Source organism: Scyliorhinus torazame, chromosome X, assembly GCF_047496885.1.
Source record: "Scyliorhinus torazame isolate Kashiwa2021f chromosome X, sScyTor2.1, whole genome shotgun sequence".
Taxonomy (NCBI): Eukaryota; Metazoa; Chordata; class Chondrichthyes; order Carcharhiniformes; family Scyliorhinidae; genus Scyliorhinus; species Scyliorhinus torazame.
The window spans coordinates 20,372,459-20,514,221 of NC_092738.1; positions in this window are offsets into that span (position 1 = coordinate 20,372,459).

Sequence of the window (141,763 nt, forward strand, 5' to 3'; positions counted from 1 at the left end):
CTGCTTTTTGGGCATAACGTGACCAATAGGTCCCGCCCTGTGTGTGGCATTTTCCAGTGCTGCCAACATACGTCTGAGGCAGTCCTGGGGTAGTGCACAGCATGTTACAAAGCTGTGTTTGGCACAGCGCCAGGGACCCGGGTTCAATTCCAACCTCGGGTGACTGTGTGCAGTTTGCACGTTCTCCCCTGTCTGCGTGGGTTTCCTCCGGGTGCTCCGGTTTCCTCCCACAGTCCAGAGATCTGCAGTTTAGGTGGATTGGCCACGATAAATTGCCCTTAGTGTTCAAAGATGTGCAGGTTAGGTGGATTGGATATGCTAAAATTTCCCCTACGCGGGGTTATGGGGATAGAGTGGGGGAGTGGGCCTAGGTAGGACGCTCTTTCAAAGGATCGGTGCAGACTTGATGGGCTGAATGGTCTCCTTCTGCACTGTAGGGATTCTATGAACTCTGGCATCCCCACTCCTGTCTGGGACCTCTCTCTGTTTTTGCGTGTGATCTTTCCCTGCCTAAAGACAGATGGAGACACTGTGAACAGGAGGACTGCCAAAGCAGATGATAAGCATGCCTGCCCTTTATGTGTGCTGAGTGGGCCTATGTGAGGGCCGAAGGTGCGAGTTGTGAGGGATGTGAAAGTGTGTGTGAGAGAATCAGTGGTAATGTCCCTTCTGCTGGTGGAGTGGGAGAGCCCAGTGGACTGTAACCCTGTGGGTGCCTGATGGGCTGGTGGGAGCTGAGAGAGAGAGGAGAAGGTTGACTTACCCTGATGGAGTGTATGAGATCAGGCATCCTCTTCCAGCACTGGGAGAGCGGCCCTTTTCTGGAGAGTGCAGGGGCTAACCGCACTAGCGGCCTCCTCCCAAGCCTTGGTGGTGTGGTTGGTGGACCTCATACTCCCAGCACAGGGGTAAAGGACCCCCCTCGGGCATCGATTGCCTGGAGGAGTGTTGTCAGGGCCTTGTCGCTGAATTTGGGCGTTCAGCGCAGTGTCTTTTCTCACGGCCGCCATCACTCGCCATGACAAGTTCTGGGCCGGAATTTGCCGCTTGTTGCGTTTCACTTTCCCCACCAGATGTCCATCCATCCCGGCCTGTGGGGTGTCCCAGCGCCGTTGGGTGGTTTCAATGGGAAATCCCATTGATCAGCGGCGGGAAGTTAGAATCCTGCCGCCAGTGAATGGTGTGCCACCGAGAGACACGCGGCTGGGGGTCTGGAGAACCCTGCCCCTAGCTCCAGAGAGTGACCATGTGTTCGGGTGAAGTAACGACCATGCCACCACGAGATAATGACATGCCGCTCTTTCATGCACACATAATGAGCTGAAAAGTGGACGACCTAGCGCGCAAACCCGCCAGGCTGGCCGCCCCGACTGATGCCAACATTCCCACCTGCCACACCGCTTTAATTTAATAATCTTTATTAGTGTCACAAGTCGGCTTATATTAACACTGCAATGAAGTTACTGTGAAAATCCCCTCGTCGCCACATTCCGGCGCCTGTTCGGGTCACAGAGGGAGAATTCAGAATGTCCAATTCACCTAACAAGCACGTCTTTCGGGACTTGTGGGAGGAAACCGGAGCACCCGGAGGAAACCCACGCCGACACGGGGAGAACGTGCAGACTCCGTACAGACAGTGACCCAAGCCGGGAATCGAACCTGGGACCGTAGCGCTGTGAGGCCACAGTGCTAACCATGGTGCCACCGTGATGCCTTAGCCTCCAGAGCGGATCATTCTGTCCTATCTTTTTTTTAAAGAAATGGGAAAATCACTCATTTTAAGCAGCTTTCTTGACTGACGTGGAGCCAACAATGCCTTCCAATCTGCAAACTTCCCTCAGCAATTAAAACTGACCTTGGGTCGTGTTTTACTTCCAGTAGCTAGGCCGTGTGGCTTTAAATGTGGGCAGCACGGTAGCATAGTGGTTAGCACAGTTGCTTCACAGCTCCAGGGTCCCAGGTTCGATTCCCGGCTGGGTCACTGTCTGTGCGGAGTCTGCACATCCTCCCCGTGTGTGCGTGGGTTTCCTCCGGGTGCTCCGGTTTCCTCCCACAGTCCAAAGATGTGCAGGTTAGGTGGATTGGTCGTGATAAATTGCCCCTTAGTGTCTGAAAAATGTGAAGTGTGGGTTACGGGGATAGGGTAGATACATGGGCTTCAGTAGGGTGCTCTTTGTAAGGGCCGGTGCAGACTCGATGGGCCGAATGGCCTCCTTCTGCACTGTAAATTCTATGAAATGGACAGGCCAGCTGAGTTTGCTGACACTGTTAATGGATCATGAGCGATGCCAGTCATGATTCTAAAGGTTGTGAACTGTTTAATTAGAAGTTCATTGTTTATTGCTGCATTAGTAACTGCGATTCAGGAACAGTGCAGCAATATAGTGCTTCATCTTTTTGAAGAGATGTGTGTGACCACTTTACTGAATCACAGTCGCCCAGATTTAACTGTGGCTCAGAGAGAGCCCCCTCACCTCTGAGTCACAAGGTCATGCCAGAGACCCGAGCACAAACTCCAGGCTGACACTCCAGAGCAGAGGAGGTGCTGCACTGTTGGAGGTGCCATCTTGTCATCAAAGTCCTGCCTGCCCCCTCAGGTGGGTGTAAATGATCCCATGGCACTATGTTGAACAACAGCAGGAGATTTTTATGTCCTCGGCCATTAATAGAATGATCTAACTCAGTGTTTTGCAAACTTTCTTTCCCGGGACCCACTTTTTTCAACAGGCTAACCTTCAGGACCCACGCCAAATTTGCTATCCCAGTCTCTCCTGAGTCAAGGCGGTGTCTGAGACACCGAGGGCTGAATTCTCCGCCGTCAGGATTCTCCATTTGTGTCGGCAGCCCGGGGTTTCCTGATGGCGTGTTTTCTTGCCCCAGGCAAGTGAGGGAAAGTAAAACATCGATGGGTGGCGCAGTGGTTAGCACTGCTGCCTCACAGCGCCAGAGGCCCAGGTTCAATTCTGGCCTTGGGTGTCTGTGTGGAGTTTGCACGTTCTCCCCCCCCCCCCCCCCCCCCTCCCGTGTCTACGTGGGTTTCCTCTGATTTCCTCCCACAGCCCAAAGATGTACATGATAGGCGACTTGGCCATGCTAAACTGCCCCTTAGTGTCCAAGGCTGTGTAGGTTAGGTGGGGTTACGGAGAAAGGGTGGGGGAGTGGGCCTGGGTAGGCTGTTCTTTCGGAGGGTCGGTGCAGACTCAATGGGCTGAATGGCTTACTTCTGCACTGTAGGAATTCTGTGACTTCCTGATGAAAACTAATGAGCTGTTTTCCGATTCTTAATCACTACCCAGTAGCTCCTGATGCGTTGAATTTATGTCAACATTGAGTGAGGACAGGCGGCACGGCGGCGCAGTGGTTAGCACTGCTGCCTCACGGCGCTGAGGACCCGGGTTTGATCCCGGCCCCAGGTCACTGTCCGTGTGGAGTTTGAAAATTCTCCCCATGTCTGCGTGGGTCTCACCCCCACAACCCAAAGATGTGCAGGGTGGGTGGATTGGCCACGCTAAATTGCCCAGGCTAAATTGGCCCTTAATTGGAAAAAACATTGAGTGAGGACAGGATCAGTCATGGCTGTGATGTCCTCCCATCTATCAAAGTTCACTGTGCAGGCTCACACATGAAGGATACTTACTCATGAGAAACTGGAGAGCTGCCAACAAGACCAGCAGCGCGGGTTCAATTCCCGTACCAGCCTCCCCGAACAGGCGCCGGAATGTGGCGACTAGGGGCTTTTCACAGTAACTTCATTGAAGCCTACTTGTGACAATAAGCAATTATTACTATTATTCCTCCTTCTACCATCACCTCCTGCTGCTGTAGGCCCCGTGACACAGAGTTGACACCCATGAGGGCTGTTAGCCAGTAGCATTCTGCCAAGCCAGATAGGTTTGATCCCCACTGTTGCACCATTTGCTTTTAGTTGCTCCAACCTGCTTCTAATTGGAAGGCAATTCATGAGAGATCAGACTTGGTCTTATTCACACATACATCAGCAGGTCCCACCTGGTCCTATGGACCATGGATTCGCTATCTGGAGGAGGGATTTGTAGGCTAGGCGACATGTTCAGTGGTGATTCCTTGTCATCTTTTGAGCAGCAATGTCAATAATCTGATATCCTGAGACACTCCTTGTTCAAATTTCTGCAACTTAAGACAAAAAATGATCATGCCCCAATGGAGTTCCTAACTTGCATACTCCGTTCTAAATCGGATGCATTCCGATTTATAGGTTCCGTAATGTCTGACTTGCTCTGACAAGCTTTTCCATAAGTTATGCAGCACCATTAGAAACTATCACAGGGAGGGCAGCACGGTGGTGCAATTGGTTAGCACTGCTGCCTCACGATGCCGAGGTCCCAGGTTCGATCCCGGCCCCAGGTCACCGTCCATGTGGAGTTTGTACATTCTCCCCGTGTCTGCGTGGGTGTCACCCCCATAACCCAAGATGTGCCAGATAGCTGAATTGGCCACGCTAAATTGCCTCTTAATTGGAAAAAGAAAGGAATGACTCTAAATACATAAAAGAAAAAAATAAACTAATGCAGGGAGCTAAATGCAACAAAATGAGAAACCTTCTTCCAAACGTAAGACATCCAGCTTTTGAAAAGACAAATTTAATTTCAGCTCCGACCTTTCTCTTTTACAGGGTCAGGTGAGGACAAAACTCTCTACTAGGCCATTGTCATCACTTAGAATCCCTACAGTGCAGAAGGAGGCCATTCGGTCCATCAAGCCTGCACCGACCCTTCGAAAGACCACCCTACCCAGGCCCAATCACCCACCCTATTCCTGCAACCCCACCCTCAGGGGCAATTTATCCGGGCCAATCCGCCTAACCTGCACATCTTTGGACTGCGGGAGGAAACCGGAGCACCCGGAGGAAACCCACGCAGACACGGGGAGAACATGCAATCTCCGCACAGACAGTGACCCAAGCCGGGAATCGAACCCGGCTCCCTGGCGCTGTGAGGCGGCAGTGCCAACCACTGTGCCACCGTGTCACCCCTAACTTTCTTCACAAGAAGGCTGATGTTGGCTAGCCCTGCAGCCTCCCACGATGCTACTTTCTTGCCAGCCCACTTTGAACCGTACCTCTGACACCGCAATCCTTGCAGTATCACTGTAGCTGCCTTGGAATTTCAAAATGCTTAGCTCTCTGTGCTACCTAGTCTTGCTAGAGACCAAATTTCTTGTTTCTAACAACCATCTTCGATCTTCTATTGTTGTATTGCAGTCACGGTTTTAGATTATTTGATCAATAAACAATTAAGCCTGTCTAGATCTCAATTTATGTTATTAAAGTTTAAAAATGGCATCATTCCTTCTCCAATAATCTTATTCTTCGGATGCCTTTATTACATTTAGCTGAGCAGGCCTCATGAGCTTTACAAAGCACAGCAACGAGGGGGAAGGGAGGGCACCAGGAAGGCTGATTTATCTCTTACTGACGGAGCTGTTGATTTTTAAAAGGTGGAGTGGGCAGGCAGAGAGCAAGGCAGGCCTGAAACAGGTGGTGTATATCAGCGGGTTTGGGGAAATGGAGGCCGGGTACGGCCTAACTTAGGATCTTAACAGCCCCGCATAAACTGTGCGTGAGAGGAGAAGATTGCAAGCAGGAGGCCATAAAAAGATCGGTCCCGGCAGTGAGGTAAGTGGATAGATACACTCAGGGGGGATCTCTCTTCATGGACTTTAACAGCAGATCATGGCTTAGTGTTTTGGTAGACTGTTCGCATCGTGGAACAACAACATAGCAGTTTGGCTAACATAGTCCAATCTGCCGCTTGAACCAAATCATTCACATACAGCATCATTATAGGGAACGACGCCATTCAGCCCATCAGGTGTATGCTGACCCACAGAATCATCGAATCTCTACAATTCAGAAGGAGGTGATTCAGCCCACCAAGTCTGCGTCGCAGTCTTGCGCAGGGTACCCTACCGAGGCCCACGCCGCAACCCTATTCTCATAACCCAGTAACCCCATCTAACCCTTTGGACACTAAGAAGCAATTGAGCGTGGTCAGTCCACCTAACCTGTACATCTTTGAGCGTTCCGGTTTCCTCCCACAAGTCCTGAAAGACGTGCTTGTCAGGTGAATTGGACATCCTGAATTCTCCCTCTGTGTACCCGAACAGGCGCCGGAGTGTGGCGACGAGGGGATTTTCCATGCGACTAGGGTAGCATGGTAGCACAGTGGTTAGCACTGTTGCTTTACAGCGCCAGGGTCCCAGGTCCGATTCCCGCTTTGGGTCACTGTCTGTGCGGAGTCTGCACGTTCTCCCCGTGTCTGCGTGGGTTTCCTCCGGGTGCTCCGGTTTCCGCCCACAAGTCCCGAAATACGTACTATTAGGTGAACTGGACATTCTGAATTTTCCCTCAGTGTACCCGAACAGGCGCCGGAATGTGGCGACTAGGGGCTTTTCACAGTAACCTCATTGCAGTGTTAATGTAAGCCTACTTGTGACACTAATAAAGATTATTATCATTGTTCACAGTGACTTCATTGCAGTGTTAATGTAAGCCTACTTGTGATACTAATAAAGATTCTTTTTATCTTTGGACTGTGGGAGGAAACCGGAGCACCCGGAGGAAACCCACGCTGACACGGGGAGAACGTGCAGACTCCGCACAGACAGTGACCCAAGCCGGGAATCGAACCTGGGACCCTGGTGCTGTGAAGCAACAGTGCCAACCACTGTGCTACCGTGCCACCCTCTATGAAAGAAATCTCAAAATACCCCTTCTCCCCTGCTCCTGCCTTGACCCTGCAAGGTTTTCCTTTTCAAGTGTATCCCCAATTCTGCTTTGAGTTAACACTTACCATACACAACAGTAGGAACATGTAAAGTTTACCAGTATTGCAAGCGGACATTTTTTGGTTCTGGTGGGGGAGGCTTCCTGTCAGTTTAGAAAACACATAGATAATAATGACGTGCCTCTGTATTTTGTCCATTTGACTGTAAAAGGTTCTGAAAATAGTGAATGAGGTCAAAGCATTGTATTAAAGAAAAAATAAATTGCTCGCTTCCTGCAGACCTGAAGTATTGTCAACCTGAATCTTGCGTTGAAGAAAGAATTTGGAATTTGCTGCCAAAAGGAATTAGCAGAGATTGAGTTGGCTTTGTCGCACAAAAGCGCAGTGCACATTACGACAGCACTTAAGTAATAGCCTTGAAATAACACTTCAGGCTCGATTTTAAATTTGTGTCCGGGATTGGTGGGGGAATCGGCAAGGGGAGGGTGTGAGGGTGCCGCAAAAATGCCAATGCCAAGATCCGGGGCCTGATGCACTAAGCGTCAAGTACCACAAAGACATGTGAGACTTTAACTAAGGCTTTAATACACTACATAGGAAGCTTACCCGACACAGACGACCCCAGACAAAATGGGTCAGGTCTCAGAAGTTGGGTCTTATACTTAACTCCCGGGGGAGTGGCTAAGGCGGAGCTCTCCGTGGCCAGGTCAGGTTACATAACCGAACCTCTACAGAGCTACAGTATAATACACAGTACCATACACAGGATTACAGGGCCACGTTACACACAACTATTATATAACTATGTACAATGCTAGGGAAGTACAGTGGTGTATCACCACAGGGCCTCAATTCCATATTGAAGATTTGATGATCATCTAAACCTGCCTGCCAGGGTGGCAAGCGGGTGTGGAAATTCAAATGGCAGGTGACCAAGGTGTTTCCTGTTTATAAAGTGAGAGGGAAACCTGAGGCAAAGGAGGCCAAACGTTTTCTTGCAATGGCTGGAGAGGTGCTTCTCTTGTCCACACACAGAAATTATTGTCATTCATTATTTTCCTGACCTTTCTGGGCCTGATCCCACCTCAGCAGAAAGCAGAGATGCCGTTGGAGCCTGACCTGCACATTTAAAGAGGACCCCATGGGCTAGGAGTTGATATCCCTGCCTGTCTGCAGTTGGTCAAATCATGGCGGCAACGGTCTGGGTGAGCCCCTGCCCCATTTTAATTCCACCTTGGTTTTCGCCAGGCAGTTAAAATTGAGGCCTTTAGTGTCCAAGTGCTTGGCCTTCTGTTAATAATTCTCTACTTCTATTGTCAGTGCCCACTTGAAATAGATGGGTCCATCTGTTAAAAGTGGACAGATTTGTATGTTAATGCCATAGTTTGATTTCACAGCAAAAGCAAATTAGGCACAATTAAGGTGCTTGAATTTCAAGTGCACCATCTGATTTAGAGAGATTTGCAAAAAAAAAACTCGAGCACCTCCTTTCTCCCCTATTTAAATCCAACCCAGCTTCACCTGCTCTGCCAAGGCTACTAAATTCAGTACGCCTCCTGGACAAAGGAGCAGGGCTGTGTGCAGGATCACTGGGGTGAAGGGGATCAAAAGATATGGGGGCAAGGCAGGATTAGGCTATTGAGTTGGATGATTAGCCATGATCATAATGAAGGCAGAGCAGGCTCGAAGGGCCGAATAGTCTCCTTCTGCTCCTATTTTCTATGTTTGAGTATAAGTCTGAAGTTAACTTCTTAAGTTGCAAATTATTTGATTTGATTAGATTGGATTTGATTTATTGTCATGTGTACCGAGGTACAGTGAAAAGTATTATTCTGCGAGCAGTTCAGGCAGATCATTCCATACATGAAAAAACATAGGACATACATAAATACACAATGTAAATGCATGGACATCGTGTGAAGCACACGGAGTGTAGTACTACTCAGTAGAGAAGATGTGTGGAGAGATCAGTTCAGTCCATAAGAGGGTCATTTAGGAGTCTGGAAACAGCGGGGAAGAAGCTGTTTTTGAGTCTGTTAGTTCCTGTTCTCAGACTTCTGTATCTCCTGCCCGATGGAAGAGGTTGGAAGAGTGAGTAAGCCGGGTGGGAGGGATCTTTGATTATGCTGCCCGCTTTCCCCAGGCAGCGGGAGGTGTAGATGGAGTCAATGGATGGGAGGCAGGTTCGTGTGATGGACTGGGCGGTGTTCACAACTCTCTGAAGTTTCTTGCGGTCCTGGGCCGAGCAGTTGCCATACCAGGCTGTGATGCAGCCCGATAGGATGCTTTCTATGGTGCATCTGTAAACATTAGCTTAGAAATATTTGTCCTGGTTAATTTCTCCCCCTCAGCTGGTGCCTAATTCCTGACAGTCACCATCAGCTGGATGCAATCAATCACTCAAAGAACAAAGAACAAAGAACAAAGAAAAGTACAGCACAGGAACAGGCCCTTCGGCCCTCCAAGCCTGCACCGACCATGCTGCCCGTCTAAACTAAAATCTTCTACACTTCCGGGGTCCGTATCCCTCTATTCCCATCCTATTCATGTATTTGTCAAGATGCCCCTTAAATGTCACTATCGTCCCTGCTTCCACCACCTCCTCCGGTAGCGAGTTCCAGGCACCCACTACCCTCTGTGTAAATAACTTGCCTCATACATCTACTCTAAACCTTGCCCCTCACACCTTAAACCTAATAATTGACCCCTCTACCCTGGGGAAAAGCCTCTGACTATCCACTCTGTCTATACCCCTCATAATTTTGTCGACCTCTATCAGGCCGCCCCTCAACCTCCGTCGAAATGTTACAGATGGAGGAGGGGGAGAAACCCCAGTTGTGGCCTGTTTTAACTCGAATAATGAACCATGCCAAGTAGCAAAAATGATAGGTTAACAGGATTTGGCCACTGTTAAATTTGAACCTTGCGACTTGACAAAGATCTGCACCAATGTCCAAACGCCTCATAACAAGAGACTGCTTCGAACTGAAAGCTTGTCAACTCGAGTAGGTGTTGATAACAGATCAATATTAACTTGAGACACAGATAATGAGATTGGGTGTCAAACTGAGATTGTGCGTTAACAAGCCTGAGGGTTCATCCGCCGGTGTTAAAGCAGGGACCCTGATCACAAGGGCAGGTTCTATTACAACCTGCAGGTGCCTGTTCACAACCTCTCCCCATGAACAAACTGATTTTAACAGCCTGAGCTGGATTTAAACCAACATCCTTTTTGATGACAAGCCAAGGATAGAGGTGAAAGCAAGTTCCTGAAGTGCTCAGGAAATATATGCCTGGATCAGACTTAGATCATCAGATAAGATCAGGAATTCAGTTAATAACAGTCAAGTGCCTCGAAATTCAGTCCAGTTTTTCTTAGGTTAAAAAAAAATGAAGTTAGTCACCTTGAATTTTCACCAACTTTAAGCGATGATACATTTTCACACTATTTTAATGGAGATGACAAACAAGGTGAGCAGCCTCGAATAAAGCTCGATAACGAGAACAGGGATGATTAAATATGTTGATTGTTATCATGGGGAGATTGGTGTCTGAACAAGAACATAGAACATAGAAAATACAGCACAGAACAGGCCCTTCGGCCCACGATGTTGCGCCGAACCTTTGTCCTAGATTAATCATAGATTATCATAGAATTTACAGTGCAGAAGGAGGCCATTCGGCCCTTTGAGTCTGCACCGTCTCTTGGAAAGAGCATCCTACCCAAGGGCAACACCTCCACCCAACACTAAGGGCAATTTTGGACACTAAGGGCAATTTATCATGGCCAATCCACCTAACCGACACATCTTTGGACTGTGGGAGGCAGATTTATACCCGAGAACATCCTGTGCGCGTTGGAGCATGCTGGGAATGTGATAGTCCATCAATGGTCAAGCCAAGCATCCAACTTGACATTGCATGTGGAAGGCTGGATCTCATTGGCAGGTCAAGTTGCGTCAATACCGTGATATAGTTTAATATCGTGTGAAGCCCATGTGAAAATGAAAGAGAACTCACCTTTGGACAGTCTCAAAGTTTATTGCTATTTTCCGGAGGATAAAATTATTTATTGCAATTACCCCAAAAAAATGTGAGATGGAGGTTGAACAGCATTTAGCCAACGCACTATTGTCCAGGAACTGGTCGGAATGGGAGAGCTCCATAGCAACACAGCACACGACAATCAGAGTCACTGGGAAAAGCTTCTTCGAGAAGCCTCCATCAGGAACAAAGTTCATTCCAGCAAGCACAGCATAATGGCAGGCACATGAGAGCGGAATGATCCGTCTCCTATGTAGAGCTGGACGCCAATCGTTACAAGAAGGAGGGAGTGAGCCCAGTGTAGGTACATGCATGGGTCAGCAGCAGGCCGGGGTAGTTTTCAGAAGCCAAAAGGGCTTTCGTGTTCCTCCAGGCCCCATTTAGACAGAAAGGGAGAATGATTTTGAGCCTTCCAGTTGTTCCTCAAAATTGCGAGTTTCATATTAAAAGCAGCTTTAATCCCACCTGAAATGGGATTCCTATCAAGAGTGGCTGAATTGAATAACACAGATGTACTTAAGGGGAGGGAAGAGGGTAGAAGACAGATTTCCATTCAGATGATCCTCTGCTGCTTCCCACTGTTGGGATTATCTCTCTGCATCCATCACCAATCTCCCGCTTTTATTGCTGGGATCACTATAGTTCTGATTCTCCGTTCCTGAGGCTGAGTGCCAGCGGCAACAGAGGATCCGTGGTGTTTCACCGTGGGGAAAGTCGGCACGGAACCCTCACCGATTCCGGTACCGGTGAGGGGCTAACACCGGCGCCGCGTGAAACGCCCGTGGAACGCGCGGAAAACGGTCGGAGAATCAGCGGGTCCCGGGCCGCACACGCACATGTCTGACAAGCTGCAGCCGCGCACACACGCACGGAAAAAATTGCGCCATCCATGTTGGACTGTGTACCTGTCCACTCACACCCCACAGCCCACCTCCTGGCCACCCCCCACCACTCTCCCCAGCCCTAGCAGAAGCCCCCCGGCCAGCGGCACAGATCTCGGCCAAGTGTGGCACCGCTGGAAACTGTCCTCCGCCAGCATGCCGGGTTCCCGACCGCTGGGATCACACGTGGCCCGCGCCATCGGGAACCCGGCCCATCGGGTGGGCCCGATAATTATGTGCAGATGGGGTTGCGACGGTGCCCAGCGTACATCCCGATGACGCCAATTTGGAGAAGGCGGAGCATTTCAAACCGGCGTCAAACGAGCACCTGCCCCGATTTTGCCGTCGGGAGCCATGCTCTGCCCGATTGCTGTTCTCGATTTCAGCGTTAGGCTACGGAGAATCCCGCCCGAGGTTTTTGGGTTGGCCATAGGACTGTGATTTTCATTTGAAAAGCGGCATCCCACCTGAAATGGGGGCTGATTTCAGCAGTGGCTGTAAGACATTTACTTCCCAGTCGCTGCCATCTTAGGTGATACGTGGGGGGGGTATCGCCTGCCAGCTTCCAGGAGGACGCCATTTTGAATATGGAAGCCGGGGTCCTATTGAGGTACCAGTTGCATCCGTGGAGCCAGAAACATTCACGACCTTCAGGTGGAAGAGGATGGGAGGGAGGGAAAGAGAAAGACAGGGTAACAGCAAAAGGCTGAGGGTGTCACTCCAGAGTGATGCAATTCCTCACCCTTCAGTTAACACTCAAGTTGCATTGCAGTATAATCTTCAACAGCTCGCTTGTCTTTCTTATGTAGAGGACTGAAACCTTGCAGAGAATTTTGATTAAATTGTTCATTAAAGAAGCTCTGAGCACCTTCCATCAACTGAGTTGGGGAGAGGGGGGGTGCAGGAGGGTGTGTGTGGGGGGGGGGGGTGCATTGGGCTGAACAGCCTGAGGTGTGCAGAGTTCTAAATGAATAATATAATCGCACAAAAAAGTGATGTTCTTTAAGATGAATTCTATTGATTTCATGTTGTACTGCATATGCTGCAGATTAGTGTGTTTTCTTACAAGCAATACAGTTCTCAAAGCGATCAATAAAAATCAGATAATCTTCAATCTACGGAGGAGAGGGGATTTCTCCATAACTCACCGTCGAAAATAAACCAATATCGCCTCAGGCCCTGCCCAATTAATTCAATATCGCGCAAAAATTTACCTCACAAAGCCAATATCTCATCCTGTCCTACGTTGTCACCACCATTGAGGTGATTGGTTTTAGTTTTCGAAGAAAAATAAACAGAAACAAACTCCAGGCAGAGCAATAAGAAACCTGCAGCCCGGTGTGAAGGAAAAAAGAATTGGACGAACTGGCTTCGATTTTGGGATGTCAGCAAAATCCTCGCTGTGTTCCTCTGTAGAGAGGAGAAATCTCACCCTTTTACTGAGGAAACCTTGGAGAACATGTTTCAGTAGGTAGGAGCTGAGGAGGATGGCCCTTTTTGAAGTAGGCAAGTGCGCACCATCCAAAGCAGAGGTCAAAGTTGTTTGGATGGAGGTAACTGAGGGATTTTAAGAACATAAGAACATAAGAACTAGGAGCAGGAGTAGGCCATCTGGCCCCTCGAGCCTGCTCCACCATTTAATGAGATCATGGCTGATCTTTGTGGACTCAGCTCCACTCTCCGGCCCGTACACCATATCCCCGAATCCCTTTATTCTTTAGAAAGGTATCTATCTTTTTCTTAAAAACGTTTAAAGAAGGAGCCTCAACTGCTTCACTGGGCAAGGAATTCCAGAGATTTACAACTCTCTGGGTGAAGAAGTTCCTCCTACACTTCATCCTAAATCTACTTTCCCTTATTTTGAGGCTATGCCCCCTAGTTCTGCTTTCCCCAACCAGTGTCCAGGATCATGTAGAAAAATGACTGAATTGGTAGCAAAGAGTTGTCAGGACCAATCAAACTGTAGCCCAGCCCAAGTTAATGAACGCACAACAGCTCCGGTCGAACACAAAGAGAAAATATATAAACCATGCTCTTCGAATGCTGAACGGTACATGAATCTGATTCACTTGTTGTCAAATCCTATCCTTTAAGAAGGTGCAGGAGTGGCTGAACTGACACGAATCTCATACTTTCGAAACGGTTAGGGTGAAGAAGCCTCTAGTCATTCGAGGTTAATCTGAGCAGTTAGCTGTTTTCCATAAGTTAACAGAATTTAAATCCTTTTAGAGGCTTGGATCCTTTCCAGAAATGAATGAGATTGGCCAGTTATTGATTCTGTTCAGAAGGACAAATGCAATTAAAGATTACAGAAGTTATTTATTATTGGTGTATTTGGTGCTCTTGGGCATAAATATGAAAATGAATGTGGATGACAATGAAGAAGCAAAACACCTTTCATACATCACCTAGCTGGGGGTGGCAGGACAGACCGGGTTTTTTTTTACAACATTTCCTACAGTTCTCAATATCTTATTTTCCCACAACACTATATTGAGCTCTGAGCCAAGCTTGCATTATGAGGACAGGCAGAAACCCAGGTCAAGGATTCGGTTTTGACAAGTAAAGTGAATCTTTGACTTTGCCTGATTGGCACCTTTAAGTAGTTATAATAAGTTGATCTTTCTGCGATCTCTTTTGTCAATGTCTCAATGTTTATGTGGACAAGACAAAAAGGTGCAAAGTGTTTGAAGCCTCTGTTATTGATACCTGAATGGTCGGTCTGATTGACACTTTTATAAAGATGTAGGGACAGCAGTTTTTTTTTTAAGAACATTTTTGAATGGGGGTTTTCTGTTCTCTCAGGTGTTCCACACTTGCCGTTGTTATTACATATGTCCCATTGGTTATGTACAAAGTGCATACTGGGTGAATGGGCATGGTAGGGGCATGGGCTGACATTGATTTGGCATGGACGCTATGAGGAGCCATGGGGAGTGGCTGGGAAGGGGGGGATCACATGGGCAAGACCTTTGAACTTACCTTCCAAAAGGGTTCCCGAATCCAGATTCTGGTGCCCCTTCGGGGTCGTGAACCACGAGTCATGGAGAAGCTGGGCCAAATTCCCAAAATTCTGGGAGATGCCTACCCTTGCAATGGAGCCAACCAGATCAACAGTGCAGGGTGCGGGCCTGCTCCCGACACTCCTGTTGGGAACTCCGGAATCATGTCCTGCCGGCCATTTGGAAATGGCTCTGGGGATGTCCCAATTTGGCAAAAAGCCGGCCAGATATTAATGAACTGCCAATTCAGACAGGTTGCTGAACAATAAGTTTCAGCTAAAGTCAGTGAAAGTTCTCACCGATGGAAGGCGAGTTTCCAAAAAGGAAGGTAGAACATATCAATGTGAATTATATAAATATTCATGTCCAAGCCTTTCATATCTGCTGAGGTTCACTGCAGCTGAAGTCATTTATTCACTTTATCATCAGACGCCAGCAAAAGGAGATAACAGCAAAACAGTTAAGCTCAATCTATCTGAAATTGACCTCTGCGACTATTCATGCCAGACCTGTGATGTTTCTTTCTGCGTGGCTGCTTCGTGTTTATTATTTCATTCTCGATCTAAGTGTAAATCCCATCATTCGTTAATTGATTATCAGATGGATCATGGGGGCGGAACGCACACAGCCTCGGTACGTTGAATGCTGAAAGAATTTCCCAACACATTATTTGTACAGGTCCGCAATAACAGACCTGGGTCTGAACAGGCCTTCCAACTTCCCCTTTCCTCAATCCCTAAAATGTGGCTTAATGGTGAGACTGAGATGGGGAAATTGGCCTCTTGTATGCCATCTGTAAAGTTTAAATCCATGTTTCCACTGTCTTAAGTTGTTGATGTTGGCCAATCTTGTCCTGACAGAGCATTTGTTTGCCAATTGATGGATAACAACAGCCTACAGACGATGCCTGACTGGAAAATTTAAACAGAACAAATGAGGGAATAAGAAACTTAAACACAAATCCGACTAACGTGTCTACGTTTTATGGATGTGGCTGCAGGGTTTAAGACAATAACAAGCTAATTACGAGGCAGAAAGGCCATCACAGCTCTTATCATAGAATTTACAGTGCAGAAGGAGGCCATTCAGCCCATCGAGTCTGCACCGGCTCTTGAAAAGAGCACCCTACCCAAGCCCAAACCTCCACCCTACCCCCGTAACCCAGTAACCCCACCCAACACTAAGGGCAATTTTGGACACTAAGGGCAATTTAGCATGGCCAATCCACCTAACCTGCACATCTTTGGACTGTGGGAGGAAACCGGAGCACCCGGAGGAAACCCATGCACACACGGGGAGGACGTGCAGACTCCGCACAGACAGTGACCCAAGCCGGAATCGAACCTGGGACCCTGGAGCTGTGAAGCAACCGTGCTAACCACAATGCTACCGTGCTATCCAGTCACCTACCCCCATCCTGGTACAATAATGGTGCTGCTGGCTCATCATGGCAATTAATCTCCATCAATCATTCGATGGCAAACTCAGTTATGCCACTGGAAAAACCCAAATGGTGAAGCTTTGGGACCCATAGATCCCAAATCACATGGTTGAAATGAGCTGGAGGACAAAGTCTTGACAGAAAGGCGGTGGGGGGGGGGGAGACAGGACAGAGGCAAGGGAAGGGGCTGGAGGGCAAAGGCCTGGGTAGGGGAGCGGTAAAACAGGACTGAGGCAAGGGAGGGCAAGGTCTGACTTTTGGGGGGGGGGGGGGGGGCGGCAATACTGCGGAAGGGTGCACTCAGACGCATGATTGGTTGGGGGAGATGATGGGATCATCCTCGTGCCTTCATCATCAAATGCAGGCAGGAGGAAAGGCAGAGAAGAGTGTGACGTCAGCGCCAGGCTTCACAAAGGGAGGTGCATCACCCTGATGAGCAAGGGGCAGCAGGACGCCCTCCAGACAAAGAGGGAGCTCATAGATCCGTTAAGTGTTGGCGCCTTGCAAGGTGTACAGAAGACACATGTTATTCCTCCACGTGAGCAGAAATCAGTGTCATCAACGCCTCCGCATGTCCAGGGATCTGATGGGTCACATCTGCCACGTTCTCCAGGATTTGACGCTGCAGGGACTGGGGGGGACTTTCATTATCAGTTGCTCTCAAGGCCATCACAGCTCTTAACGTCAAAGCAAGTGGCTCCTTCCAGGGCTCCACTGGGGACCTCTACTGCATCTCTCAAGCTTCCACTCACAAGCTCATACAGGAGGTTGCAGACGGTCTCTTTGTCAAGATCCACCTGGCTAGAGATCAAGGTAACCAGACAGCTTGAACACTGGGATTCGCTGCAGTTTCAGGATTTCCACAGGTGCAGGATGCCATCGACTGCACTCACGCAAGAGCCAATGCAATGTGTTAACAGGAAAGCCCTCCATTCACAGAATGTACAGCTTGTCTGTGACCACCAGAAACATATCTTGCAGGGATGCACAAGATTCCCAGGATGCCACTCCAAGATCTTGAGCAAATGGTAGATGCCTGACACCTTCGAGGGCCCGCATCACATCCAGAATTGACTCCTCGGTGACAAAGTTGGCCCTGGGGTGTCTAGTTGCTGGCCCTCATCCCTATGTGTGCCCAATAGGCCCAGGCTGACTCCTTGAAATGAATGGGTAGCTGGAGTGAGATCGAGCTGCCCTTTCCCCCTCTCACATTACCCACTGTTGGATGCCACCGATGCCCTTAGCAATGGAGTACACCTCCTGCAGCAACACAGGCCCTATGTCCTGGACCAAGGACGCCATGGCGGCTGCCAGTTTGCCAGTATCCCTTCCATTCCTATCTTAATGATTTTTCTGCCCTGGGCCTGGTTTTGGGGTTTAGTTGCGTTACGGTATGTATGTAACTCCCCATAGATCTGGGTTTTTTGTGGATCTTCTTTTGTTTTTGTAAAGGTGGGTATAACTCATCCGTTCCTAGTTCCTACAGAGGTGCAGGTGGGTCTGGTATCTGGAACAATGCTGTGATGGGTTGTCGGTGCCATTGGCACTGCTGGAGTTGAGGAGGACGCACGTTGGTGCGTGCCCACTCATGGCGCGGAAATTTATCCTGATTTCCCGTGACGATTGCGTATTTTTGCAGCGTGGGATGGTGCGCACCATATTGCCATGTTGTCATGATTCTATCCCGTTTCACCCTCGGTCTCTGGTAGGGCAATTTGGGCATCCCGTTCTGTCTAATGATGGTATGAAGCGGGCTGTGATGTTGTTCTCCTGTGCCATGCTGGGCTCATATAGATTAAGCTGTTTCTGGCTTTTCTCTCCGCGCTGATGCCAATGTATTCTTTTGTAACTTTGCTGAGTTTTTTTGGGACCTCTCCCTCCTCCTGTGGGAGAATTTGCGCGAATGTGATCAGGACGCATTCCAAGGATGATGTGGGTTGTGTGAATGCTGAGTGCAGCAGTGCGCGAAATACGTCCGGGAGCTGTGCAGGGTGCGAGCCCAGATGGCGATGTCAAGGTGTGTGTGTGAGAGAGTGAGTGCTGATGTCACTTGAGCTGGCAGTGTGTGAGGATCCCTGTGGAGACTCATCCTATCAATGTCTGATGGGCTGCTGAAAGTATGAGTTGAGGTTGATGAGATGGCTGATTTTCCCTGATGGATCGGGTGAGACCATTCATCCTCTTCCTGCACTGGATGGTTGGTTTCTTCTAAGCTGAGTTTTTTTTAAAATATGTGTTTATTAAGAATTTTTCAACAATATTTTCCATCATACAAACCCCCCCCCCGTAACAAAGAAAAGAAAGAAAGCTCACGTGGCAAGACATGAACATGGCAAGTCAATAAAATACAGAACTTTGTACATTGGATTCTTCCCGTACATGTCAGTCTCCGGATCATTCATGTGTTTTCTTGCTCCAATGCCCCCCAGAGAAGCCCCCCTTCCCCCTCCCTCCCCCCCCCACCCCCGAACGATGCCCCCCCCCTCCCCCCCACCCCCCCTGGGTTGCTGCTGCTGCTGTCTGACCTTCATCTAACGCTCCGCGAGATGGTCTAGGAACGGTTGCCACCGCCTGTAGAACCCCTGCGCAGACCCTCTCAAGGCAAACTTAATCCTCTCCAACTTTATGAACCCAGCCATATCATTTATCCAGGCCTCCACGCTGGGGGGCTTCGCCTCCTTCCACATTAACAAGATCCTTCGCCGGGCTACTAGGGATGCAAAGGCCAGAATTCCGGCCTCTTTCGCCTCCTGCACTCCCGGCTCGTCCACTACTCCAAATAGTGCTAGCCCCCAGCTTGGCTTGACCCGGACTTTCACCACCCTAGATACTGTTCCCGCAACTCCCCTCCAGAACCCCTCCAGTGCCGGGCATGACCAAAACATATGGACATGGTTCGCCGGACTTCCTGAGCACCTCCCGCATCTGTCCTCCACCCCAAAGAACCTACTCAGCCTCGCCCCCGTCAAGTGCGCTCTGTGGACCACCTTAAATTGTACCAGGCTGAGCCTGGCACACGAGGAAGGGGAATTAGGGCATCAGCCCATAGCCCCTCCTCAATCTCCTCCCCCAACTCCTCTTCCCATTTACCCTTCAGCTCCTCTACCAAAGCCTCCCCCTCTTCTTTCATCTCCTGGTATATCGCCGACACCTTGCCCTCTCCGACCCATACGCCCAAAATCACCCTATCTTGAATCCCCTGTGCCGGGAGTAGCGGAAATTCCCTCACCTGCCACCTCACGAACGCCTTCCTTGCATGTACCTGAAAGCGTTTCCCGGGGGTAACCCAAACTTCTCCTCCAGCGCCCCTAAGCTCGCAAGCGTCCCGTCAATGAACAGGTCCCCCATTCTTCTAATCCCTGCCCGATGCCAGCTCTGAAACCCCCCGTCCATCCTTCCTGGGACAAACCGATGGTTGTCTCTGATCGGGGACCACACCGAGGCTCCCATCGCTCCCCTGTGCCGTCTCCACTGCCCCCAGATCTTTAGCGTTGCCGCCACCACCGGGCTCGTGGTGTACCTTGTCGGCGAGAGCGGCAGCAGTGCCGTCACCAGCGCCCTCAGGCTCGTTCCTTTGCAGGACGTCATCTCCAACCTCTTCCACGCCGCCCCCTCTCCCTCCATCACCCACTTACGGATCATTGCCACGTTGGCTGCCCAACAGTAACCACCCAAATTCGGCAACGCCAACCCTCCTCTATCTCTGCTACGCTCCAGGAACCCCCTCCTTACCTGCGGGGCCTTGCTCGCCCACACAAATCCCATAATGCTCCTGCTTACCCTCTTAAAGAAGGCCTTAGTAATCACAATTGGGAGGCATTGGAATACAAAAAGAAACCTCGGGAGGACCACTATTTTAACCGACTGTACCCTACCCGCCAGCGAGAGTGGCAGCATGTCCCACCTTTTAAAATCCTCTTCCATCTGTTCCACCAGCCGCGTCAAATTCAGTTTGTGCAGTGCCCCCCAGCTCCTAGCTACCTGAATGCCCAAGTATCGAAAGCCCCTTTCCACCCTCCTCAGCGGTAGGTCGTCTATCCCTCTTCCCTGGTCCCCGGATGGATCACAAAGAGCTCGCTCTTTCCCACATTGAGCTTATAGCCCGAAAAGTCTCCAAACTCCCTTAGGATCTGCATTACCTCAACCATCCCCTCCACTGGATCCGCCACGTACAGCAACAGGTCGTCTGCGTACAGCGACACTCGCTGTTCCTCTCCACCTCGACCCACCCCCTTCCATTTCCCCGACTCCCTTAACGCCATGGCGAAAGGTTCAATTGCTAATGCAAACAGCAGAGGGGACAGGGGGCACCCCTGCCTCGTCCCTCGATACAGCCGGAAATACTCCGACCTCCGCCGGTTCGTGACCACACTCGCCACCGGGGCTTTATACAGGAGCTTAACCCAACTAATAAACCCTCCCCCGAACCCAAACCTCCTCAACACTTCCCTGAGATACTCCCACTCTACCCGATCAAAGGCTTTTTCCGCGTCCATGGCTGTCACTATCTCCGCCTCTCCCTCCACCGATGGCATCATTATCACATTTAGGAGCCTTCGCACAGTAGTATTTAGCTGCCTACCCTTTACGAATCCCGTCTGGTCCTCGTGAAACACCCCCGGGACACAGTCCTCAATCCTCGTGGCCAACAATTTTGCCAGCAACTTAGCATCTACGTTAAGGAGCGAGATTGGTCGATACGACCCACATTGCAGTGGGTCCTTATCCCGCTTCAAGATCAAAGAGATCGTCGCCTCCGACATTGTCGGGGGCAGGGTCCCCCTCTCCCTTGCTTCATTGAAGGTCCTTACCAGCAACGGGGCTAACAGGTCTACATACTTCCTATAAAACTCCACCGGGAACCCATCCGGCCCCGGGGCCTTCCCTGCCTGCATGCTCCCCAGTCCTTTAACCAGCTCCTCCACCCCAGTTGACGCCCCAAACCAGCCACCTCCTGCTCCTCCACCCTTGGGAACCTCAATTGGTCCAGGAATCGCCGCATCCCCTCTTTTCCCCCTGGGGGCTGGGACCTATACAGCTCCTCGTAAAAGGCCTTAAAAGCCTCATTCACTTTCCCTGCACGCCGCACCGTAGTTCCCCTGCCATCTTTGACTCCACCTATTTCCCTCGCTGCCATCCTCTTACGGAGCTGGTGTGCCAGCATCCGGCTCACCAACTCCCCATATTCATACATCGCCCCCTGTGCCTTCCTCCACTGTGCCTCTACCTTCCTTGTGGTCAACAGGTCGAACTCCGTCTGGAGACTTCGTCTCTCCCAGAGTAGTCCCTCATCAGGAGCCTCTGCATAGCTCCTGTCTACCCTTAAAATCTCCCCCACTAACCTCTCCCTTTCCCTGCCCTCTCTCTTCACCCTATGAGCCCTGATGGAGATTAACTCTCCCCTGACCACCGCCTTCAGCGCCTCCCATACTACTCCCACCTGCACCTCCCCATTGTCGTTGGCCTCCAGGTACCTTTCGATGCACCCCCGCACCCTCCCACACACTTCCTCGTCTGCCAGCAGTCCCACATCCAACCTCCACAACGGGCGTTGGTCCCTCTCCTCCCCCAGCTCCAGCTCCACCCAGTGCGGGGCATGGTCTGAAATGGCTCTGGCCGAATACTCCGTTCCCTCCACTTTCGGGATCAGTGCCCTGCCCAGAACAAAAAAATCTATCCGGGAGTAGGCTTTATGTACGTGGGAGAAAAAAGAAAATTCTCTGGCCAAAGGCCTGGCAAATCTCCACGGATCTACATCCCCCATCTGGTCCATAAACCCCCTAAGCACCTTGGCCGCAGCCGGCCTCTTCCCCATCCTAGATCTGGAGCGATCTAGTGCTGGGTCCAGCACCGTGTTAAAATCCCCACCCATTATCAAGCTCCCTACCTCCCGGTCTGGAATACGCCCCAACATCCATTCCATGAATCCAGCATCGTCCCAGTTTGGGGCACATACATTCACCAGTACCACCTCCGTCCCCTGCAACCTACCACTCACCATCACGTATCGGCCTCCCTTGTCCGCTACTATGTTCTTGGCCTCAAACGACACCCGCTTCCCCACCAGTATTGCCACCCCTCTATTCTTCGCATCCAGCCCTGAATGGAACACCTGTCCTACCCATCCCTTCCTGAACCTGACCTGATCTGCCACCTGATCAGATGTGTCTCCTGAAGCATGACCACGTCTGCCTTCAGTCCCTTTAGGTGCGCGAACACTCGGGCCCTCTTAATCGGCCCATTTAGGCCTCTCACATTCCACGTGATCAGCCGGATTGGGGGTTTACCCACCTCCACCACCCCCCCCCCGCCCCGCCCCGCCGACTAGCCATCTCCTATCTTAGGCCAGTCCCGTGCTCGCGCCTCCCACACCCTCCAGTCCCCCAGGCGGGGAACCCCCGTCCCGACCACCTCGTCCATTTTCAGTTCCCCCTCGGACAGTGAAGCAGCAACCCTAAAATCCCCCCCTCCACCGCCCCCCCCTCCCCGCACCCGCTAGATTCACATCTATCTCATTTGCTCCCCCCATATTACTTCCGTGTGTCAGCTGATTTCTGCTGACCCCGGCTTCCCCCGCCTTCCCGTTGATCTCCCCCGTGTGGGAGTCTCTCCTCCTCCTTACCTTCCTCCGTGCCTCCCCCCTTTTTTGCGCGGGAAAAAGCCCGCGCTCTCCTGAACCAGCCCCGCCCCCTGTGGCGCAGCTCCTGTTGCGGCCGTTATCCCAGTTCCCTCAGTCTCACCTCCCTCCAGCACCGACGCCCACATTCCCCATCATCATCGTCTCGTCTACAGAAAAGAAAAAAGGAATTTTAGGAATTTTAACCAGAACTCTACCTACATCCCCACCCATCATCCCACCCATGAAGTATTCTTTACCCCTATTTACAACCCCATATACAACCAACATCTCCCCCCACACCCACATCCCCTCAGTTCGAGTCCAGTTTTTCCGTCCGAATAAAGGTCCAAGCCTCTTCTGGCGTTTCAAAATCATGGTGTCGGTCCTGATAAGTGACCCACAGTCGCGCAGGCTGCAGCATGCCGAACCTGACTCTTTTTCTATGCAGCACCGCCTTGGCCCGGTTGAAGCCAGCTCTCCTCCTTGCCACCTCCGCGCTCCAATCCTGGTAAACTCGGATCACCACGTTCTCCCAGCTACTGCTCCGCACCTTCTTGGTCCATCTCAGCACACTTTCTTTAGCGCGAAACGATGGAACCTTGCCACTATCGCCCTTGGCGACTCATCAGCCTTGGGTCTCCTCGCCAGGACCCGGTGAGCCCCTTCCAGCTCCAGGGGGGTCGGAGAAGCCTCCGCTCCCATCAGCAAATGGAGCATCGTGCTCACATACGCCCCGGCATCAGCTCCCTCCACTCCTTCAGGAAGACCCAGAATCCGGAGGTTCTTCCACCTCGACCTGTTCTCCAGGACCTCGATTCTCTCGGCCCACCTCCTGTGCACCGCCTCGTGCGCCTCCATTTTTACCGCCAGGCCCAGGATCTCGTCCTCGTTATCATTCATTTTATCTTTCACCTCGCGAAGCACCACCGCCTGGGTCTTCTGGGTCTCCTTCAGCCCCTCGATCGGCAACAGCATTGGCACCAGCACCTCCTTTTTAAGCTCCTCCACACAGCGCTTAAGGAACTCCTGCTGGTCCGGCCCCCATGCTGCTCAATCTCCGCCCTCCGCCATCTTGCTTTTTCCCCCTCGTTTTTGCCGCTGCTCCAGAGCCTCTTTTCTCGCCGCTCCACCGCTGATCTCGGCCATATACCGTAAGGGGGGACCTTACTGCACCTTCCCACACGGGATCAAATCAAAAAAGTTCCGTTGGGGCTCCTCTGGAGAGCCCGAAGGTTTGTTGTCGCGGGAGCTGCCGAAACGTGCGGCTTAGCTCCGCATCGCCGCAACCGGAAGGCTCTTCTAAGCTGAGTTGGCCCTCACTGCAGTGGCCACCTCCTCCCAAGCCGCAGCTGAGGTTTTTGGACCTCCTCCTGCCACCACGAGAATAGGCCACTTACTGGCAACCCCCGACTGCGCCAGGAAGGAGACCCAGCAACGTGTTGTCAACCTGCAGTCTTCTTCCCTTTGGGGGCCATTTCGCTGTTGCAGGAGTCCTGGGCTGCAGACATTGAAAAGGCCATGCGCGGGTGCAGTTTAAATACGGCGGCCACTGTGATGATCCGCTCAAGTCACGATGGGACGGGCAAATCACAGTCCACCCGCCCATGATAGACATGTTTCCTGTTGGTGCATATGTAATGAGGCAAGAAGTGTACAATCGCGCACGAGAACCCAACATTGTGGCCATCAGGAAAAACACTACCCCCCCACTACACAGCTCCGGGGTCCCATGTTCGATTCTGGCTTGGGTCACTGCCTGTGCGGAGTCTGCACGTTCTCTCCGTGTCTGCGTGGGTTTCCTCCGGGTGCTCCGGTTTCCTCCCACAGTCCAAAGATGTGCAGGTTAGGTGGATTGGCCGCGCTAAATTGCCCTTAGTGTCCAAAAAAGGTCAGGTGGGGTTAAGGGGACAGGTTGGAAGTGTGGGCTTAAATGGGGTGCTCTTTCCAAGAGCTGGTGCAGACTCAACGGGCCAAATGGCCTCCTTCTGCACTGTAAATTCTATGTGAATCTGTTCCATTGGATGACCACTAACTCACGAAAATACGCGGTGTATTAGTTTTGAATTCTTACCCCTTCAAGCAGATGCCATATCATAGAATTGACGGTGCAGAAGGAGGCCATTCGGCCCATCGAGTCTGCACCGGCTCTTGGAAAGAGCACCCTACCCAAGGGCACCTCCACCCTATCCCCATAACCCAGTAACCCCACCCAACACTAAGGGCAATTTTGGACACTAAGGGCAATTTATCATGCCCAATCCACCTAACCTGCACATCTTTGGACTGTGGGAGGAAACCGGAGCACCCGGAGGAAACCCACGCACACACGGGGAGGATGTGCAGACTCTGCACAGACAGTGACCCAAGCCGGAATCGAACCTGGGACCCTGGCGCTGTGACGTAACGTATATTCTGTGGTTCTACTGTTCTAGACAAGGTGAAACATTTCATGGTCCACATTCTCGTGTCCCTTCAGGAATTGTTAAAAAAACAGCAATCGAATCACCTCTTAACCCGCTCTTCCCCAGTGAGAACATTCCCAATTTATATAATTGCACCTCATAAACCAATCTCTTCTTCCTCTCAATCATTCCGGTGCTTTATTCTGCAATACCCTTCCTGCACTGTGGCGACCAGAAGTGTACATCGCATTCTAAGTACCGATGATTTATTAAGAAGCAATATTACCTCACTATTTTAGCTCAACATTGACCTTTGAAGACATCCCAATATCTGACTTGCTTTACTCACTGTCACAAGCAAAGGCCACAGACTATAGCTGAGGGACCTCAGTTGAAAAGCATCTTGCATGACAGTTTACCAAGACGATTAGAGTATGTCAAGTACAATTGAAGATCTACGGCAATTATATCGCAGACATTTCTTTCTTTATTGTTTGCTAAGTTTTATTTTCTTCACGTCACACTTACGTCACATACCCAGATCTGTGGCAAGCTTGCTCTGTAAGCAGCTGTATGAAGCAGATCAGGGTTCATCTTGATCCCCAATCTTGGTCACTTTTCGGGAATTGTTTGACCTCGATGTGGTAAACCACTGTGTTCTGATATTAGAGGTTGTACGGTAGAACCTGCACTACAGGTTCACCTGTGGCCCCTGCATGCTAGCTCCGCCCAGGAGGCGGGTTATAAATATGCGTGGCCTCCAGCTCGTAGCCATTTCGCCAGCTGCTGTGGGAGGCCACACATCTGATACTAATAAAGCCTCAGTTTGGATTCAACTTCATCTCCAGCCAAATTGATCGTGCCTCAATTTATTAGTATCAGATTCAGAAGATGGACCTCCGGATTAAACCAGATCGCCTGCAGCTGGATCCACACGCAAGCGACGCCAGAAAGGACTTCCAGCACTGGCGAGCTTGTTTTGAAGCGTATATCAACGTGGCACCGACCCCTGTTCCAGAGGCTCAGAAGATCCAGATATTGTACTCCAGACTCAGCTCCAAAGTCTTCCCGCTGATCCAGGATGCCCCCAATTACGCTGATGCCATGGCTCGACTCAAAGAAAATTATGAACAGAAGACGAACGCGCTCTTCGCCAGACACGCGCTCGCAACTCGTACTCAACTACCTGGTGAGTCAATCGAGGACTTCTGGAGGGCCCTGATCCCAGTAGTTCGTGACTGTGACTGCCAGGACGTTACAGCTAAGGAGCACTCAGATCTCCTTATGCGGGACGCTTTTGTGACTGGGATTGGGTCTGATATTATCAGGCAGCGGCTCCTAGAAGGGGCCACGCGCGACCTCGCAGAGACTAAAACACTAGCGCTCTCCATGACGGTCGCCCTGCGCAATGTCCAGTCCTACGCCCCCAACCGCGTGGCCCACTCCTCCTATGCTTCATGGGCCCCACAAGCAGCCGCCCCAGCGGGGGCGCAACCCACCCAATACGCCTGCGCTACGTGCCAGCCGGCGATCCCCGGGGGGGCCCCGATGCTACTTTTGCAGCCAGTAAAAACACCCCCGCCAACGCTGCCCGGCCCGCGCTGCCCTTTGTAAGGCCTGCGGGAAGAAGGGCCACTTCGCTGCGGTGTGCCAGGCCCGCTCAGCGGCCGTGGTCACCCCCACCCCCCCCACCCCCCCCACCCCCCCGGGCCACGGACAATGGGCGCTGCCATCCTCCTCTCTTCCCCAGGCCATGTGCGGCCAATGGGCACCGCCAACTTCTCCTCCGCACAACACGTGCGTTTCATGGGCGCCGCCATCTTGCTCCACCCCCGCAATGTGCGTTCCATGGGCGCCGCCATTTTCTAATCCCCAGGATCTCCGGGCGCCGCCATCTTGTCCACCCTGCAGCACATGGACACCAACGGCGTTTCAGGACCGCAACTCAACGGCCGCCTCACTACCCGACGATCAACCACGGCTTGCATCCATGGCAATCGACCAGTCCAGACCACACACTCTGACCAACGCATCCACCAGCGTGAAAGTCAACGACCATGTGACCTCCTGCCTACTGGACTCCGGGAGCACCGAGAGTTTTGTACACCCAAATACGGTAAGGCGCTGCTCCCTTAAGGTACACCCTACCAATCAAAGTATCTCCCTGGCCTCCGGATCCCATCGCGTAGCGATCCTGGGGTACTGCACGGTCACGCTCACAGTCCAAGGCGTAGAGTTCCACGGCTTTCGCCTCTACGTCCTCCCTAACCTCTGCGCTGCACTTATCCTCGGCCTGGACTTTCAGCGCAACCTCCAGAGCCTGACCCTTAAATTCGGCGGACCCTTACTACCCCTCACTGTGTGCGGCCTCGCGACCCTAAAGGTCGATCCTCCTTCCCTCTTTGCCATTCTAACTCCAGATTGCAAACCCGTCGCCACCAGGAGCAGACGGTACAGCACCCAGGATAAGGCCACCGTCATTAAAGCCCTTAATTCTATCTTCACTCTGTTCGGCTTCCCCGCCGACATCCACAGTGACAGGATGAGCTATGTCAGTTCCTGCTCAGCAGGGGTATCGCCTCCAGCAGAACGACGAGCTACAACCCCCGGGGAAACGGACAGGTAGAAAGGGAGAATGGGACGGTATGGAGGGCCGTCCAGCTGGCCCTACAGTCCAGAAATCTCCCGGCCTCCCGCTGGCAAGAAGTCCTCCCTGATGCACTACATTCCATTCGCTCATTACTCTGCACTGCCACTAACAGTACACTGCATGAACGTCTTTTTGCCTTCCCCAGGAAGTCTACATCTGGGGTATTGCTCCCAACTTGGCTCACAGCTCCGGGAACCGTGCTTCTCCGTAAACATATGCGACTCCACAAGGCGGATCCGTTGGTGAGAAGGGTGCACCTGCTCCACGCAAACCCACAGTACGCCTACGTGATGTTCCCCGACGGCTGCCAGGATACCATCTCCCTCAGGGACCTGGCACCAGCAGGTTTCACCCCCACACCACCCCGTCGCCCCTGGCGCCACCCTCCCCTCCCCCGCCCTCATCGCCCCCCCCAGGACCGTCCGTCCTCCCCCTGCCCACCCCTGTTGATGAAGAGGATTTTGGCATGCTCCCAGAGTCAACTTCGACCACGACAGCACCAACATCGCCAGCTCCACTTCGTCGATCCCAGAGGACGATCAAGGCTCCGGACCGGCTGAACCTCTGACCGGCCCACCGGATGACCAGAGACTTTTGTTTTTCACAGTTCTGTAAATATTAAAGATTGCGAATTGGATATAGTTATCCACCACCCCTGCTGGACTCAATTTTAACAGGGGGTGAATGTGGTAAACCACTGTGTTCTGATATTAGAGGTTGTATGGTAGAACCTGCACTACAGGTTCACCTGTGGCCCCTGCATGCTAGCTCCGCCCAGGAGGCAGGTTATAAATATGCGTGGCCTCCAGCTCGCAGCCATTTCGCCAGCTGCTGTGGGAGGCCACACATCTGATACTAATAAAGCCTCAGTTTGGATTCAACTTTGTCTCCAGTCAAATTGATCGTGCCTCACTCGACAAGGTGCGTTTGCAGAATGGCACAGCTGAGAGGCTCAAAGTAGTCACGCCTCTTGTCTCCTGCAAATGTCACATCACCTAATCTCTGCCACCTGATTTTCTTCTTCCAGCCTTCATTATCATGGTCACAGTTCACCAAATTAATTAAAAGGCCACTCAGGTAAAGACAGTTAATGTGATTAAGAAGCAGACCGGGTTTTCTGCGCAACACACTGAGATAAATGGTATGGCTCTTTTTCTGTCATCATTCCACCAAAGAGGAGCCCCCTTAGTAATGGAGAGGGATAGGTACGTGCAACAGGGCAAGGTTTACAATTGGGGGAAGGGTAAATACGATGTTGTCAGACAAGAATTGAAGTGCATAAGTTGGGAACATAGGCTGTCAGGGAAGGACACAAGTGAAATGTGGAACTTGTTCAAGGAACAGGTGCTACGTGTCCTTGATATGTATGTCCCTGTCAGGCAGGGAAGAGATGGTCGAGTGAGGGAACCATGGTTGACAAGAGAGGTTGAATGTCTTGTTAAGAGAAAAAAGGTGACTTATGTAAGGCTGAAGAAACAAGGTTCAGACAGGGCATTGGAGGGATACAAGATAGCCAGGAGGGAACTGAAGAAAGGGATTAGGAGAGCTAAGAGAGGGCATGAACAATCTTTGGCGGGTAGGATCAAGGAAAACCCCAAGGCCTTTTACACATATGTGAGAAATATGAGAATGACTAGAGCGAGGGTAGGTCCGATCAAGGATAGTAGCGGGAGATTGTGTATTGAGTCTGAAGAGGTAGGAGAGGTCTTGAATGAGTACTTTTCTTCTGTATTTAAAAATGAGAGGGGCGATATTGTTGGAGAGGACAGTGTGAAACAGATTGGTAAGCTCGAGGAAATACTTGTTAGGAAGGAAGATGTGTTGGGCATTTTGAAAAACTTGAGGATAGACAAGTCCCCCGGGCCTGACGGGATATATCCAAGGATTCTATGGGAAGCAAGAGATGAAATTGCAGAGCCGTTGGCAATGATCTTTTCGTCCTCACTGTCAACAGGGGTGGTACCAGGGGATTGGAGAGTGGCGAATGTCGTGCCCCTGTTCAAAAAAGGGACTAGGGATAACCCTGGGAATTACAGGCCAGTTAGTCTTACTTCGGTGGTAGGCAAAGTAATGGAAAGGGTACTGAAGGATAGGATTTCTGAGCATCTGGAAAGACACTGCTTGATTCGGGATAGTCAGCACGGATTTGTGAGGGGTAGGTCTTGCCTTACAAATCTTATTGAATTCTTTGAGGAGGTGACCAAGCATGTGGATGAAGGTAAAGCAGTGGATGTAGTGTACATGGATTTTAGTAAGGCATTTGATAAAGTTCCCCATGGTAGGCTTCTGCACAAAGTAAGGAGGCATGGGATAGTGGGAAATTTGGCCAGTTGGATAACGAACTGGCTAACCGACAGAAGTCAGAGAGTGGTGGTGGATGGCAAATATTCAGCCTGGATCCCCGTTACCAGTGGTGTACCGCAGGGATCAGTTCTGGGTCCTCTGCTGTTTGTGATTTTCATTAATGACTTGGATGAGGGAGTTGAAGGGTGGGTCAGTAAATTTGCAGACAATACGAAGATTGGTGGAGTTGTGGATAGTAAGGAGGGCTGTTGTCGGCTGCAAAGAGACATAGATAGGATGCAGAGCTGGGCTGAGAAGTGGCAGATGGAGTTTAACCCTGAAAAGTGTGAGGTTGTCCATTTTGGAAGGACAAATATGAATGCGGAATACAGGGTTAACGGTAGAGTTCTTGGCATTGTGGAGGAGCAGAGAGACCTTGGGGTCTATGTTCATACATCTTTGAAAGTTGCCACTCAAGTGGATAGAGCTGTGAAGAAGGCCTATGGTGTGCTCGCGTTCATTAACAGAGGGATTGAATTTAAGAGCCGTGAGGTGATGATGCAGCTGTACAAAACTTTGGTAAGGCCACATTTGGAGTACTGTGTACAGTTCTGGTCGCCTCATTTTAGGAAGGATGTGGAAGCTCTGGAAAAGGTGCAAAGAAGATTTACCAGGATGTTGCCTGGAATGGAGAGTAGGTCTTACGAGGAAAGGTTGAGGGTGCTAGGCCTTTTCTCATTAGAGCGGAGAAGGATGAGGGGCGACTTGATAGAGGTTTATAAGATGATCAGGGGAATAGATAGAGTAGACAGTCAGAGACTTTTTCCCCAGGTGGAACACACCATTACAAGGGGACATAAATTTAAGGTGAAAGGTGGAAGATATAGGAGGGATATCAGAGGTAGGTTCTTTACCCAGAGAGTAGTGGGGGCATGGAATGCACTGCCTGTGGAAGTAGTTGAGTCGGAAACATTAGGGACCTTCAAGCAGCTGTTGGATAGGTACATGGATTACGGGAAAATGATATAGTGTAGATTTATTTGTTCTTAAGGGCAGCACGGTAGCATTGTGGATAGCACAATTGCTTCACAGATCCATGGTCCCAGGTTCGATTCCGGCTTGGGTCATTGTCTGTGCGGAGTCTGCACGTCCTCCCCGTGTCTGCGTGGGTTTCCTCCGGGTGCTCCGGTTTCCTCCCACAGTCCAAAGATGTGCGGGTTAGGTGAATTGGCCAATGATAAATTGCCCTTAATGTCCAAATTGCCCTTGGTGTTGGGTGGAGGTGTTGAGTTTGGGTAGGGTGCTCTTTCTAAGAGCCGGTGCAGACTCAAAGGGCCAAATGGCCTCCTTCTGCACTGTAAATTCAATGATAATCTATGATTAATCTAGGACAAAGGTTCGGCACAACATCGTGGGCCGAAGGGCCTGTTCTGTGCTGTATTTTCTATGTTCTATGTTCTATGTTCTATGTTCAAATAGCAAAACAAAACAAAAAATAATGCATCTTACCCTGAACAATTGTACAATGCAAAATTCCTCCATGGAGACAAGAGCTTACATAAAAAGGTCAACTGACAAAGCTTCCACTTTTCTCGTCAGACATGGCCTTTTAGTAACATTTGGAGTTGCACTTTTGTTCCTCCAACATAATATAATCCGTCATTTCAGTTTTCGCGAGAGAGCATTAACCCTTTGCACTCTTCAGAAACAAAAGGAAGACCTTCCCTAATGAGAGAGGGGCAAGAGAGTCTGTTAAAAAGAAAGCCAGATTGGAAGTGAGTTGAAATGTACTGAGTCAAGTTTAGATAGGCAATTCTGAAGTGGGGTTCCATTGATGGCTTGGTGGGTCCCATCATGTGGTTTAATACTAAGTTATGGGGAGTAGAAGGTCCTGGTTTGGTATGGCAACAGTTGGAGCACCGCCTCTGGAGCCCCTGCATGGAAGTGAGGGAACAGCCAAGGTTCATGCTCCTGGTTGCTATTCCTGCTGGATTGTGCATTTGGACTGCTTTAATCTCCTCCCTCGCTCCATCCTTGAATCAAATACCTTGCCAACACTCACTGCTTGGTATCTGATGGACCTTTGTGTCTATTCAGAACCCTGGATATGCGTTATCCCTTCTTAGTTCCCAAATAACAGAGATTCCAGACAGCACTTTTTGGCAAAGTTATTTGAAACATTATTTGTCAGCTTTTTAGTGTCTACTGGTCAACTCAATTTCAGTACAAAATTTTAGAAAGTCCCAACTAGCCCTGCAGCAAGCTAGTCAGCTCGATTGTCTTTAGCAAATACAGTAGTTGAATTCAAAATACAATTATATTTCTTGGTAATTTCTTCAAATCAAGATGCACATACAAAAACGACAGTGATTTAAAACAAAAGAAAATGGCGATTTTGCAAAGCAAGCAGAATACGTCTCAGAAAATAGGTTAGCGATTCTGGAATGAATTTTCTCATCCCGACAACTGATCTTTTAAGGAGATTACTATCTTACAGTTTTGCCCTCTTTACAGCTGTGATTGGCTTTAACGAATTTATAATTCACTCAATTCGACCAAACTGCCTGTCCGTCAATTTAAGAGATAAATGATTTGGAGTAATTTTCCATAACATTGTCTGAGCAAAACACATTTCCCACCAGGACTTACCACCATGGACTGACTGGTCATTACCATGGAAACAGATCTGGGACCTCAACCCAGTTCTTTAACACAAAGGGTCTTTCTGATATTTGACCTTGCAGTCTCTAGCAGTTTACCACAACTTATGAACAGTTTAAGTCTTATCTGATTAATTCCCAGCTAGTCAGTTTCTCCTACTCTCATGGTTAATATGATTTAGTCAATTACTCTTAATGATTTCTCATTTAAACCTTTTATCTACCTCGTCTATAGCTAACCACAAAATCTGATTTCTATCAGTATCCCAAACAAAGAATGGTAAGGTACAGAAGAGACCACTGGCACACATTGTATACTCAGTATGGATTGCTGCCATGGAAAGGACTGAGGGAATATTGGTGCTGCATTTGTGCAGTCTAAACCCAATGCAGCAAAACTCGTTATATGTTCACGCCTAGTTGTGTGCTTTGCCAAAGATGAATGAAACATGTTTACCACCACAGGGATGCCAGCATGACTGGCAAAGTGTAGAGGACTGGCATTCTTGAAGTTGCTTAACTCTGTACACGCCTCCCGCTGCCTCAGGAAGGCAGACAGCATTGTCAGAGACCCCTCACAACCAGGCATTGCCTTCTTCCAGACCCTTCCACCAGGCCGAAGGTACAGAAGTCTGAAGACCCGCACATCCAGACATAGGTACAGCTTTTTCCCCACAGCTACAAGACTCCTCACCGACTCCCCCTCGGATTTTGATCTGTTCCCTGTAAGAACACTATTCACAACATCCTATGCTGCTCTTGCTCGTGTATTTTCTTTGTTTAGCCCCTTGTTCCGCACAGTAACCAATCACTATTTGTTGATGTACCATTGTCAATGTACTCTGTCGATTCTTCTTTTGCCTACTATGCATGTACTGTGTACATTCCCCTGGCCGCAGAAAAATACTTTTCACGGTACTTCGGTATATGTGACAATAAATACCAATCAATCAATCAATCAGTGATCTTTTTACTCAGGCCAGCCTCAAGCTTCCTTCACAATTGGCTAGTTAATGGCTGCAGTTTACTCCAAAAAAAAACAAATACCCTCAGGTCTATCTCTCTGGTAGGTGGGACCCACTCAAAGTCCCTGTTGTAGCCAGATCTAGCTTTCCACTGATAAAGATTATGATTCCAGGGTCTTTTTTTTAAAGGCAGATAATTGAATTAACGAGCCTCTGTATAAATTGTTTTGGGCTAAAGCAGCTCTTATTGAATTAAATGTTCTCTGTTTTTAACCACAGTGCCTTTACTGAGTTAAATCCAGAAAAATCTTATTAAAGCCTATCAAATGCTCCTTCACTGTCCATTTATAATTTAAACACCAAAATACATTTGTATCACAATTATCTGCCCTTTAATGTGATTTGCATGGATTGCGATTTAAGACGGATTTTATTTCTTCAAAACAGAAAGAATTCTCTTTTTGAAACCTGACTGTGGACAGGGGGGGGTGGATCTATCGTGTGAGATTCCCCATCAAGCCTCCTAAAATTTGGCACAATGAGGTAATGGTTTAAAAAGTATTTAAAAAGCACACACAATATACTTAGAACATAGAACATAGAACATTACAGCGCAGTGCAGGCCCTTCGGCCCTCGATGTTGCGCCGACCTGTGAAACCACTCTAAAGCCCATCCACACTATTCCCTTATCGTCCATATGTCTATCCAATGACCATTTCAATGCCCTTAGTGTTGGCGAGTCCACTACTGTTGCAGGCAGGGCATTCCACGCCCTTACTACTCTCTAAGTAAAGAACCTACCTCTGACATCTGTCCTATATCTATCTCCCCTCAATTTAAAGCTATGTCCCCTCATGCTAGACATCACCATCCGAGGAAAAAGGCTCTCACTGTCCACCCTATCCAATCCTCTGATCATCTTGTAGGCCTCAATTAAGTCACCTCTTAACCTTCTTCTCTCTAACGAAAACAGCCTCAAGTCATAGATTATCATAGAATTTCATAGAATTTACAGTGCAGAAGGAGGCCATTCGGCCCATCGAGTCTGCACCAGCTCTTGGAAAGAGCACCCGACCCAAGATCAACACCTCCACCCTATCCCCATAATCCAGTAACCCCACCCAACACTATGGGCAATTTTGGACACTAAGGGCAATTTATCATGGCCAATCCACCTAACCTGCACATCTTTGGGCTGTGGGAGGAAACCGGAGCACCCGGAGGAAACCCACGCACACACAGGGAGGATGTGCAGACTCCACACAGACAGTGACCCAAGCCGGAATTGAACCTGGGACCCTGGAGCTGTGAAGCAATTGTGCTAACCACTCTGCTACCGTGCTGCCCGTAGCCTTTCTTCAGAAGATCTTCCCTCCATACCAGGCCACATTCTGGTAAATCTCCTCTGCACCCTTTCCAATGCTTCCACATCCTTCCTATAATGCGGCGACCAGAATTGCACGCAATACTCCAAATGCGGCCGCACCAGAGTTTTGTACAGCTGCAACATGACCTCATGGCTCCGAAACTGAATCCCTCTACCAATAAAAGCTAATACACCGTACGCCTTCTTAACAACCCTCTCAACCTGGGTGGCAACTTTCAGGGATCTATGTACATGGACACCGAGATCCCTCTGCTCATCCACACTGCCAAGAATCTTACCATTAGCCCAGTACTCTGTCTTCCTGTTATTCCTTCCAAACTGAATCACCTCACACTTTTCTGCATTAAACTCCATTTGCCACCTCTCAGCCCAGTGCTGCAGCTTATCTATGTCCCTCTGTAACTTGTAACATCCTTCCGCACTGTCCACAACTCCACCGACTTTAGTGTCATCTGCAAATTTACTCACCCATCCTTCTACGCCCTCCTCCAGGTCATTTATAAAAATGACAAACAGCAGTGGCCCCAAAACAGATCCTTGTGGTACACCACTAGTAACTGGACTCCAGTCTGAACATTTCCCATCAACCACCACCCTTTGTCTTCTTCCAGCTAGCCAATTTCTGATCCAAACTGCCAAATCACCCTGAATCCCATGCCTCCGTATTTTCTGCAGTAGCCTACTGTGGGGAACCTTATCAAACGCTTTACTGAAATCCATATACACCACATCAACTGCTTTACCCTCATACACCTGTTTGGTCACCTTCTCAAAGAACTCAATAAGGTTTGTGAGGCACGACCTACCCTTCACAAAACCGTGTTGACTCTCTCTAATCAAATTATTCCTTTCCAGATGATTATACACCCTATCTCTTATAAACCTTTCCAAGATTTTGCCCACAACAGAAGTAAGGCTCACTGGTCTATAGTTACCGGGGTTATCTCTACTCCCCTTCTTGAACAAGGGGACAACATTTGCTATCCTCCAGTCTTCTGGCACTATTCCTGTAGGCAATGATGATTTAAAGATCAAGGCCAAAGGCTCAGCAATCTCCTCCCTAGCTTCCCAGAGAATCCTAGGATAAATCCCATCCGGCCCAGGGGACTTATCTATTTTCACCCTTTCCAGAATTGTTAACACATCCTCCTTATGAACCTCAAGCCCATCTAGTCTAGTAGCCTGAATCTCAGTATTCTCCTCGACAACATTGTCTTTTTCCTGTGTGAATACTGATGAAAGATATTCATTTAGCACCTCTCCTATCTCCTCGGACTCCAAGCACAACTTCCCACTACTGTCCTTGACTGGCCCTACTCTTACCCTAGTCATTCATTTATTCCTGACATATCTACAGAAAGCTTTAGGGTTATCCTTGATCCTACCTGCCAAAGACTTCTCAAGTCCCCTCCTGGCTCTTCTTAGCTCTCTCTTTAGGTCCTTCCTAGTTAACTTGTAACTCTCGTGCGCCCTAACTGAACCTTCATGTCTCATCTTTACAGAAGCCTCCTTCTTCATCTTGACAAGTGTTTTGACTGCTTTAGTAAACCACGGTTCCCTTGCTCGACCACTTCCTCCCTGCCTGACAGGTACATACTTATCAAGGACACGCAGTAGCTGTTCCTTGAACAAGCTCCACATTTCCATTGTTCCCATCCCCTACAGTTTTCCTCTCCATCCGATGCATCCTAAGTCTTGCCTCATCGCATCATAATTGCCTTTCCCCCAGATATAACTCTTGCCCTGCGGTATATACCTATCCCTTTCCATCACTAAAGTAAACTTAATCGAATTGTGGTCACTATCATCAAAGTGCTCACCTACCTCCAAATCTAACACCTGTTCTGGTTCATTACCCAGTATCAAATCCAATATGGCCTCGCCTCTCGTTGGCCTATCTACATACTGTGTCAGGAAACCCTCCTGCACACATTGGACAAAAACAGACCCATCTAAGGTACTCGAACTATAGCGTTTCCAGTCAATATTTGGAAAGTTAAAGTCCCCCATAACCACTACCCTGTTGCTTTCGCTCCTATCCAGAATCATCTTTGCAATCCTTTCCTCTACATCTCTGGAACTTTTCGGAGGCCTATAGAAAACCCCTACAGGGTGACCTCTCGTTTCCTGTTTCTAACCTCAGCCCATACTACCTCAATGGACGAGTCCTCATCAAACATCCTTTCTGCCACCGTAATACTGTCCTTGACTAACAATGCCACCTCACCCCCTCTTTTACCACCTTCCCTGAGCTCACTGAAATCTCTAAACCCCGGCACCTGCAACAACCATTCCTGTCCCTGCTCTATCCATGTCTCCGAAATGCCACAACATCGAAGTCCCAGGTACCAACCCATGCCGCAAGTTCACCCACCTTATTCCGGATGCTCCTGGCATTGAAGAAGACATACTTTAAACCACCTTCCTGCCTGCCGGTACACTCCTGCAACTTTGAAACCATACTCATGACCTCACTACTCTCAACCTCCTGTATACTGGAGCTATTCAGGTTCCCAAGCCCCTGCTGAACTATTTAAACCCTCCCGAAGTGCCTTAGCAAATTTCCCCCCCAGGATATTGGTACCCCTCTGGTCCAGGTGTAGACCATCCCGTTTGTCGAGGTCCCACCGACCCCAGAATGAGCCCCAATAATCCAGGTATCTGAAACCCTCCCTCCTGCACCATCCCTGTAGCCACGCGTTCAACTCCTCTCTTTCCCTTTCCTCATCTCGCTGTCACGTGGCACGGGTAACAACCCAGAGATAATAACTCTGTTTGTCCTAGATCTAAGTTTCCACCCTAGCTCCCTGAATTCCTGCCTTACATCCCTATCCCTTTTCCTAGCTGTGTCGTTGGTACCTATGTGGACCACGACTTGGGGCTGCTCCCCCTCCCCTTTAAGGATCGCAAAAACACGATCCGAGACATCACGCACCCTGGCACCTGGGAGGCAACACACCAACCGCGAGTCTCTCTCGTTCCCACAGAATCTCCTATCTATCCCCCTAACTATGGAGTCTCCAATGACTAATGCTCTACTCCTCTTCCCCCTTCCCTTCTGAGCAACACGGACAGACTCTGTGCCAGAGACCTGTACCCCATGGCTTACCCCTGGTAAGTCCCCTCCCCCCAACAGTATCCAAAGTGGTATACTTGTTACTAAGGGGAACGACCACAGGGGATCCCTGTACTGACTGCTTCCTCCCAGCCCCTCTCACTGTCACCAATCTATCTTTATTCTTCGAATAACTACATCCCTGAAGCTTCTATCTATGACCACCTCTGCCTCCTGAATCATCCAAAGTTCATCCAGCTCCAGCTCAAGTTCCCTAACGCGGTTTCTGAGGAGCTGGAGATGGGTGCACTTCCCACAGATGAAATCAGCAGGGACACTGACGGCGTCCCTCACCTCAAACATTCTGCAGGAGGAACACAGCACTACCTACCCTGCCATCCCCTCTAGATAAAAAAAGAAAAAGAAAGACAGAGCTTACCTGTTATTCACTCCCGTTCTCAGCAAGCACTCACTCAGCAACCGTTGCACCCCGCACGATAACACCTGAGGGAAAAGAAAAGAAAAACTACTTACCAGTCACCAGCCAGTCCCTTACCTGCAGGCTGTGACATCACGGTTCAACTTCTTTCGACTTCTACCTGCCCTCGAGCCTCCCTCTTGATCTTTACAGCGGTTGGGTTTTTTTGGGTTCGAGGAGGGGGTAGGGAGGGAAACACTGAAGAAGTGTTTCGGGTTTAAGTGCCACTTGACAACAGCTCCTCCACAAACCATCTTCAAGTTAGGGTGAGCACACGGACGTTTGCAAATTTCCCCCGCAACAGCCAATCAGCAGCTCCGCTCTACTGCCCTCTGCTGAATTAAGCACTGTGACAGCGGTTGGGTGGATGAGCAAAGCAGATTATGTTGCGCAATGTGGGACTTCGCTCAGGGAAGAGCAATGTCTGAAGCAGTGCGACTTCCACAGCGCAGATGAAAGGGAAGAATAATCTTCTATCTCCCAAACAACTCTGAAATTAATAAATCAGGTGCAAAATAAACTATTCATCAAAGTCTGAAGTGTAAAATAATTCCCATGTTGCCGTTTTAATTACTGCCTGGGGGACGTGGGTATGGAAAGAGACAAGTGTCATGACGCCTTTGAGAGGAGTCAAGGGTCACATTGGCATCGAGTCATTGGGTGGAATTTTCCATTCTCAAGACGAGGGCCAGATTTTTACATTGCTCAGGTGGGCACACACCCAACCCGGAAGCGCATGAAATCGCGCAAGACATCGGGTGTGTATCCCGATGTCATCGTCCACTCGCAGGGTATTTCGATTGGGAAGCAATTGAGCTCATTAACGGGGCCAATTGAATGAAATTTAAAGTTGCCTCATCTGCTTTTACAGTTGGCGGATGGACCAGTTAGCTAGACGGCCTTTACTTTTTAGCTGCAACCTCAATCCAGGGCAGGATGAACTGTCCGGGTTGAAATAAAATTTAAAACGTTTGGCGGGATTCTCTGATCCGAGGCTAAGTGTTGACGCCGCCGTAAACCCCGTCGCGTTTCTCGGCGGTGTCAACATGCTCTCAGACGCAGCGATTCTGACCCCTGCAGGGGGCCAGCATGGCACTGAAACAACCCACGCCGCTACAGCTGCCGATACTGGCGTCAGATGGGTGCCACGGGTCTGTGCGTGCGCAGCGGGACCGGTGCCAACGCGCGCCCGCCCCAACGCAACATGGCGTAGGGCTACAGGGGCCGGCGCGGAACAAAAGAGACCCGCAGCCCGAGAGGCCGGCCCGCCGATTGGTAGGCCCCGATCGCGGGCCAGGCCACAGCGGAGGCCCCCGGGGTCGGACCCCTCTCCCCCCCCCCCCCCCCACCAGGCCGCCCCCGGATGCATGATCGCCGAGGTCCCACCGGGTAAGATCACACGTGAACGCCGCCGGCGGGACTTGGATTTTTTGTGCGGCCGCTCGGCCCATCCTGTGCGGAGAATCGGCGGATCGGCGTCGCGCGATTCGCGCCCGTCCCGGCGATTCTCCGGGCCGGCCTGGGCTGAGAGAATCCTGCCCGTTGTCTGGGGACTGAGGTTTGTTTTTGATTGTGCTGCCGAGATACTCATTGCAACATTTCTCCATTGCAATTTATTTTTTTACAGGTCAGCAGATCCCTGAGACAGTTCCGCATCAGCTGCCCCTTTGAGGGGGCACATGAGAAATGTCCACACCCTCCATTTTCTCCACACCCGCCATCGTCACGCCTTCCTTGGTAGCCAGTTGTGTCTATTCTAAATCGGAAGCAATCCCAGGTGTCTGGTGTGGTAACTATTTTGCTTACGGTTTAAACCTATAGGATGTTGTTTGGGGAAGTTTAGGAAAATAGAGGGGTTTGGAATTGAATTTAAAGATATTGTGGATAGCCATTTTTGTAGTTAAGTTTATTTTTAGTTGTGTTTTACTGTTTAATAAACATTCAGCTTGTTTAAAATCATGACAAAAGAGTCCGGACTTCCTTCTCTGATGATCACATCTTTCCTCACATTTTTCCAAATTGCAAAACACAGTTGAGAGCGGGCATTCCAAAGTTCCCTTCTGGGTTTTGGAATACCCTAGCATTTAACATCTGCTAGTGATTATCCTGATGCTGTTGCACTGAAGTCTGTGGATTGCGGATGGAGCAAGTATTTGTCGCGACCAGCTTATTTTATGACTTTGAGTTTTTGGGAGAAAGAGGACGTCCCAGAGGGTTCAAGGGCAGAATCTATTTGGCTGGTGCGAAGGAACAAAAAGGCTGCAATTACATTGTTGAGGTCGTCTATGGACTGCCAACTAGTGAGAGGGATATAAAAGAACAATCTACAGGGAAATTACAGAGAGACGCAAACATTATGGAGCAATTATAATGAGGGACTTTAATTATCCAATTGTAGACTGGGGCAGTGGCAGTGTGAAGGATGGAGAGGGGAAAAATTTCCTAGATTGTGTTCAGGAATGTTTTCCTCAGCAGTGTGTGTCCAACAAGAAAGGATGCACTGCGGGACCTGGTTCTTGGAACTGAGGTGGGCCAGGTAGATCGAGTGTCAGTGGGGGAGCATTCAGGAGATAGTGATCATTATATCATAAGGTTTAGAGTGATGATATTAAATGAAAATAGGCAATCTGGAGTAAGAATAATTAACTGGGGGGGGGGGCGACTTCAACGGGGCAAGAAGGGAGCTGGGCCGGTTAGACTGGAATAAAAGGTTGGTGGGAAAAACTGTAGCTGAACAATGGGCTACCTTCAACACAGAAATGGTTCGGGCACAGTTAAGGTGTATTCCCCTAAAAGGGAAAGGTAGGGCAAACAGATCCAGAGCTCCCTGGATGAAAAAAGAGATAGAAATTCAGATAAGGAAGGAGAAGTGTTCTGCTGACAGGTATCAGGTAGAAAATACAGAATCATAGAAAAATAGAGTGCAGAAAAGGCCCTTGGGACGATCAAGTCTGCACAGCAACATGAAAGGCACCTTATCTGCCAATGCTAATCCCATTTGCCAGCACTGGGCCCATAGCCTTGAATGTTGTGACGTGCCAAGTGCTCATCCAGGTACTTTTTAAAGGATGTGAGGCAACCCGCCTCTACTGCCCTCCCAGGCCGTGCGTTCCAGACCCTCACCACCCTCTGAGTACAAATATTTTTCCTCAAATCCCCCCTGAACCTCCCGCTCCTCACCTTGAACTTGTGTCCCCCTCGTAACCGACCCATCAACTAAGGGGAACAGCTGCTCCCTATCCACCGTGCCCATGCCCCTCATAATCTTGTACACCTCGATCAGCTCGCCCCTCAGTCTTCCCGGTCCAGAGAAAACAACCCAAGCCTATCCAACTTCTCTTCATACAATTGAGAATCAAGAGGAATTTAGAAGATTCAGAGGGGAGGTGAGAAAGTTCATTCGAGAAGCAAAGAGAGATTATGAGAACAAACTGGCAGCCAACATAAAGGGGAATCCCAAAGTCTTTGGGATATTATAAATAGTAAACGGAGGATTAGTAGCGTAAAATGGAATTTACATATGGAGGCAGGCAGCATGATTGAGGTATTAAATGAATACTTTGCATGTGTCATTACATGGCAGCACGGTAGCCTTGTGGATAGCACAATTGCTTCACAGCTCCAGGGTCCCAGGTTCGATTCCCGGCTTGGGTCACTGTCTGTGCGGAGTCTGCACATCCTCCCCGTGTGTGCGTGGGTTTCCTCCGGGTGCTCCGGTTTCCTCCCACAGTCCAAAGATGTGCGGGTTAGGTGGATTGGCCGTGATAAATTGCCCTTAGTGTCCAAAATTGCCCTTGGTGTTGGGTGGGGTTACTGGGTTATGGGGATGGGGTGGAGGTGTTGTCCTTGGGTGGGGTGCTCTTTCCAAGAGCCGGTGCAGACTCGATGGGCCGAATGGCCTCCTTCTGCACTGTAAATTCTATGATAATCTATGATTACCAAGGAGGTAGATGCTATTCACGCCATATTGACAGAGGAGGAAGTGGTGCGTGGACTGTCGGTATTTAAAGTTGACAAGATACTGGGATGAGATGCATCTTAGGATATTGATGGAAGTTGCAGGGCACTGGCCATATTCCTTCAGTCTTCGCCAGGGTCCCAGGTTCGATTCCAGGCTTGGGTCACTGTCTGTGCGGAGTCTGCACGTTCTCCCGTGTCTGCGTGGGTTTCCTCCGGGCGCTCCGGTTTCCTCCCACAAGTACCGAAAGGTATGCTGTTAGGTAATGTGGATATTCTGAATTCTCCCTCAGTGTACCCGAACAGGCGCCGGAATGTGGAGACTAGGGGCTTTTCACAGTAACTTTGTTGCAGTGTTAATGTAAGCCTACTTGTGACAATAAAGATTATTAAATTAAATCAAAGGTGCCAGAGGACTGGAGAATTGCAGACATTACACCCTTGTTCAAGAAAGGTTATAAGGATAAACCCAGCAATTACAGACCAGTCAGTGGCGGGGAAGGTTAAGGAATCAATTATTCGGGATAGAATTAGCAGTCACATGGAAAGACGTGGGTTGATTAGAAAGAGCCAGCGTGGATTTGTAAAGGGGAAATCCTGTTTATATATTTTGCTCGAGTTTTTTGAAGAGGTAACAGTGAGGGTTGATGAGGGTAATGCTGTTGATGTGGTGTACATGGACTTTCAGAAGGCATTCGATACAGTGCCACACAACAGACTTGCGAGAAAAATCATAGCTCATGGAATGAAAGGGACGGCGGCAATGTGGATACAAAATTGGCTGGATAATAGGACGCAGAGAGTAATTGTCAATGGATATTTTTCAGGCTGGAGGAAAGTTTGCAGTGGAGTTCCCCAGGGGTTGGTATTGAACATAGAACATACAGTGCAGAAGGAGGCCATTCGGCCCATCGAGTCTGCACCAACCTACTTAAGCCCTCACTTCCACCCTATCCCATAACCCAATAACCCCTTCTAACATTTTTGGACGCGAAGGGTAATTTAGAATGGTCAATCCACCTAACCTGCACCTCTTTGGACCTTGCTTTTCTGCTGTATATTAATAATCTAGAACTTGGAGTGCAATGGGACAATTTCAAAGTTTGGGGATGACAAGAAACTTAAAATCACGGTAAGCTGTGCAGGATGACACAGTGGATAGCATTGCTGCCGATGGCGCTGAGGATCCGGGTTTGAATCCCGGCCCTGGGTCACTGCCCGTGTGGAGTTTGCACATTCTCCCCCTATCTGCATGGGTTTCACCCCTACAACCCAAAGCAGTGCAGGGTAGGTGGATTGGCCATGCTAACTGCCCCTTAATTGGAAAAAATAATTGGGTACTCGAATAAAAAATAAAAAAATTTTAAACACTGTAAGCTGTGAGGAGGACAGTGCAGAATTTCAAAAGGACATGGACAAGTTGCTGGAGTGGGCAGATAGGTGGCAGATGAAGTTCAACGTGGAGAAGGGTGAGTCTATGGATTTTGGTGCAAAGAGCATGGAGAGACAATAGAAAAGAAAGGGTACAATTCTTAAGAGGGTGCAGGACCAGAGAGAGACCAGCCCAGTATATATGTGCATAGATCATTGAAGGTGGCAGGACAGATGGCGAGAACAGTTTATAAAGCATATAGTATTCTGGGCTTTATTAATAGGGGCATAGAGTACGAGGGTAAGGAGGTTATGGTGAACTTCTACAAGACACTAGTTAGACCTCATTTGGAATATTGGATGCCACACTGTAGGAAGGATGTGAGCACATTGGAGAGAGTGCAGAAGAAGTTTACAAGAACAGTTCCAGAGATTTTCTAAATGGCGTAATGCTCAGGAAATCAGGAGCTCAAAGGGACTTGGGAGTCCTTGTTCACGATTCACTTAAGGTTAATGTGCAGGTTCAGTCGGCAATTGGGAAGGCAAATGCAATGTTAGCATTCATGTCAAGAGGGCTAGAATACAAGAGCAGGGATGTACTTCTGAGGCTGTATAAGGCTCTGGTCAGACCCCATTTGGAGTACTGTGAGCAGTTTTGGGCCCTGGATCTGAGGAAGGATGTGCTGGCCTTGGAAAGGGTCCAGAGGATATTTACAAGAATGATCCCTGGAATGAAGAACTTGTCGTATGAGGAACAGTTGAGGACTCTGGGTCTGTACTCAGTGGAGTTTAGAAGGATGAGGGGGGATCTTATTGAAACTTGCAGGATACTGCGAGGCCTGGATAGAGTGGACGTGGAGAGGATGTTTCCACTTGTAGGAAAAACGAGAACCAGAGGACACCATCTCAGACTAAAGGGACGATCCTTTAAAACAGAGATGAGGAGGAATTTCTTCAGCCAGAGGGTGGTGAATCTGAGGAACTCTTTGCCGCAGAAGGCTGTGGAGGCCAAATCACGGAGTGTGTTTAAGACAGAGATAGATAGCTTCTTTTCTTTTAACAAACAATTTTATTGAGGTATTTTAGGCATATAGAAAAAGTGACATTGTACAGTACACAAAAAAAAAGAAGTTAAGACACAAATTACAAATTAAACATAGTGCAAACCATGGCTCTGTTCACGCACGGACCTGCCTCAATATCCCCCTACTCTACTCTACCCTAGCCCCCCCACCCCCCTCACCCCTGCTGCGCTTACTCCTCTGCGAAGAAGTCAATAAATGGCTGCCACCTTCGGACAAAGCCTAGTAGCGAACCTCTCAAGGCGAACTTGACTTTCTCTAGGCCAAGAAAGCTCGCCATGTCTGATAGCCATACCTCAGCCCTCAGGGGCTTTGAGTCCCTTGATGCTAACAGTATTCGGCGCCGGGCTACCAGGGAAGCAAAGGCCAGAACGTCAGAGATAGATAGCTTCTTGATCAATAAGGGGATCAGGGGTTATGGGGAGAAGGCAGGAGAATGGGGATGAGAAAAATATCAGCCATGATTGAATGGCGGAGCAGACCCGATGGGCCGAGTGGCCTAATTTTGCTCCTATGTCTTATGGTCTTATGAGAAACTTCAGTTCTGAGGATAGATTGGAGAGATTGGGACTGTTCTCCTTGGAGAGAAGCAGGTTGAGAGGAGATTTGATCGAGATGTTCAAAATCATGAATGAGTAGGACAGAGTAGACGGGGAAAAACTGTTCCTGCTCGTAAAAGGATCTGGAAAGAGTGGGAACAGATTTAAAATGATTTGCAAAAGAAGCAAATGTGATGGGAGAAAAAGCTTTTTCAGACAGTGAGTGGTTTGGGGTCTGGAATGCACTGTCTGGGAGTGTGGTGGAGGCAGGTTCAATCGAGGCATTTAAGAGGGTGTTAGATGATTATTTGAACAGAAACAATGAGCAGGGGTACGGGGAAAAGGCAGGAATGACACTAAGTCATAAGTAAACAGTCCAACTAGGGAAGGGGCGGTACTGGACCTGGTATTGGGGAATGAGCCCGGCCAGGTGGTAGATGTTTCAGTAGGGGAGCATTTCGGTAACAGTGACCACAATTCAGTAAGTTTTAAAGTACTGGTGGACAAGGATAAGAGTGGTCCGAGGATGAATGTGCTAAATTGGGGGAAGGCTAATTATAACAATATTAGGCGGGAACTGAAGAACATAGATTGGGGGCGGATGTTTGAGGGCAAATCAACATCTGACATGTGGGAGGCTTTCAAGTGTCAGTTGAAAGGAATACAGGACAGGCATGTTCCTGTGAGGAAGAAAGATAAATACGGCAATTTTCGGGAACCTTGGATGACGAGTGATATTGTAGGCCTCGTCAAAAAGAAAAAGGAGGCATTTGTCAGGGCTAAAAGGCTGGGAACAGACGAAGCCTGTGTGGCATATAAGGAAAGTAGGAAGGAACTTAAGCAAGGAGTCAGGAGGGCTAGAAGGGGTCATGAAAAGTCATTGGCAAATAGGGTTAAGGAAAATCCCAAGGCTTTTTACACTTACATAAAAAGCAAGAGGGTAGCCAGGGAAAGGGTTGGCCCACTGAAGGATAGGCAAGGGAATCTATGTGTGGAGCCAGAGGAAATGGGCGAGGTACTAAATGAATACTTTGCATCAGTATTCACCAAAGAGAAGGAATTGGTAGATGTTGAGTCTGGAGAAGGGGGTGTAGATAGCCTGGGTCACATTGTGATCCAAAAAGACGAGGTGTTGGGTGTCTTAAAAAATATTGAGGTAGATAAGTCCCCAGGGCCGGATGGGATCTACCCCAGAATACTGAAGGAGGCTGGAGAGGAAATTGCTGAGGCCTTGACAGAAATCTTTGGATCCTCGCTGTCTTCAGGGGATGTCCCGGAGGACTGGAGAATAGCCAATGTTGTTCCTCTGTTTAAGAAGGGTGGCAGGGATAATCCCGGGAACTACAGGCCGGTGAGCCTTACTTCAGTGGTAGGGAAATTACTGGAGAGAATTCTTCGAGACAGGATCTACTCCCATTTGGAAGCAAATGGACGTATTAGTGAGAGGCAGCACGGTTTTGTGAAGGGGAGGTCGTGTCTCACTAACTTGATAGAGTTTTTCGAGGAGGTCACTAAGATGATTGATGCAGGTAGGGCAGTAGATGTTGTCTATATGGACTTCAGTAAGGCCTTTGACAAGGTCCCTCATGGTAGACTAGTACAAAAGGTGAAGTCACACGGGATCAGGGGTGAACTGGCAAGGTGGATACAGAACTGGCTAGGCCATAGAAGGCAGAGGGTAGCAATGGAGGGATGCTTTTCTAATTGGAGGGCTGTGACCAGTGGTGTTCCACAGGGATCAGTGCTGGGACCTTTGCTCTTTGTAGTATATATAAATGATTTGGAGGAAAATGTAACTGGTCTGATTAGTAAGTTTGCAGACGACACAAAGGTTGGTGGAATTGCGGATAGCGATGAGGACTGTCTGAGGATACAGCAGGATTTAGATTGTCTGGAGACTTGGGCGGAGAGATGGCAGATGGAGTTTAACCTGGACAAATGTGAGGTAATGCATTTTGGAAGGGCTAATGCAGGTAGGGAATATACAGTGAATGGTAGAACCCTCAAGAGTATTGAAAGTCAAAGAGATCTAGGAGTACAGGTCCACAGATCACTGAAAGGGGCTACACAGGTGGAGAAGGTAGTCAAGAAGGCATACGGCATGCTTGCCTTCATTGGCCGGGGCATTGAGTATAAGAATTGGCAAGTCATGTTGCAGCTGTATAGAACCTTAGTTAGGCCACACTTGGAGTATAGTGTTCAATTCTGGTCGCCACACTACCAGAAGGATGTGGAGGCTTTAGAGAGGGTGCAGAAGAGATTTACCAGAATGTTGCCTGGTATGGAGGGCATAAGCTATGAGGAGCGATTGAATAAACTCGGTTTGTTCTCACTGGAACGAAGGAGGTTGAGGGGCGACCTGATAGAGGTATACAAAATTATGAGGGGCATAGACAGAGTGGATAGTCAGAGGCTTTTCCCCAGGGTAGAGGGGTCAATTACTAGGGGGCATAGGTTTAAGGTGAGAGGGGCAAAGTTTAGAGTAGATGTACGAGGCAAGTTTTTTACGCAGAGGGTAGTGGGTGCCTGGAACTCACTACCGGAGGAGGTAGTGGAGGCAGGGACGATAGGGACATTTAAGGGGCATCTTGACAAATATATGAATAGGATGGGAATAGAAGGATACGGACCCAGGAAGTGTAGAAGATTGTAGTTTAGTCGGGCAGTATGGTCGGCACGGGCTTGGAGGGCCGAAGGGCCTGTTCCTGTGCTGTACATTTCTTTGTTCTTTGTTTGTTCTTTGCTCATTCGGAGAGCTGGTGCAGACACGATCGGCCAAATGGTCCTATTGTGCGCCGTAACAATCCTGCGATTCTGTGATGACCTTTTATAATACGTTGACGCTGACAATTAAAAAAAAAAATTTAGAGTGCTCAATTATTTTGTTTTCAAATGAAGGGGCAATTTAGCGTGACCAATCCACCTGCCCTGCACATCTTTGGGTTGTGGGGGTGAAACCCACGCAGACACGGGGAGAATGTGCAAACTCCACACGGCCAGGATTCGAACCCGGGTCCTCAGCGCCGTGAGGCAGCAATGGACGCTGAAAATTAAGGTCCCCTGCATCGTAGCCTGACGAGAACTTTGATGGTGAAAGTTTGTCTTCACATTATTCTTCTTGAAATCTTGTAGCTGTGAGATTGTTACGGGCACATCTGCCACATTGTACCCCTGACAATGGCATCCTCCTGTGGCTCATCTAAATCTTTGCCCTCTTCAGATTCCTATTCTTCCAAGTCCTCCACATCTGAGGAAATGTCTCCTGCATGTCTCCTTCTGGCAACACCTCTCCCCTTCACAGCATTAGTTTGTGCAAGGCCAGCAAACAACGATGATGTGGGACACCCTCTGCGGTGATTTTTGGAGAGTCCTGCCTGACAGGTCCAAACATCGGAAACGCATCTTTAAGAAGCCAATATTACGGTCTATTAAGGACCTTGTGGATTATACCACGAGAGGTTTTCTCTGGTTGTATTTTTCAACCACAACCCTTTGCCTGTACATCTGGCCTGTTTCTCTATATGTGTTTTACTAGAAATGAAGTCTTACAACACCAGGTTAAAGTCCAACAGGTTTATTTTGAATCACTAGCTTTCGGAGCGTAGCTCCTTCATCAGGCGAGTGAAGAGGTGGGTTCCAGAAACACAGCATATAAAGACACAGCCAATGATGCAAGATAATACTTTGAATGTGAGTCTTTGCAGGTAATACATTTAGTATGTATTACCCACATCTGATCATCAGATGTCTCAGCACTGTACAGCCAATACATATAGTATGTATTACCTACTAATTAAGTCTTTACAGGTCCAGATGGAGCAACTGGAGAGAGGGATAATCACAGGCTAAAGAGGTGTGAATTGTGTCAAGCCAGGACAGTTGGTAGGATTTTGCAAGCCCAGGCCAGATGGTGGGGGGTGAATGTAATGCGACATGAATCCAAGGTCCCGGTTGAGGCCGTATTCGTGTGTGCGGGACTTGGCTATCAGTTTCTGCTCGGCGATTCTGCGTTGTCGCGCGTCCTGAAGGCCGCCTTGGAGAACGCTTACCCGGAGATCAGAGGCTGAATGCCCTTGATTGCTGAAATGTTCCCCGACTGGAAGGGAACATTCCTGCCTGGCGATGGTCGCACGTCCACATCATGACTAGAGATGAAGTCACTGTAGTCGAGAAGCTCAAACTATTTTGAGAGACTCTGGAGTCTGAATCTCTCCCCAGCTTGCTTGTAATAAATAACTTCTGACTTTAACCCTCTCCGGTCTCTGAGTGACATTTATCCCACAACACCCATGAAGATGCTTCCACATCAATTGGGTTTAGTTCGGACAGCTTGAGAATAGCTTAACTGCTGCAAGCTGTGTAGAAGAGCTATGACTCCCATGAAACCAAATACAGCCAGAGATTTGTTACCAATCATCATTTCTGTGTGAAAGAAAAGAGTGACTTGTATTTGTAATCTTCAGGATCATCAGGTGTCTCAGCACTGTACAGCCAATTCAGGATTTGTAATGTAGAACTGCAGCATCCAATATGTGCACACATCCACCCAAGCCTCAATTTCATGTCTGATCAGAAAGACAGCACTTCTGACAGTGCAGCACACCCTCAGTACTGCACTGGACCATTAGCCTCGATTTGGGACTTGAACTTTGAACCTTGTGACTCGGAGACAAGAAAGCTACCAACTGAGCCATCGCTGACACTCTTGTAGGATATAATAAACTAATAATATCAAATAACACCTTACATGGAAAGAAAACAAAAATTACCATTCCGGGCCTCTTCAAGTTCCAGATCCTCTTTCTATTAACTTTGCCTGGTGAAGCTACAGTGCTACCACCCCCTCCCCTGGCCCGTACGTAGGCCTTGGGTTAAAATAGTGGTCAGGCCCTGATGACATAATCAGAGCCTTGCTGAATATTTAAGGGAGGACCCCCCATCCCCCCTCAACTTTGCTTGCTGAAAGAATGCCAGTTAGAAATGCAACCCAGAGGACACAGGTCACTGCAGGCATTTTAGATGCCCCTGTGCAGTGATTCCATCACCCACTCCCCCTCCTCCCCCAACAGACTGGCATCTGTACATTAAAAATAAAATATATTTGCAGTGATGACTCAGATTGAAGCACCCGGTAACATGTGGCCTTTAAGGGATGTCCAGGAGTCTGACTAAAGCCATACAATGGATAAAAGTGCTTGCTTCTGAAACTAGTTTGTCGTGCTAATGAAATGCTCCAAGTGTTGCCCACAAAGAATGTTTATTTCTATTTGAACACCTACTTTTGTGGATTGGTAGTTTGCTCTCCACATCTTTTCTTTGCTGCACTATTTCATATTTGGACATAATAATAATAATCTTTATCATTGTCACAAGCAGCACGGTAGCATAGTGGTTAGCACAATTGCTTCACAGCTCCAGGGTCCCAGGTTCGCTTCCTGTTTGGGTCACTATCTGTGCGGAGTCTGCACATCCTCCCCGTGTGTGCGTGGGTTTCCTCCGGGTGCTCCAGTTTCCTCCCACAAGTCCAAAGATGTGCAGGATGGGTGGCTTGGCCATGCCAAATTGTTCTTAGGTTAGATGGGATTGCAGGGTTACGGGGATAGAGTGGAGATGTGGGGTTAAGTGGGGTGCTCTTTCCAAGAGGCGGTGCAGACATGATGGGCCTCCTTCTGCACTGTAAATTCTATGAAATTGGCTACCACATATTTCTTACATTACAACTGTGACTAAGCTTCATTGACAGTAAAGTGCCTTAGGATGTCTTGAGGTCATGAAAGGTAATCGAAAAGAATTGTGTATGTGGAGCACTTGAGAATGTTTAAGAGATGTGTCTGGTAAATCTCAGATTGTACATCATTCCGACCACAGATTTCCCATTGGAAGCAACCATCACTTGAAAATCTGCTCCGAAGCCTATTAACCAACGTTCATTCAATGCTGGCGGTATGAGACTGGAGATCTTATTCAGTCACTTGATGGGTGATCCAGGGGAGAAGCCCTGGAGCTATAACATATCCGAATGGCGAACATGTACCAAGCCAGCCATTCTTTAATTGGTAAAAAAAACCTGATCATCACTCTACAAGTGTGTGATTCCAGTTCTGGTTCACATTGCTCTGATATGACTGGATACAAATGGCAGAAGGAGTGGCCTGGACTCAAACAGCAACAGTGGAAAGCAAATGCAAAAGGCCATTCCTTCGTGCTCCAAATGGTGTGTTGCAAGGTTACGATTCAACTGAATTCAGATGATTTTGAAAGAGCACTCTGCAGATGAATAACTAGCATGGTACTAAGCCACTCAGACCAGAAAATCCAGGTCACCATGGCAATGAGCGGCAGTCGTTTTAAGTGCCTTCCAGTTTCAATATTTAGCATTGATTTGTGTCACTTTTCCCATTCATCGCCATCGTCAAGGCCACATTAACCGATTTCAGCTGACATGCAACCACTATGCCCCAGTCTGCTATTCGGCAAAGGAGAAGGAAAATTAACGCGCCCTTATCCAGCACCCCTACTCCACCACCTCTACCAACATAAGCGAGAGTATGTGACAGGAACGGATCAAATCCAGCTCAGTTGAATAACCACCCAGCACTCACTGCCTAGAATAGATACACAGATGGGGGAGGTAAATGGACACTCACAGGGTATGTGCCTTCAGGAAGATATCACGCAATTCACCTCAAATGCACTACAAACTATTACTTTAGTGACTGCAGGAGACGGGAGTTGGATTACTCTTCATTGTGAGAGATTATCATGGACTTCATAGCGGAACATTTAGAAAGCAGTGGCAGGATCAGTCAGAGTCAGCATGGATTTATGAAAGGAAAATCATGCTTGACAAATCTGCTGGAATTCTTTGAAGCGGTAACCAGTACAGTTGACAAGGGGGAGCCAGTCGATGTGGTATATTTGGACTTTCAGAAGGCGTTTGACAAAGTCCCGCATAAGAGATTATTGTGCAAAATTAAAGCGCATGGGATTGGGGGAAATGTATTGAGGTGGATAGAAAACTGGTTGGCAGAGAGGAAACAAAGAGTAGGGATTAATGGGTCCTTTTCAAATTGGCAGGCAGTAACCAATGGGGTACCACAGGGATCGATGATGGGACCCCAGCTATTCACGATATATGTTAATGATTTGGATGAGGGAACAAAATGTAACATCTCAAAGTTTGCAGATGATACCAAATTAGGTGGGAGGGTGAATTGTGACGAGGATGCTGGGATCCTACAGCAAGATCTGGACAGGTTGGGCGAGTGGACAAACCAATGGCGGATGCAGTATAATTTGGATAAGTGTGAGGTTATTCATTTTGGAAGCAAAAACAGGAAGGCAGATTACTACCTGAATGGTTGTAAATTGGGAGAGGGGAGTGTGCAGCGGGACCTGGGTGTCCTTGTGCACCATTTGCTGAAGGTAAGCATGCAGGTGCAGCAGGCGGTAAAGAAGGCTAATGGTATGTTGGCCTTCATTGCAAGAGGTTTCGAGTATAGAAGCAGGGATGTGTTGCTGCAATTGTGCAGGGCCTTGGTGAGGCCACACTTGGAGTATTGTGTGCAGTTTTGGTCTCCTTCTCTGAGGAAGGATGTTCTTGCTCTCGAGGGAGTGCAGCGAAGGTTTACCAGACTGATTCCAGGGATGGTGGGACTGTCATATGAGGAGAGATTGACTAGGTTGGGATTATTCTCGCTGTAGTTCAGAAGAATGAGGGGGGATCTCATAGAGACTTATACAATTCTAACAGGACTAGACGGGGAGATGCAGGGAAGATGTTACCAATGATGGGTGTGTCCAGAACCAGGGGTCACAGACTGAGGATTCAAGGTAAACCATTTCGGATAGAGATAAGGAGACATTTCTTCACACAAAGAGTGGTGAGCCGTGGAATTCATTACCACAGGAAGTAGTTGATGCTAAAACTTAGAATATATTCAAGAGGCGGCTGGATATAGCACTCGGGGAGAATGGGATCAAAGGCTATGGGGAGAAAGCAGGAATAGGCTATTGAGTTGGATGACCAGCCATGATCGTGATGAATGGCGGAGCGGGCTCGAAGGTCCAAAAGGCCTCCTCCTGCTCCTATCTTCTATGGATCTATGTATTACAGGTTACACCTTTGCACTTAATATTATTATTTTATTAAATTCAGAGTACCTAATTCATTTTCTTTTCAATTAAGGAGCAATTTAGTGTGGCCGATCCACCTACCCTACACATCTTTGGTTTGTGGGGGCGAAACCCACGCAGACACGAGGAGAATGTCCCACAAGTCCCGAAAGACATGCAGTTATACCATAAGACCATGAGCCATAGGAGCAGAATTAGGCCACTCGGCCCATCGAGTCTGCTCCGCCATTCAATCATGGCTGATATTTTTCCCATCCCCATTCTCCTGCCTTGTCCCCATAACCCCTGATCCTCTTATTAATCAATAACCTATCTGTCTCCGTCTTAAAGACACTCAGTGATTTGGCCTCCACAACCTTCTGTTGTGTAATTTGGACATTCTGAATTCTCCCTCTGTGTCCCCGAACAGGCGCCGGAATGTGGCGACAAGGGGCTTTTCACAGTAACTTCATTGTAGTGTTAATGTAAGCCTACTTGTGACACTAATAAAGATTATTATTATGTGCAAACTCCAAACGGACAGTGACCCGGGGCCAGGATCAAACCCAGGTCCTCGGCGACGTGAGGCAGCAGTGCTAACCACTGCACCACCGTACCGCCCTGCACTTAATATTAGTGATGCCCCAAAATGGTGAACAATTATAAATTCCACTCCAGATCATAAACTCACTCATGTAATTTGTGGGTTGTAACAACTAATAGATCACAGCATTACTTAATGGGAGCAAAACACAATAATAGTGATTAGCCCAGGCCCGGCACTATCTCTGGCAAATGATTCATTTTGTATTTAATTAATCTTTTATATTCATGGTTAAATGAAATGTTGTTAGGTCAGTGTCCTGTTCAGAAGAAACATGAAGCTTCCGTCACATACGCTGTAGTTGTTGCCGGGTCCCAGAGGACATCAGACAGCTGCACATATTTCCAAATACCAGATGTTGGGAAGGTTAAGTACAATATTAATGATAGTGTGATGTTTGATTTAACACACACTGGAAAATGCTCCATTGCTTCCAAGTATGCTGTGGCAGGAAGAGCATATAAGCCATAATACTTGAACTCTCCAAAACTCCCCAAGTTCTAAGAGTAAAATCTAAATACATAGATCATGGGCAATGGTTCATGAAGGAATGTGTCTCTGAAGTATGTCGGAGCTTTTAGTCACAAGCACTGCAGGCAAATGTGATTGAAGACGATCATTTCCTCAGCTTGGTAAACACCATCAATTATTCAGTGTCCCACGCATTAAATGGGGCCTTTTAAAAGACGCCCAGGAACACTTAGCGCAACGTAGGCCCCAAAGTGATAAGTTGAGCACAGTTAGACATCATTTTTAATTTGCTCCATTCCTTAGCCCATCTGCTGCTGCATCCCTCTGCTTAAGTTACCTTTAAACTTGACTATTCCAATACTTTCCCGGCTCACCTACCATAATCAACTCCCAGGAAACTTTAGCTCACTGCTGTCTGTGTCCCGATCTCATACCCCGGCCTTTCCCGCCAGTCGGATCTTCCACGAATGCCCGCCGTGAGTTTCCCGATTGGGGGGGGGGGCGCGGCGGAATCCTGCCAATGAAGGCAGCCTCCGGCACCGCAAATCATGCAGCGGGAGGCACGGAAAATCCGGTCCACCAGTTCTATCCATGTATCATTCCTATCCTCGCTGGCCTACATTAACTCCTGGCCCGGCGACACCTCAAATTCACATCCACCCCACTTGTACCAGGATGGAATATTTCCCCCCATTGCTCTTTCGAAGAATCCATATGCAGAAACTCCTGACCTGGAATCCCAGATGGTCAGACTGTCGCTTCTGCTCAGGTTTAGACTTTTTATAACAGGAACCAAGACACGTAAAATTTACAGTAAGATCAATTTAACTTGCATCTTTCCTTTGGCTGTCCAATAATTACAATCAATAGGTTTGTAAATTTACACACAATCAATTTTTATTAATAATAATAATTATGATTAAACAAGCACCAAAAACTGGTTAACTGTTAATCTAATTCCTAACCCCCCTCTTTAACTCACCCCACCTTCTACACACACACACATAAAACAAACACAGAAGGGAAAGAGGGGGTGTAAAGGAAATTAATGCAAGAAGTAAAAAGATTAAAAGGCTGGATTCTCCGTTGCCCAACGCTGAAATCGGGGCCAGTGCTGGTTTGACACTGGTCCGCCCCTTCCAAAATGGCGTCAATGTGACACGTGCCGCGCGCCGTTTCAGCGCCATTGTCAACGGCCGACACACCCACGATGCTTCGCCCCCGATGGGCTAAGTTCCCGGCGGCGCGGGACACGTGTGGTCTGAGCCGACGTGCTGTCGGCGCGGACTGTATCCAGCGCCGTCGCACTCAGCTGGGATCCATGCCGCTGGCTGGGGAGGGCATCTGGTAGGGCTGGGGGGGACTGGTGGGGGGTGGCCAGGGGGTGACCAGGGGGTGGGCTGTGGGGTCGCAGTTTGCGGGTTTGGTTGCACGCATGGCAGGCGCCATGTTATACGGCGTGACCTGTGCAGGTCGTCAGCCGTGCGCATGCGCGGCCTGGGACCCGGCCATTCTCTGGCCCATTTCTGCACAATCCGCGGGTGTTTCACGCAGCACCAGTGCTAGCCCTTCACCGGTACCGGAATCGATGAGGGGTTCGTGCCGATTTGCCGGTTGTGTAACACCACGGGTCCCACACCACCATCGGCACTTAGCCACAGAAATGTCGAATTCCGCCCCAAGTCTCTGTTTCGGGTGGATGTCTTCCTGTACACATTTCTTCAGGCTAGGCCTTCAGTTGGAGGAGGTCTTTGATTTCAGTGTGTAACGGTTTTCACTGCAGATTCATCAGGATCACAAGACTTCTCTGCAGATTCAGAAACAGCAAGCAGGAACCTTTTTCAGAGGAAGAGAGAGAGCGAGAAACTCACAGCTTCGTCTCTAAGGGTCCTGGTGCGATCTGTCTCCTAGGTTCTCTGAAAAGATCCCAACTGGCAGGACCCAATCACTCTCTATCGCCAGGCAGAATAAGGGTCTTCGGCCAATCAATCAAACCGAATCCCTCCAATCTCTCAGGTGCCAGAAAGTCTGAGTCCTTCTGGTTAAAATCTAAATCTCCAAAAGAACAGTGAATTATTTGGCAACTTTTAAGTTCCTCACTTTCTCCACTCGACTTAACGATACATGTTTCTGGCTAGCGGCCTGGAACTGTTGTTTTGGATTTAACTGGGAACCCCTTCGGGGGGGGAAAAACAGGGGGTGATTGTGTACCTACATGGGTGGTTTTCTGTTAGTAGATGTTTTTGACATGCGACTGGTTTCTGTTGTCTCTGATTATACTGTTTCTATATGTCGATGAATTGTTTCGATGTTGACAGACTATCTACGAGCTGTGAGGGAATAAATTGGTTAGATGTTGGCTTTTAGCCAGTGGCCTGTTTCGTGGCTCATTGTTTTGAGCTGAATTTGGCCCCTTTGTGGGAGGGCGGGGTATTTTCTACTCTCTCTCTCATACTGTGCCATCGTACTGTGCCAATGTTCTGTGCCATCGTACTGTGCCATCGTACTGTGCCATCCTACTGTGTCCTATGTTGACGTGCCCCTTTTCGGTGGTCTGCGTTGCTCGCTGGAGTTTCTCTTCCACCGGTGTGGGGCTGCCATTCGGGGCGGGGGTGGTTGTATGTATATGCGTACTGAAGATTTTGATATGTGATCGTTGAATTGTGATGAGGCTTTGTGCCTTGCGACTGTTTTTGCCATGTAACTGTTGAAGTGTGATGAGGCCTTGTGCCTTGCGACTGTTTTTGCTATGTAACTGTTGAAGTGTGTCGAGGCCTTGTGCCTTGCGACTGTTTTTGCTATGTAACTGTTGAAGTGTGATGAGGCCTTGTGCCTTGCGACTGTTTTTGCGATGTAACTGTTGAAGTGTGTCGAGGCCTTGTGCCTTGCGACTGTTTTTGCGATGTAACTGTTGAAGTGTGTCGAGGCTTTGTGCCTTGCGACTGTTTTTGCTATGTAACTGTTGAAGTGTGACGAGGCCATGTGCCTTGCGACTGTTTTTGCCACGTAACTGTTGAAGTGTGACGAGGCTTTGTGCCTTGCGACTGTTTGTGCTATGTAACTGTTGAAGTGTGTCGAGGCTTTGTGCCTTGCGACTGTTTTTGTGATGTAACTGTTGAAGTGTGACGAGGCTTTGTGCCTTGCGACTGCTTGTGCTATGTAACTGTTGAAGTGTGTCGAGGCTTTGTGCTTTGCGACAGTTTGTGCTATGTAACTGTTGAAGTGTGTAGAGGCTTTGTGCCTTGCGACTGTTTTTGTGATGTAACTGTTGAAGTGTGACGAGGCTTTGTGCCTTGCGACTGTTTGTGCTATGTAACTGTTGAAGTGTGTCGAGGCTTTGTGCTTTGCGACAGTTTTTGCGATGTAACTGTTGAAGTGTGACGAGGCTTTGTGCCTTGCGACTGTTTTTGCGATGTAACTGTTGAAGTGTGACAAGGCTTTGTGCCTTGCGACTGTTTTTGCGATGTAACTGTTGAAGTGTGACGAGGCTTTGTGCCTTGCGACTGTTTTTGCTATGTAACTGTTGAAGTGTGTCGAGGCTTTGTGCCTTGCGACTGTTTTTGCTATGTAACTGTTGAAGTGTGTTGAGGCCTTGTGCCTTGCGACTGTTTTTGCGATGTAACTGTTGAAGCGTGTTGAGGCTTTGTGCCTTGCGACTGTTTTTGCTATGTAACTGTTGAAGTGTGTCGATGCTTTGTGCCTTGCGACTGTTTTTGCTATGTAACTGTTGAAGTGTGGCGAGGCCTTGTGCCTTGCGACTGTTTTTGCTAAGTAACTGTTGAAGTGTGTTGAGGCCTTGTGCCTTGCGACTGTTTTTGCGATGTAACTGTTGAAGTGTGTTGAGGCTTTGTGCCTTGTGACTGTTTTTGCTATGTAACTGTTGAAGTGTGTCGAGGCTTTGTGCCTTGCGACTGTTTTTGCGAGGTAACTGTTGAAGTGTGTCGAGGCCTTGTGCCTTGCGACTGTTTTTGCGATGTAACTGTTGAAGTGTGTCGAGGCTTTGTGCCTTGCGACTGTTTTTGTTTTATAACTGTTGAAGTGTGACGAGGCCATGTGCCTTGCGACTGTTTTTGCCACGTAACTGTTGAAGTGTGACGAGGCTTTGTGCCTTGCGACTGTTTGTGCTATGTAACTGTTGAAGTGTGTCGAGGCTTTGTGCCTTGCGACTGTTTTTGCGATGTAACTGTTGAAGTGTGACGAGGCCTTGTGCCTTGCGACTGTTTTTGCTATGTAGCTGTTGAAGTGTGTCGAGGCTTTGTGCCTTGCGACTGTTTTTGCTATTTAACTGTTGAAGTGTGACGAGGCCTTGTGCCTTGCGACTGTTTTTGCGATGTAACTGTTGAAGTGTGACGAGGCCTTGTGCCTTGCGACTGTTTTTGCGATGTAACTGTTGAAGTGTGATGAGGCCTTGTGCCTTGCGACTGTTTTTGCTATGTAACTGAAGTGTGTCGAGGCTTTGTGCCTTGCGACTGTTTTTGTGATGTAACTGTTGAAGTGTGACGAGGCTTTGTGCCTTGCGACTGCTTGTGCTATGTAACTGTTGAAGTGTGTCGAGGCTTTGTGCTTTGCGACAGTTTGTGCTATGTAACTGTTGAAGTGTGTAGAGGCTTTGTGCCTTGCGACTGTTTTTGTGATGTAACTGTTGAAGTGTGACGAGGCTTTGTGCCTTGCGACTGTTTGTGCTATGTAACTGTTGAAGTGTGTCGAGGCTTTGTGCTTTGCGACAGTTTTTGCGATGTAACTGTTGAAGTGTGACGAGGCTTTGTGCCTTGCGACTGTTTTTGCGATGTAACTGTTGAAGTGTGACAAGGCTTTGTGCCTTGCGACTGTTTTTGCGATGTAACTGTTGAAGTGTGACGAGGCTTTGTGCCTTGCGACTGTTTTTGCTATGTAACTGTTGAAGTGTGTCGAGGCTTTGTGCCTTGCGACTGTTTTTGCTATGTAACTGTTGAAGTGTGTTGAGGCCTTGTGCCTTGCGACTGTTTTTGCGATGTAACTGTTGAAGCGTGTTGAGGCTTTGTGCCTTGCGACTGTTTTTGCTATGTAACTGTTGAAGTGTGTCGATGCTTTGTGCCTTGCGACTGTTTTTGCTATGTAACTGTTGAAGTGTGGCGAGGCCTTGTGCCTTGCGACTGTTTTTGCTAAGTAACTGTTGAAGTGTGTTGAGGCCTTGTGCCTTGCGACTGTTTTTGCGATGTAACTGTTGAAGTGTGTTGAGGCTTTGTGCCTTGTGACTGTTTTTGCTATGTAACTGTTGAAGTGTGTCGAGGCTTTGTGCCTTGCGACTGTTTTTGCGAGGTAACTGTTGAAGTGTGTCGAGGCCTTGTGCCTTGCGACTGTTTTTGCGATGTAACTGTTGAAGTGTGTCGAGGCTTTGTGCCTTGCGACTGTTTTTGTTTTATAACTGTTGAAGTGTGACGAGGCCATGTGCCTTGCGACTGTTTTTGCCACGTAACTGTTGAAGTGTGACGAGGCTTTGTGCCTTGCGACTGTTTGTGCTATGTAACTGTTGAAGTGTGTCGAGGCTTTGTGCCTTGCGACTGTTTTTGCGATGTAACTGTTGAAGTGTGACGAGGCCTTGTGCCTTGCGACTGTTTTTGCTATGTAGCTGTTGAAGTGTGTCGAGGCTTTGTGCCTTGCGACTGTTTTTGCTATTTAACTGTTGAAGTGTGACGAGGCCTTGTGCCTTGCGACTGTTTTTGCGATGTAACTGTTGAAGTGTGACGAGGCCTTGTGCATTGCGACTGTTTTTGCGATGTAACTGTTGAAGTGTGATGAGGCCTTGTGCCTTGCGACTGTTTTTGCTATGTAACTGAAGTGTGTCGAGGCTTTGTGCCTTGCGACTGTTTTTGCTATGTAACTGTTGAAGTGTGGCGAGGCCTTGTGCCTTGCGACTGTTTTTGCTAAGTAACTGTTGAAGTGTGTTGAGGCCTTGTGCCTTGCGACTGTTTTTGCGATGTAACTGTTGAAGTGTGTTGAGGCTTTGTGCCTTGTGACTGTTTTTGCTCTGTAACTGTTGAAGTGTGTTGAGGTCTTGTGCCTTGCGACTGTTTTTGCTATGTAACTGTTGAAGTGTGTCGATGCTTTGTGCCTTGCGACTGTTTTTGCTATGTAACTGTTGAAGTGTGTTGAGGCCTTGTGCCTTGCGACTGTTTTTGCTATGTAACTGTTGAAGTGTGTCGAGGCTTTGTGCCTTGCGACTGTTTTTGCTGTGTAACTGTTGAAGTGTGTTGAGGCCTTGTGCCTTGCGACTGTTTTTGCGATGTAACTGTTGAAGTGTGTCGAGGCTTTGTGCCTTGCGACTGTTTTTGCTATATAACTGTTGAAGTGTGACGAGGCCATGTGCCTTGCGACTGTTTTTGCCACGTAACTGTTGAAGTGTGACGAGGCTTTGTGCCTTGCGACTGTTTGTGCTATGTAACTGTTGAAGTGTGTCGAGGCTTTGTGCCTTGCGACTGTTTTTGCGATGTAACTGTTGAAGTGTGACGAGGCTTTGTGCCTTGCGACTGTTTTTGCTATGTAACTGTTGAAGTGTGTCGAGGCTTTGTGCCTTGCGACTGTTTTTGCTATGTAACTGTTGAAGTGTGTTGAGGCCTTGTGCCTTGCGACTGTTTTTGCTAAGTAACTGTTGATGTGTGTTGAGGCCTTGTGCCTTGCGACTGTTTTTGCGATGTAACTGTTGAAGTGTGTTGAGGCTTTGTGCCTTGCGACTGCTTGTGCTATGTAACTGTTGAAGTGTGTCGAGGCTTTGTGCTTTGCGACAGTTTGTGCTATGTAACTGTTGAAGTGTGTAGAGGCTTTGTGCCTTGCGACTGTTTTTGTGATGTAACTGTTGAAGTGTGACGAGGCTTTGTGCCTTGCGACTGTTTGTGCTATGTAACTGTTGAAGTGTGTCGAGGCTTTGTGCTTTGCGACAGTTTTTGCGATGTAACTGTTGAAGTGTGACGAGGCTTTGTGCCTTGCGACTGTTTTTGCGATGTAACTGTTGAAGTGTGACAAGGCTTTGTGCCTTGCGACTGTTTTTGCGATGTAACTGTTGAAGTGTGACGAGGCTTTGTGCCTTGCGACTGTTTTTGCTATGTAACTGTTGAAGTGTGTCGAGGCTTTGTGCCTTGCGACTGTTTTTGCTATGTAACTGTTGAAGTGTGTTGAGGCCTTGTGCCTTGCGACTGTTTTTGCGATGTAACTGTTGAAGCGTGTTGAGGCTTTGTGCCTTGCGACTGTTTTTGCTATGTAACTGTTGAAGTGTGTCGATGCTTTGTGCCTTGCGACTGTTTTTGCTTTGTAACTGTTGAAGTGTGGCGAGGCCTTGTGCCTTGCGACTGTTTTTGCTAAGTAACTGTTGAAGTGTGTTGAGGCCTTGTGCCTTGCGACTGTTTTTGCGATGTAACTGTTGAAGTGTGTTGAGGCTTTGTGCCTTGTGACTGTTTTTGCTATGTAACTGTTGAAGTGTGTCGAGGCTTTGTGCCTTGCGACTGTTTTTGCGAGGTAACTGTTGAAGTGTGTCGAGGCCTTGTGCCTTGCGACTGTTTTTGCGATGTAACTGTTGAAGTGTGTCGAGGCTTTGTGCCTTGCGACTGTTTTTGTTTTATAACTGTTGAAGTGTGACGAGGCCATGTGCCTTGCGACTGTTTTTGCCACGTAACTGTTGAAGTGTGACGAGGCTTTGTGCCTTGCGACTGTTTGTGCTATGTAACTGTTGAAGTGTGTCGAGGCTTTGTGCCTTGCGACTGTTTTTGCGATGTAACTGTTGAAGTGTGACGAGGCCTTGTGCCTTGCGACTGTTTTTGCTATGTAGCTGTTGAAGTGTGTCGAGGCTTTGTGCCTTGCGACTGTTTTTGCTATTTAACTGTTGAAGTGTGACGAGGCCTTGTGCCTTGCGACTGTTTTTGCGATGTAACTGTTGAAGTGTGACGAGGCCTTGTGCCTTGCGACTGTTTTTGCGATGTAACTGTTGAAGTGTGATGAGGCCTTGTGCCTTGCGACTGTTTTTGCTATGTAACTGAAGTGTGTCGAGGCTTTGTGCCTTGCGACTGTTTTTGTGATGTAACTGTTGAAGTGTGACGAGGCTTTGTGCCTTGCGACTGCTTGTGCTATGTAACTGTTGAAGTGTGTCGAGGCTTTGTGCTTTGCGACAGTTTGTGCTATGTAACTGTTGAAGTGTGTAGAGGCTTTGTGCCTTGCGACTGTTTTTGTGATGTAACTGTTGAAGTGTGACGAGGCTTTGTGCCTTGCGACTGTTTGTGCTATGTAACTGTTGAAGTGTGTCGAGGCTTTGTGCTTTGCGACAGTTTTTGCGATGTAACTGTTGAAGTGTGACGAGGCTTTGTGCCTTGCGACTGTTTTTGCGATGTAACTGTTGAAGTGTGACAAGGCTTTGTGCCTTGCGACTGTTTTTGCGATGTAACTGTTGAAGTGTGACGAGGCTTTGTGCCTTGCGACTGTTTTTGCTATGTAACTGTTGAAGTGTGTCGAGGCTTTGTGCCTTGCGACTGTTTTTGCTATGTAACTGTTGAAGTGTGTTGAGGCCTTGTGCCTTGCGACTGTTTTTGCGATGTAACTGTTGAAGCGTGTTGAGGCTTTGTGCCTTGCGACTGTTTTTGCTATGTAACTGTTGAAGTGTGTCGATGCTTTGTGCCTTGCGACTGTTTTTGCTATGTAACTGTTGAAGTGTGGCGAGGCCTTGTGCCTTGCGACTGTTTTTGCTAAGTAACTGTTGAAGTGTGTTGAGGCCTTGTGCCTTGCGACTGTTTTTGCGATGTAACTGTTGAAGTGTGTTGAGGCTTTGTGCCTTGTGACTGTTTTTGCTATGTAACTGTTGAAGTGTGTCGAGGCTTTGTGCCTTGCGACTGTTTTTGCGAGGTAACTGTTGAAGTGTGTCGAGGCCTTGTGCCTTGCGACTGTTTTTGCGATGTAACTGTTGAAGTGTGTCGAGGCTTTGTGCCTTGCGACTGTTTTTGTTTTATAACTGTTGAAGTGTGACGAGGCCATGTGCCTTGCGACTGTTTTTGCCACGTAACTGTTGAAGTGTGACGAGGCTTTGTGCCTTGCGACTGTTTGTGCTATGTAACTGTTGAAGTGTGTCGAGGCTTTGTGCCTTGCGACTGTTTTTGCGATGTAACTGTTGAAGTGTGACGAGGCCTTGTGCCTTGCGACTGTTTTTGCTATGTAGCTGTTGAAGTGTGTCGAGGCTTTGTGCCTTGCGACTGTTTTTGCTATTTAACAGTTGAAGTGTGACGAGGCCTTGTGCCTTGCGACTGTTTTTGCGATGTAACTGTTGAAGTGTGACGAGGCCTTGTGCCTTGCGACTGTTTTTGCGATGTAACTGTTGAAGTGTGATGAGGCCTTGTGCCTTGCGACTGTTTTTGCTATGTAACTGAAGTGTGTCGAGGCTTTGTGCCTTGCGACTGTTTTTGCTATGTAACTGTTGAAGTGTGGCGAGGCCTTGTGCCTTGCGACTGTTTTTGCTAAGTAACTGTTGAAGTGTGTTGAGGCCTTGTGCCTTGCGACTGTTTTTGCGATGTAACTGTTGAAGTGTGTTGAGGCTTTGTGCCTTGTGACTGTTTTTGCTCTGTAACTGTTGAAGTGTGTTGAGGTCTTGTGCCTTGCGACTGTTTTTGCTATGTAACTGTTGAAGTGTGTCGATGCTTTGTGCCTTGCGACTGTTTTTGCTATGTAACTGTTGAAGTGTGTTGAGGCCTTGTGCCTTGCGACTGTTTTTGCTATGTAACTGTTGAAGTGTGTCGAGGCTTTGTGCCTTGCGACTGTTTTTGCTGTGTAACTGTTGAAGTGTGTTGAGGCCTTGTGCCTTGCGACTGTTTTTGCGATGTAACTGTTGAAGTGTGTCGAGGCTTTGTGCCTTGCGACTGTTTTTGCTATATAACTGTTGAAGTGTGACGAGGCCATGTGCCTTGCGACTGTTTTTGCCACGTAACTGTTGAAGTGTGACGAGGCTTTGTGCCTTGCGACTGTTTGTGCTATGTAACTGTTGAAGTGTGTCGAGGCTTTGTGCCTTGCGACTGTTTTTGCGATGTAACTGTTGAAGTGTGACGAGGCTTTGTGCCTTGCGACTGTTTTTGCTATGTAACTGTTGAAGTGTGTCGAGGCTTTGTGCCTTGCGACTGTTTTTGCTATGTAACTGTTGAAGTGTGTTGAGGCCTTGTGCCTTGCGACTGTTTTTGCTAAGTAACTGTTGATGTGTGTTGAGGCCTTGTGCCTTGCGACTGTTTTTGCGATGTAACTGTTGAAGTGTGTTGAGGCTTTGTGCCTTGTGACTGTTTTTGCTATGTAACTGTTGAAGTGTGTCGAGGCTTTGTGCCTTGCGACTGTTTTTGCTATGTAACTGTTGAAGTGTGTTGAGGCCTTGTGCCTTGCGACTGTTTTTGCTATGTAACTGTTGAAGTGTGTCGAGGCTTTGTGCCTTGCGACTGTTTTTGCTGTGTAACTGTTGAAGTGTGTTGAGGCCTTGTGCCTTGCGACTGTTTTTGCGAGGTAACTGTTGAAGTGTGTCGAGGCCTTGTGCCTTGCGACTGTTTTTGCGATGTAACTGTTGAAGTGTGTCGAGGCTTTGTGCCTTGCGACTGTTTTTGCTATATAACTGTTGAAGTGTGACGAGGCCATGTGCCTTGCGACTGTTTTTGCCACGTAACTGTTGAAGTGTGTCGAGGCTTTGTGCCTTGCGACTGTTTTTGCGATGTAACTGTTGAAGTGTGACGAGGCTTTGTGCCTTGCGACTGTTTTTGCTATGTAGCTGTTGAAGTGTGTCGAGGCTTTGTGCCTTGCGACTGTTTTTGCTATTTAACTGTTGAAGTGTGACGAGGCTTTGTGCCTTGTGACTGTTTTTGCGATGTAACTGATGAAGTGTGACGAGGCCTTGTGCCTTGCGACTGTTTTTGCGATGTAACTGTTGAAGTGTGACGAGGCCTTGTGCCTTGCGACTGTTTTTGCGATGTAACTGTTGAAGTGTGACGAGGCCTTGTGCCTTGCGACTGTTTTTGCTATGTAACTGAAGTGTGTCGAGGCTTTGTGCCTTGCGACTGTTTTTGCTATGTAACTGTTGAAGTGTGGCGAGGCCTTGTGCCTTGCGACTGTTTTTGCGATGTAACTGTTGAAGTGTGTTGAGGCTTTGTGCCTTGTGACTGTTTTTGCTCTGTAACTGTTGAAGTGTGTTGAGGCCTTGTGCCTTGCGACTGTTTTTGCTATGTAACTGTTGAATTGTGTCGATGCTTTGTGCCTTGCGACTGTTTTTGCTGTGTAACTGTTGAAGTGTGTTGAGGCCTTGTGCCTTGCGACTGTTTTTGCTATGTAACTGTTGAAGTGTGTCGAGGCTTTGTGCCTTGCGACTGTTTTTGCTGTGTAACTGTTGAAGTGTGTTGAGGCCTTGTGCCTTGCGACTGTTTTTGCGATGTAACTGTTGAAGTGTGTCGAGGCCTTGTGCCTTGCGACTGTTTTTGCGATGTAACTGTTGAAGTGTGTCGAGGCTTTGTGCCTTGCGACTGTTTTTGCTATATAACTGTTGAAGTGTGACGAGGCCATGTGCCTTGCGACTGTTTTTGCCACGTAACTGTTGAAGTGTGACGAGGCTTTGTGCCTTGCGACTGTTTGTGCTATGTAACTGTTGAAGTGTGTTGAGGCTTTGTGCCTTGCGACTGTTTTTGCGATGTAACTGTTGAAGTGTGACGAGGCTTTGTGCCTTGCGACTGTTTTTGCTATGTAACTGTTGAAGTGTGTCGAGGCTTTGTGCCTTGCGACTGTTTTTGCTATGTAACTGTTGATGCGTGTTGAGGCCTTGTGCCTTGCGACTGTTTTTGCTATGTAACTGTTGAAGTGTGTCGAGGCTTTGTGCCTTGCGACTGTTTTTGCTATTTAACTGTTGAAGTGTGACGAGGCTTTGTGCCTTGTGACTGTTTTTGCGATGTAACTGTTGAAGTGTGACGAGGCCTTGTGCCTTGCGACTGTTTTTGCGATGGAACTGTTGAAGTGTGACGAGGCCTTGTGCCTTGCGACTGTTTTTGCGATGTAACTGTTGAAGTGTGATGAGGCTTTGTGCCTTGCGACTGTTTTTGCGATGTAACTGTTGAAGTGTGACGAGGCTTTGTGCCTTGTGACTGTTTTTGCTATGTAACTGCTAATGCGTGTTGAGGCCTTGTGCCTTGCGACTGTTTTTGCGATGTAACTGTTGAAGTGTGTCGAGGCTTTGTGCCTTGCGACTGTTTTTGCTATTTAACTGTTGAAGTGTGACGAGGCCTTGTGCCTTGTGACTGTTTTTGCGATGTAACTGTTGAAGTGTGACGAGGCCTTGTGCCTTGCGACTGTTTTTACGATGTAACTGTTGAAGTGTGTCGAGGCTTTGTGCCTTGCGACTGTTTTTGCTATGTAACTGTTGAAGTGTGACGAGGCCATGTGCCTTGCGACTGTTTTTGCTGTGTAACTGTTGAACTGTGTCGAGGCTTTGTGCCTTGCGACTGTTTTTGCTATGTAACTGTTGATACGTGTTGAGGCCTTGTGCCTTGCGACTGTTTTTGCGATGTAACTGTTGAAGTGTGTCGAGGCTTTGTGCCTTGCGACTGTTTTTGCGATGTAACTGTTGAAGTGTGTCGAGGCTTTGTGCCTTGCGACTGTTTTTGCTATGTAACTGTTGAAGTGTGACGAGGCTTTGTGCCTTGCGACTGTTTAGCGATGTAACTGTTGAAGCTTTTGAGGCCTTGTGCCTTGCGACTGTTTTTGCTATGTAACTGTTGAAGTGTGACGAGGCCTTGTGACTTGCGACTGTTTTTGCGATGTAACTGTTGAAGCGTGTTGAGGCCTTGTGCCTTGTGACTGTTTTTGCGATGTAACTGTTGAAGTGTGACGAGGCCTTGTGCCTTGCGACTGTTTTTGCGATGTAACTGTTGAAGTGTGACGAGGCCTTGTGCCTTGCGACTGTTTTTGCGATGTAACTGTTGAAGTGTGACGAGGCCTTGTGCCTTGCGACTGTTTTTGCGATGTAACTGTTGAAGCGTGTTGAGGCTTTGTGCCTTGCGACTGTTTTTGCTATGTAACTGTTGAAGTGTGTCGATGCTTTGTGCCTTGCGACTGTTTTTGCTATGTAACTGTTGAAGTGTGGCGAGGCCTTGTGCCTTGCGACTGTTTTTGCTAAGTAACTGTTGAAGTGTGTTGAGGCCTTGTGCCTTGCGACTGTTTTTGCGATGTAACTGTTGAAGTGTGTTGAGGCTTTGTGCCTTGTGACTGTTTTTGCTATGTAACTGTTGAAGTGTGTCGAGGCTTTGTGCCTTGCGACTGTTTTTGCGAGGTAACTGTTGAAGTGTGTCGAGGCCTTGTGCCTTGCGACTGTTTTTGCGATGTAACTGTTGAAGTGTGTCGAGGCTTTGTGCCTTGCGACTGTTTTTGCTATGTAGCTGTTGAAGTGTGTCGAGGCTTTGTGCCTTGCGACTGTTTTTGCTATTTAACTGTTGAAGTGTGACGAGGCTTTGTGCCTTGTGACTGTTTTTGCGATGTAACTGTTGAAGTGTGACGAGGCCTTGTGCCTTGCGACTGTTTTTGCGATGTAACTGTTGAAGTGTGACGAGGCCTTGTGCCTTGCGACTGTTTTTGCGATGTAACTGTTGAAGTGTGATGAGGCCTTGTGCCTTGCGACTGTTTTTGCTATGTAACTGAAGTGTGTCGAGGCTTTGTGCCTTGCGACTGTTTTTGCTGTGTAACTGTTGAAGTGTGGCGAGGCCTTGTGCCTTGCGACTGTTTTTGCTAAGTAACTGTTGAGGTGTGTTGAGGCCTTGTGCCTTGCGACTGTTTTTGCGATGTAACTGTTGAAGTGTGTTGAGGCTTTGTGCCTTGTGACTGTTTTTGCTCTGTAACTGTTGAAGTGTGTTGAGGTCTTGTGCCTTGCGACTGTTTTTGCTATGTAACTGTTGAAGTGTGTCGATGCTTTGTGCCTTGCGACTGTTTTTGCTATGTAACTGTTGAAGTGTGTTGAGGCCTTGTGCCTTGCGACTGTTTTTGCTATGTAACTGTTGAAGTGTGTCGAGGCTTTGTGCCTTGCGACTGTTTTTGCTGTGTAACTGTTGAAGTGTGTTGAGGCCTTGTGCCTTGCGACTGTTTTTGCGATGTAACTGTTGAAGTGTGTCGAGGCTTTGTGCCTTGCGACTGTTTTTGCTATATAACTGTTGAAGTGTGACGAGGCCATGTGCCTTGCGACTGTTTTTGCCACGTAACTGTTGAAGTGTGACGAGGCTTTGTGCCTTGCGACTGTTTGTGCTATGTAACTGTTGAAGTGTGTCGAGGCTTTGTGCCTTGCGACTGTTTTTGCGATGTAACTGTTGAAGTGTGACGAGGCTTTGTGCCTTGCGACTGTTTTTGCTATGTAACTGTTGAAGTGTGTCGAGGCTTTGTGCCTTGCGACTGTTTTTGCTATGTAACTGTTGAAGTGTGTTGAGGCCTTGTGCCTTGCGACTGTTTTTGCTAAGTAACTGTTGATGTGTGTTGAGGCCTTGTGCCTTGCGACTGTTTTTGCGATGTAACTGTTGAAGTGTGTTGAGGCTTTGTGCCTTGTGACTGTTTTTGCTATGTAACTGTTGAAGTGTGTCGAGGCTTTGTGCCTTGCGACTGTTTTTGCTATGTAACTGTTGAAGTGTGTTGAGGCCTTGTGCCTTGCGACTGTTTTTGCTATGTAACTGTTGAAGTGTGTCGAGGCTTTGTGCCTTGCGACTGTTTTTGCTGTGTAACTGTTGAAGTGTGTTGAGGCCTTGTGCCTTGCGACTGTTTTTGCGAGGTAACTGTTGAAGTGTGTCGAGGCCTTGTGCCTTGCGACTGTTTTTGCGATGTAACTGTTGAAGTGTGTCGAGGCTTTGTGCCTTGCGACTGTTTTTGCTATATAACTGTTGAAGTGTGACGAGGCCATGTGCCTTGCGACTGTTTTTGCCACGTAACTGTTGAAGTGTGTCGAGGCTTTGTGCCTTGCGACTGTTTTTGCGATGTAACTGTTGAAGTGTGACGAGGCTTTGTGCCTTGCGACTGTTTTTGCTATGTAGCTGTTGAAGTGTGTCGAGGCTTTGTGCCTTGCGACTGTTTTTGCTATTTAACTGTTGAAGTGTGACGAGGCTTTGTGCCTTGTGACTGTTTTTGCGATGTAACTGATGAAGTGTGACGAGGCCTTGTGCCTTGCGACTGTTTTTGCGATGTAACTGTTGAAGTGTGACGAGGCCTTGTGCCTTGCGACTGTTTTTGCGATGTAACTGTTGAAGTGTGACGAGGCCTTGTGCCTTGCGACTGTTTTTGCTATGTAACTGAAGTGTGTCGAGGCTTTGTGCCTTGCGACTGTTTTTGCTATGTAACTGTTGAAGTGTGGCGAGGCCTTGTGCCTTGCGACTGTTTTTGCGATGTAACTGTTGAAGTGTGTTGAGGCTTTGTGCCTTGTGACTGTTTTTGCTCTGTAACTGTTGAAGTGTGTTGAGGCCTTGTGCCTTGCGACTGTTTTTGCTATGTAACTGTTGAATTGTGTCGATGCTTTGTGCCTTGCGACTGTTTTTGCTGTGTAACTGTTGAAGTGTGTTGAGGCCTTGTGCCTTGCGACTGTTTTTGCTATGTAACTGTTGAAGTGTGTCGAGGCTTTGTGCCTTGCGACTGTTTTTGCTATGTAACTGTTGATGCGTGTTGAGGCCTTGTGCCTTGCGACTGTTTTTGCTGTGTAACTGTTGAAGTGTGTTGAGGCCTTGTGCCTTGCGACTGTTTTTGCGATGTAACTGTTGAAGTGTGTCGAGGCCTTGTGCCTTGCGACTGTTTTTGCGATGTAACTGTTGAAGTGTGTCGAGGCTTTGTGCCTTGCGACTGTTTTTGCTATATAACTGTTGAAGTGTGACGAGGCCATGTGCCTTGCGACTGTTTTTGCCACGTAACTGTTGAAGTGTGACGAGGCTTTGTGCCTTGCGACTGTTTGTGCTATGTAACTGTTGAAGTGTGTTGAGGCTTTGTGCCTTGCGACTGTTTTTGCGATGTAACTGTTGAAGTGTGACGAGGCTTTGTGCCTTGCGACTGTTTTTGCTATGTAACTGTTGAAGTGTGTCGAGGCTTTGTGCCTTGCGACTGTTTTTGCTATGTAACTGTTGATGCGTGTTGAGGCCTTGTGCCTTGCGACTGTTTTTGCTATGTAACTGTTGAAGTGTGTCGAGGCTTTGTGCCTTGCGACTGTTTTTGCTATTTAACTGTTGAAGTGTGACGAGGCTTTGTGCCTTGTGACTGTTTTTGCGATGTAACTGTTGAAGTGTGACGAGGCCTTGTGCCTTGCGACTGTTTTTGCGATGGAACTGTTGAAGTGTGACGAGGCCTTGTGCCTTGCGACTGTTTTTGCGATGTAACTGTTGAAGTGTGATGAGGCTTTGTGCCTTGCGACTGTTTTTGCGATGTAACTGTTGAAGTGTGACGAGGCTTTGTGCCTTGTGACTGTTTTTGCTATGTAACTGCTAATGCGTGTTGAGGCCTTGTGCCTTGCGACTGTTTTTGCGATGTAACTGTTGAAGTGTGTCGAGGCTTTGTGCCTTGCGACTGTTTTTGCTATTTAACTGTTGAAGTGTGACGAGGCCTTGTGCCTTGCGACTGTTTTTACGATGTAACTGTTGAAGTGTGTCGAGGCTTTGTGCCTTGCGACTGTTTTTGCTATGTAACTGTTGAAGTGTGACGAGGCCATGTGCCTTGCGACTGTTTTTGCTGTGTAACTGTTGAACTGTGTCGAGGCTTTGTGCCTTGCGACTGTTTTTGCTATGTAACTGTTGATACGTGTTGAGGCCTTGTGCCTTGCGACTGTTTTTGCGATGTAACTGTTGAAGTGTGTCGAGGCTTTGTGCCTTGCGACTGTTTTTGCGATGTAACTGTTGAAGTGTGTCGAGGCTTTGTGCCTTGCGACTGTTTTTGCTATGTAACTGTTGAAGTGTGACGAGGCTTTGTGCCTTGCGACTGTTTAGCGATGTAACTGTTGAAGCTTTTGAGGCCTTGTGCCTTGCGACTGTTTTTGCTATGTAACTGTTGAAGTGTGACGAGGCCTTGTGACTTGCGACTGTTTTTGCGATGTAACTGTTGAAGCGTGTTGAGGCCTTGTGCCTTGTGACTGTTTTTGCGATGTAACTGTTGAAGTGTGACGAGGCCTTGTGCCTTGCGACTGTTTTTGCGATGTAACTGTTGAAGTGTGACGAGGCCTTGTGCCTTGCGACTGTTTTTGCGATGTAACTGTTGAAGTGTGACGAGGCCTTGTGCCTTGCGACTGTTTTTGCTATGTAACTGAAGTGTGTCGAGGCTTTGTGCCTTGCGACTGTTTTTGCTATGTAACTGTTGAAGCGTGTTGAGGCCTTGTGCCTTGCGACTGTTTTTGCTATGTAACTGTTGAAGTGTGACGAGGCCATGTGCCTTGCGACTGTTCTTGCGATGTAACTGTTGAAGTGTGTTGAGGCTTTGTGCCTTGTGACTGTTTTTGCTCTGTAACTGTTGAAGTGTGTTGAGGCCTTGTGCCTTGCGACTGTTTTTGCTATGTAACTGTTGAAGTGTGTCGATGCTTTGTGCCTTGCGACTGTTTTTGCTATGTAACTGTTGAAGTGTGTTGAGGCCTTGTGCCTTGCGACTGTTTTTGCTATGTAACTGTTGAAGTGTGTCGAGGCTTTGTGCCTTGCGACTGTTTTTGCTGTGTAACTGTTGAAATGTGTTGAGGCCTTTGCCTTGCGACTGTTTTTGCGATGTAACTGTTGAAGTGTGTCGAGGCCTTGTGCCTTGCGACTGTTTTTGCGATGTAACTGTTGAAGTGTGTCGAGGCATTGTGCCTTGCGACTGTTTTTGCTATATAACTGTTGAAGTGTGACGAGGCCATGTGCCTTGCGACTGTTTTTGCCACGTAACTGTTGAAGTGTGACGAGGCTTTGTGCCTTGCGACTGTTTGTGCTATGTAACTGTTGAAGTGTGTCGAGGCTTTGTGCCTTGCGACTGTTTTTGCGATGTAACTGTTGAAGTGTGACGAGGCTTTGTGCCTTGTGACTGTTTTTGCTATGTAACTGTTGAAGTGTGTCGAGACTTTGTGCCTTGCGACTGTTTTTGCTATGTAACTGTTGATGCGTGTTGAGGCCTTGTGCCTTGCGACTGTTTTTGCTATGTAACTGTTGAAGTGTGTCGAGGCTTTGTGCCTTGCGACTGTTTTTGCTATATAACTGTTGAAGTGTGACGAGGCTTTGTGCCTTGTGACTGTTTTTGCGATGTAACTGTTGAAGTGTGACGAGGCCTTGTGCCTTGCGACTGTTTTTGCGATGTAACTGTTGAAGTGTGACGAGGCCTTGTGCCTTGCGACTGTTTTTGCGATGTAACTGTTGAAGTGTGACGAGGCTTTGTGCCTTGCGACTGTTTTTGCGATGTAACTGTTGAAGTGTGACGAGGCTTTGTGCCTTGTGACTGTTTTTGCTATGTAACTGTTGATGCGTGTTGAGGCCTTGTGCCTTGCGACTGTTTTTGCGATGTAACTGTTGAAGTGTTTCGAGGCTTTGTGCCTTGCGACTGTTTTTGCTATTTAACTGTTGAAGTGTGACGAGGCCTTGTGCCTTGTGACTGTTTTTGCGATGTAACTGTTGAAGTGTGACGAGGCCTTGTGCCTTGCGACTGTTTTTGCGATGTAACTGTTGAAGTGTGTCGAGGCTTTGTGCCTTGCGACTGTTTTTGCGATGTAACTGTTGAAGTGTGACGAGGCTTTGTGCCTTGCGACTGTTTTTGCGATGTAACTGCTGAAGTGCGTTCAGGCTTTGTGCCTTGCGACTGTTTTTGCGATGTAACTGTTGAATTGTGTCGAGGCTTTGTGCCTTGCGACTGTTTTTGCGATGTAACTGTTGGAGTGTGTTGAGGCTTTGTGCCTTGCGACTGTTTTTGCGATGTAACTGTTGAAGTGTGACGAGGCCATGTGCCTTGCGACTGTTTTTGCTGTGTAACTGTTGAACTGTGTCGAGGCTTTGTGCCTTGCGACTGTTTTTGCTATGTAACTGTTGATGCGTGTTGAGGCCTTGTGCCTTGCGACTGTTTTTGCGATGTAACTGTTGAAGTGTGTCGAGGCTTTGTGCCTTGCGACTGTTTTTGCGATGTAACTGTTGAAGTGTGTCGAGGCTTTGTGCCTTGCGACTGTTTTTGCTATGTAACTGTTGAAGTGTGACGAGGCTTTGTGCCTTGCGACTGTTTTTGCGATGTAACTGTTGAAGCGTGTTGAGGCCTTGTGCCTTGCGACTGTTTTTGCTATGTAACTGTTGAAGTGTGACGAGGCCATGTGCCTTGCGACTGTTTTTGCCACGTAACTGTTGAAGTGTGACGAGGCTTTGTGCCTTGCGACTGTTTGTGCTATGTAACTGTTGAATTGTGACGAGGCCTTGTGCCTTGCGACTGTTTTTGCGATGTAACTGTTGAAGTGTGACGAGGCCTTGTGCCTTGCGACTGTTTTTGCTATGTAACTGTTGAAGTGTGTCGAGGCTTTGTGCCTTGCGACTGTTTTTGCTATGTAACTGTTGAAGTGTGGCGAGGCCTTGTGCCTTGCGACTGTTTTTGCTAAGTAACTGTTGAAGTGTGTTGAGGCCATGTGCCTTGCGACTGTTTTTGCGATGTAACTGTTGAAGTGTGTTGAGGCTTTGTGCCTTGTGACTGTTTTTGCTCTGTAACTGTTGAAGTGTGTTGAGGCCTTGTGCCTTGCGACTGTTTTTGCTATGTAACTGTTGAAGTGTGTCGATGCTTTGTGCCTTGCGACTGTTTTTGCTATGTAACTGTTGAAGTGTGTTGAGGCCTTGTGCCTTGCGACTGTTTTTGCTATGTAACTGTTGAAGTGTGTCGAGGCTTTGTGCCTTGCGACTGTTTTTGCTGTGTAACTGTTGAAGTGTGTTGAGGCCTTGTGCCTTGCAACTGTTTTTGCGATGTAACTGTTGAAGTGTGTCGAGGCCTTGTGCCTTGCGACTGTTTTTGCGATGTAACTGTTGAAGTGTGTCGAGGCTTAGTGCCTTGCGACTGTTTTTGCTATATAACTGTTGAAGTGTGACGAGGCCATGTGCCTTGCGACTGTTTTTGCTATTTAACTGTTGAAGTGTGACGAGGCTTTGTGCCTTGTGACTGTTTTTGCGATGTAACTGTTGAAGTGTGACGAGGCCTTGTGCCTTGCGACTGTTTTTGCGATGTAACTGTTGAAGTGTGACGAGGCCTTGTGCCTTGCGACTGTTTTTGCGATGTAACTGTTGAAGTGTGACGAGGCCTTGTGCCTTGCGACTGTTTTTGCTATGTAACTGAAGTGTGTCGAGGCTTTGTGCCTTGCGACTGTTTTTGCTATGTAACTGTTGAAGTGTGGCGAGGCCTTGTGCCTTGCGACTGTTTTTGCTAAGTAACTGTTGAAGTGTGTTGAGGCCTTGTGCCTTGCGACTGTTTTTGCTATGTAACTGTTGAAGTGTGTTGAGGCTTTGTGCCTTGTGACTGTTTTTGCTCTGTAACTGTTGAAGTGTGTTGAGGCCTTGTGCCTTGCGACTGTTTTTGCTATGTAACTGTTGAAGTGTGTCGATGCTTTGTGCCTTGCGACTGTTTTTGCTGTGTAACTGTTGAAGTGTGTTGAGGCCTTGTGCCTTGCGACTGTTTTTGCTATGTAACTGTTGAAGTGTGTTGAGGCTTTGTGCCTTGCGACTGTTTTTGCTGTGTAACTGTTGAAGTGTGTTGAGGCCTTGTGCCTTGCGACTGTTTTTGCGATGTAACTGTTGAAGTGTGTCGAGGCCTTGTGCCTTGCGACTGTTTTTGCGATGTAACTGTTGAAGTGTGTCGAGGCTTTGTGCCTTGCGACTGTTTTTGCTATATAACTGTTGAAGTGTGACGAGGCCATGTGCCTTGCGACTGTTTTTGCCACGTAACTGTTGAAGTGTGACGAGGCTTTGTGCCTTGCGACTGTTTGTGCTATGTAACTGTTGAAGTGTGTCGAGGCTTTGTGCCTTGCGACTGTTTTTGCGATGTAACTGTTGAAGTGTGACGAGGCTTTGTGCCTTGCGACTGTTTTTGCTATGTAACTGTTGAAGTGTGTCGAGGCTTTGTGCCTTGCGACTGTTTTTGCTATGTAACTGTTGATGCGTGTTGAGGCCTTGTGCCTTGCGACTGTTTTTGCTATGTAACTGTTGAAGTGTGTCGAGGCTTTGTGCCTTGCGACTGTTTTTGCTATTTAACTGTTGAAGTGTGACGAGGCTTTGTGCCTTGTGACTGTTTTTGCGATGTAACTGTTGAAGTGTGACGAGGCCTTGTGCCTTGCGACTGTTTTTGCGATGGAACTGTTGAAGTGTGACGAGGCCTTGTGCCTTGCGACTGTTTTTGCGATGTAACTGTTGAAGTGTGATGAGGCTTTGTGCCTTGCGACTGTTTTTGCGATGTAACTGTTGAAGTGTGACGAGGCTTTGTGCCTTGTGACTGTTTTTGCTATGTAACTGTTGATGCGTGTTGAGGCCTTGTGCCTTGCGACTGTTTTTGCGATGTAACTGTTGAAGTGTGTCGAGGCTTTGTGCCTTGCGACTGTTTTTGCTATTTAACTGTTGAAGTGTGACGAGGCCTTGTGCCTTGTGACTGTTTTTGCGATGTAACTGTTGAAGTGTGACGAGGCCTTGTGCCTTGCGACTGTTTTTACGATGTAACTGTTGAAGTGTGTCGAGGCTTTGTGCCTTGCGACTGTTTTTGCTATGTAACTGTTGAAGTGTGACGAGGCCATGTGCCTTGCGACTGTTTTTGCTGTGTAACTGTTGAACTGTGTCGAGGCTTTGTGCCTTGCGACTGTTTTTGCTATGTAACTGTTGATGCGTGTTGAGGCCTTGTGCCTTGCGACTGTTTTTGCGATGTAACTGTTGAAGTGTGTCGAGGCTTTGTGCCTTGCGACTGTTTTTGCGATGTAACTGTTGAAGTGTGTCGAGGCTTTGTGCCTTGCGACTGTTTTTGCTATGTAACTGTTGAAGTGTGACGAGGCTTTGTGCCTTGCGACTGTTTAGCGATGTAACTGTTGAAGCGTGTTGAGGCCTTGTGCCTTGCGACTGTTTTTGCTATGTAACTGTTGAAGTGTGACGAGGCCTTGTGCCTTGCGACTGTTTTTGCGATGTAACTGTTGAAGCGTGTTGAGGCCTTGTGCCTTGTGACTGTTTTTGCGATGTAACTGTTGAAGTGTGACGAGGCCTTGTGCCTTGCGACTGTTTTTGCGATGTAACTGTTGAAGTGTGACGAGGCCTTGTGCCTTGCGACTGTTTTTGCGATGTAACTGTTGAAGTGTGTCGAGGCTTTGTGCCTTGTGACTGTTTTTGCTATTTAACTGTTGAAGTGTGACGAGGCCTTGTGCCTTGTGACTGTTTTTGCGATGTAACTGTTGAAGTGTGACGAGGCCTTGTGCCTTGCGACTGTTTTTACGATGTAACTGTTGAAGTGTGTCGAGGCTTTGTGCCTTGCGACTGTTTTTGCTATGTAACTGTTGAAGTGTGACGAGGCCATGTGCCTTGCGACTGTTTTTGCTGTGTAACTGTTGAACTGTGTCGAGGCTTTGTGCCTTGCGACTGTTTTTGCTATGTAACTGTTGAAGTGTGTTGAGGCCTTGTGCCTTGCGACTGTTTTTGCTATGTAACTGTTGAAGTGTGTCGAGGCTTTGTGCCTTGCGACTGTTTTTGCTGTGTAACTGTTGAAGTGTGTTGAGGCCTTGTGCCTTGCGACTGTTTTTGCGATGTAACTGTTGAAGTGTGTTGAGGCTTTGTGCCTTGTGACTGTTTTTGCTCTGTAACTGTTGAAGTGTGTTGAGGCCTTGTGCCTTGCGACTGTTTTTGCTATGTAACTGTTGAAGTGTGTCGATGCTTTGTGCCTTGCGACTGTTTTTGCTATGTAACTGTTGAAGTGTGTTGAGGCCTTGTGCCTTGCGACTGTTTTTGCTATGTAACTGTTGAAGTGTGTCGAGGCTTTGTGCCTTGCGACTGTTTTTGCTGTGTAACTGTTGAAATGTGTTGAGGCCTTTGCCTTGCGACTGTTTTTGCGATGTAACTGTTGAAGTGTGTCGAGGCCTTGTGCCTTGCGACTGTTTTTGCGATGTAACTGTTGAAGTGTGTCGAGGCATTGTGCCTTGCGACTGTTTTTGCTATATAACTGTTGAAGTGTGACGAGGCCATGTGCCTTGCGACTGTTTTTGCCACGTAACTGTTGAAGTGTGACGAGGCTTTGTGCCTTGCGACTGTTTGTGCTATGTAACTGTTGAAGTGTGTCGAGGCTTTGTGCCTTGCGACTGTTTTTGCGATGTAACTGTTGAAGTGTGACGAGGCTTTGTGCCTTGTGACTGTTTTTGCTATGTAACTGTTGAAGTGTGTCGAGGCTTTGTGCCTTGCGACTGTTTTTGCTATGTAACTGTTGATGCGTGTTGAGGCCTTGTGCCTTGCGACTGTTTTTGCTATGTAACTGTTGAAGTGTGTCGAGGCTTTGTGCCTTGCGACTGTTTTTGCTATATAACTGTTGAAGTGTGACGAGGCTTTGTGCCTTGTGACTGTTTTTGCGATGTAACTGTTGAAGTGTGACGAGGCCTTGTGCCTTGCGACTGTTTTTGCGATGTAACTGTTGAAGTGTGACGAGGCCTTGTGCCTTGCGACTGTTTTTGCGATGTAACTGTTGAAGTGTGACGAGGCTTTGTGCCTTGCGACTGTTTTTGCGATGTAACTGTTGAAGTGTGACGAGGCTTTGTGCCTTGTGACTGTTTTTGCTATGTAACTGTTGATGCGTGTTGAGGCCTTGTGCCTTGCGACTGTTTTTGCGATGTAACTGTTGAAGTGTTTCGAGGCTTTGTGCCTTGCGACTGTTTTTGCTATTTAACTGTTGAAGTGTGACGAGGCCTTGTGCCTTGTGACTGTTTTTGCGATGTAACTGTTGAAGTGTGACGAGGCCTTGTGCCTTGCGACTGTTTTTGCGATGTAACTGTTGAAGTGTGTCGAGGCTTTGTGCCTTGCGACTGTTTTTGCGATGTAACTGTTGAAGTGTGACGAGGCTTTGTGCCTTGCGACTGTTTTTGCGATGTAACTGCTGAAGTGCGTTCAGGCTTTGTGCCTTGCGACTGTTTTTGCGATGTAACTGTTGAAGTGTGACGAGGCTTTGTGCCTTGCGACTGTTTTTGCTATGTAACTGTTGAAGTGTGTCGAGGCTTTGTGCCTTGCGACTGTTTTTGCTATGTAACTGTTGATGCGTGTTGAGGCCTTGTGCCTTGCGACTGTTTTTGCTATGTAACTGTTGAAGTGTGTCGAGGCTTTGTGCCTTGCGACTGTTTTTGCTATTTAACTGTTGAAGTGTGACGAGGCTTTGTGCCTTGTGACTGTTTTTGCGATGTAACTGTTGAAGTGTGACGAGGCCTTGTGCCTTGCGACTGTTTTTGCGATGGAACTGTTGAAGTGTGACGAGGCCTTGTGCCTTGCGACTGTTTTTGCGATGTAACTGTTGAAGTGTGATGAGGCTTTGTGCCTTGCGACTGTTTTTGCGATGTAACTGTTGAAGTGTGACGAGGCTTTGTGCCTTGTGACTGTTTTTGCTATGTAACTGTTGATGCGTGTTGAGGCCTTGTGCCTTGCGACTGTTTTTGCGATGTAACTGTTGAAGTGTGTCGAGGCTTTGTGCCTTGCGACTGTTTTTGCTATTTAACTGTTGAAGTGTGACGAGGCCTTGTGCCTTGTGACTGTTTTTGCGATGTAACTGTTGAAGTGTGACGAGGCCTTGTGCCTTGCGACTGTTTTTACGATGTAACTGTTGAAGTGTGTCGAGGCTTTGTGCCTTGCGACTGTTTTTGCTATGTAACTGTTGAAGTGTGACGAGGCCATGTGCCTTGCGACTGTTTTTGCTGTGTAACTGTTGAACTGTGTCGAGGCTTTGTGCCTTGCGACTGTTTTTGCTATGTAACTGTTGATGCGTGTTGAGGCCTTGTGCCTTGCGACTGTTTTTGCGATGTAACTGTTGAAGTGTGTCGAGGCTTTGTGCCTTGCGACTGTTTTTGCGATGTAACTGTTGAAGTGTGTCGAGGCTTTGTGCCTTGCGACTGTTTTTGCTATGTAACTGTTGAAGTGTGACGAGGCTTTGTGCCTTGCGACTGTTTAGCGATGTAACTGTTGAAGCGTGTTGAGGCCTTGTGCCTTGCGACTGTTTTTGCTATGTAACTGTTGAAGTGTGACGAGGCCTTGTGCCTTGCGACTGTTTTTGCGATGTAACTGTTGAAGCGTGTTGAGGCCTTGTGCCTTGTGACTGTTTTTGCGATGTAACTGTTGAAGTGTGACGAGGCCTTGTGCCTTGCGACTGTTTTTGCGATGTAACTGTTGAAGTGTGACGAGGCCTTGTGCCTTGCGACTGTTTTTGCGATGTAACTGTTGAAGTGTGTCGAGGCTTTGTGCCTTGTGACTGTTTTTGCTATTTAACTGTTGAAGTGTGACGAGGCCTTGTGCCTTGTGACTGTTTTTGCGATGTAACTGTTGAAGTGTGACGAGGCCTTGTGCCTTGCGACTGTTTTTACGATGTAACTGTTGAAGTGTGTCGAGGCTTTGTGCCTTGCGACTGTTTTTGCTATGTAACTGTTGAAGTGTGACGAGGCCATGTGCCTTGCGACTGTTTTTGCTGTGTAACTGTTGAACTGTGTCGAGGCTTTGTGCCTTGCGACTGTTTTTGCTATGTAACTGTTGAAGTGTGTTGAGGCCTTGTGCCTTGCGACTGTTTTTGCTATGTAACTGTTGAAGTGTGTCGAGGCTTTGTGCCTTGCGACTGTTTTTGCTGTGTAACTGTTGAAGTGTGTTGAGGCCTTGTGCCTTGCGACTGTTTTTGCGATGTAACTGTTGAAGTGTGTTGAGGCTTTGTGCCTTGTGACTGTTTTTGCTCTGTAACTGTTGAAGTGTGTTGAGGCCTTGTGCCTTGCGACTGTTTTTGCTATGTAACTGTTGAAGTGTGTCGATGCTTTGTGCCTTGCGACTGTTTTTGCTATGTAACTGTTGAAGTGTGTTGAGGCCTTGTGCCTTGCGACTGTTTTTGCTATGTAACTGTTGAAGTGTGTCGAGGCTTTGTGCCTTGCGACTGTTTTTGCTGTGTAACTGTTGAAATGTGTTGAGGCCTTTGCCTTGCGACTGTTTTTGCGATGTAACTGTTGAAGTGTGTCGAGGCCTTGTGCCTTGCGACTGTTTTTGCGATGTAACTGTTGAAGTGTGTCGAGGCATTGTGCCTTGCGACTGTTTTTGCTATATAACTGTTGAAGTGTGACGAGGCCATGTGCCTTGCGACTGTTTTTGCCACGTAACTGTTGAAGTGTGACGAGGCTTTGTGCCTTGCGACTGTTTGTGCTATGTAACTGTTGAAGTGTGTCGAGGCTTTGTGCCTTGCGACTGTTTTTGCGATGTAACTGTTGAAGTGTGACGAGGCTTTGTGCCTTGTGACTGTTTTTGCTATGTAACTGTTGAAGTGTGTCGAGGCTTTGTGCCTTGCGACTGTTTTTGCTATGTAACTGTTGATGCGTGTTGAGGCCTTGTGCCTTGCGACTGTTTTTGCTATGTAACTGTTGAAGTGTGTCGAGGCTTTGTGCCTTGCGACTGTTTTTGCTATATAACTGTTGAAGTGTGACGAGGCTTTGTGCCTTGTGACTGTTTTTGCGATGTAACTGTTGAAGTGTGACGAGGCCTTGTGCCTTGCGACTGTTTTTGCGATGTAACTGTTGAAGTGTGACGAGGCCTTGTGCCTTGCGACTGTTTTTGCGATGTAACTGTTGAAGTGTGACGAGGCTTTGTGCCTTGCGACTGTTTTTGCGATGTAACTGTTGAAGTGTGACGAGGCTTTGTGCCTTGTGACTGTTTTTGCTATGTAACTGTTGATGCGTGTTGAGGCCTTGTGCCTTGCGACTGTTTTTGCGATGTAACTGTTGAAGTGTTTCGAGGCTTTGTGCCTTGCGACTGTTTTTGCTATTTAACTGTTGAAGTGTGACGAGGCCTTGTGCCTTGTGACTGTTTTTGCGATGTAACTGTTGAAGTGTGACGAGGCCTTGTGCCTTGCGACTGTTTTTGCGATGTAACTGTTGAAGTGTGTCGAGGCTTTGCGCCTTGCGACTGTTTTTGCGATGTAACTGTTGAAGTGTGACGAGGCTTTGTGCCTTGCGACTGTTTTTGCGATGTAACTGCTGAAGTGCGTTCAGGCTTTGTGCCTTGCGACTGTTTTTGCGATGTAACTGTTGAATTGTGTCGAGGCTTTGTGCCTTGCGACTGTTTTTGCGATGTAACTGTTGGAGTGTGTTGAGGCTTTGTGCCTTGCGACTGTTTTTGCGATGTAACTGTTGAAGTGTGACGAGGCCATGTGCCTTGCGACTGTTTTTGCTGTGTAACTGTTGAACTGTGTCGAGGCTTTGTGCCTTGCGACTGTTTTTGCTATGTAACTGTTGATGCGTGTTGAGGCCTTGTGCCTTGCGACTGTTTTTGCGATGTAACTGTTGAAGTGTGTCGAGGCTTTGTGCCTTGCGACTGTTTTTGCGATGTAACTGTTGAAGTGTGTCGAGGCTTTGTGCCTTGCGACTGTTTTTGCTATGTAACTGTTGAAGTGTGACGAGGCTTTGTGCCTTGCGACTGTTTTTGCGATGTAACTGTTGAAGCGTGTTGAGGCCTTGTGCCTTGCGACTGTTTTTGCTATGTAACTGTTGAAGTGTGACGAGGCCATGTGCCTTGCGACTGTTTTTGCCACGTAACTGTTGAAGTGTGACGAGGCATTGTGCCTTGTGACTGTTTGTGCTATGTAACTGTTGAATTGTGACGAGGCCTTGTGCCTTGCGACTGTTTTTGCGATGTAACTGTTGAAGTGTGACGAGGCCTTGTGCCTTGCGACTGTTTTTGCTATGTAACTGTTGAAGTGTGTCGAGGCTTTGTGCCTTGCGACTGTTTTTGCTATGTAACTGTTGAAGTGTGGCGAGGCCTTGTGCCTTGCGACTGTTTTTGCTAAGTAACTGTTGAAGTGTGTTGAGGCCTTGTGCCTTGCGACTGTTTTTGCGATGTAACTGTTGAAGTGTGTTGAGGCTTTGTGCCTTGTGACTGTTTTTGCTCTGTAACTGTTGAAGTGTGTTGAGGCCTTGTGCCTTGCGACTGTTTTTGCTATGTAACTGTTGAAGTGTGTCGATGCTTTGTGCCTTGCGACTGTTTTTGCTATGTAACTGTTGAAGTGTGTTGAGGCCTTGTGCCTTGCGACTGTTTTTGCTATGTAACTGTTGAAGTGTGTCGAGGCTTTGTGCCTTGCGACTGTTTTTGCTGTGTAACTGTTGAAGTGTGTTGAGGCCTTGTGCCTTGCAACTGTTTTTGCGATGTAACTGTTGAAGTGTGTCGAGGCCTTGTGCCTTGCGACTGTTTTTGCGATGTAACTGTTGAAGTGTGTCGAGGCTTAGTGCCTTGCGACTGTTTTTGCTATATAACTGTTGAAGTGTGACGAGGCCATGTGCCTTGCGACTGTTTTTGCTATTTAACTGTTGAAGTGTGACGAGGCTTTGTGCCTTGTGACTGTTTTTGCGATGTAACTGTTGAAGTGTGACGAGGCCTTGTGCCTTGCGACTGTTTTTGCGATGTAACTGTTGAAGTGTGACGAGGCCTTGTGCCTTGCGACTGTTTTTGCGATGTAACTGTTGAAGTGTGACGAGGCCTTGTGCCTTGCGACTGTTTTTGCTATGTAACTGAAGTGTGTCGAGGCTTTGTGCCTTGCGACTGTTTTTGCTATGTAACTGTTGAAGTGTGGCGAGGCCTTGTGCCTTGCGACTGTTTTTGCTAAGTAACTGTTGAAGTGTGTTGAGGCCTTGTGCCTTGCGACTGTTTTTGCTATGTAACTGTTGAAGTGTGTTGAGGCTTTGTGCCTTGTGACTGTTTTTGCTCTGTAACTGTTGAAGTGTGTTGAGGCCTTGTGCCTTGCGACTGTTTTTGCTATGTAACTGTTGAAGTGTGTCGATGCTTTGTGCCTTGCGACTGTTTTTGCTGTGTAACTGTTGAAGTGTGTTGAGGCCTTGTGCCTTGCGACTGTTTTTGCTATGTAACTGTTGAAGTGTGTCGAGGCTTTGTGCCTTGCGACTGTTTTTGCTGTGTAACTGTTGAAGTGTGTTGAGGCCTTGTGCCTTGCGACTGTTTTTGCGATGTAACTGTTGAAGTGTGTCGAGGCCTTGTGCCTTGCGACTGTTTTTGCGATGTAACTGTTGAAGTGTGTCGAGGCTTTGTGCCTTGCGACTGTTTTTGCTATATAACTGTTGAAGTGTGACGAGGCCATGTGCCTTGCGACTGTTTTTGCCACGTAACTGTTGAAGTGTGACGAGGCTTTGTGCCTTGCGACTGTTTGTGCTATGTAACTGTTGAAGTGTGTCGAGGCTTTGTGCCTTGCGACTGTTTTTGCGATGTAACTGTTGAAGTGTGACGAGGCTTTGTGCCTTGCGACTGTTTTTGCTATGTAACTGTTGAAGTGTGTCGAGGCTTTGTGCCTTGCGACTGTTTTTGCTATGTAACTGTTGATGCGTGTTGAGGCCTTGTGCCTTGCGACTGTTTTTGCTATGTTACTGTTGAAGTGTGTCGAGGCTTTGTGCCTTGCGACTGTTTTTGCTATTTAACTGTTGAAGTGTGACGAGGCTTTGTGCCTTGTGACTGTTTTTGCGATGTAACTGTTGAAGTGTGACGAGGCCTTGTGCCTTGCGACTGTTTTTGCGATGGAACTGTTGAAGTGTGACGAGGCCTTGTGCCTTGCGACTGTTTTTGCGATGTAACTGTTGGAGTGTGATGAGGCTTTGTGCCTTGCGACTGTTTTTGCGATGTAACTGTTGAAGTGTGACGAGGCTTTGTGCCTTGTGACTGTTTTTGCTATGTAACTGTTGATGCGTGTTGAGGCCTTGTGCCTTGCGACTGTTTTTGCGATGTAACTGTTGAAGTGTGTCGAGGCTTTGTGCCTTGCGACTGTTTTTGCTATTTAACTGTTGAAGTGTGACGAGGCCTTGTGCCTTGTGACTGTTTTTGCGATGTAACTGTTGAAGTGTGACGAGGCCTTGTGCCTTGCGACTGTTTTTACGATGTAACTGTTGAAGTGTGTCGAGGCTTTGTGCCTTGCGACTGTTTTTGCTATGTAACTGTTGAAGTGTGACGAGGCCATGTGCCTTGCGACTGTTTTTGCTATGTAACTGTTGAAGTGTGTTGAGGCCTTGTGCCTTGCGACTGTTTTTGCTATGTAACTGTTGAAGTGTGTCGAGGCTTTGTGCCTTGCGACTGTTTTTGCTGTGTAACTGTTGAAGTGTGTTGAGGCCTTGTGCCTTGCAACTGTTTTTGCGATGTAACTGTTGAAGTGTGTCGAGGCCTTGTGCCTTGCGACTGTTTTTGCGATGTAACTGTTGAAGTGTGTCGAGGCTTAGTGCCTTGCGACTGTTTTTGCTATATAACTGTTGAAGTGTGACGAGGCCATGTGCCTTGCGACTGTTTTTGCTATTTAACTGTTGAAGTGTGACGAGGCTTTGTGCCTTGTGACTGTTTTTGCGATGTAACTGTTGAAGTGTGACGAGGCCTTGTGCCTTGCGACTGTTTTTGCGATGTAACTGTTGAAGTGTGACGAGGCCTTGTGCCTTGCGACTGTTTTTGCGATGTAACTGTTGAAGTGTGACGAGGCCTTGTGCCTTGCGACTGTTTTTGCTATGTAACTGAAGTGTGTCGAGGCTTTGTGCCTTGCGACTGTTTTTGCTATGTAACTGTTGAAGTGTGGCGAGGCCTTGTGCCTTGCGACTGTTTTTGCTAAGTAACTGTTGAAGTGTGTTGAGGCCTTGTGCCTTGCGACTGTTTTTGCTATGTAACTGTTGAAGTGTGTTGAGGCTTTGTGCCTTGTGACTGTTTTTGCTCTGTAACTGTTGAAGTGTGTTGAGGCCTTGTGCCTTGCGACTGTTTTTGCTATGTAACTGTTGAAGTGTGTCGATGCTTTGTGCCTTGCGACTGTTTTTGCTGTGTAACTGTTGAAGTGTGTTGAGGCCTTGTGCCTTGCGACTGTTTTTGCTATGTAACTGTTGAAGTGTGTCGAGGCTTTGTGCCTTGCGACTGTTTTTGCTGTGTAACTGTTGAAGTGTGTTGAGGCCTTGTGCCTTGCGACTGTTTTTGCGATGTAACTGTTGAAGTGTGTCGAGGCCTTGTGCCTTGCGACTGTTTTTGCGATGTAACTGTTGAAGTGTGTCGAGGCTTTGTGCCTTGCGACTGTTTTTGCTATATAACTGTTGAAGTGTGACGAGGCCATGTGCCTTGCGACTGTTTTTGCCACGTAACTGTTGAAGTGTGACGAGGCTTTGTGCCTTGCGACTGTTTGTGCTATGTAACTGTTGAAGTGTGTCGAGGCTTTGTGCCTTGCGACTGTTTTTGCGATGTAACTGTTGAAGTGTGACGAGGCTTTGTGCCTTGCGACTGTTTTTGCTATGTAACTGTTGAAGTGTGTCGAGGCTTTGTGCCTTGCGACTGTTTTTGCTATGTAACTGTTGATGCGTGTTGAGGCCTTGTGCCTTGCGACTGTTTTTGCTATGTTACTGTTGAAGTGTGTCGAGGCTTTGTGCCTTGCGACTGTTTTTGCTATTTAACTGTTGAAGTGTGACGAGGCTTTGTGCCTTGTGACTGTTTTTGCGATGTAACTGTTGAAGTGTGACGAGGCCTTGTGCCTTGCGACTGTTTTTGCGATGGAACTGTTGAAGTGTGACGAGGCCTTGTGCCTTGCGACTGTTTTTGCGATGTAACTGTTGGAGTGTGATGAGGCTTTGTGCCTTGCGACTGTTTTTGCGATGTAACTGTTGAAGTGTGACGAGGCTTTGTGCCTTGTGACTGTTTTTGCTATGTAACTGTTGATGCGTGTTGAGGCCTTGTGCCTTGCGACTGTTTTTGCGATGTAACTGTTGAAGTGTGTCGAGGCTTTGTGCCTTGCGACTGTTTTTGCTATTTAACTGTTGAAGTGTGACGAGGCCTTGTGCCTTGTGACTGTTTTTGCGATGTAACTGTTGAAGTGTGACGAGGCCTTGTGCCTTGCGACTGTTTTTACGATGTAACTGTTGAAGTGTGTCGAGGCTTTGTGCCTTGCGACTGTTTTTGCTATGTAACTGTTGAAGTGTGACGAGGCCATGTGCCTTGCGACTGTTTTTGCTGTGTAACTGTTGAACTGTGTCGAGGCTTTGTGCCTTGCGACTGTTTTTGCTATGTAACTGTTGATGCGTGTTGAGGCCTTGTGCCTTGCGACTGTTTTTGCGATGTAACTGTTGAAGTGTGTCGAGGCTTTGTGCCTTGCGACTGTTTTTGCGATGTAACTGTTGAAGTGTGTCGAGGCTTTGTGCCTTGCGACTGTTTTTGCTATGTAACTGTTGAAGTGTGACGAGGCTTTGTGCCTTGCGACTGTTTAGCGATGTAACTGTTGAAGCGTGTTGAGGCCTTGTGCCTTGCGACTGTTTTTGCTATGTAACTGTTGAAGTGTGACGAGGCCTTGTGCCTTGCGACTGTTTTTGCGATGTAACTGTTGAAGCGTGTTGAGGCCTTGTGCCTTGTGACTGTTTTTGCGATGTAACTGTTGAAGTGTGACGAGGCCTTGTGCCTTGCGACTGTTTTTGCGATGTAACTGTTGAAGTGTGACGAGGCCTTGTGCCTTGCGACTGTTTTTGCGATGTAACTGTTGAAGTGTGTCGAGGCTTTGTGCCTTGTGACTGTTTTTGCTATTTAACTGTTGAAGTGTGACGAGGCCTTGTGCCTTGTGACTGTTTTTGCGATGTAACTGTTGAAGTGTGACGAGGCCTTGTGCCTTGCGACTGTTTTTACGATGTAACTGTTGAAGTGTGTCGAGGCTTTGTGCCTTGCGACTGTTTTTGCTATGTAACTGTTGAAGTGTGACGAGGCCATGTGCCTTGCGACTGTTTTTGCTGTGTAACTGTTGAACTGTGTCGAGGCTTTGTGCCTTGCGACTGTTTTTGCTATGTAACTGTTGAAGTGTGTTGAGGCCTTGTGCCTTGCGACTGTTTTTGCTATGTAACTGTTGAAGTGTGTCGAGGCTTTGTGCCTTGCGACTGTTTTTGCTGTGTAACTGTTGAAGTGTGTTGAGGCCTTGTGCCTTGCGACTGTTTTTGCGATGTAACTGTTGAAGTGTGTCGAGGCCTTGTGCCTTGCGACTGTTTTTGCGATGTAACTGTTGAAGTGTGTCGAGGCTTTGTGCCTTGCGACTGTTTTTGCTATATAACTGTTGAAGTGTGACGAGGCCATGTGCCTTGCGACTGTTTTTGCCACGTAACTGTTGAAGTGTGACGAGGCTTTGTGCCTTGCGACTGTTTGTGCTATGTAACTGTTGAAGTGTGTCGAGGCTTTGTGCCTTGCGACTGTTTTTGCGATGTAACTGTTGAAGTGTGACGAGGCTTTGTGCCTTGCGACTGTTTTTGCTATGTAACTGTTGAAGTGTGTCGAGGCTTTGTGCCTTGCGACTGTTTTTGCTATGTAACTGTTGATGCGTGTTGAGGCCTTGTGCCTTGCGACTGTTTTTGCTATGTAACTGTTGAAGTGTGTCGAGGCTTTGTGCCTTGCGACTGTTTTTGCTATTTAACTGTTGAAGTGTGACGAGGCTTTGTGCCTTGTGACTGTTTTTGCGATGTAACTGTTGAAGTGTGACGAGGCCTTGTGCCTTGCGACTGTTTTTGCGATGGAACTGTTGAAGTGTGACGAGGCCTTGTGCCTTGCGACTGTTTTTGCGATGTAACTGTTGAAGTGTGATGAGGCTTTGTGCCTTGCGACTGTTTTTGCGATGTAACTGTTGAAGTGTGACGAGGCTTTGTGCCTTGTGACTGTTTTTGCTATGTAACTGTTGATGCGTGTTGAGGCCTTGTGCCTTGCGACTGTTTTTGCGATGTAACTGTTGAAGTGTGTCGAGGCTTTGTGCCTTGCGACTGTTTTTGCTATTTAACTGTTGAAGTGTGACGAGGCCTTTGTGCCTTGTGACTGTTTTTGCGATGTAACTGTTGAAGTGTGACGAGGCCTTGTGCCTTGCGACTGTTTTTACGATGTAACTGTTGAAGTGTGTCGAGGCTTTGTGCCTTGCGACTGTTTTTGCTATGTAACTGTTGAAGTGTGACGAGGCCATGTGCCTTGCGACTGTTTTTGCTGTGTAACTGTTGAACTGTGTCGAGGCTTTGTGCCTTGCGACTGTTTTTGCTATGTAACTGTTGATGCGTGTTGAGGCCTTGTGCCTTGCGACTGTTTTTGCGATGTAACTGTTGAAGTGTGTCGAGGCTTTGTGCCTTGCGACTGTTTTTGCGATGTAACTGTTGAAGTGTGTCGAGGCTTTGTGCCTTGCGACTGTTTTTGCTATGTAACTGTTGAAGTGTGACGAGGCTTTGTGCCTTGCGACTGTTTAGCGATGTAACTGTTGAAGCGTGTTGAGGCCTTGTGCCTTGCGACTGTTTTTGCTATGTAACTGTTGAAGTGTGACGAGGCCTTGTGCCTTGCGACTGTTTTTGCGATGTAACTGTTGAAGCGTGTTGAGGCCTTGTGCCTTGTGACTGTTTTTGCGATGTAACTGTTGAAGTGTGACGAGGCCTTGTGCCTTGCGACTGTTTTTGCGATGTAACTGTTGAAGTGTGACGAGGCCTTGTGCCTTGCGACTGTTTTTGCGATGTAACTGTTGAAGTGTGTCGAGGCTTTGTGCCTTGCGACTGTTTTTGCTATTTAACTGTTGAAGTGTGACGAGGCCTTGTGCCTTGTGACTGTTTTTGCGATGTAACTGTTGAAGTGTGACGAGGCCTTGTGCCTTGCGACTGTTTTTACGATGTAACTGTTGAAGTGTGTCGAGGCTTTGTGCCTTGCGACTGTTTTTGCTATGTAACTGTTGAAGTGTGACGAGGCCATGTGCCTTGCGACTGTTTTTGCTGTGTAACTGTTGAACTGTGTCGAGGCTTTGTGCCTTGCGACTGTTTTTGCTATGTAACTGTTGAAGTGTGTTGAGGCCTTGTGCCTTGCGACTGTTTTTGCTATGTAACTGTTGAAGTGTGTCGAGGCTTTGTGCCTTGCGACTGTTTTTGCTGTGTAACTGTTGAAGTGTGTTGAGGCCTTGTGCCTTGCGACTGTTTTTGCGATGTAACTGTTGAAGTGTGTCGAGGCCTTGTGCCTTGCGACTGTTTTTGCGATGTAACTGTTGAAGTGTGTCGAGGCTTTGTGCCTTGCGACTGTTTTTGCTATATAACTGTTGAAGTGTGACGAGGCCATGTGCCTTGCGACTGTTTTTGCCACGTAACTGTTGAAGTGTGACGACGCTTTGTGCCTTGCGACTGTTTGTGCTATGTAACTGTTGAAGTGTGTCGAGGCTTTGTGCCTTGCGACTGTTTTTGCGATGTAACTGTTGAAGTGTGACGAGGCTTTGTGCCTTGCGACTGTTTTTGCTATGTAACTGTTGAAGTGTGTCGAGGCTTTGTGCCTTGCGACTGTTTTTGCTATGTAACTGTTGATGCGTGTTGAGGCCTTGTGCCTTGCGACTGTTTTTGCTATGTAACTGTTGAAGTGTGTCGAGGCTTTGTGCCTTGCGACTGTTTTTGCTATTTAACTGTTGAAGTGTGACGAGGCTTTGTGCCTTGTGACTGTTTTTGCGATGTAACTGTTGAAGTGTGACGAGGCCTTGTGCCTTGCGACTGTTTTTGCGATGGAACTGTTGAAGTGTGACGAGGCCTTGTGCCTTGCGACTGTTTTTGCGATGTAACTGTTGAAGTGTGATGAGGCTTTGTGCCTTGCGACTGTTTTTGCGATGTAACTGTTGAAGTGTGACGAGGCTTTGTGCCTTGTGACTGTTTTTGCTATGTAACTGTTGATGCGTGTTGAGGCCTTGTGCCTTGCGACTGTTTTTGCGATGTAACTGTTGAAGTGTGTCGAGGCTTTGTGCCTTGCGACTGTTTTTGCTATTTAACTGTTGAAGTGTGACGAGGCCTTGTGCCTTGTGACTGTTTTTGCGATGTAACTGTTGAAGTGTGACGAGGCCTTGTGCCTTGCGACTGTTTTTACGATGTAACTGTTGAAGTGTGTCGAGGCTTTGTGCCTTGCGACTGTTTTTGCTATGTAACTGTTGAAGTGTGACGAGGCCATGTGCCTTGCGACTGTTTTTGCTGTGTAACTGTTGAACTGTGTCGAGGCTTTGTGCCTTGCGACTGTTTTTGCTATGTAACTGTTGATGCGTGTTGAGGCCTTGTGCCTTGCGACTGTTTTTGCGATGTAACTGTTGAAGTGTGTCGAGGCTTTGTGCCTTGCGACTGTTTTTGCGATGTAACTGTTGAAGTGTGTCGAGGCTTTGTGCCTTGCGACTGTTTTTGCTATGTAACTGTTGAAGTGTGACGAGGCTTTGTGCCTTGCGACTGTTTAGCGATGTAACTGTTGAAGCGTGTTGAGGCCTTGTGCCTTGCGACTGTTTTTGCTATGTAACTGTTGAAGTGTGACGAGGCCTTGTGCCTTGCGACTGTTTTTGCGATGTAACTGTTGAAGCGTGTTGAGGCCTTGTGCCTTGTGACTGTTTTTGCGATGTAACTGTTGAAGTGTGACGAGGCCTTGTGCCTTGCGACTGTTTTTGCGATGTAACTGTTGAAGTGTGTCGAGGCTTTGTGCCTTGCGACTGTTTTTGCGATGTAACTGTTGAAGTGTGACGAGGCTTTGTGCCTTGCGACTGTTTTTGCGATGTAACTGCTGAAGTGCGTTCAGGCTTTGTGCCTTGCGACTGTTTTTGCGATGTAACTGTTGAATTGTGTCGAGGCTTTGTGCCTTGCGACTGTTTTTGCGATGTAACTGTTGGAGTGTGTTGAGGCTTTGTGCCTTGCGACTGTTTTTGCGATGTAACTGTTGAAGTGTGACGAGGCCATGTGCCTTGCGACTGTTTTTGCTGTGTAACTGTTGAACTGTGTCGAGGCTTTGTGCCTTGCGACTGTTTTTGCTATGTAACTGTTGATGCGTGTTGAGGCCTTGTGCCTTGCGACTGTTTTTGCGATGTAACTGTTGAAGTGTGTCGAGGCTTTGTGCCTTGCGACTGTTTTTGCGATGTAACTGTTGAAGTGTGTCGAGGCTTTGTGCCTTGCGACTGTTTTTGCTATGTAACTGTTGAAGTGTGACGAGGCTTTGTGCCTTGCGACTGTTTTTGCGATGTAACTGTTGAAGCGTGTTGAGGCCTTGTGCCTTGCGACTGTTTTTGCTATGTAACTGTTGAAGTGTGACGAGGCCATGTGCCTTGCGACTGTTTTTGCCACGTAACTGTTGAAGTGTGACGAGGCTTTGTGCCTTGCGACTGTTTGTGCTATGTAACTGTTGAATTGTGACGAGGCCTTGTGCCTTGCGACTGTTTTTGCGATGTAACTGTTGAAGTGTGACGAGGCCTTGTGCCTTGCGACTGTTTTTGCTATGTAACTGTTGAAGTGTGTCGAGGCTTTGTGCCTTGCGACTGTTTTTGCTATGTAACTGTTGAAGTGTGGCGAGGCCTTGTGCCTTGCGACTGTTTTTGCTAAGTAACTGTTGAAGTGTGTTGAGGCCATGTGCCTTGCGACTGTTTTTGCGATGTAACTGTTGAAGTGTGTTGAGGCTTTGTGCCTTGTGACTGTTTTTGCTCTGTAACTGTTGAAGTGTGTTGAGGCCTTGTGCCTTGCGACTGTTTTTGCTATGTAACTGTTGAAGTGTGTCGATGCTTTGTGCCTTGCGACTGTTTTTGCTATGTAACTGTTGAAGTGTGTTGAGGCCTTGTGCCTTGCGACTGTTTTTGCCACGTAACTGTTGAAGTGTGACGAGGCTTTGTGCCTTGCGACTGTTTTTGCTATGTAACTGTTGAAGTGTGTCGAGGCTTTGTGCCTTGCGACTGTTTTTGCTGTGTAACTGTTGAAGTGTGTTGAGGCCTTGTGCCTTGCAACTGTTTTTGCGATGTAACTGTTGAAGTGTGTCGAGGCCTTGTGCCTTGCGACTGTTTTTGCGATGTAACTGTTGAAGTGTGTCGAGGCTTAGTGCCTTGCGACTGTTTTTGCTATATAACTGTTGAAGTGTGACGAGGCCATGTGCCTTGCGACTGTTTTTGCTATTTAACTGTTGAAGTGTGACGAGGCTTTGTGCCTTGTGACTGTTTTTGCGATGTAACTGTTGAAGTGTGACGAGGCCTTGTGCCTTGCGACTGTTTTTGCGATGTAACTGTTGAAGTGTGACGAGGCCTTGTGCCTTGCGACTGTTTTTGCGATGTAACTGTTGAAGTGTGACGAGGCCTTGTGCCTTGCGACTGTTTTTGCTATGTAACTGAAGTGTGTCGAGGCTTTGTGCCTTGCGACTGTTTTTGCTATGTAACTGTTGAAGTGTGGCGAGGCCTTGTGCCTTGCGACTGTTTTTGCTAAGTAACTGTTGAAGTGTGTTGAGGCCTTGTGCCTTGCGACTGTTTTTGCTATGTAACTGTTGAAGTGTGTTGAGGCTTTGTGCCTTGTGACTGTTTTTGCTCTGTAACTGTTGAAGTGTGTCGAGGCTTTGTGCCTTGCGACTGTTTTTGCTGTGTAACTGTTGAAGTGTGTTGAGGCCTTGTGCCTTGCAACTGTTTTTGCGATGTAACTGTTGAAGTGTGTCGAGGCCTTGTGCCTTGCGACTGTTTTTGCGATGTAACTGTTGAAGTGTGTCGAGGCTTAGTGCCTTGCGACTGTTTTTGCTATATAACTGTTGAAGTGTGACGAGGCCATGTGCCTTGCGACTGTTTTTGCTATTTAACTGTTGAAGTGTGACGAGGCTTTGTGCCTTGTGACTGTTTTTGCGATGTAACTGTTGAAGTGTGACGAGGCCTTGTGCCTTGCGACTGTTTTTGCGATGTAACTGTTGAAGTGTGACGAGGCCTTGTGCCTTGCGACTGTTTTTGCGATGTAACTGTTGAAGTGTGACGAGGCCTTGTGCCTTGCGACTGTTTTTGCTATGTAACTGAAGTGTGTCGAGGCTTTGTGCCTTGCGACTGTTTTTGCTATGTAACTGTTGAAGTGTGGCGAGGCCTTGTGCCTTGCGACTGTTTTTGCTAAGTAACTGTTGAAGTGTGTTGAGGCCTTGTGCCTTGCGACTGTTTTTGCTATGTAACTGTTGAAGTGTGTTGAGGCTTTGTGCCTTGTGACTGTTTTTGCTCTGTAACTGTTGAAGTGTGTTGAGGCCTTGTGCCTTGCGACTGTTTTTGCTATGTAACTGTTGAAGTGTGTCGATGCTTTGTGCCTTGCGACTGTTTTTGCTGTGTAACTGTTGAAGTGTGTTGAGGCCTTGTGCCTTGCGACTGTTTTTGCTATGTAACTGTTGAAGTGTGTTGAGGCTTTGTGCCTTGCGACTGTTTTTGCTGTGTAACTGTTGAAGTGTGTTGAGGCCTTGTGCCTTGCGACTGTTTTTGCTATGTAACTGTTGAAGTGTGACGAGGCCATGTGCCTTGCGACTGTTTTTGCCACGTAACTGTTGAAGTGTGACGAGGCTTTGTGCCTTGCGACTGTTTGTGCTATGTAACTGTTGAATTGTGACGAGGCCTTGTGCCTTGCGACTGTTTTTGCGATGTAACTGTTGAAGTGTGACGAGGCCTTGTGCCTTGCGACTGTTTTTGCTATGTAACTGTTGAAGTGTGTCGAGGCTTTGTGCCTTGCGACTGTTTTTGCTATGTAACTGTTGAAGTGTGGCGAGGCCTTGTGCCTTGCGACTGTTTTTGCTAAGTAACTGTTGAAGTGTGTTGAGGCCATGTGCCTTGCGACTGTTTTTGCGATGTAACTGTTGAAGTGTGTTGAGGCTTTGTGCCTTGTGACTGTTTTTGCTCTGTAACTGTTGAAGTGTGTTGAGGCCTTGTGCCTTGCGACTGTTTTTGCTATGTAACTGTTGAAGTGTGTCGATGCTTTGTGCCTTGCGACTGTTTTTGCTATGTAACTGTTGAAGTGTGTTGAGGCCTTGTGCCTTGCGACTGTTTTTGCCACGTAACTGTTGAAGTGTGACGAGGCTTTGTGCCTTGCGACTGTTTTTGCTATGTAACTGTTGAAGTGTGTCGAGGCTTTGTGCCTTGCGACTGTTTTTGCTGTGTAACTGTTGAAGTGTGTTGAGGCCTTGTGCCTTGCAACTGTTTTTGCGATGTAACTGTTGAAGTGTGTCGAGGCCTTGTGCCTTGCGACTGTTTTTGCGATGTAACTGTTGAAGTGTGTCGAGGCTTAGTGCCTTGCGACTGTTTTTGCTATATAACTGTTGAAGTGTGACGAGGCCATGTGCCTTGCGACTGTTTTTGCTATTTAACTGTTGAAGTGTGACGAGGCTTTGTGCCTTGTGACTGTTTTTGCGATGTAACTGTTGAAGTGTGACGAGGCCTTGTGCCTTGCGACTGTTTTTGCGATGTAACTGTTGAAGTGTGACGAGGCCTTGTGCCTTGCGACTGTTTTTGCGATGTAACTGTTGAAGTGTGACGAGGCCTTGTGCCTTGCGACTGTTTTTGCTATGTAACTGAAGTGTGTCGAGGCTTTGTGCCTTGCGACTGTTTTTGCTATGTAACTGTTGAAGTGTGGCGAGGCCTTGTGCCTTGCGACTGTTTTTGCTAAGTAACTGTTGAAGTGTGTTGAGGCCTTGTGCCTTGCGACTGTTTTTGCTATGTAACTGTTGAAGTGTGTTGAGGCTTTGTGCCTTGTGACTGTTTTTGCTCTGTAACTGTTGAAGTGTGTTGAGGCCTTGTGCCTTGCGACTGTTTTTGCTATGTAACTGTTGAAGTGTGTCGATGCTTTGTGCCTTGCGACTGTTTTTGCTGTGTAACTGTTGAAGTGTGTTGAGGCCTTGTGCCTTGCGACTGTTTTTGCTCTGTAACTGTTGAAGTGTGTTGAGGCTTTGTGCCTTGCGACTGTTTTTGCTGTGTAACTGTTGAAGTGTGTTGAGGCCTTGTGCCTTGCGACTGTTTTTGCGATGTAACTGTTGAAGTGTGTCGAGGCCTTGTGCCTTGCGACTGTTTTTGCGATGTAACTGTTGAAGTGTGTCGAGGCTTTGTGCCTTGCGACTGTTTTTGCTATATAACTGTTGAAGTGTGACGAGGCCATGTGCCTTGCGACTGTTTTTGCCACGTAACTGTTGAAGTGTGACGAGGCTTTGTGCCTTGCGACTGTTTGTGCTATGTAACTGTTGAAGTGTGTCGAGGCTTTGTGCCTTGCGACTGTTTTTGCGATGTAACTGTTGAAGTGTGACGAGGCTTTGTGCCTTGCGACTGTTTTTGCTATGTAACTGTTGAAGTGTGTCGAGGCTTTGTGCCTTGCGACTGTTTTTGCTATGTAACTGTTGATGCGTGTTGAGGCCTTGTGCCTTGCGACTGTTTTTGCTATGTAACTGTTGAAGTGTGTCGAGGCTTTGTGCCTTGCGACTGTTTTTGCTATTTAACTGTTGAAGTGTGACGAGGCTTTGTGCCTTGTGACTGTTTTTGCGATGTAACTGTTGAAGTGTGACGAGGCCTTGTGCCTTGCGACTGTTTTTGCGATGGAACTGTTGAAGTGTGACGAGGCCTTGTGCCTTGCGACTGTTTTTGCGATGTAACTGTTGAAGTGTGATGAGGCTTTGTGCCTTGCGACTGTTTTTGCGATGTAACTGTTGAAGTGTGACGAGGCTTTGTGCCTTGTGACTGTTTTTGCTATGTAACTGTTGATGCGTGTTGAGGCCTTGTGCCTTGCGACTGTTTTTGCGATGTAACTGTTGAAGTGTGTCGAGGCTTTGTGCCTTGCGACTGTTTTTGCTATTTAACTGTTGAAGTGTGACGAGGCCTTGTGCCTTGTGACTGTTTTTGCGATGTAACTGTTGAAGTGTGACGAGGCCTTGTGCCTTGCGACTGTTTTTACGATGTAACTGTTGAAGTGTGTCGAGGCTTTGTGCCTTGCGACTGTTTTTGCTATGTAACTGTTGAAGTGTGACGAGGCCATGTGCCTTGCGACTGTTTTTGCTGTGTAACTGTTGAACTGTGTCGAGGCTTTGTGCCTTGCGACTGTTTTTGCTATGTAACTGTTGATGCGTGTTGAGGCCTTGTGCCTTGCGACTGTTTTTGCGATGTAACTGTTGAAGTGTGTCGAGGCTTTGTGCCTTGCGACTGTTTTTGCGATGTAACTGTTGAAGTGTGTCGAGGCTTTGTGCCTTGCGACTGTTTTTGCTATGTAACTGTTGAAGTGTGACGAGGCTTTGTGCCTTGCGACTGTTTAGCGATGTAACTGTTGAAGCGTGTTGAGGCCTTGTGCCTTGCGACTGTTTTTGCTATGTAACTGTTGAAGTGTGACGAGGCCTTGTGCCTTGCGACTGTTTTTGCGATGTAACTGTTGAAGCGTGTTGAGGCCTTGTGCCTTGTGACTGTTTTTGCGATGTAACTGTTGAAGTGTGACGAGGCCTTGTGCCTTGCGACTGTTTTTGCGATGTAACTGTTGAAGTGTGACGAGGCCTTGTGCCTTGCGACTGTTTTTGCGATGTAACTGTTGAAGTGTGTCGAGGCTTTGTGCCTTGTGACTGTTTTTGCTATTTAACTGTTGAAGTGTGACGAGGCCTTGTGCCTTGTGACTGTTTTTGCGATGTAACTGTTGAAGTGTGACGAGGCCTTGTGCCTTGCGACTGTTTTTACGATGTAACTGTTGAAGTGTGTCGAGGCTTTGTGCCTTGCGACTGTTTTTGCTATGTAACTGTTGAAGTGTGACGAGGCCATGTGCCTTGCGACTGTTTTTGCTGTGTAACTGTTGAACTGTGTCGAGGCTTTGTGCCTTGCGACTGTTTTTGCTATGTAACTGTTGAAGTGTGTTGAGGCCTTGTGCCTTGCGACTGTTTTTGCTATGTAACTGTTGAAGTGTGTCGAGGCTTTGTGCCTTGCGACTGTTTTTGCTGTGTAACTGTTGAAGTGTGTTGAGGCCTTGTGCCTTGCGACTGTTTTTGCGATGTAACTGTTGAAGTGTGTTGAGGCTTTGTGCCTTGTGACTGTTTTTGCTCTGTAACTGTTGAAGTGTGTTGAGGCCTTGTGCCTTGCGACTGTTTTTGCTATGTAACTGTTGAAGTGTGTCGATGCTTTGTGCCTTGCGACTGTTTTTGCTATGTAACTGTTGAAGTGTGTTGAGGCCTTGTGCCTTGCGACTGTTTTTGCTATGTAACTGTTGAAGTGTGTCGAGGCTTTGTGCCTTGCGACTGTTTTTGCTGTGTAACTGTTGAAATGTGTTGAGGCCTTTGCCTTGCGACTGTTTTTGCGATGTAACTGTTGAAGTGTGTCGAGGCCTTGTGCCTTGCGACTGTTTTTGCGATGTAACTGTTGAAGTGTGTCGAGGCATTGTGCCTTGCGACTGTTTTTGCTATATAACTGTTGAAGTGTGACGAGGCCATGTGCCTTGCGACTGTTTTTGCCACGTAACTGTTGAAGTGTGACGAGGCTTTGTGCCTTGCGACTGTTTGTGCTATGTAACTGTTGAAGTGTGTCGAGGCTTTGTGCCTTGCGACTGTTTTTGCGATGTAACTGTTGAAGTGTGACGAGGCTTTGTGCCTTGTGACTGTTTTTGCTATGTAACTGTTGAAGTGTGTCGAGGCTTTGTGCCTTGCGACTGTTTTTGCTATGTAACTGTTGATGCGTGTTGAGGCCTTGTGCCTTGCGACTGTTTTTGCTATGTAACTGTTGAAGTGTGTCGAGGCTTTGTGCCTTGCGACTGTTTTTGCTATATAACTGTTGAAGTGTGACGAGGCTTTGTGCCTTGTGACTGTTTTTGCGATGTAACTGTTGAAGTGTGACGAGGCCTTGTGCCTTGCGACTGTTTTTGCGATGTAACTGTTGAAGTGTGACGAGGCCTTGTGCCTTGCGACTGTTTTTGCGATGTAACTGTTGAAGTGTGACGAGGCTTTGTGCCTTGCGACTGTTTTTGCGATGTAACTGTTGAAGTGTGACGAGGCTTTGTGCCTTGTGACTGTTTTTGCTATGTAACTGTTGATGCGTGTTGAGGCCTTGTGCCTTGCGACTGTTTTTGCGATGTAACTGTTGAAGTGTTTCGAGGCTTTGTGCCTTGCGACTGTTTTTGCTATTTAACTGTTGAAGTGTGACGAGGCCTTGTGCCTTGTGACTGTTTTTGCGATGTAACTGTTGAAGTGTGACGAGGCCTTGTGCCTTGCGACTGTTTTTGCGATGTAACTGTTGAAGTGTGTCGAGGCTTTGTGCCTTGCGACTGTTTTTGCGATGTAACTGTTGAAGTGTGACGAGGCTTTGTGCCTTGCGACTGTTTTTGCGATGTAACTGCTGAAGTGCGTTCAGGCTTTGTGCCTTGCGACTGTTTTTGCGATGTAACTGTTGAATTGTGTCGAGGCTTTGTGCCTTGCGACTGTTTTTGCGATGTAACTGTTGGAGTGTGTTGAGGCTTTGTGCCTTGCGACTGTTTTTGCGATGTAACTGTTGAAGTGTGACGAGGCCATGTGCCTTGCGACTGTTTTTGCTGTGTAACTGTTGAACTGTGTCGAGGCTTTGTGCCTTGCGACTGTTTTTGCTATGTAACTGTTGATGCGTGTTGAGGCCTTGTGCCTTGCGACTGTTTTTGCGATGTAACTGTTGAAGTGTGTCGAGGCTTTGTGCCTTGCGACTGTTTTTGCGATGTAACTGTTGAAGTGTGTCGAGGCTTTGTGCCTTGCGACTGTTTTTGCTATGTAACTGTTGAAGTGTGACGAGGCTTTGTGCCTTGCGACTGTTTTTGCGATGTAACTGTTGAAGCGTGTTGAGGCCTTGTGCCTTGCGACTGTTTTTGCTATGTAACTGTTGAAGTGTGACGAGGCCATGTGCCTTGCGACTGTTTTTGCCACGTAACTGTTGAAGTGTGACGAGGCTTTGTGCCTTGTGACTGTTTGTGCTATGTAACTGTTGAATTGTGACGAGGCCTTGTGCCTTGCGACTGTTTTTGCGATGTAACTGTTGAAGTGTGACGAGGCCTTGTGCCTTGCGACTGTTTTTGCTATGTAACTGTTGAAGTGTGTCGAGGCTTTGTGCCTTGCGACTGTTTTTGCTATGTAACTGTTGAAGTGTGGCGAGGCCTTGTGCCTTGCGACTGTTTTTGCTAAGTAACTGTTGAAGTGTGTTGAGGCCTTGTGCCTTGCGACTGTTTTTGCGATGTAACTGTTGAAGTGTGTTGAGGCTTTGTGCCTTGTGACTGTTTTTGCTCTGTAACTGTTGAAGTGTGTTGAGGCCTTGTGCCTTGCGACTGTTTTTGCTATGTAACTGTTGAAGTGTGTCGATGCTTTGTGCCTTGCGACTGTTTTTGCTATGTAACTGTTGAAGTGTGTTGAGGCCTTGTGCCTTGCGACTGTTTTTGCTATGTAACTGTTGAAGTGTGTCGAGGCTTTGTGCCTTGCGACTGTTTTTGCTGTGTAACTGTTGAAGTGTGTTGAGGCCTTGTGCCTTGCAACTGTTTTTGCGATGTAACTGTTGAAGTGTGTCGAGGCCTTGTGCCTTGCGACTGTTTTTGCGATGTAACTGTTGAAGTGTGTCGAGGCTTAGTGCCTTGCGACTGTTTTTGCTATATAACTGTTGAAGTGTGACGAGGCCATGTGCCTTGCGACTGTTTTTGCTATTTAACTGTTGAAGTGTGACGAGGCTTTGTGCCTTGTGACTGTTTTTGCGATGTAACTGTTGAAGTGTGACGAGGCCTTGTGCCTTGCGACTGTTTTTGCGATGTAACTGTTGAAGTGTGACGAGGCCTTGTGCCTTGCGACTGTTTTTGCGATGTAACTGTTGAAGTGTGACGAGGCCTTGTGCCTTGCGACTGTTTTTGCTATGTAACTGAAGTGTGTCGAGGCTTTGTGCCTTGCGACTGTTTTTGCTATGTAACTGTTGAAGTGTGGCGAGGCCTTGTGCCTTGCGACTGTTTTTGCTAAGTAACTGTTGAAGTGTGTTGAGGCCTTGTGCCTTGCGACTGTTTTTGCTATGTAACTGTTGAAGTGTGTTGAGGCTTTGTGCCTTGTGACTGTTTTTGCTCTGTAACTGTTGAAGTGTGTTGAGGCCTTGTGCCTTGCGACTGTTTTTGCTATGTAACTGTTGAAGTGTGTCGATGCTTTGTGCCTTGCGACTGTTTTTGCTGTGTAACTGTTGAAGTGTGTTGAGGCCTTGTGCCTTGCGACTGTTTTTGCTATGTAACTGTTGAAGTGTGTCGAGGCTTTGTGCCTTGCGACTGTTTTTGCTGTGTAACTGTTGAAGTGTGTTGAGGCCTTGTGCCTTGCGACTGTTTTTGCGATGTAACTGTTGAAGTGTGTCGAGGCCTTGTGCCTTGCGACTGTTTTTGCGATGTAACTGTTGAAGTGTGTCGAGGCTTTGTGCCTTGCGACTGTTTTTGCTATATAACTGTTGAAGTGTGACGAGGCCATGTGCCTTGCGACTGTTTTTGCCACGTAACTGTTGAAGTGTGACGAGGCTTTGTGCCTTGCGACTGTTTGTGCTATGTAACTGTTGAAGTGTGTCGAGGCTTTGTGCCTTGCGACTGTTTTTGCGATGTAACTGTTGAAGTGTGACGAGGCTTTGTGCCTTGCGACTGTTTTTGCTATGTAACTGTTGAAGTGTGTCGAGGCTTTGTGCCTTGCGACTGTTTTTGCTATGTAACTGTTGATGCGTGTTGAGGCCTTGTGCCTTGCGACTGTTTTTGCTATGTTACTGTTGAAGTGTGTCGAGGCTTTGTGCCTTGCGACTGTTTTTGCTATTTAACTGTTGAAGTGTGACGAGGCTTTGTGCCTTGTGACTGTTTTTGCGATGTAACTGTTGAAGTGTGACGAGGCCTTGTGCCTTGCGACTGTTTTTGCGATGGAACTGTTGAAGTGTGACGAGGCCTTGTGCCTTGCGACTGTTTTTGCGATGTAACTGTTGGAGTGTGATGAGGCTTTGTGCCTTGCGACTGTTTTTGCGATGTAACTGTTGAAGTGTGACGAGGCTTTGTGCCTTGTGACTGTTTTTGCTATGTAACTGTTGATGCGTGTTGAGGCCTTGTGCCTTGCGACTGTTTTTGCGATGTAACTGTTGAAGTGTGTCGAGGCTTTGTGCCTTGCGACTGTTTTTGCTATTTAACTGTTGAAGTGTGACGAGGCCTTGTGCCTTGTGACTGTTTTTGCGATGTAACTGTTGAAGTGTGACGAGGCCTTGTGCCTTGCGACTGTTTTTACGATGTAACTGTTGAAGTGTGTCGAGGCTTTGTGCCTTGCGACTGTTTTTGCTATGTAACTGTTGAAGTGTGACGAGGCCATGTGCCTTGCGACTGTTTTTGCTGTGTAACTGTTGAACTGTGTCGAGGCTTTGTGCCTTGCGACTGTTTTTGCTATGTAACTGTTGATGCGTGTTGAGGCCTTGTGCCTTGCGACTGTTTTTGCGATGTAACTGTTGAAGTGTGTCGAGGCTTTGTGCCTTGCGACTGTTTTTGCGATGTAACTGTTGAAGTGTGTCGAGGCTTTGTGCCTTGCGACTGTTTTTGCTATGTAACTGTTGAAGTGTGACGAGGCTTTGTGCCTTGCGACTGTTTAGCGATGTAACTGTTGAAGCGTGTTGAGGCCTTGTGCCTTGCGACTGTTTTTGCTATGTAACTGTTGAAGTGTGACGAGGCCTTGTGCCTTGCGACTGTTTTTGCGATGTAACTGTTGAAGCGTGTTGAGGCCTTGTGCCTTGTGACTGTTTTTGCGATGTAACTGTTGAAGTGTGACGAGGCCTTGTGCCTTGCGACTGTTTTTGCGATGTAACTGTTGAAGTGTGACGAGGCCTTGTGCCTTGCGACTGTTTTTGCGATGTAACTGTTGAAGTGTGTCGAGGCTTTGTGCCTTGTGACTGTTTTTGCTATTTAACTGTTGAAGTGTGACGAGGCCTTGTGCCTTGTGACTGTTTTTGCGATGTAACTGTTGAAGTGTGACGAGGCCTTGTACCTTGCGACTGTTTTTACGATGTAACTGTTGAAGTGTGTCGAGGCTTTGTGCCTTGCGACTGTTTTTGCTATGTAACTGTTGAAGTGTGACGAGGCCATGTGCCTTGCGACTGTTTTTGCTGTGTAACTGTTGAACTGTGTCGAGGCTTTGTGCCTTGCGACTGTTTTTGCTATGTAACTGTTGAAGTGTGTTGAGGCCTTGTGCCTTGCGACTGTTTTTGCTATGTAACTGTTGAAGTGTGTCGAGGCTTTGTGCCTTGCGACTGTTTTTGCTGTGTAACTGTTGAAGTGTGTTGAGGCCTTGTGCCTTGCGACTGTTTTTGCGATGTAACTGTTGAAGTGTGTCGAGGCCTTGTGCCTTGCGACTGTTTTTGCGATGTAACTGTTGAAGTGTGTCGAGGCTTTGTGCCTTGCGACTGTTTTTGCTATATAACTGTTGAAGTGTGACGAGGCCATGTGCCTTGCGACTGTTTTTGCCACGTAACTGTTGAAGTGTGACGAGGCTTTGTGCCTTGCGACTGTTTGTGCTATGTAACTGTTGAAGTGTGTCGAGGCTTTGTGCCTTGCGACTGTTTTTGCGATGTAACTGTTGAAGTGTGACGAGGCTTTGTGCCTTGCGACTGTTTTTGCTATGTAACTGTTGAAGTGTGTCGAGGCTTTGTGCCTTGCGACTGTTTTTGCTATGTAACTGTTGATGCGTGTTGAGGCCTTGTGCCTTGCGACTGTTTTTGCTATGTAACTGTTGAAGTGTGTCGAGGCTTTGTGCCTTGCGACTGTTTTTGCTATTTAACTGTTGAAGTGTGACGAGGCTTTGTGCCTTGTGACTGTTTTTGCGATGTAACTGTTGAAGTGTGACGAGGCCTTGTGCCTTGCGACTGTTTTTGCGATGGAACTGTTGAAGTGTGACGAGGCCTTGTGCCTTGCGACTGTTTTTGCGATGTAACTGTTGAAGTGTGATGAGGCTTTGTGCCTTGCGACTGTTTTTGCGATGTAACTGTTGAAGTGTGACGAGGCTTTGTGCCTTGTGACTGTTTTTGCTATGTAACTGTTGATGCGTGTTGAGGCCTTGTGCCTTGCGACTGTTTTTGCGATGTAACTGTTGAAGTGTGTCGAGGCTTTGTGCCTTGCGACTGTTTTTGCTATTTAACTGTTGAAGTGTGACGAGGCCTTGTGCCTTGTGACTGTTTTTGCGATGTAACTGTTGAAGTGTGACGAGGCCTTGTGCCTTGCGACTGTTTTTACGATGTAACTGTTGAAGTGTGTCGAGGCTTTGTGCCTTGCGACTGTTTTTGCTATGTAACTGTTGAAGTGTGACGAGGCCATGTGCCTTGCGACTGTTTTTGCTGTGTAACTGTTGAACTGTGTCGAGGCTTTGTGCCTTGCGACTGTTTTTGCTATGTAACTGTTGATGCGTGTTGAGGCCTTGTGCCTTGCGACTGTTTTTGCGATGTAACTGTTGAAGTGTGTCGAGGCTTTGTGCCTTGCGACTGTTTTTGCGATGTAACTGTTGAAGTGTGTCGAGGCTTTGTGCCTTGCGACTGTTTTTGCTATGTAACTGTTGAAGTGTGACGAGGCTTTGTGCGTTGCGACTGTTTAGCGATGTAACTGTTGAAGCGTGTTGAGGCCTTGTGCCTTGCGACTGTTTTTGCTATGTAACTGTTGAAGTGTGACGAGGCCTTGTGCCTTGCGACTGTTTTTGCGATGTAACTGTTGAAGCGTGTTGAGGCCTTGTGCCTTGTGACTGTTTTTGCGATGTAACTGTTGAAGTGTGACGAGGCCTTGTGCCTTGCGACTGTTTTTGCGATGTAACTGTTGAAGTGTGACGAGGCCTTGTGCCTTGCGACTGTTTTTGCGATGTAACTGTTGAAGTGTGTCGAGGCTTTGTGCCTTGCGACTGTTTTTGCTATTTAACTGTTGAAGTGTGACGAGGCCTTGTGCCTTGTGACTGTTTTTGCGATGTAACTGTTGAAGTGTGACGAGGCCTTGTGCCTTGCGACTGTTTTTACGATGTAACTGTTGAAGTGTGTCGAGGCTTTGTGCCTTGCGACTGTTTTTGCTATGTAACTGTTGAAGTGTGACGAGGCCATGTGCCTTGCGACTGTTTTTGCTGTGTAACTGTTGAACTGTGTCGAGGCTTTGTGCCTTGCGACTGTTTTTGCTATGTAACTGTTGAAGTGTGTTGAGGCCTTGTGCCTTGCGACTGTTTTTGCTATGTAACTGTTGAAGTGTGTCGAGGCTTTGTGCCTTGCGACTGTTTTTGCTGTGTAACTGTTGAAGTGTGTTGAGGCCTTGTGCCTTGCGACTGTTTTTGCGATGTAACTGTTGAAGTGTGTCGAGGCCTTGTGCCTTGCGACTGTTTTTGCGATGTAACTGTTGAAGTGTGTCGAGGCTTTGTGCCTTGCGACTGTTTTTGCTATATAACTGTTGAAGTGTGACGAGGCCATGTGCCTTGCGACTGTTTTTGCCACGTAACTGTTGAAGTGTGACGACGCTTTGTGCCTTGCGACTGTTTGTGCTATGTAACTGTTGAAGTGTGTCGAGGCTTTGTGCCTTGCGACTGTTTTTGCGATGTAACTGTTGAAGTGTGACGAGGCTTTGTGCCTTGCGACTGTTTTTGCTATGTAACTGTTGAAGTGTGTCGAGGCTTTGTGCCTTGCGACTGTTTTTGCTATGTAACTGTTGATGCGTGTTGAGGCCTTGTGCCTTGCGACTGTTTTTGCTATGTAACTGTTGAAGTGTGTCGAGGCTTTGTGCCTTGCGACTGTTTTTGCTATTTAACTGTTGAAGTGTGACGAGGCTTTGTGCCTTGTGACTGTTTTTGCGATGTAACTGTTGAAGTGTGACGAGGCCTTGTGCCTTGCGACTGTTTTTGCGATGGAACTGTTGAAGTGTGACGAGGCCTTGTGCCTTGCGACTGTTTTTGCGATGTAACTGTTGAAGTGTGATGAGGCTTTGTGCCTTGCGACTGTTTTTGCGATGTAACTGTTGAAGTGTGACGAGGCTTTGTGCCTTGTGACTGTTTTTGCTATGTAACTGTTGATGCGTGTTGAGGCCTTGTGCCTTGCGACTGTTTTTGCGATGTAACTGTTGAAGTGTGTCGAGGCTTTGTGCCTTGCGACTGTTTTTGCTATTTAACTGTTGAAGTGTGACGAGGCCTTGTGCCTTGTGACTGTTTTTGCGATGTAACTGTTGAAGTGTGACGAGGCCTTGTGCCTTGCGACTGTTTTTACGATGTAACTGTTGAAGTGTGTCGAGGCTTTGTGCCTTGCGACTGTTTTTGCTATGTAACTGTTGAAGTGTGACGAGGCCATGTGCCTTGCGACTGTTTTTGCTGTGTAACTGTTGAACTGTGTCGAGGCTTTGTGCCTTGCGACTGTTTTTGCTATGTAACTGTTGATGCGTGTTGAGGCCTTGTGCCTTGCGACTGTTTTTGCGATGTAACTGTTGAAGTGTGTCGAGGCTTTGTGCCTTGCGACTGTTTTTGCGATGTAACTGTTGAAGTGTGTCGAGGCTTTGTGCCTTGCGACTGTTTTTGCTATGTAACTGTTGAAGTGTGACGAGGCTTTGTGCCTTGCGACTGTTTAGCGATGTAACTGTTGAAGCGTGTTGAGGCCTTGTGCCTTGCGACTGTTTTTGCTATGTAACTGTTGAAGTGTGACGAGGCCTTGTGCCTTGCGACTGTTTTTGCGATGTAACTGTTGAAGCGTGTTGAGGCCTTGTGCCTTGTGACTGTTTTTGCGATGTAACTGTTGAAGTGTGACGAGGCCTTGTGCCTTGCGACTGTTTTTGCGATGTAACTGTTGAAGTGTGACGAGGCCTTGTGCCTTGCGACTGTTTTTGCGATGTAACTGTTGAAGTGTGTCGAGGCTTTGTGCCTTGCGACTGTTTTTGCTATTTAACTGTTGAAGTGTGACGAGGCCTTGTGCCTTGTGACTGTTTTTGCGATGTAACTGTTGAAGTGTGACGAGGCCTTGTGCCTTGCGACTGTTTTTACGATGTAACTGTTGAAGTGTGTCGAGGCTTTGTGCCTTGCGACTGTTTTTGCTATGTAACTGTTGAAGTGTGACGAGGCCATGTGCCTTGCGACTGTTTTTGCTGTGTAACTGTTGAACTGTGTCGAGGCTTTGTGCCTTGCGACTGTTTTTGCTATGTAACTGTTGATGCGTGTTGAGGCCTTGTGCCTTGCGACTGTTTTTGCGATGTAACTGTTGAAGTGTGTCGAGGCTTTGTGCCTTGCGACTGTTTTTGCGATGTAACTGTTGAAGTGTGTCGAGGCTTTGTGCCTTGCGACTGTTTTTGCTATGTAACTGTTGAAGTGTGACGAGGCTTTGTGCCTTGCGACTGTTTAGCGATGTAACTGTTGAAGCGTGTTGAGGCCTTGTGCCTTGCGACTGTTTTTGCTATGTAACTGTTGAAGTGTGACGAGGCCTTGTGACTTGCGACTGTTTTTGCGATGTAACTGTTGAAGCGTGTTGAGGCCTTGTGCCTTGTGACTGTTTTTGCGATGTAACTGTTGAAGTGTGACGAGGCCTTGTGCCTTGCGACTGTTTTTGCGATGTAACTGTTGAAGTGTGACGAGGCCTTGTGCCTTGCGACTGTTTTTCCGATGTAACTGTTGAAGTGTGACGAGGCCTTGTGCCTTGCGACTGTTTTTGCTATGTAACTGAAGTGTGTCGAGGCTTTGTGCCTTGCGACTGTTTTTGCTATGTAACTGTTGAAGCGTGTTGAGGCCTTGTGCCTTGCGACAGTTTTTGCTATGTAACTGTTGAATTGTGACGAGGCCATGTGCCTTGCGACTGTTCTTGCGATGTAACTGTTGAAGTGTGTTGAGGCTTTGTGCCTTGTGACTGTTTTTGCTCTGTAACTGTTGAAGTGTGTTGAGGCCTTGTGCCTTGCGACTGTTTTTGCTATGTAACTGTTGAAGTGTGTCGATGCTTTATGCCTTGCGACTGTTTTTGCTATGTAACTGTTGAAGTGTGTTGAGGCCTTGTGCCTTGCGACTGTTTTTGCTATGTAACTGTTGAAGTGTGTCGAGGCTTTGTGCCTTGCGACTGTTTTTGCTGTGTAACTGTTGAAATGTGTTGAGGCCTTTGCCTTGCGACTGTTTTTGCGATGTAACTGTTGAAGTGTGTCGAGGCCTTGTGCCTTGCGACTGTTTTTGCGATGTAACTGTTGAAGTGTGTAGAGGCATTGTGCCTTGCGACTGTTTTTGCTATATAACTGTTGAAGTGTGACGAGGCCATGTGCCTTGCGACTGTTTTTGCCACGTAACTGTTGAAGTGTGACGAGGCTTTGTGCCTTGCGACTGTTTGTGCTATGTAACTGTTGAAGTGTGTCGAGGCTTTATGCCTTGCGACTGTTTTTGCGATGTAACTGTTGAAGTGTGACGAGGCTTTGTGCCTTGTGACTGTTTTTGCTATGTAACTGTTGAAGTGTGTCGAGGCTTTGTGCCTTGCGACTGTTTTTGCTATGTAACTGTTGAAGTGTGTCGAGGCTTTGTGCCTTGCGACTGTTTTTGCTATATAACTGTTGAAGTGTGACGAGGCTTTGTGCCTTGTGACTGTTTTTGCGATGTAACTGTTGAAGTGTGACGAGGCCTTGTGCCTTGCGACTGTTTTTGCGATGTAACTGTTGAAGTGTGACGAGGCCTTGTGCCTTGCGACTGTTTTTGCGATGTAGTTGTTGAAGTGTGACGAGGCTTTGTGCCTTGCGACTGTTTTTGCGATGTAACTGTTGAAGTGTGACGAGGCTTTGTGCCTTGTGACTGTTTTTGCTATGTAACTGTTGATGCGTGTTGAGGCCTTGTGCCTTGCGACTGTTTTTGCGATGTAACTGTTGAAGTGTTTCGAGGCTTTGTGCCTTGCGACTGTTTTTGCTATTTAACTGTTGAAGTGTGACGAGGCCTTGTGCCTTGTGACTGTTTTTGCGATGTAACTGTTGAAGTGTGACGAGGCCTTGTGCCTTGCGACTGTTTTTGCGATGTAACTGTTGAAGTGTGTCGAGGCTTTGTGCCTTGCGACTGTTTTTGCGATGTAACTGTTGAAGTGTGACGAGGCTTTGTGCCTTGTGACTGTTTTTGCGATGTAACTGCTGAAGTGCGTTCAGGCTTTGTGCCTTGCGACTGTTTTTGCGATGTAACTGTTGAATTGTGTCGAGGCTTTGTGCCTTGCGACTGTTTTTGCTATGTAACTGTTGATGCGTGTTGAGGCCTTGTGCCTTGCGACTGTTTTTGCGATGTAACTGTTGAAGTGTGTCGAGGCTTTGTGCCTTGCGACTGTTTTTGCGATGTAACTGTTGAAGTGTGACGAGGCTTTGTGCCTTGCGACTGTTTTTGCGATGTAACTGTTGAAGCGTGTTGAGGCCTTGTGCCTTGCGACTGTTTTTGCTATGTAACTGTTGAAGTGTGACGAGGCCATGTGCCTTGCGACTGTTTTTGCCACGTAACTGTTGAAGTGTGACGAGGCTTTGTGCCTTGCGACTGTTTGTGCTATGTAACTGTTGAATTGTGACGAGGCCTTGTGCCTTGCGACTGTTTTTGCGATGTAACTGTTGAAGTGTGACGAGGCCTTGTGCCTTGCGACTGTTTTTGCTATGTAACTGTTGAAGTGTGTCGAGGCTTTGTGCCTTGCGACTGTTTTTGCTATGTAACTGTTGAAGTGTGGCGAGGCCTTGTGCCTTGCGACTGTTTTTGCTAAGTAACTGTTGAAGTGTGTTGAGGCCTTGTGCCTTGCGACTGTTTTTGCGATGTAACTGTTGAAGTGTGTTGAGGCTTTGTGCCTTGTGACTGTTTTTGCTCTGTAACTGTTGAAGTGTGTTGAGGCCTTGTGCCTTGCGACTGTTTTTGCTATGTAACTGTTGAAGTGTGTCGATGCTTTGTGCCTTGCGACTGTTTTTGCTATGTAACTGTTGAAGTGTGTTGAGGCCTTGTGCCTTGCGACTGTTTTTGCTATGTAAATGTTGCAGTGTGTCGAGGCTTTGTGCCTTGCGACTGTTTTTGCTGTGTAACTGTTGAAGTGTGTTGAGGCCTTGTGCCTTGCAACTGTTTTTGCGATGTAACTGTTGAAGTGTGTCGAGGCCTTGTGCCTTGCGACTGTTTTTGCGATGTAACTGTTGAAGTGTGTCGAGGCTTAGTGCCTTGCGACTGTTTTTGCTATATAACTGTTGAAGTGTGACGAGGCCATGTGCCTTGCGACTGTTTTTGCTATTTAACTGTTGAAGTGTGACGAGGCTTTGTGCCTTGTGACTGTTTTTGCGATGTAACTGTTGAAGTGTGACGAGGCCTTGTGCCTTGCGACTGTTTTTGCGATGTAACTGTTGAAGTGTGACGAGGCCTTGTGCCTTGCGACTGTTTTTGCGATGTAACTGTTGAAGTGTGACGAGGCCTTGTGCCTTGCGACTGTTTTTGCTATGTAACTGAAGTGTGTCGAGGCTTTGTGCCTTGCGACTGTTTTTGCTATGTAACTGTTGAAGTGTGGCGAGGCCTTGTGCCTTGCGACTGTTTTTGCTAAGTAACTGTTGAAGTGTGTTGAGGCCTTGTGCCTTGCGACTGTTTTTGCTATGTAACTGTTGAAGTGTGTTGAGGCTTTGTGCCTTGCGACTGTTTTTGCTCTGTAACTGTTGAAGTGTGTTGAGGCCTTGTGCCTTGCGACTGTTTTTGCTATGTAACTGTTGAAGTGTGTCGATGCTTTGTGACTTGCGACTGTTTTTGCTGTGTAACTGTTGAAGTGTGTTGAGGCCTTGTGCCTTGCGACTGTTTTTGCTATGTAACTGTTGAAGTGTGTCGAGGCTTTGTGCCTTGCGACTGTTTTTGCTGTGTAACTGAAGTGTGTCGAGGCTTTGTGCCTTGCGACTGTTTTTGCTATGTAACTGTTGAAGTGTGGCGAGGCCTTGTGCCTTGCGACTGTTTTTGCTAAGTAACTGTTGAAGTGTGTTGAGGCCTTGTGCCTTGCGACTGTTTTTGCTATGTAACTGTTGAAGTGTGTTGAGGCTTTGTGCCTTGTGACTGTTTTTGCTCTGTAACTGTTGAAGTGTGTTGAGGCCTTGTGCCTTGCGACTGTTTTTGCTATGTAACTGTTGAAGTGTGTCGATGCTTTGTGCCTTGCGACTGTTTTTGCTGTGTAACTGTTGAAGTGTGTTGAGGCCTTGTGCCTTGCGACTGTTTTTGCTATGTAACTGTTGAAGTGTGTCGAGGCTTTGTGCCTTGCGACTGTTTTTGCTGTGTAACTGTTGAAGTGTGTTGAGGCCTTGTGCCTTGCGACTGTTTTTGCGATGTAACTGTTGAAGTGTGTCGAGGCCTTGTGCCTTGCGACTGTTTTTGCGATGTAACTGTTGAAGTGTGTCGAGGCTTTGTGCCTTGCGACTGTTTTTGCTATATAACTGTTGAAGTGTGACGAGGCCATGTGCCTTGCGACTGTTTTTGCCACGTAACTGTTGAAGTGTGACGAGGCTTTGTGCCTTGCGACTGTTTGTGCTATGTAACTGTTGAAGTGTGTCGAGGCTTTGTGCCTTGCGACTGTTTTTGCGATGTAACTGTTGAAGTGTGACGAGGCTTTGTGCCTTGCGACTGTTTTTGCTATGTAACTGTTGAAGTGTGTCGAGGCTTTGTGCCTTGCGACTGTTTTTGCTATGTAACTGTTGATGCGTGTTGAGGCCTTGTGCCTTGCGACTGTTTTTGCTATGTAACTGTTGAAGTGTGTCGAGGCTTTGTGCCTTGCGACTGTTTTTGCTATTTAACTGTTGAAGTGTGACGAGGCCTTGTGCCATGCGACTGTTTTTGCTATGTAACTGTTGAAGTGTGTCGAGGCTTTGTGCCTTGCGACTGTTTTTGCTATTTAACTGTTGAAGTGTGACGAGGCTTTGTGCCTTGTGACTGTTTTTGCGATGTAACTGTTGAAGTGTGTTGAGGCTTTGTGCCTTGTGACTGTTTTTGCTCTGTAACTGTTGAAGTGTGTTGAGGCCTTGTGCCTTGCGACTGTTTGTGCTATGTAACTGTTGAAGTGTGTCGATGCTTTGTGCCTTGCGACTGTTTTTGCTATGTAACTGTTGAAGTGTGTTGAGGCCTTGTGCCTTGCGACTGTTTTTGCTATGTAACTGTTGAAGTGTGTCGAGGCTTTGTGCCTTGCGACTGTTTTTGCTGTGTAACTGTTGAAATGTGTTGAGGCCTTTGCCTTGCGACTGTTTTTGCGATGTAACTGTTGAAGTGTGTCGAGGCCTTGTGCCTTGCGACTGTTTTTGCGATGTAACTGTTGAAGTGTGTCGAGGCATTGTGCCTTGCGACTGTTTTTGCTATATAACTGTTGAAGTGTGACGAGGCCATGTGCCTTGCGACTGTTTTTGCCACGTAACTGTTGAAGTGTGACGAGGCTTTGTGCCTTGCGACTGTTTGTGCTATGTCACTGTTGAAGTGTGTCGAGGCTTTGTGCCTTGCGACTGTTTTGGCGATGTAACTGTTGAAGTGTGACGAGGCTTTGTGCCTTGTGACTGTTTTTGCTATGTAACTGTTGAAGTGTGTCGAGGCTTTGTGCCTTGCGACTGTTTTTGCTATGTAACTGTTGATGCGTGTTGAGGCCTTGTGCCTTGCGACTGTTTTTGCTATGTAACTGTTGAAGTGTGTCGAGGCTTTGTGCCTTGCGACTGTTTTTGCTACATAACTGTTGAAGTGTGACGAGGCTTTGTGCCTTGTGACTGTTTTTGCGATGTAACTGTTGAAGTGTGACGAGGCCTTGTGCCTTGCGACTGTTTTTGCGATGTAACTGTTGAAGTGTGACGAGGCCTTGTGCCTTGCGACTGTTTTTGCGATGTAACTGTTGAAGAGTGACGAGGCTTTGTGCCTTGTGACTGTTTTTGCGATGTAACTGTTGATGCGTGTTGAGGCCTTGTGCCTTGCGACTGTTTTTGCGATGTAACTGTTGAAGTGTGTCGAGGCTTTGTGCCTTGCGACTGTTTTTGCTATTTAACTGTTGAAGTGTGACGAGGCCTTGTGCCTTGTGACTGTTTTTGCGATGTAACTGTTGAAGTGTGACGAGGCCTTGTGCCTTGCGACTGTTTTTGCGATGTAACTGTTGAAGTGTGTCGAGGCTTTGTGCCTTGCGACTGTTTTTGCTATGTAACTGTTGAAGTGTGACGAGGCTTTGTGTCTTGCGACTGTTTTTGCGATGTAACTGCTGTAGTGCGTTCAGGCTTTGTGCCTTGCGACTGTTTTTGCGATGTAACTGTTGAATTGTGTCGAGGCTTTGTGCCTTGCGACTGTTTTTGCGATGTAACTGTTGGAGTGTGTTGAGGCTTTGTGCCTTGCGACTGTTTTTGCGATGTAACTGTTGAAGTGTGACGAGGCCATGTGCCTTGCGACTGTTTTTGCTGTGTAACTGTTGAACTGTGTCGAGGCTTTGTGCCTTGCGACTGTTTTTGCTATGTAACTGTTGATGCGTGTTGAGGCCTTGTGCCTTGCGACTCTTTTTGCGATGTAACTGTTGAAGTGTGTCGAGGCTTTGTGCCTTGCGACTGTTTTTGCGATGTAACTGTTGAAGTGTGTCGAGGCTTTGTGCCTTGCGACTGTTTTTGCTATGTAACTGTTGAAGTGTGACGAGGCTTTGTGCCTTGCGACTGTTTTTGCGATGTAACTGTTGAAGCGTGTTGAGGCCTTGTGCCTTGCGACTGTTTTTGCTATGTAACTGTTGAAGTGTGACGAGGCCATGTGCCTTGCGACTGTTTTTGCCACGTAACTGTTGAAGTGTGACGAGGCTTTGTGCCTTGCGACTGTTTGTGCTATGTAACTGTTGAATTGTGACGAGGCCTTGTGCCTTGCGACTGTTTTTGCCAAGTAACTGTTGAAGTGTGTTGAGGCCTTGTGCCTTGCGACTGTTTTTGCTATGTAACTGTTGAAGTGTGGCGAGGCCTTGTGCCTTGCGACTGTTTTTGCCAAGTAACTGTTGAAGTGTGTTGAGGCCTTGTGCCTTGCGACTGTTTTTGCGATGTAACTGTTGAAGTGTGTTGAGGCTTTGTGCCTTGTGACTGTTTTTGCTCTGTAACTGTTGAAGTGTGTTGAGGCCTTGTGCCTTGCGACTGTTTTTGCTATGTAACTGTTGAAGTGTGTCGATGCTTTGTGCCTTGCGACTGTTTTTGCTATGTAACTGTTGAAGTGTGTTGAGGCCTTGTGCCTTGCGACTGTTTTTGCTATGTAACTGTTGAAGTGTGTCGAGGCTTTGTGCCTTGCGACTGTTTTTGCTGTGTAACTGTTGAAGTGTGTTGAGGCCTTGTGCCTTGCGACTGTTTTTGCGATGTAACTGTTGAAGTGTGTCGAGGCCTTGTGCCTTGCGACTGTTTTTGCGAAGTAACTGTTGAAGTGTGTCGAGGCTTTGTGCCTTGCGACTGTTTTTGCTATATAACTGTTGAAGTGTGACGAGGCCATGTGCCTTGCGACTGTTTTTGCTATGTAACTGTTGAAGTGTGACGAGGCTTTGTGCCTTGCGACTGTTTTTGCTATGTAACTGTTGAAGTGTGACGAGGCTTTGTGTCTTGCGACTGTTTTTGCGATGTAGCTGCTGAAGTGCGTTCAGGCTTTGTGCCTTGCGACTGTTTTTGCGATGTAACTGTTGAAGTGTGTCGAGGCTTTGTGCCTTGCGACTGTTTTTGCGATGTAACTGTTGGAGTGTGTTGAGGCTTTGTGCCTTGCGACTGTTTTTGCGATGTAACTGTTGAAGTGTGACGAGGCCATGTGCCTTGCGACTGTTTTTGCTGTGTAACTGTTGAACTGTGTCGAGGCTTTGTGCCTTGCGACTGTTTTTGCTATGTAACTGTTGATGCGTGTTGAGGCCTTGTGCCTTGCGACTGTTTTTGCGATGTAACTGTTGAAGTGTGTCGAGGCTTTGTGCCTTGCGACTGTTTTTGCGATGTAACTGTTGAAGTGTGTCGAGGCTTTGTGCCTTGCGACTGTTTTTGCTATGTAACTGTTGAAGTGTGACGAGGCTTTGTGCCTTGCGACTGTTTTTGCGATGTAACTGTTGAAGCGTGTTGAGGCCTTGTGCCTTGCGACTGTTTTTGCTATGTAACTGTTGAAGTGTGACGAGGCCATGTGCCTTGCGACTGTTTTTGCGATGTAACTGTTGAAGTGTGACGAGGCCTTGTGCCTTGCGACTGTTTTTGCGATGTAACTGTTGAAGTGTGTCGAGGCTTTGTGCCTTGCGACTGTTTTTGCTATGTAACTGTTGAAGTGTGACGAGGCTTTGTGTCTTGCGACTGTTTTTGCGATGTAACTGCTGTAGTGCGTTCAGGCTTTGTGCCTTGCGACTGTTTTTGCGATGTAACTGTTGAATTGTGTCGAGGCTTTGTGCCTTGCGACTGTTTTTGCGATGTTACTGTTGGAGTGTGTTGAGGCTTTGTGCCTTGCGACTGTTTTTGCGATGTAACTGTTGAAGTGTGACGAGGCCATGTGCCTTGCGACTGTTTTTGCTGTGTAACTGTTGAACTGTGTCGAGGCTTTGTGCCTTGCGACTGTTTTTGCTATGTAACTGTTGATGCGTGTTGAGGCCTTGTGCCTTGCGACTCTTTTTGCGATGTAACTGTTGAAGTGTGTCGAGGCTTTGTGCCTTGCGACTGTTTTTGCGATGTAACTGTTGAAGTGTGTCGAGGCTTTGTGCCTTGCGACTGTTTTTGCTATGTAACTGTTGAAGTGTGACGAGGCTTTGTGCCTTGCGACTGTTTTTGCGATGTAACTGTTGAAGCGTGTTGAGGCCTTGTGCCTTGCGACTGTTTTTGCTATGTAACTGTTGAAGTGTGACGAGGCCATGTGCCTTGCGACTGTTTTTGCCACGTAACTGTTGAAGTGTGACGAGGCTTTGTGCCTTGCGACTGTTTGTGCTATGTAACTGTTGAATTGTGACGAGGCCTTGTGCCTTGCGACTGTTTTTGCGATGTAACTGTTGAAGTGTGACGAGGCCTTGTGCCTTGCGACTGTTTTTGCTATGTAACTGTTGAAGTGTGTCGAGGCTTTGTGCCTTGCGACTGTTTTTGCTATGTAACTGTTGAAGTGTGGCGAGGCCTTGTGCCTTGCGACTGTTTTTGCCAAGTAACTGTTGAAGTGTGTTGAGGCCTTGTGCCTTGCGACTGTTTTTGCGATGTAACTGTTGAAGTGTGTTGAGGCTTTGTGCCTTGTGACTGTTTTTGCTCTGTAACTGTTGAAGTGTGTTGAGGCCTTGTGCCTTGCGACTGTTTTTGCTATGTAACTGTTGAAGTGTGTCGATGCTTTGTGCCTTGCGACTGTTTTTGCTATGTAACTGTTGAAGTGTGTTGAGGCCTTGTGCCTTGCGACTGTTTTTGCTATGTAACTGTTGAAGTGTGTCGAGGCTTTGTGCCTTGCGACTGTTTTTGCTGTGTAACTGTTGAAGTGTGTTGAGGCCTTGTGCCTTGCGACTGTTTTTGCGATGTAACTGTTGAAGTGTGTCGAGGCCTTGTGCCTTGCGACTGTTTTTGCGAAGTAACTGTTGAAGTGTGTCGAGGCTTTGTGCCTTGCGACTGTTTTTGCTATATAACTGTTGAAGTGTGACGAGGCCATGTGCCTTGCGACTGTTTTTGCTATGTAACTGTTGAAGTGTGACGAGGCTTTGTGCCTTGCGACTGTTTTTGCTATGTAACTGTTGAAGTGTGACGAGGCTTTGTGTCTTGCGACTGTTTTTGCGATGTAGCTGCTGAAGTGCGTTCAGGCTTTGTGCCTTGCGACTGTTTTTGCGATGTAACTGTTGAAGTGTGTCGAGGCTTTGTGCCTTGCGACTGTTTTTGCGATGTAACTGTTGGAGTGTGTTGAGGCTTTGTGCCTTGCGACTGTTTTTGCGATGTAACTGTTGAAGTGTGACGAGGCCATGTGCCTTGCGACTGTTTTTGCTGTGTAACTGTTGAACTGTGTCGAGGCTTTGTGCCTTGCGACTGTTTTTGCTATGTAACTGTTGATGCGTGTTGAGGCCTTGTGCCTTGCGACTGTTTTTGCGATGTAACTGTTGAAGTGTGTCGAGGCTTTGTGCCTTGCGACTGTTTTTGCGATGTAACTGTTGAAGTGTGTCGAGGCTTTGTGCCTTGCGACTGTTTTTGCTATGTAACTGTTGAAGTGTGACGAGGCTTTGTGCCTTGCGACTGTTTTTGCGATGTAACTGTTGAAGCGTGTTGAGGCCTTGTGCCTTGCGACTGTTTTTGCTATGTAACTGTTGAAGTGTGACGAGGCCATGTGCCTTGCGACTGTTTTTGCCACGTAACTGTTGAAGTGTGACGAGGCTTTGTGCCTTGCGACTGTTTGTGCTATGTAACTGTTGAAGTGTGTCGAGGCTTTGTGCCTTGCGACTGTTTTTGCTATGTAACTGTTGAAGTGTGTCGAGGCTTTGTGCCTTGCAACTGTTTTTGCGATGTAACTGTTGAAGTGTGACGAGGCCTTGTGCCTTGCGACTGTTTTTGCTATGTAAGTGTTGAAGTGTGTCGAGGCTTTGTGCCTTGCGACTGTTTTTGCTATGTAACTGTTGAAGTGTGGCGAGGCCTTGTGCCTTGCGACTGTTTTTGCTAAGTAACTGTTGAAGTGTGTTGAGGCCTTGTGCCTTGCGACTGTTTTTGCGATGTAACTGTTGAAGTGTGTTGAGGCTTTGTGCCTTGTGACTGTTTTTGCTCTGTAACTGTTGAAGTGTGTTGAGGCCTTGTGCCTTGCGACTGTTTTTGCTATGTAACTGTTGAAGTGTGTCGATGCTTTGTGCCTTGCGACTGTTTTTGCTATGTAACTGTTGAAGTGTGTTGAGGCCTTGTGCCTTGCGACTGTTTTTGCTATGTAACTGTTGAAGTGTGTCGAGGCTTTGTGCCTTGCGACTGTTTTTGCTGTGTAACTGTTGAAGTGTGTTGAGGCCTTGCGCCTTGCGACTGTTTTTGCGATGTAACTGTTGAAGTGTGTCGAGGCCTTGTGCCTTGCGACTGTTTTTGCGATGTAACTGTTGAAGTGTGTCGAGGCTTTGTGCCTTGCGACTGTTTTTGCTATATAACTGTTGAAGTGTGACGAGGCCATGTGCCTTGCGACTGTTTTTGCCACGTAACTGTTGAAGTGTAACGAGGCTTTGTGCCTTGCGACTGTTTGTGCTATGTAACTGTTGAAGTGTGACGAGGCTTTGTGCCTTGTGACTGTTTTTGCGATGTAACTGTTGAAGTGTGACGAGGCCTTGTGCCTTGTGACTGTTTTTGCGATGTAACTGTTGAAGTGTGACGAGGCCTTGTGCCTTGCGACTGTTTTTGCGATGTAACTGTTGAAGTGTGTCGAGGCTTTGTGCCTTGCGACTGTTTTTGCTATGTAACTGTTGAAGTGTGACGAGTCTTTGTGTCTTGCGACTGTTTTTGCGATGTAACTGCTGAAGTGCGTTCAGGCTTTGTGCCTTGCGACTGTTTTTGCGATGTAACTGTTGAATTGTGTCGAGGCTTTGTGCCTTGCGACTGTTTTTGCGATGTAACTGTTGAAGTGTGTCGAGGCTTTGTGCCTTGCGACTGTTTTTGCGATGTAACTGTTGAAGTGTGACGAGGCTTTGTGCCTTGCGACTGTTTTTGCGATGTAACTGTTGAAGTGTGTCGAGGCCTTGTGCCTTGCGACTGTTTTTGCGATGTAACTGTTGAAGCGTGTTGAGGCCTTGTGCCTTGCGACTGTTTTTGCTATGTAACTGTTGAAGTGTGACGAGGCCATGTACCTTGCGACTGTTTTTGCTGTGTAACTGTTGAAGCATGACGAGGCTTTGTGCCTTGCGACTGTTTGTGCTATGTAACTGTTGAAGTGTGTCGAGGCTTTGTGCCTTGCGACTGTTTTTGCGATGTAACTGTTGAAGTGTGACGAGGCTTTGTGCCTTGTGACTGTTTTTGCTATGTAACTGTTGAAGTGTGTCGAGGCTTTGTGCCTTGCGACTGTTTTTGCTATGTAACTGTTGATGCGTGTTGAGGCCTTGTGCCTTGCGACTGTTTTTGCTTTGTAACTGTTGAAGTGTGTCGAGGCTTTGTGCCTTGCGACTGTTTTTGCTATATAACTGTTGAAGTGTGACGAGGCTTTGTGCCTTGTGACTGTTTTTGCGATGTAACTGTTGAAGTGTGACGAGGCCTTGTGCCTTGCGACTGTTTTTGCGATGTAACTGTTGAAGTGTGACGAGGCCTTGTGCCTTGCGACTGTTTTTGCGATGTAACTGTTGAAGTGTGACGAGGCTTTGTGCCTTGCGACTGTTTTTGCGATGTAACTGTTGAAGTGTGACGAGGCTTTGTGCCTTGTGACTGTTTTTGCGATGTAACTGTTGATGCGTGTTGAGGCCTTGTGCCTTGCGACTGTTTTTGCGATGTAACTGTTGAAGTGTGTCGAGGCTTTGTGCCTTGCGACTGTTTTTGCTATATAACTGTTGAAGTGTGACGAGGCTTTGTGCCTTGCGACTGTTTTTGCTATTTAACTGTTGAAGTGTGACGAGGCCTTGTGCCTTGTGAATGTTTTTGCGATGTAACTGTTGAAGTGTGACGAGGCCTTGTGCCTTGCGACTGTTTTTGCGATGTAACTGTTGAAGTGTGTCGAGGCTTTGTGCCTTGCGACTGTTTTTGCAATGTAACTGTTGAAGTGTGACGAGGCTTTGTGTCTTGCGACTGTTTTTGCGATGTAACTGCTGAAGTGCGTTCAGGCTTTGTGCCTTGCGACTGTTTTTGCGATGTAACTGTTGAATTGTGTCGAGGCTTTGTGCCTTGCGACTGTTTTTGCGATGTAACTGTTGGAGTGTGTTGAGGCTTTGTGCCTTGCGACTGTTTTTGCGATGTAACTGTTGAAGTGTGACGAGGCCATGTGCCTTGCGACTGTTTTTGCTGTGTAACTGTTGAACTGTGTCGAGGCTTTGTGCCTTGCGACTGTTTTTGCTATGTAACTGTTGATGCGTGTTGAGGCCTTGTGCCTTGCGACTGTTTTTGCGATGTAACTGTTGAAGTGTGTCGAGGCTTTGTGCCTTGCGACTGTTTTTGCGATGTAACTGTTGAAGTGTGTCGAGGCTTTGTGCCTTGCGACTGTTTTTGCTATGTAACTGTTGAAGTGTGACGAGGCTTTGTGCCTTGCGACTGTTTTTGCGATGTAACTGTTGAAGCGTGTTGAGGCCTTGTGCCTTGCGACTGTTTTTGCTATGTAACTGTTGAAGTGTGACGAGGCCATGTGCCTTGCGACTGTTTTTGCCACGTAACTGTTGAAGTGTGACGAGGCTTTGTGCCTTGCGACTGTTTGTGCTATGTAACTGTTGAATTGTGACGAGGCCTTGTGCCTTGCGACTGTTTTTGCGATGTAACTGTTGAAGTGTGACGAGGCCTTGTGCCTTGCGACTGTTTTTGCTATGTAACTGTTGAAGTGTGGCGAGGCCTTGTGCCTTGCGACTGTTTTTGCTAAGTAACTGTTGAAGTGTGTTGAGGCCTTGTGCCTTGCGACTGTTTTTGCGATGTAACTGTTGAAGTGTGACGAGGCCTTGTGCCTTGTGAATGTTTTTGCGATGTAACTGTTGAAGTGTGACGAGGCCTTGTGCCTTGCGACTGTTTTTGCGATGTAACTGTTGAAGTGTGTCGAGGCTTTGTGCCTTGCGACTGTTTTTGCAATGTAACTGTTGAAGTGTGACGAGGCTTTGTGTCTTGCGACTGTTTTTGCGATGTAACTGCTGAAGTGCGTTCAGGCTTTGTGCCTTGCGACTGTTTTTGCGATGTAACTGTTGAATTGTGTCGAGGCTTTGTGCCTTGCGACTGTTTTTGCGATGTAACTGTTGGAGTGTGTTGAGGCTTTGTGCCTTGCGACTGTTTTTGCGATGTAACTGTTGAAGTGTGACGAGGCCATGTGCCTTGCGACTGTTTTTGCTGTGTAACTGTTGAACTGTGTCGAGGCTTTGTGCCTTGCGACTGTTTTTGCTATGTAACTGTTGATGCGTGTTGAGGCCTTGTGCCTTGCGACTGTTTTTGCGATGTAACTGTTGAAGTGTGTCGAGGCTTTGTGCCTTGCGACTGTTTTTGCGATGTAACTGTTGAAGTGTGTCGAGGCTTTGTGCCTTGCGACTGTTTTTGCTATGTAACTGTTGAAGTGTGACGAGGCTTTGTGCCTTGCGACTGTTTTTGCGATGTAACTGTTGAAGCGTGTTGAGGCCTTGTGCCTTGCGACTGTTTTTGCTATGTAACTGTTGAAGTGTGACGAGGCCATGTGCCTTGCGACTGTTTTTGCCACGTAACTGTTGAAGTGTGACGAGGCTTTGTGCCTTGCGACTGTTTGTGCTATGTAACTGTTGAATTGTGACGAGGCCTTGTGCCTTGCGACTGTTTTTGCGATGTAACTGTTGAAGTGTGACGAGGCCTTGTGCCTTGCGACTGTTTTTGCTATGTAACTGTTGAAGTGTGGCGAGGCCTTGTGCCTTGCGACTGTTTTTGCTAAGTAACTGTTGAAGTGTGTTGAGGCCTTGTGCCTTGCGACTGTTTTTGCGATGTAACTGTTGAAGTGTGTTGAGGCTTTGTGCCTTGTGACTGTTTTTGCTCTGTAACTGTTGAAGTGTGTTGAGGCCTTGTGCCTTGCGACTGTTTTTGCTATGTAACTGTTGAAGTGTGTCGATGCTTTGTGCCTTGCGACTGTTTTTGCTATGTAACTGTTGAAGTGTGACGAGGCCATGTGCCTTGCGACTGTTTTTGCTGTGTAACTGTTGAACTGTGTCGAGGCTTTGTGCCTTGCGACTGTTTTTGCTATGTAACTGTTGATGCGTGTTGAGGCCTTGTGCCTTGCGACTGTTTTTGCGATGTAACTGTTGAAGTGTGTCGAGGCTTTGTGCCTTGCGACTGTTTTTGCGATGTAACTGTTGAAGTGTGTCGAGGCTTTGTGCCTTGCGACTGTTTTTGCTATGTAACTGTTGAAGTGTGACGAGGCTTTGTGCCTTGCGACTGTTTTTGCGATGTAACTGTTGAAGCGTGTTGAGGCCTTGTGCCTTGCGACTGTTTTTGCTATGTAACTGTTGAAGTGTGACGAGGCCATGTGCCTTGCGACTGTTTTTGCCACGTAACTGTTGAAGTGTGACGAGGCTTTGTGCCTTGCGACTGTTTGTGCTATGTAACTGTTGAATTGTGACGAGGCCTTGTGCCTTGCGACTGTTTTTGCGATGTAACTGTTGAAGTGTGACGAGGCCTTGTGCCTTGCGACTGTTTTTGCTATGTAACTGTTGAAGTGTGGCGAGGCCTTGTGCCTTGCGACTGTTTTTGCTAAGTAACTGTTGAAGTGTGTTGAGGCCTTGTGCCTTGCGACTGTTTTTGCGATGTAACTGTTGAAGTGTGTTGAGGCTTTGTGCCTTGTGACTGTTTTTGCTCTGTAACTGTTGAAGTGTGTTGAGGCCTTGTGCCTTGCGACTGTTTTTGCTATGTAACTGTTGAAGTGTGTCGATGCTTTGTGCCTTGCGACTGTTTTTGCTATGTAACTGTTGAAGTGTGTTGAGGCCTTGTGCCTTGCGACTGTTTTTGCTATGTAACTGTTGAAGTGTGTCGAGGCTTTGTGCCTTGCGACTGTTTTTGCTGTGTAACTGTTGAAGTGTGTTGAGGCCTTGTGCCTTGCGACTGTTTTTGCGATGTAACTGTTGAAGTGTGTCGAGGCCTTGTGCCTTGCGACTGTTTTTGCGATGTAACTGTTGAAGTGTGTCGAGGCTTTGTGCCTTGCGACTGTTTTTGCTATATAACTGTTGAAGTGTGACGAGGCCATGTGCCTTGCGACTGTTTTTGCTATGTAACTGTTGAAGTGTGACGAGGCTTTGTGCCTTGCGACTGTTTTTGCGATGTAACTGTTGAAGTGTGACGAGGCTTTGTGTCTTGCGACTGTTATTGCGATGTAGCTGCTGAAGTGCGTTCAGGCTTTGTGCCTTGCGACTGTTTTTGCGATGTAACTGTTGAAGTGTGTCGAGGCTTTGTGCCTTGCGACTGTTTTTGCGATGTAACTGTTGGAGTGTGTTGAGGCTTTGTGCCTTGCGACTGTTTTTGCGATGTAACTGTTGAAGTGTGACGAGGCCATGTGCCTTGCGACTGTTTTTGCTGTGTAACTGTTGAACTGTGTCGAGGCTTTGTGCCTTGCGACTGTTTTTGCTATGTAACTGTTGATGCGTGTTGAGGCCTTGTGCCTTGCGACTGTTTTTGCGATGTAACTGTTGAAGTGTGTCGAGGCTTTGTGCCTTGCGACTGTTTTTGCGATGTAACTGTTGAAGTGTGTCGAGGCTTTGTGCCTTGCGACTGTTTTTGCTATGTAACTGTTGAAGTGTGACGAGGCTTTGTGCCTTGCGACTGTTTTTGCGATGTAACTGTTGAAGCGTGTTGAGGCCTTGTGCCTTGCGACTGTTTTTGCTATGTAACTGTTGAAGTGTGACGAGGCCATGTGCCTTGCGACTGTTTTTGCCACGTAACTGTTGAAGTGTGACGAGGCTTTGTGCCTTGCGACTGTTTGTGCTATGTAACTGTTGAAGTGTGTCGAGGCTTTGTGCCTTGCGACTGTTTTTGCTAAGTAACTGTTGAAGTGTGTTGAGGCCTTGTGCCTTGCGACTGTTTTTGCGATGTAACTGTTGAAGTGTGTTGAGGCTTTGTGCCTTGTGACTGTTTTTGCTCTGTAACTGTTGAAGTGTGTTGAGGCCTTGTGCCTTGCGACTGTTTTTGCTATGTAACTGTTGAAGTGTGTCGATGCTTTGTGCCTTGCGACTGTTTTTGCTATGTAACTGTTGAAGTGTGTTGAGGCCTTGTGCCTTGCGACTGTTTTTGCTATGTAACTGTTGAAGTGTGTCGAGGCTTTGTGCCTTGCGACTGTTTTTGCTGTGTAACTGTTGAAGTGTGTTGAGGCCTTGTGCCTTGCGACTGTTTTTGCGATGTAACTGTTGAAGTGTGTCGAGGCCTTGTGCCTTGCGACTGTTTTTGCGATGTAACTGTTGAAGTGTGTCGAGGCTTTGTGCCTTGCGACTGTTTTTGCTATATAACTGTTGAAGTGTGACGAGGCCATGTGCCTTGCGACTGTTTTTGCTATGTAACTGTTGAAGTGTGACGAGGCTTTGTGCCTTGCGACTGTTTTTGCGATGTAACTGTTGAAGTGTGACGAGGCTTTGTGTCTTGCGACTGTTTTTGCGATGTAGCTGCTGAAGTGCGTTCAGGCTTTGTGCCTTGCGACTGTTTTTGCGATGTAACTGTTGAAGTGTGTCGAGGCTTTGTGCCTTGCGACTGTTTTTGCGATGTAACTGTTGGAGTGTGTTGAGGCTTTGTGCCTTGCGACTGTTTTTGCGATGTAACTGTTGAAGTGTGACGAGGCCATGTGCCTTGCGACTGTTTTTGCTGTGTAACTGTTGAACTGTGTCGAGGCTTTGTGCCTTGCGACTGTTTTTGCTATGTAACTGTTGATGCGTGTTGAGGCCTTGTGCCTTGCGACTGTTTTTGCGATGTAACTGTTGAAGTGTGTCGAGGCTTTGTGCCTTGCGACTGTTTTTGCGATGTAACTGTTGAAGTGTGTCGAGGCTTTGTGCCTTGCGACTGTTTTTGCTATGTAACTGTTGAAGTGTGACGAGGCTTTGTGCCTTGCGACTGTTTTTGCGATGTAACTGTTGAAGCGTGTTGAGGCCTTGTGCCTTGCGACTGTTTTTGCTATGTAACTGTTGAAGTGTGACGAGGCCATGTGCCTTGCGACTGTTTTTGCCACGTAACTGTTGAAGTGTGACGAGGCTTTGTGCCTTGCGACTGTTTGTGCTATGTAACTGTTGAAGTGTGTCGAGGCTTTGTGCCTTGCGACTGTTTTTGCTATGTAACTGTTGAAGTGTGTCGAGGCTTTGTGCCTTGCGACTGTTTTTGCTATTTAACTGTTGAAGTGTGACGAGGCTTTGTGCCTTGTGACTGTTTTTTCGATGTAACTGTTGAAGTGTGACGAGGCCTTGTGCCTTGCGACTGTTTTTGCGATGTAACTGTTGAATTGTGACGAGGCCTTGTGCCTTGCGACTGTTTTTGCGATGTAACTGTTGAAGTGTGACGAGGCCTTGTGCCTTGCGACTGTTTTTGCTATGTAACTGTTGAAGTGTGTCGAGGCTTTGTGCCTTGCGACTGTTTTTGCTATGTAACTGTTGAAGTGTGGCGAGGCCTTGTGCCTTGCGACTGTTTTTGCGAAGTAACTGTTGAAGTGTGTTGAGGCCTTGTGCCTTGCGACTGTTTTTGCGATGTAACTGTTGAAGTGTGTCGAGGCTTTGTGCCTTGCGACTGTTTTTGCTGTGTAACTGTTGAAGTGTGTTGAGGCCTTGCGCCTTGCGACTGTTTTTGCGATGTAACTGTTGAAGTGTGTCGAGGCCTTGTGCCTTGCGACTGTTTTTGCGATGTAACTGTTGAAGTGTGTCGAGGCTTTGTGCCTTGCGACTGTTTTTGCTATATAACTGTTGAAGTGTGACGAGGCCATGTGCCTTGCGACTGTTTTTGCCACGTAACTGTTGAAGTGTAACGAGGCTTTGTGCCTTGCGACTGTTTGTGCTATGTAACTGTTGAAGTGTGACGAGGCTTTGTGCCTTGCGACTGTTTTTGCGATGTAACTGTTGAAGTGTGTCGAGGCTTTGTGCCTTGCGACTGTTTTTGCTATGTAACTGTTGAAGTGTGACGAGGCTTTGTGCCTTGCGACTGTTTTTGCGTTGTAACTGTTGAAGCGTGTTGAGGCCTTGTGCCTTGCGACTGTTTTTGCTATGTAACTGTTGAAGTGTGACGAGGCCATGTGCCTTGCGACTGTTTTTGCCACGTAACTGTTGAAGTGTGACGAGGCTTTGTGCCTTGCGACTGTTTGTGCTATGTAACTGTTGAAGTGTGTCGAGGCTTTGTGCCTTGCGACTGTTTTTGCGATGTAACTGTTGAAGTGTGACGAGGCTTTGTGCCTTGCGACTGTTTTTGCGATGTAACTGTTGAAGTGTGTCGAGGCTTTGTGCCTTGCGACGGTTTTTGCTATGTAACTGTTGAAGTGTGACGAGGCTTTGTGCCTTGCGACTGTTTTTGCGATGTAACTGTTGAAGCGTGTTGAGGCCTTGTGCCTTGCGACTGTTTTTGCTATGTAACTGTTGAAGTGTGACGAGGCCATGTGCCTTGCGACTGTTTTTGCCACGTAACTGTTGAAGTGTGACGAGGCTTTGTGCCTTGCGACTGTTTGTGCTATGTAACTGTTGAAGTGTGTCGAGGCTTTGTGCCTTGCGACTGTTTTTGCGATGTAACTGTTGAAGTGTGACGAGGCTTTGTGCCTTGCGACTGTTTTTGCTATGTAACTGTTGAAGTGTGTCGAGGCTTTGTACCTTGCGACTGTTTTTGCTATTTAACTGTTGAAGTGTGACGAGGCTTTGTGCCTTGTGACTGTTTTTGCGATGTAACTGTTGAAGTGTGACGAGGCCTTGTGCCTTGCGACTGTTTTTGCGATGTAACTGTTGAATTGTGACGAGGCCTTGTGCCTTGCGACTGTTTTTGCGATGTAACTGTTGAAGCGTGTTGAGGCCTTGTGCCTTGCGACTGTTTTTGCTATGTAACTGTTGAAGTGTGACGAGGCCATGTGCCTTGCGACTGTTTTTGCCACGTAACTGTTGAAGTGTGACGAGGCTTTGTGCCTTGCGACTGTTTGTGCTATGTAACTGTTGAAGTGTGTCGAGGCTTTGTGCCTTGCGACTGTTTTTGCTATGTAACTGTTGAAGTGTGTCGAGGCTTTGTGCCTTGCGACTGTTTTTGCTATTTAACTGTTGAAGTGTGACGAGGCTTTGTGCCTTGTGACTGTTTTTTCGATGTAACTGTTGAAGTGTGACGAGGCCTTGTGCCTTGCGACTGTTTTTGCGATGTAACTGTTGAATTGTGACGAGGCCTTGTGCCTTGCGACTGTTTTTGCGATGTAACTGTTGAAGTGTGACGAGGCCTTGTGCCTTGCGACTGTTTTTGCTATGTAACTGTTGAAGTGTGTCGAGGCTTTGTGCCTTGCGACTGTTTTTGCTATGTAACTGTTGAAGTGAGCGAGGCCTTGTGCCTTGCGACTGTTTTTGCTAAGTAACTGTTGAAGTGTGTTGAGGCCTTGTGCCTTGCGACTGTTTTTGCGATGTAACTGTTGAAGTGTGTTGAGGCTTTGTGCCTTGTGACTGTTTTTGCTCTGTAACTGTTGAAGTGTGTTGAGGCCTTGTGCCTTGCGACTGTTTTTGCTATGTGACTGTTGAAGTGTGTCGATGCTTTGTGCCTTGCGACTGTTTTTGCTATGTAACTGTTGAAGTGTGTTGAGGCCTTGTGCCTTGCGACTGTTTTTGCTATGTAACTGTTGAAGTGTGTCGAGGCTTTGTGCCTTGCGACTGTTTTTGCTGTGTAACTGTTGAAGTCTGTTGAGGCCTTGCGCCTTGCGACTGTTTTTGCGATGTAACTGTTGAAGTGTGTCGAGGCCTTGTGCCTTGCGACTGTTTTTGCGATGTAACTGTTGAAGTGTGTCGAGGCTTTGTGCCTTGCGACTGTTTTTGCTATATAACTGTTGAAGTGTGACGAGGCCATGTGCCTTGCGACTGTTTTTGCCACGTAACTGTTGAAGTGTAACGAGGCTTTGTGCCTTGCGACTGTTTGTGCTATGTAACTGTTGAAGTGTGACGAGGCTTTGTGCCTTGCGACTGTTTTTGCGATGTAACTGTTGAAGTGTGTCGAGGCTTTGTGCCTTGCGACTGTTTTTGCTATGTAACTGTTGAAGTGTGACGAGGCTTTGTGCCTTGCGACTGTTTTTGCGTTGTAACTGTTGAAGCGTGTTGAGGCCTTGTGCCTTGCGACTGTTTTTGCTATGTAACTGTTGAAGTGTGACGAGGCCATGTGCCTTGCGACTGTTTTTGCCACGTAACTGTTGAAGTGTGACGAGGCTTTGTGCCTTGCGACTGTTTGTGCTATGTAACTGTTGAAGTGTGTCGAGGCTTTGTGCCTTGCGACTGTTTTTGCGATGTAACTGTTGAAGTGTGACGAGGCTTTGTGCCTTGCGACTGTTTTTGCGATGTAACTGTTGAAGTGTGTCGAGGCTTTGTGCCTTGCGACTGTTTTTGCTATGTAACTGTTGAAGTGTGCCGAGGCTTTGTGCCTTGCGACTGTTTTTGCGATGTAACTGTTGAAGCGTGTTGAGGCCTTGTGCCTTGCGACTGTTTTTGCTATGTAACTGTTGAAGTGGGACGAGGCCATGTGCCTTGCGACTGTTTTTGCCACGTAACTGTTGAAGTGTGACGAGGCTTTGTGCCTTGCGACTGTTTGTGCTATGTAACTGTTGAAGTGTGTCGAGGCTTTGTGCCTTGCGACGGTTTTTGCTATGTAACTGTTGAAGTGTGACGAGGCTTTGTGCCTTGCGACTGTTTTTGCGATGTAACTGTTGAAGCGTGTTGAGGCCTTGTGCCTTGCGACTGTTTTTGCTATGTAACTGTTGAAGTGTGACGAGGCCATGTGCCTTGCGACTGTTTTTGCCACGTAACTGTTGAAGTGTGACGAGGCTTTGTGCCTTGCGACTGTTTGTGCTATGTAACTGTTGAAGTGTGTCGAGGCTTTGTGCCTTGCGACTGTTTTTGCGATGTAACTGTTGAAGTGTGACGAGGCTTTGTGCCTTGCGACTGTTTTTGCTATGTAACTGTTGAAGTGTGTCGAGGCTTTGTACCTTGCGACTGTTTTTGCTATTTAACTGTTGAAGTGTGACGAGGCTTTGTGCCTTGTGACTGTTTTTGCGATGTAACTGTTGAAGTGTGACGAGGCCTTGTGCCTTGCGACTGTTTTTGCGATGTAACTGTTGAATTGTGACGAGGCCTTGTGCCTTGCGACTGTTTTTGCGATGTAACTGTTGAAGCGTGTTGAGGCCTTGTGCCTTGCGACTGTTTTTGCTATGTAACTGTTGAAGTGTGACGAGGCCATGTGCCTTGCGACTGTTTTTGCCACGTAACTGTTGAAGTGTGACGAGGCTTTGTGCCTTGCGACTGTTTGTGCTATGTAACTGTTGAAGTGTGTCGAGGCTTTGTGCCTTGCGACTGTTTTTGCTATGTAACTGTTGAAGTGTGTCGAGGCTTTGTGCCTTGCGACTGTTTTTGCTATTTAACTGTTGAAGTGTGACGAGGCTTTGTGCCTTGTGACTGTTTTTTCGATGTAACTGTTGAAGTGTGACGAGGCCTTGTGCCTTGCGACTGTTTTTGCGATGTAACTGTTGAATTGTGACGAGGCCTTGTGCCTTGCGACTGTTTTTGCGATGTAACTGTTGAAGTGTGACGAGGCCTTGTGCCTTGCGACTGTTTTTGCTATGTAACTGTTGAAGTGTGTCGAGGCTTTGTGCCTTGCGACTGTTTTTGCTATGTAACTGTTGAAGTGAGCGAGGCCTTGTGCCTTGCGACTGTTTTTGCTAAGTAACTGTTGAAGTGTGTTGAGGCCTTGTGCCTTGCGACTGTTTTTGCGATGTAACTGTTGAAGTGTGTTGAGGCTTTGTGCCTTGTGACTGTTTTTGCTCTGTAACTGTTGAAGTGTGTTGAGGCCTTGTGCCTTGCGACTGTTTTAGCTATGTGACTGTTGAAGTGTGTCGATGCTTTGTGCCTTGCGACTGTTTTTGCTATGTAACTGTTGAAGTGTGTTGAGGCCTTGTGCCTTGCGACTGTTTTTGCTATGTAACTGTTGAAGTGTGTCGAGGCTTTGTGCCTTGCGACTGTTTTTGCTGTGTAACTGTTGAAGTGTGTTGAGGCCTTGCGCCTTGCGACTGTTTTTGCGATGTAACTGTTGAAGTGTGTCGAGGCCTTGTGCCTTGCGACTGTTTTTGCGATGTAACTGTTGAAGTGTGTCGAGGCTTTGTGCCTTGCGACTGTTTTTGCTATATAACTGTTGAAGTGTGACGAGGCCATGTGCCTTGCGACTGTTTTTGCCACGTAACTGTTGAAGTGTAACGAGGCTTTGTGCCTTGCGACTGTTTGTGCTATGTAACTGTTGAAGTGTGACGAGGCTTTGTGCCTTGCGACTGTTTTTGCGATGTAACTGTTGAAGTGTGTCGAGGCTTTGTGCCTTGCGACTGTTTTTGCTATGTAACTGTTGAAGTGTGACGAGGCTTTGTGCCTTGCGACTGTTTTTGCGTTGTAACTGTTGAAGCGTGTTGAGGCCTTGTGCCTTGCGACTGTTTTTGCTATGTAACTGTTGAAGTGTGACGAGGCCATGTGCCTTGCGACTGTTTTTGCCACGTAACTGTTGAAGTGTGACGAGGCTTTGTGCCTTGCGACTGTTTGTGCTATGTAACTGTTGAAGTGTGTCGAGGCTTTGTGCCTTGCGACTGTTTTTGCGATGTAACTGTTGAAGTGTGACGAGGCTTTGTGCCTTGCGACTGTTTTTGCGATGTAACTGTTGAAGTGTGTCGAGGCTTTGTGCCTTGCGACTGTTTTTGCTATGTAACTGTTGAAGTGTGCCGAGGCTTTGTGCCTTGCGACTGTTTTTGCGATGTAACTGTTGAAGCGTGTTGAGGCCTTGTGCCTTGCGACTGTTTTTGCTATGTAACTGTTGAAGTGGGACGAGGCCATGTGCCTTGCGACTGTTTTTGCCACGTAACTGTTGAAGTGTGACGAGGCTTTGTGCCTTGCGACTGTTTGTGCTATGTAACTGTTGAAGTGTGTCGAGGCTTTGTGCCTTGCGACTGTTTTTGCGATGTAACTGTTGAAGTGTGACGAGGCTTTGTGCCTTGCGACTGTTTTTGCTATGTAACTGTTGAAGTGTGTCGAGGCTTTGTACCTTGCGACTGTTTTTGCTATTTAACTGTTGAAGTGTGACGAGGCTTTGTGCCTTGTGACTGTTTTTGCGATGTAACTGTTGAAGTGTGACGAGGCCTTGTGCCTTGCGACTGTTTTTGCGATGTAACTGTTGAATTGTGACGAGGCCTTGTGCCTTGCGACTGTTTTTGCGATGTAACTGTTGAAGTGTGACGAGGCCTTGTGCCTTGCGACTGTTTTTGCTATGTTACTGTTGAAGTGTGTCGAGGCTTTGTGCCTTGCGACTGTTTTTGCTATGTAACTGTTGAAGTGTGGCGAGGCCTTGTGCCTTGCGACTGTTTTTGCTAAGTAAGTGTTGAAGTGTGTTGAGGCCTTGTGCCTTGCGACTGTTTTTGCGATGTAACTGTTGAAGTGTGTTGAGGCTTTGTGCCTTGCAACTGTTTTTGCTATTTAACTGTTGAAGTGTGACGAGGCTTTGTGCCTTGTGACTGTTTTTGCGATGTAACTGTTGAAGTGTGACGAGGCCTTGTGCCTTGCGACTGTTTTTGCGATGTAACTGTTGAATTGTGACGAGGCCTTGTGCCTTGCGACTGTTTTTGCTATTTAACTGTTGAAGTGTGACGAGGCTTTGTGCCTTGTGACTGTTTTTGCGATGTAACTGTTGAAGTGTGACGAGGCCTTGTGCCTTGCGACTGTTTTTGCGATGTAACTGTTGAATTGTGACGAGGCCTTGTGCCTTGCGACTGTTTTTGGGATGTAACTGTTGAAGTGTGACGAGGCCTTGTGCCTTGCGACTGTTTTTGCTATGTTACTGTTGAAGTGTGTCGAGGCTTTGTGCCTTGCGACTGTTTTTGCTATGTAACTGTTGAAGTGTGGCGAGGCCTTGTGCCTTGCGACTGTTTTTGCTAAGTAAGTGTTGAAGTGTGTTGAGGCCTTGTGCCTTGCGACTGTTTTTGCGATGTAACTGTTGAAGTGTGTTGAGGCTTTGTGCCTTGTGACTGTTTTTGCTCTGTAACTGTTGAAGTGTGTTGAGGCCTTGTGCCTTGCGACTGTTTTTGCGATGTAACTGTTGAAGTGTGTCGATGCTTTGTGCCTTGCGACTGTTTTTGCTATGTAACTGTTGAAGTGTGTTGAGGCCTTGTGCCTTGCGACTGTTTTTGCAATGTAACTGTTGAAGTGTGTCGAGGCTTTGTGCCTTGCGACTGTTTTTGCTGTGTAACTGTTGAAGTGTGTTGAGGCCTTGTGCCTTGCGACTGTTTTTGCGATGTAACTGTTGAAGTGTGTCGAGGCCTTGTGCCTTGCGACTGTTTTTGCGATGTAACTGTTGAAGTGTGTCGAGGCTTTGTGCCTTGCGACTGTTTTTGCTATATAACTGTTGAAGTGTGACGAGGCCATGTGCCTTGCGACTGTTTTTGCCACGTAACTGTTGAAGTGTGATGAGGCTTTGTGCCTTGCGACTGTTTGTGCTATGTAACTGTTGAAGTGTGTCGAGGCTTTGTGCCTTGCGACTGTTTTTGCGATGTAACTGTTGAAGTGTGACGAGGCTTTGAGCCTTGCGACTGTTTTTGCTATGTAACTGTTGAAGTGTGGCGAGGCCTTGTGCCTTGCGACTGTTTTTGCTAAGTAACTGTTGAAGTGTGATGAGGCCTTGTGCCTTGCGACTGTTTTTGCGATGTAACTTTTGAAGTGTGTTGAGGCGTTGTGCCTTGCGACTGTTTTTGCTATGTAACTGTTGAAGTGTGTCGATGCTTTGTGCCTTGCGACTGTTTTTGCTATGTAACTGTTGAAGTGTGTTGAGGCCTTGTGCCTTGCGACTGTTTTTGCTATGTAACTGTTGAAGTGTGTCGAGGCTTTGTGCCTTGCGACTGTTTTTGCTGTGTAACTGTTGAAGTGTGTTGAGGCCTTGTGCCTTGCGACTGTTTTTGCGATGTAACTGTTGAAGTGTGTCGAGGCCTTGTGCCTTGCGACTGTTTTTGCGATGTAACTGTTGAAGTGTATCGAAGCTTTGTGCCTTGCGACTGTTTTTGCTATATAACTGTTGAAGTGTGACGAGGCCATGTGCCTTGCGACTGTTTTTGCCACGTAACTGTTGAAGTGTGACGAGGCTTTGTGCCTTGCGACTGTTTGTGCTATGTAACTGTTGAAGTGTGTCGAGGCTTTGTGCCTTGCGACTGTTTTTGCGATGTAACTGTTGAAGTGTGACGAGGCTTTGTGCCTTGCGACTGTTTTTGCGATGTAACTGTTGAAGTGTGTCGAGGCTTTGTGCCTTGCGACTGTTTTTGCTATGTAACTGTTGAAGTGTGACGAGGCTTTGTGCCTTGCGACTGTTTTTGCGATGTAACTGTTGAAGCGTGAAGAGGCCTTGTGCCTTGCGACTGTTTTTGCTATGTAACTGTTGAAGTGTGACGAGGCCATGTGCCTTGCGACTGTTTTTGCTATGTAACTGTTGAAGTGTGACGAGGCTTTGTGCCTTGCGACTGTTTTTGCGATGTAACTGTTGAAGCGTGTTGAGGCCTTGTGCCTTGCGACTGTTTTTGCTATGTAACTGTTGAAGTGTGACGAGGCCTTGTGCCTTGCGACTGTTTTTGCGATGTAACTGTTGAAGCGTGTTGAGGCCTTGTGCCTTGTGACTGTTTTTGCGATGTAACTATTGAAGTGTGACGAGGCCTTGTGCCTTGCGACTGTTTTTGCGATGTAACTGTTGAAGTGTGACGAGGCCTTGTGCCTTGCGACTGTATTTGCGATGTAACTGTTGAAGTGTGACGAGGCCTTGTGCCTTGCGACTGTTTTTGCTATGTAACTGTTGAAGTGTGTCGAGGCTTTGTGCCTTGCGACTGTTTTTGCTATGTAACTGTTGAAGTGTGGCGAGGCCTTGTGCCTTGCGACTGTTTTTGCTAAGTAACTGTTGAAGTGTGTTGAGGCCTTGTGCCTTGCGACTGTTTTTGCGATGTAACTGTTGAAGTGTGTCGAGGCTTTGTGCCTTGCGACTGTTTTTGCTGTGTAACTGTTGAAGTGTGTTGAGGCCTTGCGCATTGCGACTGTTTTTGCGATGTAACTGTTGAAGTGTGTCGAGGCCTTGTGCCTTGCGACTGTTTTTGCGATGTAACTGTTGAAGTGTGTCGAGGCTTTGTGCCTTGCGACTGTTTTTGCTATATAACTGTTGAAGTGTGACGAGGCCATGTGCCTTGCGACTGTTTTTGCCACGTAACTGTTGAAGTGTAACGAGGCTTTGTGCCTTGCGACTGTTTGTGCTATGTAACTGTTGAAGTGTGACGAGGCTTTGTGCCTTGCGACTGTTTTTGCGATGTAACTGTTGAAGTGTGTCGAGGCTTTGTGCCTTGCGACTGTTTTTGCTATGTAACTGTTGAAGTGTGACGAGGCTTTGTGCCTTGCGACTGTTTTTGCGTTGTAACTGTTGAAGCGTGTTGAGGCCTTGTGCCTTGCGACTGTTTTTGCTATGTAACTGTTGAAGTGTGACGAGGCCATGTGCCTTGCGACTGTTTTTGCCACGTAACTGTTGAAGTGTGACGAGGCTTTGTGCCTTGCGACTGTTTGTGCTATGTAACTGTTGAAGTGTGTCGAGGCTTTGTGCCTTGCGACTGTTTTTGCGATGTAACTGTTGAAGTGTGACGAGGCTTTGTGCCTTGCGACTGTTTTTGCGATGTAACTGTTGAAGTGTGTCGAGGCTTTGTGCCTTGCGACGGTTTTTGCTATGTAACTGTTGAAGTGTGACGAGGCTTTGTGCCTTGCGACTGTTTTTGCGATGTAACTGTTGAAGCGTGTTGAGGCCTTGTGCCTTGCGACTGTTTTTGCGATGTAACTGTTGAAGTGTGACGAGGCCATGTGCCTTGCGACTGTTTTTGCCACGTAACTGTTGAAGTGTGACGAGGCTTTGTGCCTTGCGACTGTTTGTGCTATGTAACTGTTGAAGTGTGTCGAGGCTTTGTGCCTTGCGACTGTTTTTGCGATGTAACTGTTGAAGTGTGACGAGGCTTTGTGCCTTGCGACTGTTTTTGCTATGTAACTGTTGAAGTGTGTCGAGGCTTTGTACCTTGCGACTGTTTTTGCTATTTAACTGTTGAAGTGTGACGAGGCTTTGTGCCTTGTGACTGTTTTTGCGATGTAACTGTTGAAGTGTGACGAGGCCTTGTGCCTTGCGACTGTTTTTGCGATGTAACTGTTGAATTGTGACGAGGCCTTGTGCCTTGCGACTGTTTTTGCGATGTAACTGTTGAAGCGTGTTGAGGCCTTGTGCCTTGCGACTGTTTTTGCTATGTAACTGTTGAAGTGTGACGAGGCCATGTGCCTTGCGACTGTTTTTGCCACGTAACTGTTGAAGTGTGACGAGGCTTTGTGCCTTGCGACTGTTTGTGCTATGTAACTGTTGAAGTGTGTCGAGGCTTTGTGCCTTGCGACTGTTTTTGCTATGTAACTGTTGAAGTGTGTCGAGGCTTTGTGCCTTGCGACTGTTTTTGCTATTTAACTGTTGAAGTGTGACGAGGCTTTGTGCCTTGTGACTGTTTTTTCGATGTAACTGTTGAAGTGTGACGAGGCCTTGTGCCTTGCGACTGTTTTTGCGATGTAACTGTTGAATTGTGACGAGGCCTTGTGCCTTGCGACTGTTTTTGCGATGTAACTGTTGAAGTGTGACGAGGCCTTGTGCCTTGCGACTGTTTTTGCTATGTAACTGTTGAAGTGTGTCGAGGCTTTGTGCCTTGCGACTGTTTTTGCTATGTAACTGTTGAAGTGAGCGAGGCCTTGTGCCTTGCGACTGTTTTTGCTAAGTAACTGTTGAAGTGTGTTGAGGCCTTGTGCCTTGCGACTGTTTTTGCGATGTAACTGTTGAAGTGTGTTGAGGCTTTGAGCCTTGTGACTGTTTTTGCTCTGTAACTGTTGAAGTGTGTTGAGGCCTTGTGCCTTGCGACTGTTTTTGCTATGTGACTGTTGAAGTGTGTCGATGCTTTGTGCCTTGCGACTGTTTTTGCTATGTAACTGTTGAAGTGTGTTGAGGCCTTGTGCCTTGCGACTGTTTTTGCTATGTAACTGTTGAAGTGTGTCGAGGCTTTGTGCCTTGCGACTGTTTTTGCTGTGTAACTGTTGAAGTGTGTTGAGGCCTTGCGCCTTGCGACTGTTTTTGCGATGTAACTGTTGAAGTGTGTCGAGGCCTTGTGCCTTGCGACTGTTTTTGCGATGTAACTGTTGAAGTGTGTCGAGGCTTTGTGCCTTGCGACTGTTTTTGCTATATAACTGTTGAAGTGTGACGAGGCCATGTGCCTTGCGACTGTTTTTGCCACGTAACTGTTGAAGTGTAACGAGGCTTTGTGCCTTGCGACTGTTTGTGCTATGTAACTGTTGAAGTGTGACGAGGCTTTGTGCCTTGCGACTGTTTTTGCGATGTAACTGTTGAAGTGTGTCGAGGCTTTGTGCCTTGCGACTGTTTTTGCTATGTAACTGTTGAAGTGTGACGAGGCTTTGTGCCTTGCGACTGTTTTTGCGTTGTAACTGTTGAAGCGTGTTGAGGCCTTGTGCCTTGCGACTGTTTTTGCTATGTAACTGTTGAAGTGTGACGAGGCCATGTGCCTTGCGACTGTTTTTGCCACGTAACTGTTGAAGTGTGACGAGGCTTTGTGCCTTGCGACTGTTTGTGCTATGTAACTGTTGAAGTGTGTCGAGGCTTTGTGCCTTGCGACTGTTTTTGCGATGTAACTGTTGAAGTGTGACGAGGCTTTGTGCCTTGCGACTGTTTTTGCGATGTAACTGTTGAAGTGTGTCGAGGCTTTGTGCCTTGCGACTGTTTTTGCTATGTAACTGTTGAAGTGTGCCGAGGCTTTGTGCCTTGCGACTGTTTTTGCGATGTAACTGTTGAAGCGTGTTGAGGCCTTGTGCCTTGCGACTGTTTTTGCTATGTAACTGTTGAAGTGGGACGAGGCCATGTGCCTTGCGACTGTTTTTGCCACGTAACTGTTGAAGTGTGACGAGGCTTTGTGCCTTGCGACTGTTTGTGCTATGTAACTGTTGAAGTGTGTCGAGGCTTTGTGCCTTGCGACTGTTTTTGCGATGTAACTGTTGAAGTGTGACGAGGCTTTGTGCCTTGCGACTGTTTTTGCTATGTAACTGTTGAAGTGTGTCGAGGCTTTGTACCTTGCGACTGTTTTTGCTATTTAACTGTTGAAGTGTGACGAGGCTTTGTGCCTTGTGACTGTTTTTGCGATGTAACTGTTGAAGTGTGACGAGGCCTTGTGCCTTGCGACTGTTTTTGCGATGTAACTGTTGAATTGTGACGAGGCCTTGTGCCTTGCGACTGTTTTTGCGATGTAACTGTTGAAGTGTGACGAGGCCTTGTGCCTTGCGACTGTTTTTGCTATGTTACTGTTGAAGTGTGTCGAGGCTTTGTGCCTTGCGACTGTTTTTGCTATGTAACTGTTGAAGTGTGGCGAGGCCTTGTGCCTTGCGACTGTTTTTGCTAAGTAAGTGTTGAAGTGTGTTGAGGCCTTGTGCCTTGCGACTGTTTTTGCGATGTAACTGTTGAAGTGTGTTGAGGCTTTGTGCCTTGCGACTGTTTTTGCTATTTAACTGTTGAAGTGTGACGAGGCTTTGTGCCTTGTGACTGTTTTTGCGATGTAACTGTTGAAGTGTGACGAGGCCTTGTGCCTTGCGACTGTTTTTGCGATGTAACTGTTGAATTGTGACGAGGCCTTGTGCCTTGCGACTGTTTTTGCTATTTAACTGTTGAAGTGTGACGAGGCTTTGTGCCTTGTGACTGTTTTTGCGATGTAACTGTTGAAGTGTGACGAGGCCTTGTGCCTTGCGACTGTTTTTGCGATGTAACTGTTGAATTGTGACGAGGCCTTGTGCCTTGCGACTGTTTTTGGGATGTAACTGTTGAAGTGTGACGAGGCCTTGTGCCTTGCGACTGTTTTTGCTATGTTACTGTTGAAGTGTGTCGAGGCTTTGTGCCTTGCGACTGTTTTTGCTATGTAACTGTTGAAGTGTGGCGAGGCCTTGTGCCTTGCGACTGTTTTTGCTAAGTAAGTGTTGAAGTGTGTTGAGGCCTTGTGCCTTGCGACTGTTTTTGCGATGTAACTGTTGAAGTGTGTTGAGGCTTTGTGCCTTGTGACTGTTTTTGCTCTGTAACTGTTGAAGTGTGTTGAGGCCTTGTGCCTTGCGACTGTTTTTGCGATGTAACTGTTGAAGTGTGTCGATGCTTTGTGCCTTGCGACTGTTTTTGCTATGTAACTGTTGAAGTGTGTTGAGGCCTTGTGCCTTGCGACTGTTTTTGCAATGTAACTGTTGAAGTGTGTCGAGGCTTTGTGCCTTGCGACTGTTTTTGCTGTGTAACTGTTGAAGTGTGTTGAGGCCTTGTGCCTTGCGACTGTTTTTGCGATGTAACTGTTGAAGTGTGTCGAGGCCTTGTGCCTTGCGACTGTTTTTGCGATGTAACTGTTGAAGTGTGTCGAGGCTTTGTGCCTTGCGACTGTTTTTGCTATATAACTGTTCAAGTGTGACGAGGCCATGTGCCTTGCGACTGTTTTTGCCACGTAACTGTTGAAGTGTGACGAGGCTTTGTGCCTTGCGACTGTTTGTGCTATGTAACTGTTGAAGTGTGTCGAGGCTTTGTGCCTTGCGACTGTTTTTGCGATGTAACTGTTGAAGTGTGACGAGGCTTTGAGCCTTGCGACTGTTTTTGCTATGTAACTGTTGAAGTGTGGCGAGGCCTTGTGCCTTGCGACTGTTTTTGCTAAGTAACTGTTGAAGTGTGTTGAGGCCTTGTGCCTTGCGACTGTTTTTGCGATGTAACTTTTGAAGTGTGTTGAGGCCTTGTGCCTTGCGACTGTTTTTGCTATGTAACTGTTGAAGTGTGTCGATGCTTTGTGCCTTGCGACTGTTTTTGCTATGTAACTGTTGAAGTGTGTTGAGGCCTTGTGCCTTGCGACTGTTTTTGCTATGTAACTGTTGAAGTGTGTCGAGGCTTTGTGCCTTGCGACTGTTTTTGCTGTGTAACTGTTGAAGTGTGTTGAGGCCTTGTACCTTGCGACTGTTTTTGCGATGTAACTGTTGAAGTGTGTCGAGGCCTTGTGCCTTGCGACTGTTTTTGCGATGTAACTGTTGAAGTGTATCGAGGCTTTGTGCCTTGCGACTGTTTTTGCTATATAACTGTTGAAGTGTGACGAGGCCATGTGCCTTGCGACTGTTTTTGCCACGTAACTGTTGAAGTGTGACGAGGCTTTGTGCCTTGCGACTGTTTGTGCGATGTAACTTTTGAAGTGTGTTGAGGCCTTGTGCCTTGCGACTGTTTTTGCTATGTAACTGTTGAAGTGTGTCGATGCTTTGTGCCTTGCGACTGTTTTTGCTATGTAACTGTTGAAGTGTGTTGAGGCCTTGTGCCTTGCGACTGTTTTTGCTATGTAACTGTTGAAGTGTGTCGAGGCTTTGTGCCTTGCGACTGTTTTTGCTGTGTAACTGTTGAAGTGTGTTGAGGCCTTGTGCCTTGCGACTGTTTTTGCGATGTAACTGTTGAAGTGTGTCGAGGCCTTGTGCCTTGCGACTGTTTTTGCGATGTAACTGTTGAAGTGTATCGAGGCTTTGTGCCTTGCGACTGTTTTTGCTATATAACTGTTGAAGTGTGACGAGGCCATGTGCCTTGCGACTGTTTTTGCCACGTAACTGTTGAAGTGTGACGAGGCTTTGTGCCTTGCGACTGTTTGTGCTATGTAACTGTTGAAGTGTGTCGAGGCTTTGTGCCTTGCGACTGTTTTTGCGATGTAACTGTTGAAGTGTGACGAGGCTTTGTGCCTTGCGACTGTTTTTGCGATGTAACTGTTGAAGTGTGTCGAGGCTTTGTGCCTTGCGACTGTTTTTGCTATGTAACTGTTGAAGTGTGACGAGGCTTTGTGCCTTGCGACTGTTTTTGCGATGTAACTGTTGAAGCGTGAAGAGGCCTTGTGCCTTGCGACTGTTTTTGCTATGTAACTGTTGAAGTGTGACGAGGCCATGTGCCTTGCGACTGTTTTTGCTATGTAACTGTTGAAGTGTGACGAGGCTTTGTGCCTTGCGACTGTTTTTGCGATGTAACTGTTGAAGCGTGTTGAGGCCTTGTGCCTTGCGACTGTTTTTGCTATGTAACTGTTGAAGTGTGACGAGGCCTTGTGCCTTGCGACTGTTTTTGCGATGTAACTGTTGAAGCGTGTTGAGGCCTTGTGCCTTGTGACTGTTTTTGCGATGTAACTATTGAAGTGTGACGAGGCCTTGTGCCTAGCGACTGTTTTTGCGATGTAACTGTTGAAGTGTGACGAGGCCTTGTGCCTTGCGACTGTATTTGCGATGTAACTGTTGAAGTCTGACGAGGCCTTGTGCCTTGCGACTGTTTTTGCTATGTAACTGTTGAAGTGTGTCGAGGCTTTGTGCCTTGCGACTGTTTTTGCTATGTAACTGTTGATGCGTGTTGAGGCCTTGTGCCTTGCGACTGTTTTTGCTATGTAACTGTTGAAGTGTGTCGAGGCTTTGTGCCTTGCGACTGTTTTTGCTATTTAACTGTTGAAGTGTGACGAGGTTTGTGCCTTGTGACTGTTTTTGCGATGTAACTGTTGAAGTGTGACGAGGCCTTGTGCCTTGCGACTGTTTTTGCGATGTAACTGTTGAAGTGTGACGAGGCCTTGTGCCTTGCGACTGTTTTTGCGATGTAACTGTTGAAGTGTGACGAGGCTTTGTGCCTTGCGACTGTTTTTGCGATGTAACTGTTGAAGTGTGACGAGGCTTTGTGCCTTGTGACTGTTTTTGCTATGTAACTGTTGATGCGTGTTGAGGCCTTGTGCCTTGCGACTGTTTTTGCGATGTAACTGTTGAAGTGTGTCGAGGCTTTGTGCCTTGCGACTGTTTTTGCTATTTAACTGTTGAAGTGTGACGAGGCCTTGTGCCTTGTGACTGTTTTTGCGATGTAACTGTTGAAGTGTGACGAGGCCTTGTGCCTTGCGACTGTTTTTGCGATGTAACTGTTGAAGTGTGTCGAGGCTTTGTGCCTTGCGACTGTTTTTGCTGTGTAACTGTTGAAGTGTGACGAGGCCTTGTGCCTTGTGACTGTTTTTGCGATGTAACTGTTGAAGTGTGTCGAGGCTTTGTGCCTTGCGACTGTTTTTGCGATGTAACTGTTGAAGTGTGTTGAGGCTTTGTGTCTTGCGACTGTTTTTGCGATGTAACTGCTGAAGTGCGTTCAGGCTTTGTGCCTTGCGACTGTTTTTGCGATGTAACTGTTGAAGTGTGTCGAGGCTTTGTGCCTTGCGACTGTTTTTGCGATGTAACTGTTGGAGTGTGTTGAGGCTTTGTGCCTTGCGACTGTTTTTGCGATGTAACTGTTGAAGTGTGACGAGGCCATGTGCCTTGTGACTGTTTTTGCGATGTAACTGTTGAAGTGTGTCGAGGCTTTGTGCCGTGCGACTGGTTTTGCGATGTAACTGTTGGAGTGTGTCGAGGCTTTGTGCCTTGCGACTGATTTTGCTATGTAACTGTTGAAGTGTGTCGAGGCTTTGTGCCTTGCGACTGTTTTTGCTATGTAACTGTTGAAGTGTGTTGAGGCCTTGTGCCTTGCGACTGTTTTTGCTATGTAACTGTTGAAGTGTGTCGAGGCTTTGTGCCTTGCGACTGTTTTTGCTGTGTAACTGTTGAAGTGTGTTGAGGCCTTGTGCCTTGCGACTGTTTTTGCGATGTAACTGTTGAAGTGTGTCGAGGCCTTGTGCCTTGCGACTGTTTTTGCGATGTAACTGTTGAAGTGTGTCGAGGCTTTGTGCCTTGCGACTGTTTTTGCTATATAACTGTTGAAGTGTGACGAGGCCATGTGCCTTGCGACTGTTTTTGCCACGTAACTGTTGAAGTGTGTTGAGGCCTTGTGCCTTGCGACTGTTTTTGCGATGTAACTGTTGAAGTGTGTCGAGGCCTTGTGCCTTGCGACTGTTTTTGCTATGTAACTGTTGAAGTGTGTCGAGGCTTTGTGCCTTGCGACTGTTTTTGCTATGTAACTGTTGAAGTGTGTTGAGGCCTTGTGCCTTGCGACTGTTTTTGCGATGTAACTGTTGAAGCGTGTTGAGGCTTTGTGCCTTGCGACTGTTTATGCTATGTAACTGTTGAAGTGTGTCGATGCTTTGTGCCTTGCGACTGTTTTTGCCACGTAACTGTTGAAGTGTGACGAGGCTTTGTGCCTTGCGACTGTTTGTGCTATGTAACTGTTGAAGTGTGTCGAGGCTTTGTGCCTTGCGACTGTTTTTGCGATGTAACTGTTGAAGTGTGACGAGGCTTTGTGCCTTGCGACTGTTTTTGCTATGTAACTGTTGAAGTGTGTCGAGGCTTTGTGCCTTGCGACTGTTTTTGCTATGTAACTGTTGAAGTGTGTTGAGGCCTTGTGCCTTGCGACTGTTTTTGCGATGTAACTGTTGAAGCG